The following is a 144,179-nucleotide window of genomic DNA, read 5'->3' as shown; positions in this document are numbered from 1 at the left end:
GGCCAGATGCAGTGGCTCATCCCTATAATCTCAGCACTTTGGGAGGTCAAGGTGGGTGGATCATTTGAGCCAAGCAACTAGAGACCAGCCTGGGCAACATGGGAAAACCCCATCTCTAAAAAAATAAATAAAAATCAGCTGGGTGTGGTAGCATACACCAGTAGTCCCAGTTGCTCAGGCAGATCATATGAGCCTGGGGAGGTCAAGGCTGCAGTGAGCAGTGATGGTGCCATTGCACTCCAGCCTAGGCAACAGAGTGAGACCATTTCTCTAAATACATACATACCTTTTATGAAGTTAAATTTACACACTTTTTCCTTATTGCCTCTGGCTTTTGCATTTTAGTAAGACTTTCTTTACACTCAACTTATAGATAAATTCACCCGTGTTTTCTTCTAGTACTTGTATAGTTGAACTTTAGATCTCTAGTCCATTTGGAGTTTATTTTGTGTATGGTAGAAGGTATTGATCCTATCTTTTTCCAAATAGTTGTTATCCAGTTGTTCAAAAAAAGTTATTAAAAAGTCTATCTTTGTCCCAGATAGACTGGAACAAAATGAATTAAAGACTTAAATATAAATATTTCTATTTATGTATTCCTTCCTCCTAGAAAGAGAATGCAGGTGGAAAGCTTCATGCCATTGAATATCTCAAGCCATTGGTCTGGCAATATACGAAAAGTGGAAAAAGCTAACCCAAGTAACTTTTGAACACAATACTTGAAATATATACTTTTGGGCAGGGCGCGGTGGCTCAAGCCTGTAATCCCAGTACTTTGGGAGGCCGAGACGGGCGGATCACGAGGTCAGGAGATTGAGACCACCCTGGCTAACATGGTGAAACCCTGTCTCTACTGAAAAATACAAAAAACTAGCTGGGTGAGGTGGCGGGCGCCTGTAGGCCCAGCTACTCGGGAGGCTGAGGCAGGAGAATGGCATGAACCCGGGAGGCGGAGCTTGCCCTGAGCTGAGATCCGGCCACTGTACTCCAGCCTGGGCGACAGAGCGAGACTCCGTCTCAAAAAAAAAAAAAAAAAGAAATATATACTTTCAGTCTAGGGGTCCAAGAAAAGAGTGGCCAAGAAAAGAGTTCAAGAGAAATCTTGAACTCATTTCAGCAAATTTATTTTTCTTAGTGGTTTGGCTGCCACTTTTCTGAAACTGGTTTTTATACATCATACGATTGGGCAAATGGGCAGATGCCTTGTTGTTGGGAGCCACAGTTCTTAACATGGAAGAAAGGATACACAAATAGAAATATTTATGTTTAAATCTGGCAATCATTTTTAAGATGTGAACTTAACAGACAACAAAAGCAAAAATAGGTATGTAGGATTACATCAAACCCAAAAGCTCTGCACAGCAAAGGAAACAGCTGAGTGAAGAGGCAACCTATGGATTGGGAGAAAATACTTCTAAGTTACACATCTGACAGAGGGTTAATATCCAAGGTATATAAAGAACTGCAACAACTCAATAGCAAGAAAACAAATAACATGAATAAAAAATGAGCAAAGGGTCTGAATAGACATTTCTCTAAAGAAGACATATCAATAGACAACATGGAAAAATGCTCAACGTCACTAACCATCAGGGAAATGCAAATTAAACCACAATGGGATGCCACCTCACACTTGTTAGAATGGCTGTTATCAGAAAGACAAAAGATAAGTATTGATGGGGTGTGGAGAAAAAGGAACTCTGGCACACTATTAGTGACAATGTAAATTAGTACAGCCACGATGGAAAACAGAATGGAGGTTCCTGAAATGGTTAAAAGTAGAACTACCATATGATCCAGCAATTCTACTACTGGGAATATATCCAAAGGAAATGAAATCAGTATATTGAAGAGATCTGTATTTTAATGATTATTGCAGCATTATTCCCAATAGCCAAGATAAGGAATCAATCTAAGTATATATCAATGGACAAGTGATAAAGAAAATGTGGTGTGTATTCACAATGGGATATCATTCAGCCTTTGAAGAGAAGGAAATCCTGTCATTTGCCACAACACGGTTGAACCTGGAGGTTGTTAGCTGAGTGTAATAAGCTAGGCACCAAAATACCACATGATTTTTCTTATATGTGGAATTTTAAAAAGTTGAACTAATGGAAATGGAATAGAATGGTAGTGACCAGGGGTATGTGATAGGCTGAGGGATCAAGGAGATGTTGGTCACAGGATACAAGATTTCAGTTAGATAGGAGGAAGAAATTCAAGAGGTCTATTGTATACCATGGTGACTATAGTTAAAGTATACTTGAAAATTGTTAAGAGTAGATTTTCTGTTCATACCACAAAATGATAAGTATGTGAGATAATGCATATGTACATTGGCTCAATTTAGCCATTTCATAAAGTATATATATTTCAAAACAACATGATGTACATGATAAATATATAGTTTATTTTCAATTAAAATTTTTAAACTCTCTAATTGGTCTTCAACATATAGTACACCAGTCTTTTCACTACTCTTTATAATGGAACATATGTTCTTGGAATGCTAAAATGTATTTTTTTTGGAGGCCCTGCAAATAACTAAAAATTTTTCTAAAAAGCCGTACCTAATTACTTACATATGATTCAGAAATGATACTTTGAAAAAGCTTTTTAACTGATAAAATCATTAAGGTAAAACATATTCGTAAAAGTATTCTCTAATATTTTTGCAATTTTCTAGTTCATGAAGGATTAAATGTACAATTATCTCACTTGAACTGGATTTTTTATGAGGTTAATTATATTTAAATGCTAATTATTTTAACCAATTTTGTGGTTGACTTCTATGTAGAATAGGGAAAATAAATTCCTAAAGTCAGTTACATATATCTCTTTTCAGTCTGGATTTTCAATTAGGAAAAGTGATATAGTTAAATAGCTCTACTCTATAGCATCCTCTAAAATGAGTAAAAATTCATTATATCAGGATAAAAAATGATAAAGATATATGGATGACACGTTTGGCTGAATTTTTCTTCCTTCCTTCTTCGCTGTTCTCTTGCTGTCTATTTAAATAGCCTTAGCTCTTTTATCATTTAAATTCTGAAGTATTGAGGTGATTATTCTGGCAGCAGGTGATTCTTTCTACTAATTACTGTTCAATCAGTTTTAGCTATTAGAAATAGAGGTATGTTTACATTGCTCGGCTGCATGTAAATTTAGAAGTTACATGGCTTTATTTTTACTTTGATTTACGGCATTAAAATTATTTTCATCTGTATATGTAAAGATCTGCATCTATAAGCTTTTGTGGATAATAAGGTGAAATTGATGCATTTTAATATAAATTGCCAATATAAAATATCTCTAACTCAGACTTCTACTGGAAAGTTGTCAAATCTTATGTAGGAAAGGCTTTTACCATCACTGTTACACATTAACTGGGCATAGTTTAATATTAATAGCTCCTGAGACTGGTGGTTAACTGAGGTTTCTATTTCCTGTGTTTGGGTTTTATCTTTGCAACAACTTGGTTGCTTTTCTGTGTAAAATAGTGGTGAATATACACAAGAGTATGACAAGGTTCTGGGCTCTTAACTTTGATGAACACCATGCCATTCCCATCGTGCTGCACTCAAAACAGCACAGATGTGAGTCTGGGAGTGGCGTCCCTGCCGCTCTCATGAGCCTTTGTTTGGAGAACACCCTGATTAACCCCCACCCTTCATGGTTCATTGACTCACTGATAGATCAAGTTTTAACTAGTATATATTAGCACATTTGTTACCAACAGAGGAACAGTTGGCCGTTCTGTTTTACATTGCTGGTTCATTGCAAACTGGCGTGCTAAAAAGGTCTATACTCTAGAGTATGAATTGGGAAGTTACCAAAGGACTGAGAACCAAGTCAGTTGCATATTAATGTTGAATTATACCTGTATTTTAATCTTGGATTATCTACTTGTGGGATGCTTACACTTTTGTCAAGTTATGAATAAATGATAATTACCACTTTGAAATTCATCTTTTTTTTTTTTTTTTCAAGGAGTTTAGGGGATTTAGGTGTCTCAATATAGCTTTCATATTAAACAGTTTGTCATAAACTGAGAGCAGAGCAAGGTCCTGACTACCTGATGCCTTGTTTTGGAGCATTTTAAAAATGTTTTCCAGAGAGTTTTTTGTACCTAGTGACTTTACATAAGTCCTTACATTATACTATATTTCTTGGTCACCTAAAAATGTCAATCGTTTAGTCAAGAGGGTTAGGATGTGCATCTATTTTTTCATGAAAAAAAAATTAAGCTGTTCCCTTTTTATCAGTTTTCTTACAATCTAAAGTTTTGTTTTGTTTTGTTTTTTCTTCTTACCTTCCTAACCTAGTTACTAAAGTCTTCTTATTGTTATAGTTCCTTTCATGGCAGATAGGTTTACTGCATCATTTGGCAGTTTCAGAGGATGGATTTTGTCTTGGCTTCGTCTTTCCTTACTGGTTGCCATCCCCTGGGCCACCTGCTTTTTTGTGTTTTCCTTTCTCTTGTGAGATGATGAAGCTCCATGTCCCGACGGGGCTGAGGAACAGCACCCTGAGTCCAAGCCTAGGATAAGGCAAAGGACTTGCTTTTCAAAACAAACTAGTGTCATACAGGCTGCTGCTTTCAGGTCCACTCTCTGATTTTTATTATAATTGATGATTTGTTTCTGGAAGGCAAACTGATTTAAGTTCTGAGCAAAAGGGTCGGTATTTGTTTTCAATACTGCTATTAATTTAGGGTTTTAATTTAGAAAAGATTTTTACCAGCTCTCAAATATGATTTTTCTAGTGACTTTAAGTTTGTAGATATAAGGAGTAGGTATGAGATAGGGATTGAATTACTTTTTTGTTTTTAAAACTTAACTTGGCAGTAGTAAGATGACGTTGCTTGTTTTTTTTCATGCGAAATATTTTTTCTAAAGGCATCTAGATATCTATCAGAAAACTTACTTTTGATAACTCTGGTTCTTTTTTAAGTATTTACCTTAGCCTTTTTGTCTTGTAGGAATTAATAGAAATAGTTGTAATTTTATACTTACTTTATAAAACAGCAATTTAAAGAGAAGCTTTTTGCTTAAAGGATTGTTTTGCAGTGTTGCGCTTCTATTTTCTTTAGTACAATTGAAATTGCAGTTTTGTAATTTATTTTTTAGTTTGGGGTTTTTAAAAGAATATTATATATGTGTATTTACTGGGCATCTACTGAGTGCCAGACACTATTCTAGGAACCAGTAAACATAGCAGAGAGCAGAATCACGAAGTTCTTGACCTCAAGGAGTTTAAATCCTAGTGGTAGAGAGGGATTTCAAAAAAATCAAATAAATACATTTCTATTATGTCAAGTGATGGTATGTACTACCAGGCAATGAGATGAAAATATTTCCTCTTCTATACAGAGTGGGCAAGGAAGGCTTCATTGATTGTGGAGTTTTTGAAGAAAGCTGGAAGTAATGGGGAAAGACAGCCATATAGATATATGAAGGAAAACATGGTCCAGGCAGAGGGAACAAAAAGTGCAAAGAATTGAGCAAGAAAGTCATGTTCAAGTGGAGTCAGCAGGGGAAAGAGTAGGTCACAAATGTAGCTGAGGGTGGGTCATGAAGGGCCTTATTAGCTTTGTATGAGTTTTTACTTTTATTCTGAAAAACAAAACAAAACAACAACAACAAAAAACAAAAAACAGCTATTTGGGGATTTTAAGAGAAAAGTAACATAACTTCCTTTTAAAATGGATATGTGGCCACTCAGTGTAGGGAGTGTTCTATATGAGTGGATGGAATAATTGAAACAGGAAAGCAGGAGACAAGTTAAATGGAAAATGGATTAATCCAGGCAAAAGATGGTGACTTAAATTAGGTTGGGAGTGGGAGAGATGGTGAGACATGCTTTGGATTCATTTTTTCCAGATAGAGCTGGCTGACAGAAACATGTCATTTATTGACATAGATGTGGTAGATTTTTTTTTTTTTCTTAGACTGGGTCTTGCTCTCTTGTCCAGGCTGGGGTGCAATGGAGTGACCATAGCTCATGCAGCCTCAGACTGTTGATATCAAGTGATCCTCCCACCTCAGCCTCCCTAGTAGTTGAGATTATAGGCATGTGCCACTGTATCCAGCTAACCAAATTTTTATTTTTGTAGAGATAGTATCTCTCTGTGTTGCCTAGGGTAGCCTTGAACTCCTGGCCTCAAGCAATCCTCCTACCTCAGCCTCTCAAAGTGTTGGGATTATAGGAGTGAGTCACCATGCCTGGCCAATATGGGGGTTATTAAGAGGATAAGTCAAGGATGACATTAATATTCTGTTATGAAAAGTGTCAAACATATAGAAAATATAAACAGTGTTCCAATGGGCACCCATATTTTTATCACCTTGATTCTACAGGTCTTAACATTTTTCTGTATCCACTTCAAACATTTTATTCTGTTAATGTATTCTAAAGTAAATTGTAGACATTGTGATAGTTCTCTCCAAACTGCTTCAGCATGTAGCTCTAAAAATAGGCATTTTTCAGATAACCAAATATCATTATCCTGCCAAATAAATGAATAATTGCTTATTAACATTTAATACCTGGTCCTTAGTCAAATTCTCCATATTTTCCACAATGTCTTTTATAGTTAACTTTTACCAACTACTGTGTAATCAAGAATCATTCATTTAATTATGTTTGAACTATAACATTACAACATATTTTCTCATATGTTTTATTCTCTCTGACACTGACTTATGGAAGAGACTAGATTATTTGTCCGGTAGACATTTTATTGTACATTAAGAGTCACTAGGAGAGCTTACATTACGAGTCCCCACTCTCAGAAATTTTGATTCAGTGGATCTGAGGTGGCTGTTTCCAATGAACTGCTGATGTTGGGCTTTCATTCTGAAGTCCATACTTGGAGCACTACTGCTGTACCACTATCTCATGACTGCTTTGTGATATCGTTTCACTTGTTGTTCTGTTGTCTGTATTTCCTATAAACTGAATTTTCACTCTAAAGGCTTACTGAGATTCATGTTTGATACTTTGGGCAAGAATACTTCGTAAGTTGTAGTGCTTAATGTTAGGTAGCACTTAATTCTGACTATCTCACTATTCATGAGGCTAAGCTAAGGAGGTGACAGCCGGATCCCTCTACTGTAATGTTTCCATTGGAAAGTACTAGATAATTTGTTGAGTGGAAGATAGAGACCGGGGGGGATATCTAGTTTTCAATAAATATTTCACCTAATGGTTTTAATATACATTGATCATCCTTGCCTGAACTAATTATTTAATTAGGGATGCAAACATGGGGACTTCCTAATTCAATCTTTTTTTTTTTTTTCTAAATGAATGGCATTATTTTTATATTTAAATGGATGTTACTTTGCAACTGGGGTTGATGACCCAGAAATATAGTGCATATTAAAAAGGTAGGATTAATGCTTAGTTAACTAATTAAACAATTTTTAATTACCAATTTTCAGAGTAAGGCACTGAAGTTTCTGACCTGAGCAAAGATAAAGTGGAAAGATAAAGTGGTCATTTAGTTAGATGGGCAAGACTGTGGATAGACAGACTAGGTTTGATGGGAAAATTAGAATATCAGTTTTGAATATGTGAAGTTTGAGATGTCTATTAGAAACGTATGTTGACGGCCGGGCGCGGTGGCTCAAGCCTGTAATCCCAGCACTTTGGGAGGCCGAGACGGGCGGATCACGAGGTCAGGAGATCGAGACCATCCTGGCTAACACGGTGAAACCCCGTCTCTACTAAAAAATACAAAAACTAGCCGGGCGAGGTGGCGGGCGCCTGTAGTCCCAGCTACTCGGGAGGCTGAGGCAGGAGAATGGCGTGAACCCGGGAGGCGGAGCTTGCAGTGAGCTGAGATCCGGCCACAGTACTCCATCCCGGTCGACAGAGTGAGACTCTGCCTCAAAAAAAAAAAAAAAAAAAAAAAAAAAGAAACGTATGTTGACAAGACTGGGTACGATGGCTCATGCCTGTAATCTCAGTACTTTGGGAGGCAGAGGCGGGCAAATCACCTGAGGTCAGGAGTTCAAGACCAGTCTGGCCAATGTGTGAAACCCTGTGTTTACTAAAATTACAAAAATTAGCTGGGTGTGGTGGCATGTGCCTGTAATCCCAGGTACTTGGGAGGCTGAGGTAGGAGAATCACTTGAACCCAGGAGGCAGAGGTTCCACTGAGCCAAGATCCCTCTAGCCACTGCACTTCAGCCTGGGCAACAGAGTGAGACTCCATCTCAATATATATATATATATAAACAGTGTTCCAATGGGCACCCATATTTTAATATATATATTGAAAATTTTTCAGTTGAATAAAATAAAATATTCTAGCTATTTTAGGTAGAATGGCATTTTGTGCAGATACTACTACTAAAGGGTAAGAGGATATCACTGTAGTACATTAAGTATACTGATGGCCTACAACTGTTGCTGTGTTGTTTTTTCCTCTTCACCACACATATGCAGTCTCATGAAACATTTTCTATGACCAGCACACTGAAGGAAATAAAAGGAACCTAGTTTAGAGATGGTTCTGCATGATACAACAAAAATGAGCTTACTAAAGCATTACAATCCCACTTAAGGGTATTCCCCACCTCAAATAGTAGGGAAGGTCTTTCTGGTGGACAGAACTTTAATCAGTTGATACTAATTGTCAAGGTGTGATGGCCAAGGGATTGATGTTTATCAGTGTATGGACAATGGTCCAGAGTTTGGTGAAATAGTCAAGTTGGAGGAGAAAGACTAGTGACAAAGATGTATGAGGTGGAAAGTATACTTTCACAGAAGAAGAACAGAAAATGAGATTTATGTTTTTTTGTAAATGTTCAACAAACTTTGTTCAGAGGAAGAAATATATGGCAAGATGCCCCATCCTACAGATAGTAGTCAGCATCACTGCAAAGCAACTCCAGGGCTTATGTAGTGGGCTCTTAAAGTATCACTGGTGCAGGGATTGGAGAAATAAGAGGATTTAATAAGCACTGCTGCTTACCAAGGTTGATTGAATTGCCACTATTGCCAAGTGTTCTACCTGCAAACAGATCAACCTTGAGCCCTGGGTATGGCACCATGTCCCAGAGCAACCAGCCAGCCAGCTGGTGGCAGGTTGGTTACATTGGATTTGTTCTGGTATGGAAGGTCAGTGGTTTGTTACTGCTGCGATGAATGCTTACTGTACGTATGGATTTGCATTTCCTGCCCCTTGTGTTTCTGCCAGCAGTAATATTTATGGCATTATTAAAAGCCTTATTCAGTAACATGACATCCTATACAATATTGCTTTTGATCAAGAGACTTATTCACATCAAAATAAGTGAGGCAATTGATTGACAACTACAGGATTCATTTGTCTTACCATGTTCCTGTTGTATTGTATTCTACCTGGAAGATAAAACCTTGTGACATTAAAGTAGTTTTTAGTTCCATAAACAGAATACAGGGGTCTATGAATCAAGAAGTGGAGGTAGAAGTGTCATCTTTTACTTCACGTCTAATGACCTGTTCGAAATATTTTTTCATCTTGCCTCTGCAACTTTGAACTTTGCTGATACACAGAAGTTTTAGTGTGAGGAAACAATACTTTCACATGGGAACGTGGTAGTTGTTCAATTGAACTGGACATTTAGAATAACCTGGCCACATTGCTGAACTGTATAACTGAAACAACAGATGAAAAAAATGAAATACTATGCTGGAAAAGATGATTAATTTTGATTATTGGGAGAAATAGTGTTGCTACCGTTAGGAGGAAAACTATATGTCTAGAAATAAGGAGGAAACCTGGGTTGCCTCCTTGTAGCAGGGTAAAATGAATGAGTACATTGTCTAAGAAAGGGAACATGGCCAAACTGAACCCAGAAGACATAGGAAATCTAAACAGATCAATTAGCACCAAAGAAACAGGCATTTTCTGGTACTTCTAAAAAAGTACCAGACTGATATTTTCATGGAGATGTCTATTATACCCTTAAGGAACAGGAAACTTCAATACAATTTAAACTATTTTAGAGGATAGAGAAGAAAATTCCAGATTTTATTTATAGAACTTGCATGAAATTGATATCAAATTCTGACAGTGCAAGTTCAAAAAGGAAAACTAGAGATCAGTGTTACTTATAAATGTCAAACAGCTCTTGACAAAATAATAGACGGATATGGTTATCAAAATGATAAATATGTTTGTCACATTTTAAAGCCTACATGGAGAAACATTTGAGGTTTTCTTATTCTAGAACTGGCAGGAATATGAGCACTACTAGTTAAATTTTTCTGGTGGGACTAATGTAAGTAGACTACAGAAGGATATGAATGGTATGAACATTGGAAAGGGGAAATTCAATGATTATTATTTACAGATAAAATAATTAACCTGGAAAATCCAAGAGAATAAAGGGAAAGCCTACAATTAAGGAGTTAAGGAAAGGGCTAGGTATAGACATCAATAGTTTTGATATACGCAGTCCATAGCCAGTTAGGAGATGAGTTAGGGGAAAAAACATGTTGACAGCAACAACAGAAAAGCAGATAAACCTAGAATTGTTCACCACTTATCTTAAAATATTTAGTATGGTACTGAGGGGCACAGGAGATTATTTATATGGAAAAACATACCATGTTTCTATACAGAAAGATTGAACATCAGAAAAGTATTATTTGGTCTTAAGATAATTTATATTTAATGTAATCTCAATGAAATACCAGGAGAATGTTTTTAAGCTAGACAAACTTATTTCAAAGATCATATGTAAAAATAAGCAAAAATAGATATGAAAAAGTCTTTAAAGTAATAAGGAGAGACCAGTCTTATTGACTATTAAGTCATTATAAAATTGTAATATTTAAAACATGGTACTGACATATGAATAGATCAGTGGATCTCAGATGGGCAGTTCAGAAAGAGATACAAACACATGAAAAAATTTAGTATCTCTAAAGGTGGCTTTAAAATGTGTGGGGAAAGATGGATTTTCCAATGAATAATGTTGGGATAGGTAGATAGCCATCTGGAAAAAATGAAAGTCAAATCCCAACTTTTTACCTTTTATCAAAATGAACTTCAGATACAATTAAAAATATAAAATTGAGACCATAAAAATATTAGAAGAAAAATGCAGTTTTTAAGTCTCAAAAGGGGACTCTTAAATATGATACAAAGTCCAGAGGCCATAAAAGAAATAATTGATAAATTAAAATATAGGTCCATATAAACAAAAACTTTCAGTATGGAGAAAACACCATAAATTATAAAGGCAAATGACACACTAGGAGAAGCATTTGTAACTCATAACACACAAGCCTAGTTTTCTTACTGTGTAAAGAACTGCCATCATTAATGACAAAGAAAATGTGAAGAATTGGCAAGTGACATACACAGAAAGTTCATGGAAAAATAATAACTCTTAAACATTTGCAAGATTTTACAACTTCCCTCATAAAAAGAGAAATGGAAATTGAAATTAGAGCCACATATAATATTTCACTTTTCATTTGTCAAAGATCAAAAAGTTTGAAAATACAGTGGGTTTATGTTTATAAGGATGTAAGAAAACAGGCAGTCTAAATTCCTTGTACAGTGTAAATTGGTGGTAATAAGAGAAAAATTTACTGAATACTTTGTGCCGGGTGCTTTTCTAAGCACTTTACATTTAGTTATCATAATTAACTTATCCAGAAAGTACTATTATTTCTGTATTACACATGAGGAATTTGAAGAAAAGTTAGACAAGTAATTCAAAGTCACACAGTAAATGACAGAGTGAAGATTCGAGACCATTTACTTTTACTCAATTGTGCACTTTTGGTTGCAACTCTTGTTTCTGTAGTGAGTGATTTAACAATACGTGATAAAACCTTAAAAGTATATACTCTTTGATCCAATGATTCTACTCCCAGAAGTGTGTCCATTTTGCATCAAATAGATGGAGAACAGCATTCATTGCACTGTTATTTGCAGTAAAGGAAGATTGGAAACAACCTAAATATTTATCCTCAAGGACTCATCCATACAAAAGAATTGAAATAAATTCATCCAGATGAATATGAGGCAGTTTTACATAGAGTGAGATGGCATTCTATGTAGTGATATGGAGTCATCTTTAAAAATATGGTAAAGCCGGGCGTGGTGGCTCACACCTGTAATCCCAGCACTTTGGGAGGCCGAGGCGGGTGGATCATGAGGTCAGGAGATCAAGACCATCCTGGCAAACACGGTGAAACCCCATCTCTACTAAAAATACAAAAAAAAAAAAAAAAAAAAAAAAATAGCTGGGTGTGGTGGCAGGCACCTGTAGTCCCAGCTTCTCGGGAAGCTGAGGCAGGGGAATGGCATGAACCCGGGAGGCGGAGCTTGCAGTGAGCTGAGATAGTGCCACTGCACTCCAGCCTGGGTGACAGAGTGAGACTCCATCTCAAACAAAAAAATAAAATAAAAAATAAAAATACGGTGGAAGGAAAAAGCAAGATACAGAACAGCATGTAGGGAAGCTGCTGTCTATGTGAAAAGCTGTAGAATATACATGCATTTTTGTATATGCATATAATATTTCTAGACGAGGCCAAAAATGGTGGCTCATGCCTGTAATCGCAGCACTTTGGGAGGCTGAGGCGGGTGGTTCACTTGGTTCCAAGAGTTCAGGATGAGCCTGGCCAATATGGCAAAACCCAATCTCTAGAAAAAATATAAAAATTAGCTGGGCCTGGTGGTGCACGCCTGTGGTCCCAGCTACTTGGGAGGCTGAGGCAAGAGGATTGCTGGAGCCTGGGAGGCGGAGGTTGTAGTGAGCCAAGATCATGCCACTGCACTCCAGCTTGGGTTATAGAGCAAGACACCATTCATCTCTCTGTCTCTCTCTATGTGTATATATATATATATATACACACAGACACAAATATATGTATAAATATATATCTAAATATATGTATAAATATAAATATATATAAATATTTCTAGAAGGATTCTCAAAGTGATACTAGTGATTGTTTTGCAAGAGGGAAACTAGATATCAGTGAATTAGCTATTTAAGGCGATTTCTAAAGTCTGTAGCATGTGTATGATTTACCTGTACAGAAACCAGTCGAGCATGTGTTTCCCAAATGTAGAATGTTTGCAGTGAGGTCACTTGGTGAAAAGTATAGCTATGTCAGACAGATGTAAGTTCAGATTCCAGGACTTCCAGGACTACTGAAAGGGAGGGAAAGGGGCTTTGGAGCTCCTTCAGCTCCAGTTAGCATTGCTCCTTTCCCAGCTTTGACATTAGCTGGAGGGAAGACAAGTTCTTAGAGCTCTATGTGCTTGGGGCAAGACCCCTTCCCCCCACTGCCTTACTCTCCAACCATAACTGCTGCAAACAATTCTTACTTCTTCCACCCCATGTCACTTCCTAAAAACCTTCATCACCTGGACTCCCATGCCTCTAAGTCTCTGTACATCCGCTAGCCTGACACTGTCCCCAACCCTCCTCAACTCCAGACACCATTTCACTCTACCCTCTGGAACTGAATAGTCCATTATTAGCAAAATCTCCTAATTTTCAACCTCCTTTCTAAATATTTTCCCCATGTTCTTGCTGTAGTAGTGACCCAGCTTTCCCAGGAATGTATAACTTTCCTTGCAGTCCTCTAAAGTGGTAACTGGTTTCTCTGAAATACATTTCATACCACTGGTCCTGGAGGTATTGTCAATGTCTTAATGTCTTCCTTCCATCTCACTTAAATTTTGAGACCATAATCCCCTTTTCCTCTCTTAAAAATTCTCAGCGTTGAAGCTCAATCCATTAGATACCTCTAGCTGGCACTACTAGTTGCAGTCCTGTGCAGACTACCAAGTCATTTTCTTTACTCCTTGAAGACTTAAAGTCTATCTTACTCTCACTCTCTCTGACACTACTCCTATTAAAATATTATGTTTCTTTAACTATTTTTTCAGTTTTTGGTCTCCTCTCCTTCAATGAGGATGATTTCTAGAATGTTCTCAAAATGTGGTCCCTTTGCAAACATCATCAGCACCTGGGAACCTGTTATAAATATGAATTCCCAGACCACACCCCAGACTACTAAGCCCGAAAGTCTGGGGGCTGGAGCCCAGAATCTATGTTTTAAGAAGCACTTCAGGTGATTCTGATGCAGGTGTCAGTTCCTTAGATGTTGTTATTGTCATTACCGACAGTTTTCTCTGAGACCACAATTTGAGTCTCTGATTTTTCACTAGTTCTCAACCCATTTTAAGTCCTTACATTCCCCTTGCCAGCCAGACATTTGAATATTCCTTAACTCTTCTCTTTCACATACCATATCCAAAGAGTCAGCAAATGCTGTCAGCTATACCTTCAAAATACTTATAGAATCTAACGTTTAACCTCCACTGCAGTCATTCCAGTCCAAGCACAATCATTTCCCACCTGGAGTATTGCAATTGTTCTTATTTGGTGGCCCTTGGCCCTACTTTATCTACTTTCCACAAAGCAGCCAGAGTGTTTCTTTCAACACCTAAGGTCATATGGCTTCATTGATTGAAATTCACCATGCGTCACCTCTACAAAAGCCAAAGTCCTTGTAAATGCCTGCAAGGCTCTAGGGTGATCTGACCTTCCCTGGCCAGGAAGTCATGCCTACCTTTGCCCTCCCTCTCTCGCACTACTAGTGATCTTCATTTTTATTTTTAGAATGTATTACATTACCACGTGACATAGTCTTGTTCCTTTCTGTCTTGTGCCATTAGAGTGGAAGCTTCACAAGGGCAGAAGCTTTTCTTGTTCACTGACAGAGCCTCAGTTTCTGGAACTCTGCCTGGTACTGAGCAGACAAGCAGTTATTTGTAAATAAATGAATATAGGAAGGTAAATTAAATGTGTGTGTGTGTGTGTGTGTGTGTGATAACACTGTCCTTATTGGGACTACCCCTGCTTGAGAAGTAAAGCAGGGCATTCCAATAAGTTTACTAGGTAAAGTAAACTTAATCAGGATACTTAACCTAACACTTGGCCTCTGGGCTTTAAGCAAGTTTCTTTTCCTGTAGCGTTTCTTATAAGTAAGCTCTAGGTTACTTTTAGTAAGCTAAAAGTAAGCTTAGTCCTCCATGGTTAAAGGACAGCAATATTGTCCTTTATGGCATTTAAAAAACCCAATCCAGAATCACACATTGCATTTAATTTTCATGCCTTTAGTCTCCATTAAAGATGTTGCCCTTTGTATTAATAATTAGAGTGATGAGGGACAGAGTTTAAGAATATATAAATATTTTGTCCCCAACTGACTGTCACTGGATGGCTTTAGCACCCATTGGTGATTCTGGCCTGAATCAATAATTATTGTGATGACCGAAAATAGTGATTTTTCTCTTTATAATTCTTCTATATTTATTAATTGCCCTAATATTATTCTATAGAACAGAATGTTCCCTTCTCATCTTTTGTTTGTTTAGTGTCAGTATTACTCATGAAGTTGGGTGTTTTGAAAATTCAATGTTGTATAATCTATTACTGTTATTCCATTTTGTATTGTCTCAGTTTGGGTCTTTCATCTGAGTCCTCTCATGTAAGCAATATAAAGATCAGTAATAGAGGAACATAGAGTAAAGTGTGAGCAGAGAAGCCTCACTCTGAGACAAACTTCAGAGAGGTGAACTCTGTTGCTGATTAAGAAAGGTTTCACTGAGGAAGTGGTGTTTGAAGTGAGCTTTGAAAAGTCATAAAATTTTGACAAAAGTGGGGATGGGGGTGGAGCATAAAGGAAAAACTGTCTGAACAAAGGAAGGTCCGGCAGACTAGGAATTTGGCAATAATACAGTGGTTCTGGACCTTCATGAGGAAGTTGAAATGGAACATCAAAACCCTCCGCATTTCGCTTCATTGATTTGCTCAGGCAGCTCTCATTGCCTAAAATGTTCACCCCTGCTGTTTTGCTAAAGGGTGGGATAAGGGGTAATGAGGGAGGAAATTTTAGGGGGTGAAAACAGCACAAGCCAAAAGCCCCACTCAGATACTCACTTCTCTTGAAGCCTTTTCCAGATCCCTAATAAGAACTAACCACCCTCTCTCACACACTCTGCTGTACTTTGTGCTTCTGTGTTAACATGCCTCTGTGTTTTGTTCTGTCTGTATTTGTGGATACATCTTCCTCCTTTAAAGCACAAATCATACCTTAATCCCTTGGCCCTTCTTCCCAGTACTTAGCACAAATGCTCAATAAATGTTTCTTTAACACGTGTGACAGAGAAAGGAGAGGAGAGTGATTGGGATTGGGAGCAGGAGGGTTCTGAATGTCGTTTTAAGGGGTTTGGGCTTGCTCTTCAGGCAGCAGTGAGCCATAGCCGCCTTTGAACTGTGCAGCACTTATCAGAGCTGTGATGCCAAAGGATGCAGTGGAAGGGGAGGACAGCCAGCATGCCTGGGCACGGTCACCAAGTCAGAGGACATCGGTGGGAGAAGTCATGGAAGCAAGTAGCTACCATCTTATGAATCTGAGCACCCATTCCAATGTGGCTAGGAAAAAGGAAGGCACTGAGCATGATTTTGAGGTTTCCAGCCTGGGTGATTGGAGGCTGATGCAGGCTTCTTACCAAAAAGGGCCCTAGGCAGTTTCACCAGGAATGTTTAAGGAATGTTTATCATGACCCTATCTCTTCCTCATCTAAAACTCTTCCTAAAATCAAAACAGTATGTCCTGTGGAAATATTTCATTGTATCAAATATAATGAGAAGTAAAATATTCTCTCTACTTGACGTATGAAACACTGACTCCTTGTAGTGGACAATTTTCACTTGTCTTTTTAGTAATGGATTTTATTAAAAATAGATGTTAATAACTGCTTCTTTAATCTTTAAACGTGGCCCTCTGAGAGCAGCTTACCATAAAAGAAACGGTTGTCAGCTTTCTTTTAGCTCCTCAGTCCCTCCTGCCCCTTCCTAACAACAGAAAATTTGCTTTGCACCTGCTCCAACTGGGTTCGAAGAGATAAGCATCTTGCAAGCCCAGAAAATTGTAGTATCAAATCTCAGCCCCAACTGTGAGGCAGCACTGTCATCGAATCCCTGCTGAGAGGCGTTGCTTTCCCAATTCCCAAAAGAGTTCTTTCTCCCCTGGCCCCTTTTCAGGCTTGAACTCTGACCGAAACCCTCTTTTTAACTCCCAGCATGCACTGCACTTGGTACTGACACTGACCCATCCCTGCTTCCTCTATTCTGCACTGGACTCATCAGTAGGTCAGGCGTTGGTAGCCCTGGGGTCACTGGGGTGCCCAATTCCAATAATGAGCACATTTAGCTAAGGAGAGGAAATGTACCCTTCTATTTGTTACAGTCCATTGCTTTTTTCCAGAAACAAATGCTAAAAGAACATTTGATATATTGTGGTTTGGTAAATACACATATGCACTGCCTAATATTCACAAAGTTGCCTCTTTTTTGCATCTTCATAAAATAAATGTATTATTCTAACTCATGATTTATTTTAAGAGGGATATACCTATTTCACAGCTAGGAGAAATGTAAGTGTTTTAAAATAAAGTTATATTCAGAATTCTCTTGCAATAATTTCAAATAAAAATAGCAAATACTATTTAAATGCATATCACATTCTAACAGACTTGTGTGTCATTTTAAAGGGAAAGAAAAAAATGCTGACAAGGACTTTACAACGTTGTCTTTAAAATTTCTTCTTAGGCTTTCCAAACAGACCGAAGTCATTAAAAATACTCCTTAACCCCCAAAGTCACAAAAAAGAAGCTACTCAGGTTTACTATGAGAAGGTTGAACCTCTGTTGAAGCTTGCAGGAATAAAAACTGATGTAACAAGTAAGTAATTTTCAGAATATAATTTCACCATTTACAAAAACGTACAAAAGCAAGATAACCTGAATTTGTTCTTAATGCAAACTTGGGAAACTACTTGTAATATCTACAGTATTTTTATGTCTTCGTAACTTACTGGAGCCAGCTTGAGGGTTACAATTTAATTATTTTTATTAGAATGTTAATATTTTCTCTTTAGAACTTTTCAGATTTTTTTTTTTCAGATGTAAACAATTGTTAGATATAATTCTAAAGGAAGCTGTATACTTGTTTACATCTTCATTGAGATGTTTGCTATTTGCATGTTAATTTTGCAGTTAGGCAAGCAATTGATTTTTTGCTCGCTGATATAGTTGATGTCATTCCATAGAATTCTTTCTCGGGTTGTTTTTGTTCTGACTCTGACCCCTGCTGGTTAGGTCAAAACTAAGCACTGAACTGCTGGTTTTATTAATAGATGAATTTAGAGAGCTAGAAGTTTAAATTTGTTTTCTAAACTAAGAAGTATACTTAGGTTTGTGCCAAGGAAAATAGAAACTTGTTAATGCTAAAATTAATAGATGATTAGTAATATCCTTTTTGATTTTTTGAATTTGGTGGCCACATTTCTTTATTTCTTTAAGACTTATTTTTGTATGGTGGGGAACTGAGTAGAAGAGTCAATGCTATGGAGAATCACAACTTTCCTAACTTTATTTCTATGTGGCTTCACTAACAGTGGAAATTTGCAATAAATTTTAATTAATAAAAAATATTATAAAATTAGCCTACTCAGGAGACAAGCCCAGAGTGCAATTGGAATTTCCTAGTCCCAGTTATAAATTCCTAAGGAAGGGATTCACAGTGATGTGGCCTTACTCAGCTGTAAACAAAGGAGATAGATTTCAAGACGTAAAAATATCATTGAAGGCTACACCTAGTGATTTGGTGGATTGAGGTAGAAGAAAGTTCCAAAAAAAAAAAAAAAAAAAAAAACAAGTTTTGTAGGAAGTTCAGCCCCCATGAAATGTGCCTACAATTATAGAGGTTCAAGAGAAACTACCATGAAAACTCAAGGGGAATTTTTGAATTAAAATAAAGTTATAGTGAAGAAATTAACTTTCATGTTTGTGACCTTTGGCTTATTTGGAGGTGATTTACAAGTAAAAGAGAAAATTCAGATTTATGTTTTCTTTCTTTTGAAGATTTCCAAAGATGGGCTGAAGGAAAAGTTAGAGATTTGTATTAGGGTGAGACAATTAAAAGTTGAATAAACATGTTGGTATACTCAATGACTATTTTGTATCATTGCTTTTTACATGTGAATACTACAAAGCAAGCTTGACATGGATATTGCTATAGAGCATTCACTTCAGGAATCTCATTGTATGCTTGCTCTGTGTTCAGCATTGTGCAGGATGCAAGATCAATAAGCTATCATACTTGCAATTGGATGACTTTCTATGTTATTGGGGATTCAAAGAGATACTTAAATTCATTATAGCTGGGGTATACATAAAATAACTTTAATGTCTCAGAGGTGATATTTTGATCGGAAGGTTCAAGAAAAGCATTTGAACTAGGCAGTTTTTAAGAGGCAGACAAAAAATGAGGGAAGGAAGTCAGGCTAACAGGCATGTACTGTAAAAGTGGGACGGGGGAGAGAGAGTATGTGTGTGTGTGTGTGAGAGAGAGAGTCTGTGTGTGTTACACTCACACATCTTGACAGTTTGTGCCATAACTTTGCTCTACTTTCCTCAGTTTTGACATTATCTGAAATCTTATTCTATCATCATAAAATAGCTGCCAGTGGATTTGATCCTTTCTTATTAATATCCAGTGGGATGGGGAGAGGTGTGCATATGTGTGCTAGAGAGACCCAACATGCTTTAATCCTGAAGATGAATTAAAATTTCCTTTTTTCAGTTTAGGCACAGATAACTGTATTAGTGCAGTCAATCTGGAATAATCATTTATTTAACTATCAAGACTCTTCCCAGGGGCTAAGGGCAGATCCCCTTTTCCTGATGGCTGAAATGCCTCAACTGAATCTGGATTCTGTTAGGGAGAAGAAAGGACAAAATGACTTCTAGGAATGCTCTCAACAATGTGTACTACAGGAGATGTAATTCCAGGTTATGGACGGATCCTAATGCTGCACTCAGCAGTTTACTCATCATGTATTGATCCACAGTTGGTGTAAAAATTTTTTTATCGTAGTGTTACAATCTGATTTGGCAAAGATGACACCAGCAGAATTAAAAAGGAAGAGAAAAAGAGATTGGAGAGAAGAAAACTGGTATACAAAGCCTGAACTAAGGCAGAGGAAATCATCTAAATGTGCTTTCCTTCTTACTTGTATTGGAGATAAAAATATTATGTCTAGAATTTTTTTCTTTAAATTTGTAAATATTACTAAGTACCATATTTAAAAATAAAACAATAGAATATTCCATAAAGCAAATTTAGAATTTACTTACATTTATGCCGAATGGCTAATTATTAGCTGCCTAATACTCCTCCTACAGGCAAATTTATAAAATTACATCCTTCACTTACAAAACCATTTTAGTATGCATATTGGCTCAGTATTTATAAAAAAATATTTATTGAATAAACCTGTGAATATTTGAAAAGTTTTAGTCTTTCTGCCTATCTTACAGTGTTATTTTTGTGGTTGAAATAATATATTTGAAACTTTGTATATTATACTACAGAAAGATGGTCATAATACTGTTTCAGTTTCAAAAATTATGTCATAGTAAGATTGAATTTGTATTTTATTTGAAAGAAAAAGCATATGGAAGAGTAAAGCCAAAAGAGGACCTATCTTCTGCATGTCCAGTGGGACGTTGTTGTAATGTATCCTTGTGTACATGGGGAATCCAAATGGAATTGGAATTACAAAATAAACCCTATATGATGAGTTCGTTAGGAAATAGTGCTATATAAATATGAAGTATAATATGAACAATTACAGCTAGATATATACACAATAAGGTACTGTAATTTTTTCATAAATTTATTTTAAAAATGGATCTTACCACATTAATAAAAATATACTTCTTTCAGCTTGGGTTGTGCCAGAATCCTAACTACTTCTGAATATAGATCAGCATGTTTTGAAATATTTGTGCTAAAGTTGCATCCCCACTCTGCTACAACCACCAATGTAGTATCTTATCTAATGGCATCAGAAAAACTTCTGGGAGAACCTGGGAAGAATTATTTTTTCCTAATTACCTATTCATACACAAATCAAAGAAGAGTATGAACTATAAGCCCATGCTCGCATATGATATCATTTCTCTTGCTTCTAAAACAAAGCAGGTTCTAGAGATTGTACCATTAAAGGTATTAGAGATATTTTGAGGATCAGAGATCCATAGGATAATGCATAGAACAATAGAGTGAAAAAGTTAAGGCAGCAGAGAAATCAGACTGAAAAGAACTTTTGAGGCCATATGGTTCAATTTTTTCCTTGTGGGTGGAGCACAGATGTGTGGCACTCAACTTTGGCTTGGCCGCCTACACTAGAGGCAGAGTATGTTGTTACTGGACAATACTGTTTGACATTCTCTTTTTTTATTATACTTTATGTTCTAGGGTACATGTGCACAACGTACAGGTTTGTTACATATGTATACATGTGCCATGTTGGTGTGCTGCACCCATTAACTCGTCATTTATGAATGTTCAGAGTTACTGTACCTTTGGGTAGATTAGAAAAGGCACTTCCTCTGTGCTAACTTACAAAAAGATGCAGTTTCTTCCAGGCTAATTCATCCTTTGCTTATAAAACCATTTTAGGATGCATAATGCATTTAGTATGCATATAGTATGCCTAGTATGAAAGTATTCCATACTTTCAAAATATTCATATTTCAAAAATATTCAGTGCAAGGTCACTAGATTCAGCCTAAGGTCATTCGTTAGATTGCAAATTCATCATTCCTGTTGGCCAAGTAGCTTCGTGCTAGGCATAAATTGTACAAAGTTACTACTAGAGTTAATGTTATCTTTTGTAGTAATATAAAATCAATGTGCCCTATCTATTGTATAAGAGTCATTGAGATATTTGAAGACAGATACCCTGTCTGTCCCTCATCTCTTGTTCATGATATGTACTTCCATTGCCTTAAATTACTTTTTTGCATTAACAGAGCTGCTTTACCTTATCATGGTCATTATCATTATCATAGTCAAAGACATTTATCTGAAGGAAACCTTGATCTCTGCCAACTCAGGGCTCTTGGGAGTGCCTAGTCACCAGATAATTTTACCTCCTGGGCAGAGGTGTTAAGAAAGTGGTGTTTGTTATCATTTTCCTTTTCCTTCTCCTAAAATCACGTTTCTAACATGACTGTTAACAAGTCTCTTTGTAGTGTTTCTCTGGTTGCTTTTGGCTATACTTGAAGCCTTCCATTTCTTGGAAATGCCTCTTGCCATTCTAAATCTCACCCAGCAGAAAGCTAGGCCATCCAATGAAACTGTGTCACAAAAGATTCCAGTAGCCTGAGGCATCACTCCTTCCAATTTTACATGCATTTTAATAAAAAATCTGAAAAGTAAATGTTCATGCATCATATCTAGCTAGAGAAAAAGATAGTTCTGTGTAAAAGATTCTTTGTATTACCTCTTAAATAATTGTGGGTGTATATGGCCAATCCTGTTCCCAACATTCAGATGTGAGTTAGGAAGTTGGAACTTTATACCTGGGGACAATGAAGACTCATTAATGGAGTATATACAAAAAAGTGATATGATTAAATATGTGTCTGAAAATGGTTATTCTGGCTAGAGTTAGGGAGAGATTTGAGGGAGATAGGATAAAAGGCTATTGTAGTACAGGTGGAGTATCTCTTATCTGAAAGGTTTGGGACCAGAACTCTTTCAGATTTAGGATGTTTTTAGCTTTTGGAGTATTTGCATTATACTTAACCAGTTCAGCATCCCTAATTTGAAAATCTGAAATTGAAAATGCTCCAATGAGCATTTACTCTGAATGTCATGTCAGTGCTCTAAAAGTTTTAGATGTTGAAACGTTTTGGATTTTAGATTTTCTGGTTACAGATACTTAACTTATCTACACATGAAAGATATTTAGTGATCAGATCTAGGGAATTAGCTGGGAGAAATGGAGGAATGCTGTGGCATAATTTAAAGACAGAAACAACTGTCCTTGGCCATGGAGTGGTTCTGGAGAGTGGAGGAAAGGGACAATCTAGAAAGAAGTCATTTTCCTGTCTTGGAGTAGATGATGGAACACAAAAAGAACAATATATTTGAGAGATAATATATTTGAAGGTTTACATAATGGATTCTCTTTTGAGCTTACTAAGTTTGAAGTACCTACAGGACAGGAAATGACATTTCAGTATCATATCCCACACTAGAATTTTATCACCAAACCAAGAAATGTTTATGTCCAAATCAAATCTCACCTGATTTTATTTCAGCTGATTTTCTCATCAACATTCAGTATCAACCTTAAGACTTTCTCTTGTGTTCCTGAAGTTGCATTTGCACCGAAAAGGGGAGGGGGACATTCCTAGCAGTGAGAACTGTGTTCAAAAACCTGTAAACTGTGAAGACTTCTCATCTCCTATTTAGAAAGAGCACAGGTTGGCAATCTCATAGGAAAAGGCGAATAGATTGAAGAAGAGGCTAGGTTACATTTTCTGAAATTACATTTGTCTAGCAATCCTCTCTTTATGTTTGTTTGGAGGGTGATGATTTGAATCTGGCTGTCACGGATTCCAGGGCCCACAATAGCCTGTCTAAATACATATTGGGTCTTTTCTACTATATCTAAATAGTAATCCAGATCACTCTTTATCCTTTTACCTAACATTGTTTTTTATAACCACCTATTACTTCATATTACAATTCATTATTTAACTAGCATATTGTCTGTCTCCAGAATGCAAATTCCTGAGGCCAAAGACTATTCATTTTGTTCATTTTGCTAACATAGTTTATAAATGTGGATAGTCAGGTTCTTTTCATTTTGTTTCTCTGTTCCAGATCTTTGATTTTATTGAACTTTTACAATGTTACTTAAAACATTGCTGTTTTCAGACAGGTTGCATTAGTGTATAATCAAATTCCATCCACAATATCAAAACACTATTACAAATTTAAAAAAGTAAAAATAGCATTTAAAATAACATAGTTTTAAAGCTCATTATTGGATTTGGAAAACTTTACCAGTGTAAGCTTTGGTATAAAAGTAAGGCTTGGTAAACTGATTCTTAGCATAAATGTTTTTTCATAATATTCTTAATTATTTTTAATGTGTATATGTGAGATGTTTTATTTTGCATTTTAAGGTTGTAACTACTTGCTGTAGTTATAAATGAATGATCAGCACACATCTTCTATGATAACCTTTCACCTTTATTAATATTAATATTTTTAATGTAGTTTTATTATGGCTTTCTTCTGATTAGAGTTTAATATAGAGAGGTTTTATTCATGTGAGTGTTAATGGCATTTTGAATAAGCTATGGGAGAATTACAATGTAACACTGCTGGATACAGAATGATTCTTTGAGACACCAAGACTAATAATTTTTTTAACAATATCTAAAAACATTGTAGGAAAAGCTTGAACCATGCTGGCACCAGGGACAGACAGGCATGAAAGATTAATGTAATCTTGCATATAATGACACACATTCTTACACAAAAAATCCATCTGCAGTGTCATGTCAGTCAGCAGAAATCTTTGATGGGTGGATACAGCTGGGCTGTCTCTTCTGGCAGAGCTGCCCTGGAAAATGCTAAATGTGGTTGTGATGCTTGGTGCCATCTGCAGTGTGCCCGTTTATCCTGTCTTCACTGGCATTTACAACACTGCATAGGGCATCAGTGACTGTGGAGACAGAGATATGGAGTGACAGATTCATTTCCTCGGAGGGTCTGAGCTCTGGTGGGCCAGTGTGCCACCCTCCTTCTTGGGTCTGGGTCTCTTATAATTGGTGTTGGCTTTACTTTGTATTTTCACATCCAACTCTTCCTCTTTTTAGTCTAACAGTTCCAGTACACATTCTTCTGGTTTGTAAATCTTACACTAACCTTTCGACTAATTTATTCATGTAAGGTTGCCAAACCGATTTAGCATTGACTGTTCGATGCCAGCTAATATGCTTTATTTTCAAAATACTGCTCCTCCTAAGCCTCTGATTTAAGGGACTTGTGTCTTATTTAGAGAATACTAAACAGGCACCAGGATAAATTCTGTAACCACTATGTGTGGGATATTCCCAAATGACTTATGTAGTTGAAACAAATATATGACCTTCTTTTACATAAAGCTATAAAACACATCAGGCCACTAACACTTAGTCCTCTTGCCCATGATTAAAATATAAATATTCAAGAATAAATGTTGTTTTATGACTTGACCATATGTTTATCATATTATTTTGCCAGAACAAGTTAAAAAGTGTAGATCATTGTTTAAAACTTTCACTTTGTCTATGTGTGTGTGTTTTTTTTTAATAGTAATGGAATATGAAGGGCACGCTCTGTCACTGCTTAAGGAATGTGAACTCCAGGGATTTGATGGGTAGGTTATATTATTAATATATATCATGTCATTTATGTATTAAATGCCTTCAGTAGTTTTAGCCACATATTTGGAACTAACATTTAAAAATATTTGTAATGTATGTACTCTGGCTCTATCTTGTTCATATCTATGTAATAATAATTAATGATAATAATATGTCATCTCTCAGGATCTGGCATAGGAAAGCAAAGAGAGGAATCTAATTATAAATACTGGGAAATGACAGCGTACTACACTGTACTTATTAATGTGGATCCATTTGCATCTCTAATTATTGGCTTTTACCATGTATCTAGAAAAGTACTGATGGAAGATGTTATACTGGTCACATGGCATAACTATATGATGATCCTCTTTTACAAATTAGTTGATAGGTTTAATAGCTACCCATTGGTTAATTTGTGATAGATTGAAGGAAGATATTTTATAAATACAAGTAAATAAATACATTATTTTCAGAAAGGATAAGAAATAATTTTAATTATTTCATAATGTAGTGACTACAATATAGGTATGTTATTCACAGTGGGCATTGGAAACCATTGTTTGCAATACATTGAAGTGTACAGAGATTGTTCACTGGCATGCAAACATTAGAACCAAGGCAAGTGATACAAATTAAATTGCAATTTTTTAAAATTAGGTGAACCGATTTGCTAAAGTGTTGGATTGATGTGTAAGACTAAAATGTATTATATTCTTTTAGGGAAGATTTTTTTTTTACATGAGTAGATATTTGAATTTAAAAAGTTGACAAGTGTGTGAATTATTTGTGTTACATGGTGACGGGCAGCGGGCAGGGGCAAAGACCCGTAAGGTCAGGAAAGGGAGTTAGATCTGTCCTTTCACCAAAGTGAAAGGCACTAACTTTCCCAAAGAATGATTTGAATGTGTTGGGGAGGGAAGTGATGCAATCAAAATCAAGTATTGGCAGGGCTGTTTTTCAGAAATGCTTATTTATTTATTTTTTGGATGAGGAGAAAACAGTAGCTGTTGAGAAAGAAAATGTGGTAAAACATGATTTTTCCAAAAGGAATCTAATTGAGGGAATTAAATCTAGATAGCAATACTATATAAGCATTGGGAATGAAAAATACGGGGTAAGAGATTACTTCAGAACTTTATACTTAGAGGTAAACAAAAACATTAATAGGCTTCATTTAGAACATTGTCTTACAAGTATACAATTTAAGAAAAGTCCTTGGGGGAATCATGCCCACTAACTACCTATTTGAATATGCTGCATAGTCCCTCACTAGGCCTCATGAGTACATGAAGGTAGCGGCATTGCAAATGAGTCCCTGCTTCCAAACTTGATTAGATCAAGAATGAGAATAAAGATATCACAGATATTAAACTTGGTCTTACACAACAGCATTACAAAATGTTCTGCTGAATGCAGTATCTATCAGTATGTTTTACTGGTATTTGTACTGGCTAAAGGGATGAAAATAACTTTTCAGAATGAAGAAAGACTATTGCTGAAGTGTAGTATAGTAATATTTTTCTCTTTACCTGAACATATTTAATCCTTATTTATTTTTCATGGCAAGTGTTGTTATTTTTCAGTGTAGAGCTAAAAGATATATAGATTTTTCAGTTATTACTTACATCTTACAAACCAAATAGTTTGGCCTAACCATTATTTGAATTATGTAAGTGTTTCTAAACTCTAGGGCATGCTGATTTATTTCAGGCTTACAATAATTTAAAATTTCTACTGAAAGTCATCTTCTGTGTTCTAAGATTCTTTAGATTAGGCGTCCCCAGCTCCCAGGCTGCAGACCAAGATCAGGCAGTGGCCTTTTAGGAACTGGGAGGCACAGCAGGAGGAGTGGCAGAAGAGGGACCATTTCCACCTGAGCTCCGCCTCCTGTCAGGTCAGCAGGAGCATTGGATTCTCGTAGGAGTGCGAGCCCTATTGTGAAATGGGCATGCAAGGGATATAACTGGGAATGCGAGGGATCTAGGTTGCATGCTTTTGATGAGAATCTAATGCTTGGTGATCTGAGGTGAAACAGTTTCATCCTGACACCATCCCTCTCCCACCCCACCCCCCAGTCCATGGAAAAACTATCTTCCCACAAAAAAAGGTCCTTGGTGCCAAAAAGTTTGGGGAGCACTTTAAATAGCTTATTTATTTTTGTGGATTCAGTTTTTCCAGTAGAAGCTGATATGGTAGTTGGAGTAATTGTCTTAATAAAATGGCAATTTTAAGTCGCTGTACTTAGAATTATATAGAGAGATATATGAGGAGAATAATAGAAACAGTTTCTTCAGGTACTTCAAAGGAACAATTCTCTTGCAAGTAAAATTGTTTGAAAATAGAATATTCTACATTGGTGAGTTTTCTGTTCCTGAACCTGTTCTAAAGAGTGGCTAAAGGAAAATTTTGGGGGAAATTTATAGAAGAGGTGCAGAGATGAGAGAAGGTTAACCCCAAAATGTTATGACATTTTGATGAGAGACAGACTCACATTTCTTTAAGAACTTTAGCCTGAAGTACCTCCATCTCACACTAGTGGAGCTATTCATAGGGAGTGATTAGGAAATCACCTAGCAGTTTGGTTTCTAGATACAAGCTGAGGAAGTTAGGAGCCAAGAAAGATTCTATATATAGTATTTAGTAAAGCAAAACGATTTGGTAAGTAATGTTTAAGAAATGCTATTTGCTAAGATTTTGGAGTTTTATTTTTTTTAATGAGTTCCATATGTTTCTATGAGCCATCTTGTGACATTTCTAAACCCAACAGAACAGTGTATCAGCACTTACCACAGCTGGTTCTCCACTGCAGTGTGTCCTAGGAAACACTCTCAGATCCACCTTTAAACCTTGTAAGAGCTTAAGATTCTATATCGCTCCCTATTTTACCAGGCATGAGTAGGAAGTTTTAGGAAGGAAAATAAAAGAATACCAGCTACATAGACTTGAAGCAGTAATGCTTGCATTTGTAAGTGTGAGTATAGTTTTAAAAATCTGTAGATTTTATGCAATTGTAAGAATATGAATTCCTTGCTATTATTTGTTTCACAATTTTTTAAAAAATTGTTGAGTTATTTTTCTCTTGTTCATTTCACCATTAATTAGACCCATAACGATCTAGACATTATTTAGATTATATTGACTTTTTATCAGATTGAACATATCTGTATTACTTAGTAAGGTAAAAAACAAAAACAAAAAAACCCTTTTCTAGAAAGAAAAAACTGAATCAAAACTACAATAATATATTGAACATTTCATAGATGATGGGTTCATAGATAAGTATAAAAACATTCATTAAAAAAATCTTTATCACTCTTTAAAAATGGATATATTATCACCCAGTGTTTCTTTTCTAGACAGAATCATTCTGTTTGGAGCCCATGGCAAGGAGTTTACTTGTTTTAAAAACAAGATTTGTCACGTGCAGAGAATGAGTTACTCGAAGGTTTAGGTTTTAGAGTGGCACAAGTGTGATTAACTCACTATAAATGATTGAATATTTTGCTTTTTGCCTTTCTTGTAGTATTTAGACTCTTGTGGTATTTTTGTAAGAAGCTGTTGATGAAAAAAGCTAAACTGTAAAATATTTAAAGAGGTTTATTTTCAGTCAAATATGAGTGACCATGGCCTATGACAGCCCCAGGGGGTCCTGAGAACGTGTGCCCACAGTAGTTGGGTTACAACTTGGTTTTATACATTTTAGGGATACAGAAGTTATAGCCAAAGACATAAATCGATAAATGTAGGGTGGTATACATTGGTTTGACCCAGAGAGGCGGACATCATGGAGCGGATGGTGACGGGCAGCTCACAGGTGAATTCAATGATTTTCTGATTGTCAGTTGGTTGATAAGCTTTGCAGAAAGATTAGAAGTCAGCAGAAAGAAATTCTTGAGTTAAGATAAACAGGGTGGTGTAGGCTGGGCGCAGTGGCTCACACCTGTAATCCTAGCACTTTAGGAGGCCGAAGAGGGGAGATCACCGGAGGTCAGGAGTTTGAGATCAGTCTGGCCAACATGGCAAAACCCTGTCTCCACTAAAAATACGAAAATTAGCCGGGTGTGATGGCATGTGCCTGTAGTCTCAGCTACTCAGGAGGCTGAAGCAGGAGGATCACTTGAACCCAGGAGGCAGAGGTAGCAGTGAGCTGAGATTACACCATTGTTCTCCAGCCTGGGCAACAGAGTGAGACTCCATGTCAAAATAAATAAATAAAATAAAAAATTATAAAAATAAAGATAAATGGAGTTGTGGAATCACAGGTTCTTATTATATAGATGAAGCCTCAGATATCAGGCTTCAGAGATAATAGATGGTCAATATCTCTTATCAGACCTTAAAAGGTATCAAAGTCTCAGTTAAATCTCTCATGGATCAGGAAAAGACCTGGAAAGGGAAGGAGATTCTCTATAGAATGCAAATTTCTCCTGCAAATTATGGCTTTGCAGGGCCATTTCAAAATATGTCAACAAAATACATTTTGGGGTAAAATGCTTTGATTTCCTCTAGGGCCTGCTATTTGTTATTTAATGCTATACCAGAGTCAGGTTGGAGTTGGGGATCTTATTGCTACAAAGTCTGTTTTGTCAGTCTTATGATCTACTTTTTTTTTTTTTGAGATGAAGTCTCACCCTGTCACCCAGGCTGGAGTGCAGTGGTGCAATCTCGGCTCACTGCAACCTCTGTCTCCCAGGTTCAAGCGATTCTCCTGCCCCAGCCTCCTCAGTAGCTGGGATTACAGGCATGCACCACCACGCTCAGCCAATTTTTTGTATCTTTAGTAGAGACGGAGTTTCACCGTGTTGGCCAGGATGATCTTGAACTCTGACCTGGTGATCCGCCCTCCTCGGCCTCCCAAAGTACTGGGCTTACATGCGTGAGCCACAACTCCTGGCCTATGATCTACATCTTAATGTCAGTGCTGGTGAGTTGCACCTAAACTCCAAAAGACAAGAGGGTATAAGGAGGCACATCCAACCTCCCTTCCCGTTATGACCTGAACTAGTTTTTCAGATTTTCTTTGGGATCTTTGTGGCCAAGAGGGGAGGGTCCATTCAGTTAGTTAGAGAGCTTAGAATTTTATTTTTGTTTTACAAAACTTATTTCCTAGGTTGAGTCACTGTATGTGAACATGATCTTAATGACTGAATAGTTGTTAACATAAATAAAGATTTTTTTTCTAACTCACTTAATTTCACATTGGTTCTACTGGTAAACTGTTTTTCAAAACAACAAAATTCTCATAAGATTATTTTTATTAGGTTTCATATATACAAAAGGTATCTAATATATTGAATAATATTTCAGTTTCTAAGCCCAAATTGTCTTATTTCAAATCCCTGTTCTCTTACTTACTAGTGGTACAATCTTGAAAAAGTTTACTTAATCTTTCTATGTCTTAATTTCCTAATCTGTAAATTGAGGGCAATAGTACCTATTGCTTAGTTATTTTTCCACTTAAATGAGTTAATACATGGAGAATGCTAAGGAAAATGTCTGAGATATATATATATAGTAATTATTCACTAAATATTTCTTTATTGTTATAATTGTCATTTGTATTAGTTTCAAAAGATTTAACACAGACTGTATTAGGGCAAAATTTCAGATGTTTCAGAATATGCTCATAGGGAGGCCACCTCTAATAACTCTAGTAATATGTTAACATATGCTTGATGCTATAACTGTATGCAAGATTCTAGGAGTTAAGTGTTTACATCCTATGTATATAAGGATTGAGTTCTTTGGTGCTAAATTAGATTTTTTGGGGTATGATTTCACATAGTCTTTGTGGCCACACCCATATGTCAACATTTAGACAGCCAGGGATCAAGTGTTACATTTAAGTTCATAGATTAGAAATCTCATAGAGATTTTCAAAATCAGGTAAATTTCAAATAAAAGCTTGGTTTTTCATTTCTAAAGATGAGTCTGTTGCCTATTTTGCAGACTTCTGAGGATATAATAGAAATTAGTAAACATATTACCTGATATATAGTTTGTCCTTAGTAAATATCCTTTTTCTCTGACTAGGTGGTCACATTGCGAACCTCTGGAATCAGTTTAGACGTAAGAATAAAACACACCTAATCAAAAATGACCTGGATCATATCTTGAGTCTTCTAACCAGAGTAGACTTGGATTGTCCAGGCTATGTGGAGCTAGTGGGATACGGAAGATGGGGACTAGAGGGAATAGATGACTGAGAGGAAGATGGTGGGAACAGACTGAAAAGACACTTTCAGCCTCCGGTTGCCACCCTCCAGAGCTTCCTAAACTTAGAGAACCAATAACTACTGATGACTGTGGCCCATGGGCAGTTTCATCTGAAATACAATGTTTTTAAATGTATTGAATGCTAGGTGCTAGTATTTACAAATTAGGAGACGCAGCCTTAAATCAGAATCTCCGGCTTCTCTAGAAAAACCAGATCTGGTTCCAGGCCTCCTGCATGATGTGAGTGGGCCACAGTAAAGAAGAGGCTGCACCTTTGAATTGAGCCTACTCTTCCATTCCTGCTGGGCCCTTGTAGCCCTTGAGTTGTGACATGTGCTTTCACCGAGGCAAAAATCCACTTTCCATTGGGTAAATTGGTGACATTTTGATACATAAAAATATTTTGCATCCTTTGAACACAAATAATTATGAAACGAATTTCTAGTATCTTATATGTTACTTTCATGGATTCCACTCCCATAGTCTACTTAACATAAAGTTTTAAAAAATATACTAGTAGTACTATCTAGGATCAAAGACTAATAATATTAAATCTAGAAGTACCATATAGCACTAATATCAAGGAGATGAAATTCAGGTCAGGCTTGTAATTACTACATCCATATACTAATGATAATTAGCAGTTTCTTAAAGCTTCATATTCTACATGATTTTTATTGCTATCTGTCTTTTCAGAGCTTTATTGAGAATTAGCAGGATTTTATGACTTTAGCTGATGTTAGTTAAATGAATTGCAGATGACAGTATTATTAACAAAAAATGAGAATGGTATGCTTTTGGATGTTAGCAGAGCAAAACGCTGGTCAGATGTGAGTTAACATGTTCAAATGTTTTCATATCTCTTAACACACTTAAAGCTATTTTGTCTGGGGAATTATCTAGTTATTATATTTGTGAAGTAAACTTAACTGTGTAGCATTTGTGTCTTACCCATTGACACATATTAACATGTTTGAAGGTACATGTGAGCAGTCATGCACATAGACTACAAATTAGTAAACTATTTTGAAGTCTAGATTTCATGAATTATTACCAATCATATTGAAGTTTTGCCTTCTTTGCTTAATTTATATTTTTCTAGTGTTGTCTGTGTTGGTGGAGATGGATCTGCTAGCGAAGTAGCCCATGCTTTGCTTCTGAGAGCCCAGAAGAATGCTGGGATGGAAACAGACCGAATCCTGATTCCTGTCAGAGCACAGCTTCCACTTGGCTTAATACCAGCAGGCAAGGGAGTGGCTACAGATTCATTAAATTGACCCTTCTCCCTCTTTTCCATTCTTATCTGCTAACTTAGACAGCACAACACAGAATTAATGAACGGACTTTGAAAGATCCAGACTTCTGGCGTCCCCATTAGCAAACATGAGACTTTTTACAAGTCATTTAATCTCTTTGAGCCTTATTTTTCTACTCTATAGAATAGGGATCACAGATATATTATTCACTTTATTACAAGGTTATTGCAGTACTAATCTTTGGGTTAGAAAAGGGTTTAATATATAGATAAACCATCAGTATATGGACTGGTTATTATTCTCCCTTCCCATAAAAAGATCTAATGATCACACAGTACGAAGCAGGAAGTTTCAAAACAGGGCCCCTCCAGTCTAGCTGCTTATAATTCCATATGAGGTGAATATGGTAACTTGCATAATTGAAGTATAACCAGATAACCTTGAGAATGCCAAAATTACTTGTGACTGGAAGGAGGATAAGGTTTGGAAGGGTGAGATTCTTAAGGGCAAGGCTTTTTAATCTTTCTACTCACTGCCATTTTTTAGCATCTAGAATAGACTATGCCACAGTGATGCTCAGTGAAGCCTATTAAGTGAATGCATGTAAAGAAGACTTTATATAGTAAATGACACTTGGATTAGGCCTTAAAATGGGTTGGAGCTGGCCTGAAAAGGTGAGAATGAGTTATTTTCTTGGCTGCAGAAGTAATAAAGCAAAGGCAAAACCCAGGAGTGTTTGAGGAATAGTGAAAAGGCCATTCAATGAAAGATTATGGTATCAAAATAGGTCCAACCATGGAGGCTCCTGCATGCCACAGTAAGGGCTCTGAATTGTATTCCATAAGCAGTAGGGAATAATGGGATGTTTCAGAGCAAGGGGGCAACCTGATTGGAGCTTGTTCGAGGATTCATTTTGCCTCACCGTGTGGAATGATTAGAGGATGCGGGCAGGAGAAAGTAGAGATCAGAGACAGGGAGAACCGTTAGAGCAACACTGTGATCCAGAAAAGACAAAAACATCATTCAAAAACTGATTGTATTACACAGTCACTCATTCCAAATAATTTAAATAAATGATAGTGAAGGAAATTATTTATTCATTTTAAAAAGTCACACATTATCACTAAAAAAAAAAAAGCAGAATATTTTCCCTTATTACAGAAAATAATGCACATGGTTGAAAAATTCATAGTTTGATAACTTTATTCATTTAGTATGGATTTTAGTATACTTAGTATTGTTGATAAGTTGACAGAGCCTAAGATATTCAAATGCCCTTTTAGAGTGTAAAGTCTTCCAGAAAAGTCAGAACTTAAAAGGAGAGAGAGATTCAGATATAATCTGATAATTCTAGAGTATATAGGAAAACCTAAAATGGTTTCTAAGTAGAAGACAACAAGATAATTTTGACTCAGAGAGAAAAATGATGCATTTTGGTTCATCTTTTCATGGCATTTTATTTCTTGACCTTTTTATTTTACTTTAGTAGTTCTGACTAAAATGGTGGAAACTTTCCACCATTTCCCTCCATGCAAAGTGATGTGCTTAGGACACTTCATTAGTACTTAAATTCCTGAGGTCATTCATCGACTGCCATACATCAGAAATAGAAAGATGGGTGTCCCTTACAGGTATGCATTTGACATAAATTTGGTGGTTGGCTATAAAAACTGGTGGTTATTCTTATGTTTTTAGTATATAATTCAGATTTTATAAAGGAATAGCATTGAGTTTTATCACTATTATAATTTTTAAGAGTATTTCTGATTTGGGGAGCATTTTATGTATTCTTTGGATATTTGTAGTAATGCCATTTTAACATGTCTTGTTTAGAAGACAGAGTATGCTGCCAAAACTCTGGTCATTGTATAGGAGTTCTAGGATTCTAATTCTAATAGGAGGGGAAAGTCATGTATGGGATATGTTTAATATGAGGACTCTATGCCTAGTCAGGGCTTTTGATAGAGAATGGGAACAAGAACTAGGCAGGAAGTTTTCAAGCTGAACATGAGGAGACTGTGTGCCTTTGAAGCCATTTGCCTCCTGGAGAGAGACACCCAGAGGGAGAGTGTTTAGTAAATTAATCCACTGAGCCAACAGACTAAGCCACTGAATTATGGTCAGACTCAAATGGATCAGATGTGGGGAAGCCTGTATTTGAACTGCTGGCCATTAGGAATGGTGTTTGTTGCTATGGGAACTGGTACTAAGGAACTATACTGAGAGAATCTGATTAAAGGGGGAGGGGGAATGGAGGATAAAAGCCTGAGAGGACATTAAAATAAAAAAGCAATCCAGTTGTTGTAAAACAAGGCTCAATCCACATACTGATGGCTGTGAACCATATATTCCTATAGAGTTTGCATAAATAAATTCATGCTTTCCAATTAATTTGAGGAGAATAAAATATTGCCAAGGGACTGTTAATTTCTATGATATTTCAGGCAAAGAACCAAAGTGTAGGTGCCGTTTTCATGAGAATTTTAGATATGCTTGACTAGGAAGTCATTACATCACATTTATCTGTTTGGATGTGGGAGACATTAACAGCCTTATGAATATTCATGGTGTCTGGTTAATTAAGTTAATTGTTCTGCAAAACTGCTTGCACTTCCAAGGACAATTTTTTTTTTTTTTTTTCTGCCTCCATAGTTTCTCTCTGGTATTTCATCAGTAATTCTTTACATGAACTGCTACTTCTGTCCTTACTTTTTGTATTTGGAACATTTTAGCAGCTCTCGGGAGGGAGTGGTGGGCAAAGTTTCTGGTAGTGTTAAGAAAAATAACTTTCAGGCTAATTAAAATGTTTACCTTGAGGTAGAACATTTATAGCTTTTGTGAGAACATTAAACTTACACCATTGTTATTTATGTGAGCAGCATGTTCTTTTGGCATGTAGACATCTTTTCAAATAGAGTACAGTTTCCTGAAACAAAATGTAATCCATCTTTCAGATTATCCCAACAAAATATAGAATAAGCTATCATTTTGCAATCTTACATAGGCTTTCTCATAAACTTTCCTTTTTTCTTCAGAGTGTCAACAACCACATTTAAAGACTGAGGTTCAGATTAATGAGTAGTCAATGACTAAAATAATTTTCTGACTTCTAGTCATGTCCGTTGTCACTGCCAACTTCTACAGAATTTAGAGGAAAGTTGCAAAACCTGAGAGGACATGAACAATTTTTAAAGCCATCTCTAGCATTCTAAGGAAAATTTGTACTTGGGCATACTCAGCATACTTCAAACTCACAGGGAATAAATGGTCTATATTTTCTTAAGTCATGATATGTGTCATTCTCTATTGCACATGACATTACATTATGTTTTTTAATAGCCTTTCTAGAGGAATGCTTTTATGGTCTACTCCTAATTAACCATGGTAATGGAGGAAATGTGTTTCATGGAGTACTATGATCCATCGATAATTCTAAATATCTCACTCTAATTATGTGGCCTCCTCCAAAACCTTTACCACAAATCTGATTGGGAAGCACAATGGATTGACTTATTTCCTCCTTTTCTCCCAATCCATTCCAGATTTATTAGCAATTAGATGGTCAAAGGGCAGGCTGTAGAGGGCCACAAGATCATTGGAAAGGCCTGGATAAAGATCCACTGAGTAACAGGTTTCTACGCTACTTGTTTTCAAAACTTAGGGTCCATAGACTCACCTTGTGAACTTGCTAAAACAGAGATATGTGGGTCCTCCCTCCTCCAAACACATTCTGATTCCATGAGTTGGAGGTAGAACCTAGGAATATATGTTTTTAACAAGCTCCCAGGTAATGATGCTGCTTGGACCATGCATTCCAGAGAAGTTTCTCACCAAGTCACTGTGCATACAAACCACCTGGGGATCTGACAAATTGCAGACTCTGATTCAGTGTGTCTGGAATGGGGCCTGAGAGGCAACATTTTAAAAATATTTGTTTACTTTCATTCATACTTCTATTACTGTTTTAGTACCCATTATCCTTATTTTTAAATGAACAAAAATTATATGTATTTATTGTGTACAATGTGATGTTTTGAAACATGTATACATTGTGAAATGGCTAAATAAAGATAAACATGCATAAAATTGATATAATGACCACATACTGATTTTACATTGAGAACATTTAAAATCTCTCTTAGAAATTTCCAAGTATATAATGCATTGTTACTTAACTATTGATTTAGCCTGTTCTCACGCTGCTATAAGGAGATACCCAAGACTGGGTAATTTGTAAACGAAAGAGGTTTAATTGACTCACAGTTCAGCATGGCTGAGGAGGCCTCAGGAAACTTACAACCATGGTGGAAGGCAAACAAGCAGCAAGGCACATTCTTCACATGGTGGCAGGAAGGAGAAATGCTGAGTGAAGTGGGGAAGAGTCCCTTATAAAACCATCAGACCTCATGAGAACTCACTATTACAAAAACAGCATGGGGGAAACCGCCCCCATGATTCAGTTACTCCTACCTGGTCTCTCCCTTGACATGTGGGATTATGGGGATTAAAATTCAAGATAAGATTTGGGTAGGGACACAAAGCCTAACTGTATCAACTATAGTCACCAAGTTGTATAACAGATCTCTTGAATTTATTCCTTTTAACTGAAAGTTTATATCCTTGACCAGTATCTCCCCAATCCTTCCCACCCATTAGCCCCAGTTACCACCATTTCACTGTTTGCTTTTATGAGTTTAAGTTTTTCAGATTCTACATAAAAGTAAGATCATGTGGTATTTGTCTTTCTGTGTCTGTCTCATTTCATAATGTCCTCCAGGTTCATCCGCATGTTGTAAATGACAGGACCTCTTTAATGCCAAATAGTATTCCATTGTGTATATAAACAAACTGATTGTCCCTAATCTGAAGACCTAAAATCCAAAATGCTACAACATTAGAAATTTTTGAGTGCCAGCATGACGCCACTACTGGAAAATTCCATACCTCATGTGATGGGTAGCAGTCAAAGTACGGTCTAACCTTTGTTTCATATAGAAAAATATTTTAAATGTTATGTAAAATTATCTTCAAGCTATATGTATAAGATGTATAAAACTTTTATGTTTAGACTTGGGTCCCACCCCCCAGATATCTCATTACACCAACAGTGTAAAAGTCTTCCTATTTCTCCGCAGCCTTGCCAGCATCTATTGTTTCCTGACTTAATAGTCACCATTCTGACTGGTGTGAGATGGTCATTGTGGTTTTGATTTGCATTTCTCTGATGATCAGTGATATTTAGCTTTTTTATATGTATGTATGTATATATGTGTATGTGTATATATATGTTTGTTGGCCACGTAAAATGTCTTCTTTTGAAAAGTGTTCATATCCTTTGCCCACTTTTTGATGGAATTTTTTCTTGTAAATATGTTTAAGTTCCTTATAGATTCTGGATGTTAGACCTTTGTCAGATGGGTACATCGCACAATTTTTCTCCCATTCTGTAGGTTGCCTGTTCACTCTGATGATAGTTTCTTTTGCTGTGCAGAGATTGTTTTCTTGATTTCTTTTTCAGATAGTTGTAAGTGTACAGAAATGCTACTGATTTTTGCATGTTGATTTTGTGTCTTGCAACTTAACTGAGTTTGTTTATTAGCTCTGACCATTCATGGAGCCTTTCGGGTTTCCTAAATAAGATGGTGCCTACAAACAAAGGCAATTTAGCTTCCGTCTTTATGATTTGGAAGCCTTTTATTTATTTCTCTTGCCTAATTGCTCTGGCTAGAACTTCTAGTACTATTTTAATGAGAGTGGTGAGAATGGGCATTAATGTCTTCTTGAGGTACAAGACATTGTTTCTCAACTCATGCGAGTCATTTTAATAAGCACTCAAGTACTGTCATTCCTGCTTGACAGGAGGCCATATTTTGAGTAACAAGGGTCACGGCATAACTTGCCTTTTGGTGAATCAGTTGGAACCAGTTTGCCAGTTCATTACAATAAAATTTTCTTTGCATTGGTATTACTAAAAGTAATTGTGCTTATTTATTATTAATGATTAAATATGTTTATTCTTAGTTACCTAAAAAATTATGATTTTAATGACCTCTTGGTTGATAATGGCTAAGCTGCCTCAGCTGCTCCAATTTAGTAACCCAAGTACATATCAGTTCAAAGTAACACAAATGGAAGCAATTATGTATGATCACATAGAAATGCTTCTGATTAGCAAAATCCAGAGGCCTGGTCTTTGCCTTGATAACCGGAACACACCACATCCATGCTTTCACAGCTCTTGGCTATTATTGGACTTGTTATATTCTTTAATTCAAGAAAAATTGTAGCTGTATTCATTCTGTTCTTAATAATTTTAAATTCTCTTTAGCCTCCCGGGAATGGGAGGGGCTAGCTGGCATTGTCCCCTGTATCTCAGATTTCAGTCACACATAAACATTAAAGGGGCTTGACTTGGGGAGCTCTTTGCCTCTGTGGACTGGTGGGAAAATCCAGGTGTCTTAAATTCTAATAATCATGAAAATCAGAAATCATAATGTTTCAAATACAAATCTTCATACATGGAAAATACAATGGAATTAAACATTTTCTTCAATGTAGGAGACATTTGTCAGATAACGGGATTCTCATTTGGCTAAGAGCTTACCTCTAAGACTCATTAAATGTATTAGAGCATATTTTTTGTAGCTTGTATTTATTTTATTTTTCTGAGTTATTATTTGGATTATTTTCTCTCTTATTTATGTATGCATTTGTCTCTGCTCCCCAGAGGCATCCTTTGGCTGTTGATCCTCATTTTGGCATTGAAGCTAAAAACCCATTCATTAAGGTTGGATGGAGTGGGCTTTGATATAGCTAGCATTTGGAGGTAGAAAATAGACATTCGTGATCAAAAAAGCTGTAAGCGGTTACTATAAACTATTTTTAAATTCCTAAGTAATTTAAATATTCAAATAATTGTGTAGACATTTGATGTGCATCTATAGTGTGAATAAGAACTTCTAATATTCACATTAGCTTTTCTGATTTTATAAATTCTCATTTATTTTTCATCTGAACATTGTAGAATGACATCTATATAAAGTAAGAGCAAATGTTAATTGAACACATTCTACCCTGATAGTGCATGTTTTAAAATTGCTTTGGCAGGATCTACCAATGTACTGGCACATTCTCTTCATGGAGTTCCTCATGTGATAACTGCAACGTTGCACATTATAATGGGTAAGAATTCTTCCAAAGCAGTTCACGTTTTATAAGGAAATTTTGATTTATATGAGGAAGGCTATCTTATTTCCATCAGACTTTAAGGAAAGGCAGGTTCTTTGTCTCTCAAAGTAGAGAAATGTTTGAAAAATAAAAAAGTAGTGCTTTACTATGTGGACTGCCTGTCTTTTCAAAATACTTGCTTTGTAAAGAGTAGTAAACTAAGTTTTACTATAATCTCTATAGAAAAAAATGTAGTGTGCTCAAAATAATTTTATAACTAGATGAAGAAAATTAATGCATACTCCTTAAGTATATCCAACACTGATGTAGGACTGTACCAAGATTCTAGGACTAGGATTATGTTATTAGCCAAAAAACATATCAGAAAATAAATTTCAGCCAGTGTATGTCTATAGATATTTTATTATGCCAATTAGTAGAAAGCATATAAGCTCAGGTGTATGTAATACCAAACTACTGCAAAATCTAAGTTTACCTTGCCCATCTATTTTAACTTCATTTCTTTGACCATGTTTCATAGAAATAGCAATAAGCTGAAAAATTTAGTACTCTGTTTCTTCAGTAGCACCTGAACAAGTTAAAAATGGTCATTGTTGTAGTTATAGATAAAGGGAACTGAAGAGAAAGGATGTTCATGGTCTACCATACCTTGGGATATTCTTCTATAAGCCAATAAATATGCTCTCTCATATTTGCTGTTTTGATACAAGTCCTGTCCTCACTGACTAATATTTAATATAATATTCAAGGGCATGTACAGCTGGTGGATGTCTGCACCTTCAGCACCGCTGGCAAGCTTCTTCGCTTTGGGTTCTCAGCCATGTTTGGCTTTGGTGGAAGAACTTTGGCTCTGGCAGAAAAATATCGATGGATGTCCCCTAACCAACGGAGAGATTTTGCTGTTGTTAAGGCACTGGCAAAACTTAAGTAAGTCTTTTTCTTAAGCCAATAATTTTGTATCTCAGGTTCAATGACTGTTAATAACAAATTTCATTATATTTTAGGGCAGAAGACTGTGAAATATCATTTTTACCATTTAACAGCTCTGATGATGTGCAAGAAAGGTAGGTAAAAACTCAATGTAATGCAGATAACCTGTATCTTTCTTTAAAGCATAAAACGTTCTGACAAACAATTGATCAGACTTAGGATTTTTGGTTATTTTTCTAACACAGTAGTAGAGTATATAGAATCACAGACTCTCACAGGTCCTAGTAAACAACCACTTGCTCAGCCTTTTTCTCTTCTTCCTTCTTTCTTTCCTCCCTTCCTTCCCTCTCTGTCCCTCCCTCCCTCCCTGCTTCCCTTCTCTTTTTCCCTTCCTTTTCCTTTTCTTTCGTTTATTTTTTTTCCTTTTTCATTTCCTTCTTTTCCTTTTTCCCTTTCTTTCCTTTTCCCTTTTCTTTTGCTATTTATTGAGTGCCCACTATATGCCAGGCACTTTGAATACAACAATGCATCAAAAAATGAACAAAACACATACTTTTGTCCCTCATGATAATTTTGGTCTAGTGTGTAATATAAATATTAAAGCCATATTAAAGAAGGGTTATAGTCTTTAAAGAAATAGTAAATTATTGTTCCTTATAATACTAGTTTATCTTTAAATGAATCAACACATTATGTTGGCAGCAACAAAATTGTACGTTTTTATTTACTATCTAATCAAAGAAAGTAACATATGTAATGATGAGTTCCCTAATTTTCTCATATTTAATAGATTTGTGTGTGTGCGCGCGCGCATTACCTGTTTTATATCTTTGTTTTTTCTTTCTTTTAGGAGGGCACAGGGATCTCCCAAATCTGGTGAGTACAAAAGTATCTCCTTGAGAACTGTGCCAGGTTCTGTTGACATTTTGCTCTGGTGAGGGAAAATAACCAATCACTCTCATTACCTGTAGACTGTAATGATCAATGGCAAATGATCCAGGGTCAGTTCTTGAATGTCAGCATTATGGCAATTCCTTGCCTGTGTTCAGTGGCACCTAGAGGCTTGGCACCTAATACCAGGTTAGTAAGCATTTTTATTGAATTGTTGATACATTTCTTATAGATCATTTTTTTCCAGGATATCCAATTAACTGTTAGCCTGAAACTTAACAGGTAGTTTATCTTTGTATATTAGAGAGTCTAAGGGATTTGTCGTCACAGTTGGTTGAGAACAATTGTTGAACTGGAATAATTAGCAGATAATCATTGACTATTTAAGGTCACTGAGGCTAAAATATTTCCTAAGTTTTACTGATAGAATTTTATGCCTACTTTGCTTGATTTATTCATTTAGTTGTGGAGAACATTATATTAAATACTGATATTTCTTATGAATGTCTTTGCTTTCCAACTTTAATGCAAACATAAACATCCTTAGCATGAAAAATCACATAAATGTATATTTGATACTGTATTAGTCTGTTTTCATGCTGCTGATAAAGACATACCTGAGACTAGGTAATTTACAAAAGAAAGAGGTTTGATGGGCTTACAGTTCCATGTTGCTGGGGAGGCCCCACAATCATGGTGGAAGATGAAAGGCACATCTCACATGGCAGCAGACGAGAGCTTATGCAGGGAAATTCCTATTTTTAAAGCCATCTGATCTCATGAGACTTTTATTCATTACCATGAGAACAGCACAGGAAAGACCCACCCCATGATTCAATTATCTCCCACCAGGTCCCTCCCACAACACATGCGAATTATGGGAGCTACAAGATGAGATTTGGGTGGGAACACAGAGCCAAACCATATCAGATACCTTTAGTCAAAAGAAACATTTCCGTTCTATTTAATGTGAATAGTAGCGCATATCAATCTCCTGCCCACATTTTCAATTGAATGAAATATGAGACATCTTATATATATCTTTTTATCCATAGGATATAGACGTTCCTTCTCTTGCACATTCTTCTTAAGCAGCTGTCCATTATGGGGCTGAAAATATTTCTTTCCTAAATCCAATTCTGTAGAGCGTAGGAGAAAGGATCATGTGTGTTGTGAAATATAGCCAATAAACAGGGAAATATTCGAAGTTAGAAAAGAAAACAGAGAAACTGCAAACTTGGATATTGAAAACCCAGATGGCAAGGTCCTCATTAATTACATCTAGTGCTAAAACTTGAAAGGAGTATTTTGAACCTTGTGTGATTTAGAAATTGAGCCTGGTGGTTTTCCCCCACACCCTCAGAAATCCTAGATAGCTGTGTGCTTTTGTAATGTAGTTTCCCTGACTAAACTTGAAGACGTGGCTAGCTGACCAAGGAGCTATGTTTGGCAGGACTTGAGACAATGTTTATCTAACCCTGCTTGTTCAAGGACCTTCTTGGGAGGGTAGACGTCTTCTGGAAGCAATTGATTCATAGCTCCTTCAAAGCCATTCCGTAAATGTTCAGCTTGACTAGAATTCCACTGTTGACTTTCCAGGCTTAATCAGTATTGATGAATTTTTCAGAGAAGGATGACTAATTAGAGATTTCTTCTGTGGTTTATAATCACAACATGCCATCTTTGCAAAGGCCTTTCGATCAAGACTCATTTGACCAGAGATTTTTCAGAGATGTAGCTTCTGATGATTCAGGATGATTGAACAGGAGATTTCATTTTCTGCTTTTTCCCCCACCATGATAAATAAAAATTTATGTTAAAGTATCTCAGTGCAAATTGCCAATAGGAACTAATATTCTTGTATTCTAAGTATTCTAAGATTAAATATGTTCATAGATGTGAGACATTTAAAGCAGTGTCAGCCATGTATGTTGTGTTTCTATTTCAAGAAAAGATTGCAAAGCAGGCATAGGATAATGCTTTTAATGTTTATAAAATTAAGCAATTAAAAAAAAAGATGCACAGTAACACTACCATGGATGTTTTGGTGCTGTTTATTTTTAATTGGGAAGAAGCAGCATGAAGAAAAGAGTGCTGAGCACCTGGAGTATTGGTGCTGATGACCATTTTTTCTCTGTGTGCCTTTGAACAAATCACTGAAACTTGGAGTTGTCTTTTCCTTCTACATGAAATGAGTGAATGGTGAGATAATCTCTAAGGTCCCTTACAGCTCTGACCTGAGCTTCCATAAGACACTAAGAGCTCTTTTTTAATTTTGTTGTTAGATTAACTTCATGTTTGCACTGAAATCAAGCTAGAAGTCATTTGTATGTATTTCTGCAAACTGCCTTCTATAGCTTGATGCATTTGCAAGTGGCTGTTTTGGCACTAAATCACACCTCTGAATTTTCAGTCTCATATATTGGATGGAACAGTTATGCAAGATTAAAATGTTCAGTCATTTAACTGAACATGTGTGGCAGCATTTGTTCACTCCATTTCATCCATCCAAAGGACACTTTGATTTATTTCATTTCCTATGTCACTTAGACCTTCTGTCCATAAATAAATATTTAAATCACACTGTAGATTTTAGAAAATGTTGAGCTATTTGTTACACCATTTGTGCATATTAACTATTCTATAATATAACTTTTAACAACATAGTTTCACATTTAGAGTTTCTAATTACATTGTATTTTAAATTATGTCTTGATATGTGAGTAGGAAGCTTGATGGTTTGTTTTGTAAAATGCTGTAATGTAAGAGCTTATTGAGAAGGAAGCCAATGATTTAATAAAACTCATCTGAAAGCCTGCATCATTTAAAAAATAATAGCAAGATACGGTTTATGAATTTTAGGTAAATGTAACATGGTGATTTATCTATCTTGTCCAATACTTTCAATAAACAGTATTCTTGTTATCAGGAACAGTGTGTCATAATTTTTGGTATAATCTCTCAGTAAACTTCTTAATGTCTAATAGAAATATTTAATTTCAGATTAAATAATGGAAGTATGGCTCTTATAATTGCCCGAAACACTTCTCGGCCAGAATTTATAAAACACCTGAAAAGATATGCCAGTGTAAAAAATCAGGTATAGTAAATTCTTTTTGTTACTTATTTGTAAAGCTATTAATCATGTAGAAGAAGATGCTACAAGAGTTGACATCGAGTCCTGCCTCATAAGAAGGTTTTATTTTCTTCTGACTATATTAAACTTTTTTTCCAATCTGTTTCATCCAAATTTTGAAAAGCATCCACCAGTATTAATATAGATTGGCCTTTTTTGAATGATGAATTAGTGGTTATGTATATATAACCACAAAGATAAAATAGGAAATGTAGTGTTATCTTGCAATGTGAAATAAATTAAAGATAAAATTACATACTCAGGCTGTTCTTCAGAATGAAAAGAAGTGAAATTTGGGAGTGTAGCCTTCTTTATATTATGGCAGCAGACTTTCTAAAGTTATGATCTTTAGATCTTCCTGACATTTGTTTGCGTATCTGCCTATGCTCATTGATTGAAATAGATCTGTAGATATGTATTTAAAAATAAGACTTTTATATAAATATTCATTCAAAATGAGGATGTGTGAAGATATGTATTTCCACTTAAGTGATTTGCTTTAAAAAGAAACAGTAACTATTACAAGCCATATTATTTTGGCAGATATTTTGACCTGATTATTAGGAAAATTATCCTAGAAATATGTGAATTTCTGAAATTGTGAGTCTTTCAAGTACATAGGTATGGTTGTAAAACCATATAGTTTCATACTTTTTTTTGTTTTTTTTGAGATAGAGCCTCACTGTGTTGCCCAGGCTGGACTGCCATGGCATGATCTTGGCTCACTGCAACCTCCAGCTCCCGGGTTCAAGTGATTCTCCTGCCTCAGCCTCCTGAGTAGCTGGGATTACAGGCTCATGCCACCACGCCCAGCTAATTTTTATATTTTTAGTAGAGACGGGGTTTCACTATGTTGGTCAGGTTGGTCTTGAAAGTCCTGACCTTGTGATCTGCCCATCTTGGCCTCCCAAAGTGCTGGGATTACAGGCGTGAGCCACCACACCTGGCCCACACATTTTTAAAGTTATGAAATGGTGCTTGGATATAGTTGGGAGAGCACAAGATGGGAGGAGGAGGAGGAGAGTAAACTCAGCCAATGACTGGCAGCTGAACCTTGCTTATGTACCATAGCCATTACAAGTCTCTCCATTTTTGCCTCATTATATTTTCAAACTTTCTTAGGTCATCTTCATGAAGTTTGATCTTCTGTCTATAACATTATTTGATCCTCATGTATTGAACAACTAATTGGGCTGCTTAGGAACGTAAATCATAAAAAAATTAGATACAGTCCCACTTCCTTATATGTCAAAGTAGATCAGCAGAGATAATGTAGGTTGTGAGCCTGCGTAACAACTTTATGTATGTGTTTGGGTGGAATATGGAGACTTATTGATTTTTCAAAGGAATGTATGCATTTTCACATTTTACTAAATTTCTAAACATTAAAATCAAATTTTTAAAAACCCAAAGCACTATATATTCATTGCTGTTTTTAAGTCAGAAAATAGAAACAAGAAAATGATTTTAAGCACTCAAAAATTCCATGTTCCTCAGGATAAGTATCATTACATTGGGAGAAGTTTTTCCAAATCCTTTTTTATTACATAAATGAGAAGTTAAGTGACTATTAACCTCATTCATGTACCCCTATTTGAGAACTTAAATCGTCTTAACCTATTAATGTACCCCTGAGAAGTTCTGTATTTATTTTGGGGAGGTGTATGTTGCACAAACTGTTTATGGAAGGTCTCTTTTGAAATTGCCCATGGGGCAAGACTCTCAGGCAAGTTTTGTAAACAGTCTTTTTTTTTTTTTTTTTAAATCAATATACCTTTCTTCTGATTTTAAAAGCAGTGGTTCCCTTACACATAAAGACAGACATACAGAAAATAATACAAATCTGTGTCGATAGGAAGATGCTTTCTAAAAGAGATATTATGATGCAGGATTTATCATATTTCCTCATGTACTCTACCAGGCATATCTTGCTTTTGACACAAGAAACAGTTGCCTGTGTGTGATTCACTGGCCTTAACTCTGATTTATTTATCAACTTTCAAAAATTAAAATCCATGCTATTTTTTTTTTTTTTTTGCAAATAATTCTAAAATATTTTGCATAGTGTATATAGTAAGAATAATTAGATTGATTCCCAGGGTGACTGCTTTCAAGCAATGTTAATTTGATTTGTTAATTATCTACACAGGTGTGTGTATTTAGGCTCTTTCCTTCATGGTGACATTAAAAATGTGAATTTATATAAATTTTGTAAGATTATGAAAATCAGATCTATGTAAAAATCATATCTGCTGCATAATTCATAGCAGTGCTGGTATTCAGGAAGGAAAATGTGACAATTCAGTTTAAGAAGAGTAGCATCAGCTTCTCTGAACCATGTTTACCAGGTTGAATAAGCGAGTGTTACTGTATAACACTATAAAACAGATTGAAACCACCATGTGCAGAGTGGCTCCTGTTCTTTCCCCATCTCTGTGTAAAATTAGATAGAGGGTGAACACTACCCTTCAAAGTCCTTGCAGCTCCATCCTATTGCTTTGCTCCCCTTCTCACTGTCCACACTTTTCTCTTTCATTGTGACCATTTTTGGTAGGGAGTTTAAAACCTTAAATGTGAGTGCTTCCCCTGGGATTTGTTTACAGCGCTCCCATCTTCTTAGGATATCCTCTCCTGGATGGCCTCATTGCCCCTGACTTTTGAACTATCCAAACATCATATACTCCCAAGGGTTCTGTCATCTCATCTTATCTGCAGAACCTCTGTCTTCTTGTATGCCACAGAGGTTCTGAAACTCACCGGCATCTGGAGGCCAACATGTCTACGGCTGACCTTATCTTTTCCCCTAAAGTTGTTCCTTCTGTGTTGCTCTGTGCGGGTCAATGGCACCACTTTCTACCCATCCAAGTTACCCTGGATTGTTCCTTCTTCCTCATTCCTCACTACCAGTCCCCTAACTTGTTCTGTTGGTCTCCTCTTAAATGTTTTTAAAATTTCTCCCTCACCTTAATTCAAACTTTAATCCTTTCTTGCTTACAGTAGCCTCCTTTTGGCCTTCAGGTTCTCTGGTCTTGTCTTCCATACCTCCTTTTAGAGAAACTTTTTTCTAAGACACACATTTGATCTCTCTCCTGCTTAATTCTTCAGTGCCTTACTCTTGTTGCCAGAATAATATGGAATTTCCTCAGTCTGGAGTACACGGCCTTTGTATCCAGGTCCCTGCCTGTGTTGCAACCCTGTCTCTTATTAACACCCTCTACCACATTCCCAGTGTTTTGGCATTTTATTCATTGACTAAGGTTGCCATCACAAATACCATAGAAAAGATGGCTTAAACATACCAATGTATTTCTTTCGTGGTTCCAGAAGCTAGAGCTGCAAGATGATGTCAGCGGGTTTGGTTTGTCCCGAGTCTTCTGTCTCTGGCTGGCACACGGCTGCTTTCTCACTGAACCCACAAGTGAGTGGTCTTTCCTCTGTTCATCCCCGATGCCTTTTCCTATGTCCAAATTTCCTCCTCTTATAAGGACACCAGTCGTATTGGATGAGGGCCTGAAGACATCATTTTAGCTTAATCACCTCTTTAAAGATCTTATCTCCAAATACAGTTATATTCTGAGGTATAGAGGGCGAGAATTTCAATACAGGAATGTGAGGGCCAAGGGACGTGATTGAGCACCTAGGAATCACACTGAATTCTGTGTAGTTGCTTGACCATGGTTTGCCTCTAGTTTTGTAAATGCTTTCTCTCTCCAGACCTTCTTCTCCAGGCTAAATATTCTGTGTTCTTTAAGGCTCAATTCAAATGGGAAGCTTTCCCAACATCCATAGACTGTTTGCCTCCTCTTGTTTCCTGCATTGAACTTCACGCTTGCACCATAATTGGCACTTCTGTGTATCACAATTGTAACTGCTCACTTCTCCTCCCCATGCCCCAAACATACCCTCACACAGGATACTCAGCTCTTAGCTCCCTAAAGTCCCACTTAACAATGTCTGTGGCTTCACAGTTAAAGCATTTGAAGGATGGCTAGATCTTCATTTTGTGAGGTGTGCACATGACAACTGATGATTTAAGATAATAGACTTACTGGTGGTGGCTGTCAATTCTTGGCATTCCTTGGCTTACAGCTGCATCACTCCAGTCTCTTACTCTGCCATCCTTGGTATTCTTCTCTCATAAAGACATCAAGCATATTGGATTAGGGCTCACCCTAATGACCTCATCTTAAGTTGATTCTACCTGCAAAGACCCTGCTTCTAAACAGGTGACATTCACAGGCACCATGGGTTAGGACTTGAACATAGTTGGGATGGGGGAGGGAAATGTAATTTAGCCCATAACAGGCAGTTGTTGATAATTCATTTAACACACTCTAACATGAATGATTATGTAGATGATTCTACAAGGATGAGGCATGTAGCCAAGGCTTTATACCCAAGGTGAGAGATCTAATGCAGTTACTGTCAAACAATTTTGCTTGGGGCCCTCTAGTTCTGAACCTCAGTCACAGCAGCTGATGCCATGATATCATGTACTGTTTAACTGTGTTTACAGTATAAACCGGAAAGTCAGCTGGACCTTGGTATCTACATATGTAAAATATGGGTGTTGGGGAAAATGCTAGTTTTCTATCAACTTTTAAAACTATGTGTTGCATTGAGGTTTATATGTGGAAAAGAGGAAAAACTATGTAGATGGTGTTTAATTAGGAATATATCTCATGTCATTTATCTGAAAACTGAAATGAGTAGTTACCCATTTCTGCTAAAGTTACTTGGCTATATTTTCTTAATTATTTGAGAAAATACATAGTGCTTTTTCAGTATAGTTTCCTTAGGCAAACAAGAAAAAAACGCAAGTAGAAATTTACCTTGCACCATTCTATAGTGGTAAGTAAACAGTGATCTTGCAGTTCGTGTCCATTGTTAAAGTAGGAATGGGGCAAGCAAACACCTGTTAAAATCCGTATTTGATTGGCTTTCTCTTTTAAAAGAAGACATAATCCCATTTTATCTTCAGAGGTTTAGACCTGTGTTCTTCCAAATTAAATTCCAAGTGTGAAACTTGCACTAGTTTGCTTTATGTCAGCTAAACGAATTGACAAGCTGATAAACTCAATGGATTATACATCTTCTGTATCTACAGGCCAGCATTAAATATTATCTTTAATTGAAAAATTACAGTATCATTATTATGTGCAATTTCTCACAGATATGTACTATTTGTCATAAAACAAGATTTCTAGGTGCTAGATCTAAACCCAAAAGGCTTCGGATAAGAGATTCCTTCTTCCAAAAAGAAATTGGAGATCCCTGCTCGTAGTCTCAAAGCTATTAAAATGTCAGCATACGTGTTGATATTTACTTGTGAGAGAGGGCACGGTGAACTTTGTGTTAGTAGCTAAACTAATGATTATTTGTATTTATTTTTAGTTCAATTTTCCATTTGTTGAGACTTACACTGTTGAGGAAGTAAAAGTTCATCCAAGGAATAATACTGGTGGATATAATCCAGAGGAGGAGGAGGATGAAACTGCTTCAGAAAATTGTTTCCCTTGGAACGTAGATGGTGATTTAATGGAAGTTGCATCAGAGGTCCATATTAGGTAAGTCTTAATTATTTCACCGCTTTATATGTCAACCAGTAAACGTAAATCTAATGGTACAATGAAAGCTGTCTTCTCTGAATTATCAAAGCAGGCAGTCGGTTAGTTTTTAAAAAATCAGTAAATCAGGGAAGCATGAAGAGACATGCACAGATTTCAATAAATAAAAAGTAACCTTACATTTATTCACCAACTGTTTTGTACAGCGTGGTTATGCATGTCTACATTGTCTTTCTAATTTATTGTTGTGCATAAACTACAGATAATGTCTACAACTTCCATTTTGGATTTTTAAAAATGGATCAAGATCTTAAACCTTTTAGTGGAGCCATCTGAGTAGTCAAGTGTTAGATTTTAATCTTCCCATCTTAGTTTCCTCTCACTCATAATTACTGTAACACGTTTTGTTCAGCAATTTGCTTTTATTAGGCCTTTACAAAGCATTCAACTTCCCTTTGGAACAATTTTATATAGCAACTGGTATAAACAGGTTTAGGAACCTACAAACTCATCCTTGGTAGGCATTGTGACACTCAGTGGTTAGCATGCAGGGGTGCCCACTAGACATGGGTGTTCTAGAGGCATGACTGACTGTTTTAAAAGAGGCAATGGAGAACATTAGACAATCAAGGAAGTCAGTTATTACTGTTGTTGATTTTTCAGACCTCAGTTTTCTAGATTACAGCCGTGTTTTCTACATGACAGCTCTTGTGAATGCTATGTTATGAATTTGTATTTGGCATTGTGTACCATACTTATTAGGTGTATGTGTGAAAAATAACAAAATAAGTTGATGAAATAACGAATTATACATGTGTTTTCTTTACAGATTGCATCCAAGACTTATCAGTCTTTATGGAGGAAGCATGGAAGAAATAAATGATTCCAAAGTAACAAGTAATTGTTTCTAAAAGAAATGTGCAAACTAGAATTTTAATATAAAAAGAAATATGGCCATGCTTTAAACCTGTGGTCCCCACCCTTTTGGGGACCAGTTTCATAGAAGATAATTTTTCCATGGATGGGGGAATGGTTTCAGGATGAAACCGTTCCAACTCAGATCATCAGGCATTAGAGTCTCATAAGGAATATGGCACCCTAGATCCCTCACATACCAGTTCACAATAGGGTTCGTACTTCTATGAGAATCTAATGCTGCTGCTGATCTGACAGGAGGAGAACCTCAGTAATGCTCCATTGCTCTAACTTTCCGCTGTGTGGCCAATTGGGGATGCCTGTTTTTTAAACAGATATTCTAATATAAATTGCTATTTTCGATGTTACTAACAATTAGTCTGTAGGGCTTTAAAAGTCAAGATGAAATACCGATTCAAATTCTGGTTTTTACAATGTGTTTGTTGGACACACAGAAAATTTTGCAACCATCATAGTACATCAATATTTAACCTAAATAATTTGGATTCTTTTATTTTTCAGGATTATGTTAAATTTCCTATATTCTGGTATAAACATAATACAGATTTCATAAGTCTACCTTGATTTTACTGCTCCCTAATACAGAGCAGTTAAATTTCAAAATCACATAGTTTGCCAAAAAAGAATAACCCATCCCTGTCTTCTTAAAGTGGTAGGGTTTTAAAATTCATCATACAGGTAACCAAGTTGATAACATATTTTGAACTGGGCAAAACCTAGCCCCATATGTAATTGTGTTCCTCTTGTATCTTAGAGGCCTGTGTTGGACAATCATAGTACTCTGCTTTTACTGTGCTCAAATAACCTGAAAGATAAAGTTGTTTCTGAGTAGGAAAGAACCAAATTTAAATTTCCTTAGTGACCATCCTGGAGAAGACACTTCTAAATCGGGGCTTACATTTTTCATCTGTGATCCTAGATATTCTCCTGAAAGAATGACTAGACTTCTTATAATGATACAAAGTTTTTAAAAAATACGTAAAAGTTTATTCCTGTGTATACACATTCTGGGTTCAGGAGGTTTTGTGCTTGCGTTTCACTACTCAAATCCCTTTACAAATCTCAGAACATTCCTCACCATCACTGCAGGCCTGTGAACAGATAACTTTCATCAATTAGGATGACTGGCTAGTGGCAGGGACTTCACATAAAGAAATCTTTTCCAGAATTGTTTTTCCAAATTGCCCTCTACTTTGATCACTTCCTATAATGGATGTTGAAAATTCGGCCACAGCTCTCTTATGAAGACAGAATCAGATAAAATTATATTCTGCAATTATCTATCATAAGCATAAAATAAATATTACAAAAATGATTGACTGTATTTGCAAATAAAAAAGGTATTTAAAGAAATTAAAATCCAGAAAGTTATTTCATTTAAAATATAACCTCATATAATATGAACTGTCACTTAACATTTTATGAAAATTTTATATTCACTGTATACAAACTGAACCAGTATCTTTCAGCTAAATTTATGAATTTTGTTTCTTCATTTCCATGCAAAGGAACATTTACATTTGTAAAGAGTAACAAAGAATTACATCCAAGCAAATATTTGTGTGATAGTCAATATTTTACACAGTACATGATATGTATGAAGTATAGGCCCTCTAGTCTTTGCACAGCTTTGAGTTTAAAGTTATTAGTGAGGTATGGTTTCCATATTTTTAAAATCAGTGTATATCAGCTAAAGTGCAACACTCACACAACCTTTTGTTTCAGAATATAAATTCGAATATTTTATAACAAAAGATTTGAAGATGGTTCTTAACTGTTTACTCCTGGGTATGCTTGATAACGTGTGTAAATATATACCTAAACAAACACATGTGTATATATACAGAAAGATGGGGAAATCCATAGCTGTATAAAAATAATTATCCAGAAGTCATTTCATTAAGCTCAAACCAGTGTACATGTTCAGTCTGAAGTTTGCCCATTAGGCCTATAATCATAGTCTGCTAAAAAAACAAAACCCGTAGGAAATGTATTATAAATAAAGGGCTTTAAAGTGATAATGGTCCACTTCCACTCATTAGAAAATTTGGGAATAGCTCTCTAAAAAAATTATATTTTTAAAGAACATATTTTGAACAAGTCTCGAAGATGTATTTGAAATGAACCTCTGCCTACCCAGCGGGGTTCATTTTACCGAGGCAAGCACATATGGTAAGTAGAATTTCAAGTCTAAGACTTCTCCAACTTCTCCAGTATGATTTAACTCAGTTATACTTTCATTTCAAGATATCCTCAAGGATTTACTTTTCTTGAATAAACTGAATGCTTTAGTGTTTCTCTACCCATTTGAAAGCTGAGAGATTCTCTTCGGTTGTATTATTACCTATGCAGTTCTTCTTTCTCAAAGAGTAATCACTGCTGAGATTTTCCCCTTGCATGAAGACATAATATGTCACAAGATCATGAGTAAAAGAAGTCCGAACAAAATTCATTTTTTCTTGTAAACAGTGTCTTAAATTTCTTTACTACAACCTGAGTCTGTTTTCCATTCTCTCAATTTGAAAGAAGTCCTTAATCATCATTGCTTTTACTGTTGATGTAACTCCAACTGTCTCTTCTGTTTTCTTCTTGTAGGATAGATTTGTATTGTCTTTTAAAGAAGCCGGCCTGAAAATAGCATTACATAATCACTAGTGTATAGTTATAAACACTCTTATCTACTATACTCATTTCTAATACCTAAGCAGTTACCAATATTTCTTAAACTGCATCCTTTGTAACATAAATCATAAAGGTTTAACAGAGGTAATCAGTAAAAATTAGTGGGGACATACTGGGTTAAAGAAACATTTTTGTTTTTAATGCAGAAATTCTCAGTGATACGTACCACATTCTCTTCAAAATTGACATTCAGTATAATTTGCAATCTTTTCCAAATGATTTTTTAAAAGGAACATCTTTCAAAACAATTTAAGAAGGCATATTTTTCTAGAAAGACTTCGGTGTGAGATCAGTACTGAGCAACATAAAAAGTTAACATTAAAATAGTGAAATATTTAAATCTAAATAACTTGGAAGTCAAATAGGCTTTGAGAAAATGTCATTTTGAGTAGTTTAATGTTGGTAATTGTTAAATGCTTACCTTCCACATAACATATGAGATCAACAGAAGTACAATAAGTCCAAGTAGCAAGCTACTTGAAATAATCACTATGGTGAAATAACGTTTGGGTCTTTGATGATGTAGTCCTTCCAGTAGAACCTACGTGAATTAAGAAAAGTAAAACCCAAAAAGAAAAAAAAAAAAGAAACAGTTTAAAAAGTTGCCTATATTTCCTTTAAAGCCCTGCCATAATCCCCAATAGTATTTAGAACTACCCACCCTGTTTTCTTGCTGGTTCTAATATAATTGCAGGAAACACTGGTAACTGTTTAGCAGAAACAGTGAGTGTAATGGGCGCTATCCATGACTTTTCCTCCAATCTATCCAATTCTCACTGCTGCCTAATTCACCTCTCTAAAAGAACTGCTGTGTTGTTCCCCCCTGCCAGTTGTAGAAAATGCCAACTCTCAACCAAGTATTGAGGACCCTCCATGAGCTGGTCACACTCTACTTTGCCAACTCAGTTACTCAAAAGGAAGTAATTTTTCCTATAATTTTAATGTAGCAGTTAAGAAGGTAATCTTACATGTGCAACATTCTCATCCTTGTTTAGTTCAATAACTCTTGAATTTGGCTCTGGAAAACCTGTTGCTCTTATTTCAAATTTGAGTGCTGAAGTCTCATCCTGTTTAATAAAAGAAAGATCACCATAGCCTGGTTTATTTCATGAAGACATATTAACAAATAATTTGTCAGGATCTTTACCTTCTATCTAGAGGTTTTCACAATTTACCTTCCCCAATTTACTTCACCACTTAAAATTAACTGCAGTGCTTCCTTTGTTTCCGAAAGTGTGGTCTTGGTATTAACGTATATAGTATCATCTTATTGAAATCCTTTGATTAAACATAGCTACCTTGCAAATAACTTGATTTAAATATTAGACTACAGCAAGAGGTAAGTTACCATTTACCAGTGTTCTCCACCCTGCCACTGCATATCGAATCTATCTTATTTGGGCTTTTTTTTTTCTAAATTGTAGAATTCAAACATAAAATCAGTGGATGAACTCAGAACTTTATTATCTAAAGCAGGGATTTTATAATGCAGAATCCATGAAGCCTGGGGACCTGTAGGTGGGCTTTACGAGTTTTAAGAATCTTTAGGAGATGTTTTCATGTGGGCATTTGCTGAGGCAGATGAGAATATATTTAGTCAGATTCTTAAAGAGGGATATGACCTTTAAAACTACTGTGTAAATGTTATTTAACATTTTAGAGCCGAAAATGACAAGCTTCATACCGATCTAGAGCAGTGGTTCTCAGCAGGGAGGTGATGAAATCCTAAGGGACAGTCAGGAATGTCTGAAGAAAGTGTCAAGTGTCAGAACATGGGAGGTGGAACTACCAGCAGTGAGTGTGTAGAGGCTGAGGATGCTACTAAATATCCTACAGTGCACAGGGCAGCCCCCAAAAACATCTGGTTCAAAATGCCAATTATGGCTGCTGATGGGAAACCTAGACCTAGAGGAAAAGAGAAGGCAAACTGCAAAAGGTTAAATGACTTGCTGAGGGTCCAATGACTTTGCTTTTTGCACAGTTGAAACTAAAATGGGTATTTCTTCTTTGCCTGTCTACTGTATCTTAAGCACTGTTTGACAATTTCAAAAATTCCACTTGAACAAAACAGCTGCCATTTCCTTTGGCTTCCTATGTTCCATGAACTAAGTGCTTATAAAAATCATCTCATTTATCCATATTGAACAGATGAGAAAGCTGAAAAACAGACCTCCACATAAAACTAGTTTCATCTCAAACTGCTCCTCCTAAATATACATGTTCCGTTGTAGGAAGAAGTCCAAAATATATTTAAGTATGTTTTTGTTGATGTTTTTATTTGATTTTATAAAAGCCTTAGTTTTTCTTCTTAGCTATATTTTAAAAATAAAAGGCCTTCAATAAAATTCATCATCCCTTCATGCTAAAAACTCTGAATAAACTAGGTGTTGATGGAACATCTGAGTAAGAACTACTTACGACAAACCCATAGCCAATATCATACTGAATAGGCAAAAACTGGAAGCATTCCCTTCAAAAACCAGGACAAGACAAGGATGCCTTCACACCATTCCTATTCAACATAGTATTGGAAGTTCTGGCCAGGGCAATAAGGCAAGAGAAAGCACAAAGGGTATTCAAATAGGAAGTCAAATTGTTTGCAGGTGACATGATTGTATATCTAGAAAACTCCATGGTCTCAGCCCCAAAACTCCTTAAGCTGATAAGCAACTTCAGCAAAGTCTCAGGATACAAAAATCAATGTGCAAAAATCACAAGCATTCCTATACGCCAACAATAGGCAAGCAGACAGCCAAATCATGAGTGAATTCCCATTTGCTACAAAGAGAATAAAATACGTAGGAATCCAACTTTCAAGGCATGTGAAGGACCTCTTCAAGGAGCACTACAAACCACTGCTGAAGGAAATAAGAGGACACAAACCAATGGAAAGAATATAGTATGCTCGTGGATAGGAAGAATCAATATCCTGAAAATGGCCATACTGCCCAAAGTAATTTATAGATTCAAGGCTACTCCCATGAAGCTACCACTGACTTTCTTCACAGAATTAGAAAAAACTACTTTAAATTTCATATGGAACCATAAAGGAACCCATGTAGCCAAGACAATCCTAAGCAAAAAGAAAGCTGGAGGCATCATGCTACCTGACTTCAAACTATACTACAAGGCTAACCAAAACAGATATACAGACCAATGGAACAGAACAGAGACCCCAGAAATAACACCACACATCTACCTAGGAATACAACTGGTCTTGAACTCGTAGCCTCCAGTGATCCTCCTGCCTTGGCCTCCCAAAGTGCTGGAATTACAGGCTTGAGCCACTATGCCTGGCCTATTTTAGCCTTTATTACCTGTTAATTTCTAAAGCCATTTCACTTAGTTGAAGTGACGGGAAATATAGTTTTAGAGTTTTACTCCAAAATTTTATTTGTTGAATGCCTTCATACTATCCTGCCTATATGACTGAATTTATAGATTGTATGTAAACTTAGCCACCAAGTTGTCAATATGTTTTAGACTTACCATTTCTAAAATGGATGGTCGGCCTTCCAACTGGATATGAACACTGGCTTCTTTTCCACTTTCCATTTTCCCGAAATTACATAGGAAATTTAAACAATGTGGATCAGCTTTTATGCAGTACTTGAAAGGAATATAAAAGTGATACATTAAACTTTTCAACACTGGAAAATATTTTAAAAATATTTTATATGGAATTTAATATATATTCTAATGGCATTTTGAAAATCATCTTTCCATAAATATGAAATTTAACATCTGCTTTCCTTAGTGGCATTTAAATTATCTTTAAAAAAGACATGAATGCTTATTTTCTAAATTATAATAAAGTATTTAAAGTAGAGCATATGTTCTTATTTGTATTAACAATCTTCTGGGACAGAATTTTTAAAAAAATGTTCTAATCAGAGTCTTGCTAAGTTACATATTCTATGTTTGTTGTAAAACGTGGATCATTTCAAGATGATGACTGCTTCTCCAGTTTCTTTTCATACATTCACTAAGCTGAAAAGAATGAAAATTAACCCATGCCACAAAGGCTGCCCAGGTGAAGACAACATCTTGGTGTCCTGAAGGGTCTGGAACAATGTCTTGTTGGCAAATACTGGGCATTTGTTAGATAAAAAAATGAAACTGTATAACTTTTTTTTTTCTTTTTGAGATGGAGTCTTGCTCTGTCGCCCAGGCTGGAGTGCAGTGGCATGATCTTGGCTCACTGCAACCTCCCCCTCCCGGATTCAAGCAATTCTCCTGCCTCAGCCTCCTGCGTAGCTAGGATTACAGGCACCTGCCACCACACCTGGCTGATTTTTGTATTTTTAATAGAGACGGGGTTTCAATCTGTTGGCCAGGCTGGTCTCAAACTCCTGACCTTGTGATCTGCTCACCTTGGCCTCCCCAAGTGCTGGGATTTACAGGCATGAGCCACCATGCCCAGCTAATATATTTATATATGGGATAGACCCTGAGTCTTTCTCAACTCTCCAACTGTGCTTGTTCCTTCCATGCAAGAATACTACCTAAACTTGGCTTCTCTCTTATTGAAGTGACAGCTCAAACCCATTGACTTGATTTTAAGTGTTTCACTTCTCTGTTGGAAAGCAGGAACTACAACCTGAAAAATTGAAACTTACCAATAGCCTCTTATCAGTCTTGGACAAGAACTGGAACATGCCTTTCAAGGTGTGCATTGCACTCTTTTGCTGCTCTAATGCACATACTCTTTGATAATTTTCAAAGTGGCATTCTCCAGTAGTAGTCTATGAAGATAGAAAGCAAGAGAAATCTTATCTTTCATCATTGGTAAAAACAGCAAAAAGCAACATGGTTTTAAAAGTTCCAGTAGCTTATCTTTGCTAAAATATATCAAGTACCTTTGAAATTGTAGAATTTTTTTTTTTTTTGACAGATTTGGGAGTGATTAAATGTCTGTGGCAGAAACACAAAAACCCAGCTGAATTACAGAAGGCTGGATATAGGTTCTAAGCTGATAACATGTCCTTAAACCTTGCAGAAATGTAAAAATTGATATTGAAACATTAGCATGATATTAAATGTTTCTTTTCCTTTATAGGGGAAACAATATAACACCATATTCTTCTCTCTGAATCCGGAATTTAAGTAGGATTTTAAAAAATCAGACCTCAAACGTATTTAGATTTGTTGACTTCTGTCTTCAACCTGGCAAGCTCAAAACAATTCTGATGGAACCATCAATGAAAGAATATTGGTTCTTAATAAGTGGTTTGAATAGTGCTTCCTTCAAAAAAGGCTATAATCCTCATATTTGCACAGTAGTTTCAAGTGTTATGAAGAATTCTACCAATCAAGTTACTTCTGTAGGTCCATATCACACAAAAATGTATCTTAAAATAATTATTCAATGGAGATGGTAGAATATGGTTCTGTTATTTAAATCAAATGTAAACATTGCACTGTAACTCTATAGGTCTAATGAAATATATAACATTCAAAGCATAACTCAATAAATGCATGGTTAACTCATAGCTTAGAGTGTGACTGAAGATAACAGTTATCCATTTTCGCATTATTACTTGATTAAAGGATTGGTTTGCATTTGTTTTAGTATTTAAGACACACAATAAAGGTTAGGTGGAAGAAATACATTTTTACCTGGACATCCAAAATGTTGAACAGCTTATCAGTTTTGGGGCTGAAAGAATTTGGTACCATTATTTCCACACTAACATTAGGAGCCATGCTATTGCCAGTGTTGATAACCTGGTAAGAAGGAAAAATTGTTAACAAATGTTTTCTATAAATGTAAGTACAGATATCAATGAGCTTTGAGGTGATCCCATATATTCCATGCAACATTTATAGTGGTGGAGGTTTATAGTTGGCAGCTGCACAACAAAGGGAGACAGGATATCCATAGTCAGAATTTTTAAAGTTTGCTAATTTTGAATGAGTCATTATTTCTAACCTTCTAGTTTTGGTATTGTTGAAAACAAAAAGTACAGGCTGGTGGTTTATTGGAGAAACAGTCTTAGGAGATGAACAATATATATTTGTATGTTACATTACATATTTTTAAAATATTTGGTTCTCATGAAGTGGGCCAACATTCTAGTATTCACCCAGCTAAGGTAAATGCTAACAGTTCTTAGTGTTCCCAAGACAAAAGTTAAAAAATGACAAGAGTTATGACCAAAACTCAGGTATTGTAATTCTAAATCCTATGATGTTATCGCAGAAGCACTCTGTGCTGAGAGGATAATCAGCAGGAGAAAGTGAATAAAAATGTATTTTTATTCAGGATCTATATGCTGATGCATTTAGAAAAAATTATGTTGTTGGGTTTTGAGAAAGCACAACAGGTTTTTAACAATACTTGTCAAAAAATGCATAAGAGGATGATAAACTTGGGGATTGAAGGTTCCTGAAAAGGGAAATGGGGCCAAAATATAGCCTACCGAACTGGCAGCTTAACTATAAAACCAATACAGTAAGTCAGAAAGAGATGCATCCCAATACATCGATTAAAAAATGACTTGCAGACCTGCAGTCATTTTATGAACATGTCACAAAGATGAAGAAAGTGTCTCCAGATTGGGAACAGGTGGCAATTGCTAATCCATGAAAGCACAGGGCAGTTGCAGAAGGAAATGTCAGCAAGAGATACCTAGCAGTGCCCACTACTACAGACAAGGTCTTCTCGATGCCATTAAATATCAATCTCAATCACAAACATCTCTGTTTGCCTAACAACAATTAAACCTCTAAGAATATCGACATAGTTGGCTAGACACAGAAATCGTATATACTGCAAGTTTCTCTAGTCCCAGCCACTACATTATAAATTTAGTAGAAACTACTTTTTAACTATTAATTGTAAATTAGTAAATCTTCTAGAGTACAGTTAGTTTTCTGTTTTAGTTTATCAAAGCACAAACTCCCATTGGGTTTTAAAGACCATTTCATAGGACTTCAAAGTGGAGGAGGACTAAAATTTTTCAACGTTAGTATCAACTAGTGTAACAAAAATTGGAATATACATAGAGTCGACAGGATTTCAAGGTCATTCTTTTTCCACAGATCTGGCGCAGGGCCCAGGAATTTGCATTTTGGATAGGTACCCCAAGTGATTCTAATATACATTTTGAAAAGCATTGTCTTACAAAATATTATACCTAATCCAAGATTTACTCACATATATAGATTATAAGAATGCTTGGACAGTGCTTTTGGTTCAAATAATTCTTTTTTGGAAATTGCTAATCCCCAATCTCTTCGATACAACAAAAATATCAGTTTGACAGCAAAAATGTTTTTAACTTAGGTTTACATCAGTCTCCGAATACTTCTGAATTATGATAGCACTCTTTAAAAGGTTACTTAATAATTGATAAAGCACTTGTCACAGGTCGTAAACTTATGGCTTGAAAGGCCGACCAATGTGATCTTAAATGGAGATGGGAGGTAAGAGCCTCCTTTACTTTGTAGTGTTGAGGTTTTTATAAGCTTGAACCAAGAAGAAATTTCACGGATTTGCACCCAAAGATGCCTTCCCTTGGCCTGTCCTGTTTTCTGTGTGTGTCTCTAGCAAATTCAGCTCATCCCATAACTTTGCCTGTTTCAAGGCATTCTCTCTGTTCCTGCTGTTTCTCACCTGTCCTGTAAGGAGATATGGGCTTGAATACCAGGGACAAGATAAGTGGAAGGAAAGCAGTAGGGGTCTGAGAGGCAGGAGTACCACTGCTGCAGCCCCATTCCAGCCAGCCGTGGTCTAGAGAGGCTGAGGGACATCACAGGTGTACAATGTCGCTTGGAGCAATGCGTCAGTGATATCCTTTTAGGTTGTTACAAATATCAACACAATTAACTTTTCTTACATGGAAAGTTAAGTTCATTTTCTCCACCATGCACATTTCAGGCTCATTTTCATCATTTGATCCATACACAAATGAAGTTGGGTTTACAAACCTGGTAGAAACAAATTCAAATTTAATTAACTATCTTATTCGATAACATATACAGAGTCTTTCTATAGACTGGATTATAGCATATTTACAAGTCACCATGGAATACTTTTGGTTTTGTGGTCAGATATACATTTTATTTAAAAAGAAATTAAACTGGGGCCGGGCACGGTAGCTTGTAATCCCAGCCTTTGGGATGCCAAGGTGGGCGCATCACCTGAGGTCAGGAGTTTGAAGGCAGCCTGGCCAACATGGCGAAACCCCATCTCTACTAAAAATACAAAAAAACTTAGCTGAGCGTGGTGGTGCACGCCTGTCGTCCCAGCTACTCGGGAGGCTGAGGCAGGAGAATCGCTTGAACCTGAGAAGCGGAGGTTGCAGTGAGCTGAGGTCACACCACTGCCCTTCAGCATGGGCAACAGAGCGAGACTCTATCTCAAAAAAAGAAAAAAAAAAAAAAAGAAAGAAAAAGGCCATGTTCTCTGACCTGAGTGACAATATCTGTCCTCACTGATATTCTTTTCTTGCTTTCCACAACACTACACCTTGTTCATTCTACTGACCATTCCTTCTCTTTCAGCCCTTAAGTGGTTTATGTAAATTTGGCAAATGTGGGATAACTTCTTAGCTTTTTCCTAAGGTTCTCATACCTCAATTTCTATTACCCATTTTTGAGTTATTTCTTCCCATCTCATGATCCCTGCTGGCTACTTATAATGAACCCTAAATCTGGGGAACAAATCTAACATTATTAAGTATGATAAATTTTTTGTTACAATACAAGGCTGTCACTCTCTTTTAAAGGCCTGTGATTCAACATTTTTATCTACAATAAACTTTAAGAAATATGTTTCTAGGGAGACCTCTACTCCATAAGGTGCTCACATTTGGCAGCTAATATTAGGTAATCCCAAATTAGAAACCCATGAAACAGGAAAGGAATCAACATAGATTTAGACAGTTTAACAGGTGAACATTCCTTATTCAAAATAACGAGATGTGAATAACAGAAAAATAGGAAGACATTCATGAGCCAGGAGGAGTGGCAAGATAAACACTGAAAACCAGGAAACATGCAATGAACTTTTTATTTGCTTACTCGTGATTCTCTAGGTCTTACTCTGCTGTGAATGGCCTTTTTTCGCCTGTTCGCTTTATCTCAAACTTGATACTCAATTCCATCAGACACTGACATTTTACATTTACATGACTGTATATCACCTTTCTAAGTGGATAAAATGACTGGGGGACAGTTTAGATTTAGAGCAACAGGAAAGGCTCATCTGTCTATTTGTTCTGTAACTCATATCTTCTGTATAAAAATGTAGTTCTAAGGACTAACAGCATGAATAAGTTCCAGTGGAATTACTGAAGGTTTCCGTAAGCCCCCTTTAATTCTTTCTCCACACATCTCCTTCTTGGATGAAAGGGGGGGTCCACTCAATCATTAAAATCATGATGAAGCAATGAATTCTGGTACTTGGGCTGTAGTTGAGGAATCTGGTGATCCCATAGCTATAAAAAGTGGACAAGGGACACCTTGCAACCAGATCTCTCACATCGCACTCCCATTTGCCACGTGTGTAGATATGGGTCTGCAGAATAGTGATTTGGCTAAGTTCACACTTCTCTGAACTTCACATTTGACATGGGCATTGAGTATGATTATGCAAAGTGCACACTGCCTAATTCCTGATTAGGATTACACAGTGCACAACTGAAAGGCTCAGTGTGGCCTTCTCTCCCAGTAAGAAATCTCCTCCAACTGGGTACTAGTTTGATGTAGTATCGGTGATGATTATAGAGTGCATTATTATAATGGACAGCTAAGTAAGGGACTACAAAAATGAGGTAATTATTAAAAGATAGAAAGAGTACAGTACCCTTTGTATTTTTAAAAAATTCTAGAGTACAGTTTTTTCATTAATGTAAGAAGCAAGGAAACTGTAAATAAATCAGCTCTGAATTTGAAAGGAGGGCTTTGTGTCTACTTACCCATGAACAGTCAGCTTAACCTCATATTTTAAAGGTATTGCTACAGTCACTCTGCTGTGCTTTAGATTGTCCATTTCCCCTTCATTTTCACTACACAAATAGAAGACACCCTGTTAGAATTCATCAAGCAGAAAAATCTTCAGAGAGAACTAATTACATACCCTGTATACCTAATATACTCAGAGGTTTGCTTAGATGCTTTTTGCGGAGTGGGGATAAAAGCAGATATGGCAGTAAAAATTTTTTAGGACAAAGTTGGCAGAAAATTTCTCTCATTAAACTGTTAACATTTGCTTCTAATGCTAGAGGAGTTTTTTTTTGTTTGTTTGTTTTTTTTACAAATAGTTACATTTATTAGATTAAAAGTTGTTTTTTTAAACATTTATGTTCTAGGTAGCACAAAAACCAGAATAAATAGGTAGTTTAGAAACAAATTTATTACTCTCTTTAGATTGAAGAAGTATTTTTGCAAGACTTAATTCAATGATCAAAGAAAGCACATCAATCATAAAAGTTTTTAAACCATATAGCAAGTGTCATACTGCCTTAACCTGTCTTTATAATCAATTTTACTTATAGAGATTTTTAGGATGAGAGGGTGACCAAGTTGTTGTGTTAGGTAAAATGCAGTCCATCTTGATGTTTACTCTGAATTTTTAAAAATATGTTGACACTTCACTCATGAAATAGTCATTAACGATTTCCTATTTACTCTAAGAGACATTGCCCTCACTTTTAAATCTTGCCCTCACTTTTAAATCTTGTAGAGTTATTACTGTTTATTCTGTTTTTGATTTCAAATTCACAGAGTGGTTCGTGACACATCATGTCCACTCTAATCTAATCTAATAAATACTTAACATAGTTCAAGAGCTAAAACATTACCAGTCACTCCCATTTAACTATGTTGTTTGGTTTTTTTTAAAGTAGACCATGTAAGGGAAGTTTTCTCTTACAATTAATGGAACATAGTTTTATGGTTTTCCTAATTTCCCCCTCAAAATATGGGGGTGCATTTCTAGTTCATTTTTTTAACAATAACTTATACCAGGTAGCATGCACTGTGATATTGAGGTCCTCTTCCGCTCTGCTGAGTGAGCTCACATCCAGGAGAAAGCTTATATCTATCTGTAAAACACAGAGCAGGAAAGCCCATTAAAAAAAATCTTAAGTACATTTTTTATAATCTGAATTTTTTTCTTAAAAGTTTATGTTCTATGGAATGTAGAATTGAACCTATTCTAAAGGCATCAGCTACTCCTCCCTTGGCAGTAAGATTCAGGGAAGTTGTTAGGGTTGTGACAATTTTAAAGTACACACATTTACACAAGTAACATTCAGAGACAAAGGCTTCTCTGAATGTGAACGCAGGCAAGTCCAGACTGACAAAATTAGAAATGCTTTCACAACTTGAGTGAAGACTCTTGCCAAAAACACCTTTTTGTATAGCAGAGGTAACATGCCTGGCAGACAGGACCACCTGGGGTGGGGGTGGCGGGGTGGGAAGTGTTGGGGAAGGGTGTGTAGGGGGAGCAGAATTCTGATTGACACATGCACATGTCCATTTCGATGTAAACATGCCACCCCCTTTAAAACAGCAAACATTGCCAAGAATATAAACACAAAGCTCAAAGATTTCAAGAACCAGTTTTATTTCATCATTCAGCTACCTACCCTAAGCTAAAATATTTATAACATTTTATATGCAACATAAAGATAGGGAAGAATAGAAAAATATTCATGATAGTGAACAAAAGCCATAAAGGCAAAACACTTACCCTTGAGAGATGATCTACATATATATAGCCAATACTGCAGTCAAGTTGTACCATGCCAGAGTTATCTGTGACTTCACAGTTTATTTGCTTCTCTTCCTAATGGGAAAAATGAAACAACTGTTTTGGACAGGAAGGAAATAAAAAGTTTGTAACATATGTTTAAGGATGGTTATGGAAAAGAATATCCCAGAAGTATTTGCTTTCCTAGGAAAACTATTTTCTATTTTTGTTTATGTTTGAGATAAATAGAAATATAAATGATATAAATATGTGTACATGTGTGTATATATGTGTATATATGTATATATGTGTGTGTGTGTATATATATACGCACACACATATATGTATAGATGTATACCCTAATATTCAAACAGATTCTCCACAAAAAAAATTTCTGGACTTGTAGCTTTCATTCATCTTGGTATATTCCCTATTTAATCCAGGGTCTCAATTCCTTGAAAAATCATGAGGCAAGGAATCCATAGGGTTCATATTTTAATGGCCCTCTTCTGTCTGGTATGTGAGAATGTGTTTAAGGTATTTAATCAAAATAGCTATAATCTCAATAGGTGTAATGAGGTTATAATTGCAATAAGTATAAAATGCTTTAAAAATAGTCTGAATATTTGAGTTTCCACTGTTACTTTTGCTAGTATTGCAAACACTAGGGAAAGAAGGTAACAGATATTTGTGAGAGGTCAAAGGTCACTCTTGGTGTAAAGGTGTGGTTCCTGGACAAAAGACGAGTGACTTTGATAAAGGACAGAGAAACTTCCATTAATTGTCTGAGTGTCACCTTAAAATAAAGAACAGTAACTCTGGAGTCCAGGATGGAGGATCAATGTTACTTGTGCAAGGACCACAATCAAGGGGCATACTATTTCAACATCAGACGTGTGCTGGCTACGGCAGTGAGAATGTAAAGGCACCCAAACACCTTCCTCCTACTCCTAGCACTGGAAAACAGGAGGCTGATGCCTTTGGACTTTAGACCCAGGAACTTGCCATTCTGAGCAGGGGCACGGAAGAAGTCTGCAAATAACTTAAGAGCCCAAATATTAAGATTTATACCCCAAATCAGTGAAGTGAATTCTACCATTTACTTTTAAAAAATTAAGTAAAATACTAAGTAGTATCATGCTATTGTGGTTTACAGTACTTACCAGCTCCAAAATCTTAATGAAGTAAAGACCCATGGGTAGTTTGACATGTAGAGTCGTTTCATATGCATCATCTCCAGCATTAAACAAGGACACATTCAACATTAATGTCTTCATACTCCCAACAGCAAGGTAGGTTTTATTTTCATGGGGCCTAAAAATTAAGTAATATTATTTGGTTCTTGTTTAGGAAATAAAAATCCCTCTCTCTGTATATAGGCATACAAGGATATATGTATGTAATTTATGCTGAACATAAAATACTAATTTTCTTGGAAAAACAGTCATGGGATTGACCCTATGCAAGCAGATGTAAACCCATATTAAAAAGAACTCTTTCTCATGTTTTTGGTAAATTCGGTCACCTATTACCCAAGGAAAGTTTAATGAGCTATAATTAAAATCGCATCTTTTCTCATTTCTTTTCTGCGTAACCTCTCTCTTCTATAATTTTAACATTTTCCTGATTTTTTCATAACGTTTTCTAAAGGCAAAGCAGTTTTTCTTTTCTTTCTTGCAAGCCTAAAATAGACATTGAACTAACTGCTGCCTGAATCAAGGGAGGAAAATGGAAGGAACTGGTAGAAAGGAGAAGACTAAAAGGAATGCTTGGTAGAAGTGAGCAAGGCAATGAGGAAGAACTACTATGTCCACCCACAAGTGCGTGGCACTAAAATCTGTGGGACTAGAATTAAAGTGTGAAGCAGCTGGTCACCTCCACCAGTAACTAGGCCAAATTTAAAAACAGAACTGGAGAAATGCTCCATCCTCCTGTGTATTGCAAAGTATAGATTGCTGCAAATCCACACATATGCATGAGTTCAAGTCCTGGCACTGCCAGCAGTTCTTTCCAGTGGGGAAGTAATTTAGCATTTTTAAGCCTCAGTCATCCTATTCCATACCGCCTACCATTCAGTGAAGATCTGGGTCATGTATACTGTATGAAGCCCTTAGAATATTTTAAATATGAAGTATTTGAGACATAAGGAACTTATTAAAAAGCCACAGCTAGAATGTTCTAAAGTCCTGAAACAATTGCAAATTTCTACACAGTTCATTCTTTTTCCCAGTGAGAGGGTTAGAACAGCTAGGTGCTAAGGAAAACTTTGTTACAGCATGTCATTTTATAAACTTTCCCCAAAGACAGAAGTTCTTAGGTATCTAGTAATTTAAAAATTGGAAAAATTAGTTCAAAGTCAACAAGCATGTTACCCAAAGCAAAATATCAGGTGAGGATAGATAAAAAAGATAAATATCCACCTAGCAGTGCAGAATTTAGAAAGTTTCTTCAATAATGTTTAAATTGTGTCCTTTGAATCAACATTTGTAGAGAAGATTCGTGTTTGAATAAACTTTTCATGGAAATAGTAAAGATACAGTAGGAATTTAGTAGTTTTTGTGAATTGATTAAAGACAGAGTATGTAAGCACAGAGTTTAAGAACATGTTTCAAAATTTCTGCTTTTAAGTATTACTTGAAGATTCATGAATGAATATAATTGAAAGTTTCTATACAATAAATCAGGCACTAAGTTCATTGTTCCCAAATACCGACCCACTTCACTCCTTCCTAGAGCTGATATAATAAAGGAGAGATGTGTCAATAAATGTAAAAAATAATATACAGATGAGCAAGAGTTGTGAATAGAGCTCTGAGAAACCACTTTTTGCCTGAGATAGTAAAGACATGATTTTTTTTCTTTCTCTACTACTATGGCTAAATTGGCTGCTCAAGAAAGATTTTTTAAGTCTGAAAAATGTCATGATTGAACCTAAATTCACTTGGATTGAGTTTCTAATTGATGTATCTGTCTCAAGTCCTTCTCCTCTCCTTTAATCCAATCTTCACACTACCAGAGGGTCATTTTCAAGAAAGCAAACTAGAAAATGTAAGTGTCTGTTGAGAACCTTACATTGACTTCGAGATAAGAGTTCTGACTCCTTAGCATGACACAGAGGCCCTCCGGAGTTGGCCCCTGCTTCATCACTTTCACTGCACAATTCATTCTTTTGTTTCACAATTTTCTATAAACACGTCTAATACATCAAGATGTTTTGTGTCTTCCTTCAAACTAGCACTCTGACGTCAACATCTCCTCTTCATGCATCTGACTTGTACTTATTCTTCAAGATTTAGCTTGGATGTCAATAATTCTTAGTTGTTCTTCCAGCCAAAACTCACTGTTAACCACCTTCACCTTGCACTGCTCTCCCCTAACAGCATAAGGTGGCAGCTTCTCACCTCTCCCAAAGTATACTGGGCACCTCTATAATAATGCGGTATTTTCACAATGTCAAGTCTCTGTCTGGTTTCTCTCACCACTAGACTAATTTATCTTGGAGAGAAGATGCTGGATCATGATTAACATGCTTTCTCAGAGCCTAAGAACACAGTATTACAAAAATATAAGCAGGTATGTACATGTCTGCATTAAACATAAAGAAGGGTTTGGTGGAGTCTAAGAAACATGTCAGAAAAAAAGGGAAATTATTGGATAAGTTATTGACTGTTAGAAGGTTATGAAAGTATCAGCATAAATACTGTCACGTTATAGCCTTAAGCCATGTTTATCTGTTCTATGATGGTATACAAATTCCAAATGCCTCACTAAGTAAGTAAATATCTAGTATTACCACATTGTGATCTGTACCCCATCCAGAAAACCTAATGTTTTAGTGGTGATAAACCTACTGAAATGACTTATAAATTATGGCATCATATGACCATGGCAAAATCAAAACTGGAAATGTGATATGGTTTTTGAGAATTATTCTTATGAACCTCGGAATATGCAAATAAAATAACTTTGGACATTTTCCCCCACTTTTATAACTCTAATTTAACTTCTAAGAAAACAGGCACTTCACTTAATGCTTGAAAGTTCTTTTTTCTATTTTAAACTTATCAGAGTATAATACATGCATAGAAAAATGCATATATCCTAATTGTACGGCTCAATATTTTTTATAAGATGAATACATGTGTTAAGCACGCAGATCAAGGAAAAAAATATTAGCAGCCCTACTGTAAAACCCTCTGGGATTTTTTTCTTCCAGTTATTGGCCCCACCCTCCTTGATTTTTAATAATATAAGTTGGTTTTGCTCAATTTTGTATTTTATATAAATGTAATCTTTGAGTATCTGAGTATGTAATCTTTGAGTATCTGTTCTTTTGCATGGCTTTTATTTAAAATTTTGTGAGATTAACATATTGGTACACGTAGTTGTAAAATGTTAATCATTGGTGTATATAGTCCATTTTATGAATATGCTGCATCTTATTTATCCTTTCAATTATCCATGGGACTTTTGACAATTTCCATTTTTGGAACTAATATAGTGTTTTGGTCGACATATACATGTAATTCTGTAGGCTAGATATATATTTACATCTATCTTTATGTTCCTATTTAGGAGAGATTCTTATAATTTTTTAACCCAGGATTAATTTCTTTAAAATATTTGAATCTTGGCTTATTTTGACAACCAGCCTAAGTTATATTGACAAACTATGTTTATAAAACAAAACATATTATCAGGAACTTTTAATAAAAATATATATACTTTAGAATTTCCATGTAAAAAGCAAGCATATCATAGAGTAGAGGTCTGTAAACTACTGCCTGAAGGCCAAATTCACATGTCTGTCTACTTTAGTAAATAAAGTTCTATGAGAACACAGCCATGCTTTTTCACTACAGTGACAGAGTCGAGTACAGAGTTGAGTAGTTGGGACAGAGATCTCTGTCCCACAAAAACTCAATGTACTATCTGTCCCTTCACAGAAAAAAGATGCAGGCTCTTGCTACAGAGCAATCCGATTGATGAGTAAATTAATTACAAAATAAACATATAACATATTACCATATTTAATTGAAATCTATTTGTACTATTCTGACTATAATAGAAACTTCATTGTTTCAGATGGCATAGGATGCAGTTCTTTACCCCAATAAGCCATACAGAATTAGAGAAAATGATCCCCCAGTCCTCATCACTCCTCCAGACATGGAGAAGAAAGGAAAGAATGCTACTTCCATATGCATCATCTCTACGTTGGGATCCTTGATTTGAGCAGTTGGATATGCTGGAAGAATGTGTAATAACAAACAAAGCAGTAATTCTAAACCCTGGGCACTACTGCAGGGTGGAGGAGTCTGAGTGACAGTGTGCTACCACAACATTTTAGGGAATGGCTGTGATTTACTCGTGCCTGTGTTGTAAACCTTGGGGTTAAGTAGTATGCATCTGCTTGGTGGCACTGTTAAATGGGAGAGAGGAAATATGTGGGAACATGGCTGTCCCACATCCCCCCTCCTCACCACCCCAACTCTATAATCATGTTAGGACTAAAGCAACCTAAGAGGTTCTAAAAGTAAACTTCAGCTTGACATTAAAGTTTAATTAAGACTTGTAGAAGAGCTGCCCAGAAATAGACATTTATAAAATATTCTGGCTTGTAACCAAAGCATTAGTCACTGAACACCTTTGGGAAAGAAGTTGGCACTTAGACAAGCAACAGAAGGTGAAAGCACTGCATAAACAGCTAGGTTCCAAGACAACAGCAAATTAAAGAGAAACACAATGTTCACATTTCAGCAGCTAGATTCCTGGTTTATTTTCCATTTTTAAGCTATTTTGCCACATTACCATAATTACAATTCTACTTTTTTTCCCCCAAAATATACATCTTACTGTAAATTGATTCATTAACAAGATGCTCTCAGAAAGATACCTACCAGCTTCCTCTGTGAGACATAATAAAGAACCAGGTGCACATCTGGAAGTGCGACAAGACTGAATCAGAGCTGTCCCCGGGACTCATAGTTCATTCTTCATTAAAACATGCATAATGCAGACTTGAAATTTACAAAGCAGCCTAGAATCCATGTAACTTAAACAAATCAAGGTACTGTGTATGTACAGAATCATAACTTAGTAAGTGGCAGAGGAAAAATAGAAAAATGATGTATTGCAGCACCAGGTCTATATTGTTTTCTGAGTGAATAATATAGCTTTATTTTGCAAGAAATGCTCCCCAAGTCTTAGTATAATGAATTCATCTTGTCTGCCTAAAATGAATTAGGGCTTGATAGCTAACTTGTTTCTAATCAAGATGCTAGAATAAAATATAATGTAAACTGATACCACACTTCACTATGTCAAGACACACGACTCATTTATTTGACAAAAGAGTAACCTGCAGCAAGTAGCCTACAGGCCTAAGTAAAATTTTTATCTTTTTTTCCTTTACTACTGACTTTAGGGAAAAAGACAACACTGCAAAAGTCTTGCCCATTGAAATAGACAGATTACCTGACATTTAGGAATATTTTATTAAAGACAGGCAAACTCACTGAGGTTAAGGGGAGAAGAGCAGAAAAACCTAAATGGAAAGACTGAACCAGTAATTAACATGTCTTATTTTATAAAGCATATAATTCATTCTCCCACAACTTTATGTGGTCAGTGAGGCAAATATTCCTACTATTTTCATTTTAAAAATGGACAATTTCATCAGACTAGCTCTTTGGGGGATTAACAGCATAGTGGCAGATGTTGCTCATTGCTCATTGTCTAGCCAATGGTGATTTCCCTTCTTAGCTGCCAACAGAGCCCTGGATTATGCAGGTGACAGGCAGCATTCCCTTAATATTTCAGAAGACCTCTAGGTTCAACTCCAGAGAATGTATCACAATAACAAAATAATTGAATCAGGATCAATTTACTGTGATCATGATGACTCCATTCTCCTTCAACCATGACAGAATCAGGGATAAACAGGTAACACAGGTCTGGTTAATCAGAATACATCTAATGAGGCACTGCCCTTCCTGGAAGGGCAACTTAAAGGGGACAAATCACTTTTGCTCTTTTCCCTTTTCTCCTGCTTGATGCTGCTCAACTGTACTGTGATCATGAGGAAAAGCTGAGAGAGCTGGAAAGATAACCATCAATGTCCAGTCTTTGATAGCTGTTCACCAAACCTGTGAACATCCTTCCTCAAGACTGATCATGCAAAATAATATCTTTATTGTCTAAGTCACTATTATTTAATTACTCTAAAACTTGCAATTAGAAGTATTCCTAACAGATACAGAAGCAATTGTTCAGGGAAAGCTTACGTCACTCATTCTGGAAGCACAACTGAGGTGCAGAAATGTATTGCTGTGTCATTTACATGAGTAATCTGTATTGAGGATTTGATTTTAAACTTCCTATGTGGTGGCTAATACCTTCTATTATATTTGCAATCTTGAAGTCATGTTGGTTCATCTGTACTTTGCACTGGAAGTCCTTTTAAGTGTAGTTTATTGTCCTAAGCATTTAGACATACAGGAGGAAGCCTCAACTTAATGAAGAGATGAGAGAGAGTGGATAAGCACTGCTTAGCATACTATTGACAGTTTATTACTGTGGTCTTCAGAAACTCATGTTCTTTACTGAGTAAATACATTTACCTAAAACAGGTTTATAGCTCTGGGGCACATAAATACCATTAGTGCCAGCAGAGTTATAGTTGGAAGAATGCATGGAACATATGGTCACAATTCTCCTACTGTTTCTGAGAAAGGGGAGAGGATACCTCTGTGGGAGAGACATATTTTTGTCTGATAGAGTATAATTTACTAGAACACAAAGCACTTTGTCAGAACCTTTCAATGTGAGTCTAAGAAATTAATTAGAAGCGCTCTCATTTGAAAGTTCCTCAAATAATCATTTATCTAACAGAAATACATAGCCTGCAACTTTCTTAGTTGATTAAAAAAACATGGTGCCTACTACTTGACATGGACATTCATGCCACTTCAAACCTTGTAAGACTGCAACTACTGAGTCAGTCACAGCCAGCTATATTTTCAGGATATAAAGTTTATATGCAGAATTATGTATAGAATTGGCAATGTTTCATTTTATCGCCAAACTAAAAAATCTTATCTATAGAAATTCCAACCACAATATATCAAAAATAGTAATGACTTTTATTGAGCCTTCGTGTAAATCAGGCTTTGCACTAGGCCCTTGGTCTGCATTATTACCTTTTAAGACAACCTTAAAAAGTTTGTACTATTTTTACCCACTTAGCAATGAGGAAAGAGGTCAAGAGAGGTTAAAAGTCTTCTCTGAAAAGGTCACTAGTAATACAGTAGATATGGGATTTGAACCAGGTCAGCTTGACTTCAAATCTAGAAGCTCTTCACTACCACCACATTGGTTCTTAGGTTTCAGTGTGATAAGAACTTGGAGCTCTATTAATTGTGAAGATCTGTGGCCTGGTCCCCTTTAGTTCTGACTTGGATGGTCTGGGGCCTAGGAACCTGCATTTCTTTCAAGCATCCAGGTGATTCTCATAAAGGTGGCTTAGAGACACCTTAAGAAACACAGCCTTACACTCCATTTAAAATCATTATGCCATTTAAAATCATAATGGGTTTGATAGGCTACAAGAAATATTATCGCTCTAAATTAAAAATGCAAAGTAGGTATTTTGTTGTGAAAAAACATGTAACAAAGAAAAAGAATCCATTAAGATGAATTTTCATTCTTCAGGAAAGAAGTATAGTTAGTAATATTTTCTTATAAATGTCAATGTCTCATTTTCTCGTAGGCCAGAGAGACTGCAATGAAAGGTGATAGCACAAGCGTCTGATTTAAGAAAATGAAAACACTCCTTTACTTGCAGCTTAGAAAAGATTTCCCCCACACAACTCGTCTTCTTATCAAAGACCCATGAGGGTAAAAACATCAAGACAATTAGGCAGTCTAGGAAGAAAATAAATACAGAAATGGGAAGATTATAAGTTATTCAACTAAGAAATCATCAAAGGCACCGCCCTACATGCTGGGATACAAAGTAGTCAGTAGTCACTGTTTCTGGATTATCTGAGCAGTTAATCTGGGTAACTTAAGTATAAAGTCCAATAATCAAGCAAAGCTTTTTGGCCCTGCACTATGGACTCTCAGGCTAAACTGACATTACCTAAGTAAAAATAATTGATTCTTGGCCGTATGTGATCCTACCACAGTAGGTACTCAACCCTATTTGTCAACCTTTTTACTTATTCCTAGTTGACTTCCTGTCCTTTATCATAATAGCTATTTTGAATTTTTTTCCATTCCTTTCAAGTTCCCAAACATATCTTCAATGCCTTCAATTACCATATATAAACTTGCTTTTTATCCTAGCCATCCATGAGTTCTCTGTATTTCCCTTCCTTCCACACTGAAATTTCTTAATGTCAAGCATCTTTTCATAGCTTGTTAGCTTAAGATAAAGAGATTCTTAACTAAGGCTAATCCCTCTACCTATGAATCTGATCCCTTTTGGGATCTTGTTCCATTCTCAGCAAACCTCTCCAGTCACCTGCAGCACTTCAGGCACTGTTAGGCTATTGGGAACACAAAGATGAAAGGACAGGACCCTGCTTTGCAGCAGCTTCCAGGACACTGTGGAGACAGACTCTCAATAATCATGTGCACAGTGCCATAGGACCAAGGGCACAACAGAACTTAAGTTTAAGTAGCTGAAGACCGGGGGCTTCCCCTAGGAAACAGCTTAGATTTAAAAGATAAATAAAAGTTAATCAGGTAGATGGGCCGAAGAAGTGAGAAGATACAGAGGTTCAGGAGAACATGGCACAGACAGACAACCATAAGTATTCAGACATTGATGAAAAAACTCCCTGGGGAATTGGTGAAAAATACCACCCAGGAGTTTAGATTTTAAGTCTAAAATGAGTCACTGAAGCATGTGTGCAATTTTTACTTCTTTTCCTGTTTTCACAGTATGTCCCAGAGAGGGGCTGCAGTACTGCAGCTATCCACTTTCAGATGGTTCCTGCATATTCCATCAAAGCATGATGGATAAGAAAGACATCTAGGTGGTAGCATTGTAGAACTTAATAGTTCTGGATATCAAGAACAAGAAAGAGAAAGAATGCAGATTGAGCCCTAGGTTTCTGGCTTTGGTAACTTTCTAACAGCCATGTCATTCCTGGATAGTACCTGGGCAGACTGAAACTGTAGGGCACCCAAAAGGACATGTCTAATAGCTAATTTGCTATGTGGGTGGGTGTAAAACTCAAGAGACACTGGTTTAGGCTCATTTGGCTACTTCTGCACTAAGAGTTCTATCTTGGCATTTGCCAGTGATGCCCATTTTTTCGCCACCAGTCACATTAATAAATGCTGACTTCCATGACCTTTCTTTAGACATTATGCTATCTATCTTTTTACAAATTTTACAATATTGTCTCCCTTTTTATATTCTCCATTGGCTATTTCACCAGGGACTTGGTTCTCTTTAATTCCTTGAAGATGCCTTCTCAGTCTCCTACAGGGACTCCCCATTTTTAATCTCCTTGAATAAAACTGTCCCCCAAGATTTGATCCATAATTTTTTCCTCTATAAAATTCACATTTCTATCCCTTGGGCCATCTCACAAGTCACTAATGAATAGAGGAACTTTCAAACATAATCCTGAACTAGATTTTCAAGTGGAACGCCACATATAAAAGTCCCTCCAAATTCAACATGCCCCAAATTAAAGCTGCTCCATTTATATTCCAATCTCCCAAAAATAGTTCCCTGTTTTCCTGCCCTGTCACTGATGCATCTGCTTCCCCTCTTTCACTTGCCTTCTATGATCAATCCTCAACCTGAAGTGTTCATTCTCTCTCTCTCTCTCTCTGGTCCCTGTTTTCACATGATCTCTTTGATATGCAAAATGATTTGAATATAGGGGATCCAGATATGATACAAAGTTGCAGTGGTTTATTTGCCATCATAAAATAATGACAGCAACCAACAATTATCCAGTCTTTGCTTTGTGCTAGATGCTATTCTAAAGCACATCACATCTATTTCCTTTTTCTCTGTTTCCCCTTCTATGAATTTAGAAGAGCAAGATAGTTTATTCCTTTTTAAATTTGTCATACTTGGATTATATATCAGTCTGAGTGATATAATCAATTTTCTGGGCAATAAAAAAAACTAACCATTGTGTTGCTAATTCTTTAAATGCTGTTAATTTTCAAGGGTTAGCTCTTATTCCTTTTCTTTTGAGAATGCAAATGCACACATTCATTACCCCTCTTGATGAATAACAGAGATTATACCACATATACTTACTTCAAAAACCCAATCTTTGCAGAAACCTGTAAATCAGCAGAACAATTTTCATGGGCACAAAACCTTGCAAAGCTTATCTGGAAATAAAATGACAATGTTTTTTATTTTGATTTAATCAGCAAGTATATTTATATATATATATATATATTTTAAAGAAGATGACATCTATGATGCATGAGAAAAATAAAATTGATACATCAAATTGACAACTCTTTATTTTATCTCTTTTAAAAAGTTCAATTTAAGAATTAGTAGGGTTCAAATAACAATTACTTGCAGGGCTAAAAGAGCTAAGTTCTAAATAGGTAAAATTTAAAGCCCAAATTTTATAAGTGAAATAGATTTGGAAAAAAAAGTTAAAGGCATTAAAGGAGTTTATTAGCTACCAAGATTTTTTTTTTCATTGGGTTCCTCTCAATTTTCTGGTACTGCAGTTTGATCTCATTTATTACATGTAAGTAATGGCACTTAATTTTGGCAGATGTTGTGACAGTGATTTTATATTCACTGAAATTAGCTACATGGAGATACTTAGAAATTTTACGTAGAGGAAACATTGAACAAAATTAAATAAGGGTTCCAGAATTTAATTAACTCTGAACTTTTTAATAAGATCAATACATACTACAAAGGACCTAGGAAGACCCAAGGCATAAGCTGGACAAAAGGAAAAAATGGAGAGAGATAAAAGGAAGACAATGGGAATAGGTAAAGAGAGACAGACGCAGAAAACAAAGAGAGATCTAGAAAGTCAGAAGGAGCCAGGCTCATTAAGTGTGAAGTGACTAGAGTACTGTCAAATAGCATGCCTACAGTTGGGGGAGAAGTGTAAATATCTCTCTAAATAAATATGATTTTTTTTCTCTCATTTCTATTGGTAAAGCAGGTTGTTCTAAGAATCAAAATATAAATTAATGTAACTACAAATTGCTAAGGTTTTGGCTTGTGTACTTGCAATATTGAGATTTTCACTATTAAAGACATTTACAAAGAGCTGATGTTGAAGACTGAAGTTTAACAGAAGAGTAAAAACAACCCCTGACTTCCGTAAATATTTTCATATGAGGGTATAGAGAAAAATATGCTCTTCAGTTATCTTCATTTGATCCTGTATTCTAGACTAGACTAGTGGTGATTGTAAGCTCAATTATCTTAAAGTGACTATGGGGCAATTTTTTCTGGACAGGATATGAACTAGACCTTTAAATGTCCCTTTCATCTTTTACATTCTGTGTGTCATTAGTGAACATTTTAATGAAGGCTTTTTACAATGCCCAGACACATCCTGTTTTTGGACAAACACTATGTCTTTGTGTTGGCAGACAGTAAAGGTCTGAACAACAGGACTCCTGAGAATAAATACACTGTCAGTGAAACTTAAATATTTTGGGATAATTTAGAAAACGGTTCACTGGTTAGAATGTAGGATCCATCTCAAATGCAATTGATCCTGGGATGTGGCTGAAAAGCATTTAATGGATTTTTTTAAAGAAATTATTGTATTTAACATAAACACATGTGTCTGTAAATGGATAAAACTAAGCAAGGAAATTTGATTATGAAGACGTGAGTGAATCTGTGAGTAGGATGAAAGCAAGGGAGACAGGACATGAGAAGAGGAAGATAAACTGAGGACACATGATGACACTGAATAACTAACTTATAAATACAACCTTCTCCCATTATGATTTCTCTCTAGTAATATCTTTCTTCACTGGCAAGGCATCAAAAATAGAACAGTAGCATTTTATATGATAATCTGTTGTGATTAAATACATATTTTAAAATATTCAGTTCAATATCCTAAAGGGAATATAAACAATTTAAAAAAATGAAAAACAAGACACATCATAAATCTATTTTTTGTTTTTACAAATTCATAAAATTAAAAAAAATTCTGACATATAGTTCACTTCTTCAGAATGATGCCATATTTAAAAAATTTAGTTAAATGCCACATAATAATTTGGATAAAGGAAAATATTCTTACTGTTTTTTTAATTATATCTTTTTCTTTCTTTTGCTGAAGAATTGGCTGAAGTGGTGGGAATTCCTCTGTGCTTCGTTTACTGATGACGTGAGGACCAAGGTGGTAAGCAGCTTCAATCTGAATTGGGGTGAGGATGTCCCGCACATCTTTCTAAGGAAAATAACAACCATATGCATTAATAACAAAAACAAGCATGTAGATTAAAAAAATATAAAACTTCTTTCCTGAATAAGGCCAAACACTGTACATGGAAGACAAAGCAAATACTTATCTTTCATCTAAATTGTTAAAAAAAATGAAGATGCATATTTTTTCATATCACACAAAATCATTTACGTTTCTTACGAAAAACACAATAAGAATAAAAATTAAAATAATACCATCCAATAATAGTTATAAAGGTCTATACTTGGGAGTATTTTCTTCCATGCTATTTTCTATGCATTTAAAAGATAACTTGGTATTATATGCATTTTTCATGATAAACTTTTTATAAATCATTTCAAAGTGCTTTTTATTCCATTTGACATTACCCTATATGTTTTCTATCTCTCAATAACATTTTGATTAAATTTGATTCATTTGACTCCAGATATTATAAAACATCCTTTTTAGTTATTCCCTTTTTTTTTTTCTTTTCTTCTTCTTCTTCTTTTTTTTTTTTTTTTTAAGAGATGGGATCTCTCTCTATCAGCAGACTGGAGTGAAGTATAGCTCACCACAGTTCTGAACTCCTGGGCTCAAGCAATCCTTCTTCTTCAGCCTTCAGAGTAGCTAGGACTACAGGTGTGCACCACCATGCCCAGCCAGTTTTTTCATATTTATAAAGGCAGGGTCTTGCAATGTTTCCAGACTGGTCTTGAACTCCTGGGCTCAAGGGCTTCTCCAGTCTTGGCCTCCCAAATGGCGGGGATTACAGGTGTGAGCCACCATACCCAGCCCTTTTCTTTCTTTATGGAATTTTTCTATTATATTTTCTAACAGATATTGAATGGTATACAGGCAAAGTATTTGTTTTGTACATCTAATTGTATATACTGGTCACTGTACTGATTTTCTTATTAGTTGTTAAAGTTCTTTTTTTGTTTTGTTTTGTTTTGTTTTGAGTCAGAGTCTTGCTCTGTCACCCAGGCTTGAGGGCAGTGGCGTGATCTCAGCTCACTACAATCTCCCTCTCCTGGGTTCAAGTGATCTTCCCACTTCAGTCATCCGAGTAGCTGGAATTACAGACATGTACAAATACACCCAGCTAATTTTTGTATTTTTAGTAATGACCAGGTTTCACCAGGTTGGTCGGGCTGGTCTCAAATTCCTGACCTCAAGTGATCCGCCCCCATCGGCCTCCTAAAGTGCTGGGATTACAGGCTTGAACCACTGCAACTGGCCATTTTTTTTTTAAGTTTATTGTGCTTTTATACTTCACAAAGAACTCTTGAATTTATTTACCAATTACACAGAAATTGTAACCCATTCACAATCCATTCTGCCCTGTATAACATTCTTCTACACTTAATATCTTAACTAATGTCTACACAGCATTTCTTACTCCTATTCTTGTTGATATGTGGTCACAAGTTTTTTTTTTTATAATCAGATTTTTAAAATTGTCTTCTGTCTCCAAAGAAACAGCTCGAGTTTATTACAAGTGATTGTCAATTCTTATATTTTAACCTTTATTTGTATATGCAGACATTTTCTTTTAAAAATATTTTCTATCAACTTACAAATGATTTTTTCATTTGATTATTTGCTAGCATCATTAAAATATTCCATATTTTCAAAATTGTTTTCTTACACACAGTGAAATAATCAACAAGAAAATATCTTTGAAAGTATTTGTCATTCGATTAAGTAAGCACTCCACTAGATAGTAAAAGTGTCCTAGACTCTCAAGTCTATGAAAACAAAGAGAGTCAGCCCTCTGTACCCATTGCTTCCACATCTGTGGGTTCAGCCACCTTGGATCAAAAATAGTTGGCAAATAATGGATAGTTGCATCAGTGCTGAACATGTACAGATTTTTTTCTTGTCATTATTCCCTAACCAATAGAGTATAACAAGTATTTACATGGCATTTACATTGTATTACATATTATAAATAATTTAGAGATGATTTAAAGTATATGAGAGGATTTACAAAGGTTAAGTGCAAATATGGCACAATTTTATATAAGGGACTTGAGGATCCTTGGATTTTTGTATCCAAGTGGGGTGCTAGAATAGTATCCTGGAACCAGTCCCCCATGGATACTGCAGGATAAGTGTATATGAAAATCAAATAACATATAAAACACAGTGTCTCTTAGAAAGCACCTGTTCAAGCAGTTCACAGTCAGAAATGTGATTTTCAAAGGGCACTCAACAAAACAAACTTCTCCTTTTCTAAAAGGGTAAGCTAAAAAGATTTTACTAAAGTAACCTAAGAGGATTTATAACAGAATTCAACTGAGAAATTACATAAAGACATGTCGATAAGAAATCTATAAAATAAGATTTTAGACACTGCAAAAATTAAAAGTAGAAATGATCTCAGGATATGAGAGAGCAGTTCACATCACCACATATAGCCCACCTACACAGAAACTAGTGGAGAAAATCTATGCAGTTTTTGATTTTCTTGGTATTAGAATTGTTGCTATACTCAGGAAATAATTTGAAGAATTGGTCACAGACTGTGATGTCTTTCATACTAATAATTTAAGGCTCAGTTTTTACTCTACTTTTCATATGGCCATTTCAATCTATAGGTTCTTCTCATTTTAAAAAATAGATTCAACAAATTCCCTCTTGACCATTAAAGAGTCAAGTGTTTTCACCCAGGCTAGACATATTAACTTAAACCATAACTGAGGTTTATATTATGCTAGATGAGTTCCTCAGGGTAGACCCATGACACTGCAATTGACAGACCTCCTACTGAGTAATGTCAGTGGACCAGGTTTCTATTTATCTATAGACATTTCAGGATTGCAATATGGCTTAAACATCACTGCCTCAAGGCAGGTAAGGAATAGATTATTTTCAAAGCTCATCAATTAATAATCCTTAAGGAATAGGGAAAAAAATCCCTATCACACAGATTATTGCTATATTGCTATATTATTTATATAGTAACTTTTGATAAAAATCAATGAAATAATTTAATAAAGATGACACACATCAAAGACTGTATCTATCCTATATCTTTGTGTAATTATAAACAAAAAGGATGTAATTTTTTTTCTCTTTTCATCTACAACATTATCAATTTATATATATATAGTGGTTAAAAGCAATAGTGGTCTAAAGGTGAAGCACTGGTGTTCAAATCTGGGGTCCACCACTTATTATCTATGTAACATTGGGCAAGTTTCTTAATTTGTCTATGGCTTAGTTATCTTATCTGAAAATTGGAATAATAACAATTATGGTGGTTGTACCTATACCTTATTGTTGTGATAATTAAATGACACAGTGTCCATAAGGCAGACATGACAAAATTTTTATGTTGCTTCAAAATGCAGGCATATAAGCCAACTAAGGAATTACTAAATTTCAGTTTCCTAGAATAAGAGATTCTGGTGAACATTTGGAAGGAATAAGAAAACTGAACTACTGCCAACCAAGCAACATTAAATAGAAAATTAGTTACAGAACAAGGAGTAGACCTCTATTTATTAAATGGTATTTAGAACATTTGGAGCCTGAATCAGAGTACTCAAGATCCCTGATGACTTTTCCATTCTTATACAGAGATGCTTTTATTAAATTACTTGGTAAGGGATCATCTCAACATGAAACCTTGACCATATAGGAATGCTGCGAATCAAGGCCAAATCCCAAGTTATCGACTTGTGAAAACCGAACAGCTTGAAGCCCTGAGTATTACAATAGCAAACTTGATTAAATTATTCCCTAGGTGTAGGAGCTAGACGGCCACTGATTGTCCCTCCACATGTCCACTGTTTTAATTCTTCTCAACAAGCTTGCTTTGACCAAATCACATGCTATCTAATTCGTACTAATTTTCCACAAGGTCTTCTCTACATCTGGTGTATATTACTTTCATTATCCTAATTAGCTATTAATTACACTTTTCTTGCAATATATAAAATGTACATGCACTCTTGCAAAAACTGCATTTGACGGATATACACACTAACTTTAGCAGCTCCACCTAAGGACAAAATCTGTAATATCAAAAATGTCTTAAAGTGATTAAATATTTGGAAGTAAAAAAGTAGATTTGTTTAAATTTTTAAACTTGGATGGGCATGTGCTATGTATATTAAAAATAATGAAGATTCCATGCCACATTTTTATGGACAATTACATAAAATAGGGTGCCCACAAGCATGCAAATAAGCACATGCCTGAAATTATATAATGTCTGTCTTCTTGCTTGACTTTCATGGAAATCTGTATTTCTGGCCAACTTGAGAGCTGAGCAACAGGCCCATGTCCTCCTGTTAATTTATTTAAAAGGTGGGCCAAAAAATTTTATATCACTAAACAATAATGTCAGGAATAAATATTTGAAGCTATCTATTCATGGATCTACTGTGTCCAAGGCAGCTCTAGGGATACAAAACTGAAAGTCAGTGCCTGTCCCAATCTATGTTCCACAAATCCCCATAGACAGTGTGGGGATGAATATTCTGATACAGACATGCCCAAATACAGAAGAAGTAGGGCCACCTAATCTACACATAAAAGGGGTTGGGGAGGCTCTTACATGGGAAGATTTTAAGCAAGGAATGTGACTAGATTTTTGAAATACCTCTCTGGTGCTTATGTAGGGTTTGGGAAGGAAAAGCTGAGACCAAGACATAGGTTGATACCTGAACCATCACCATCTTGTAAAATTGCAGTCCCTTTATGTAGTAAGCTTGTCTCAAGAGGTACAGAACTGTTAAACATCTGGCACTACAATTTCCTGAGAAAAGACAGCACCCCCAAGACAAATGCCCTAACCATGATACCAATAGAACATTCTCAGATTTTTCTTATAGAATTTTTTAAATAGCACTAAGAACATAGCATCCATAAATGTGTTAAATATTTATTTTCTGCCTTATGTAATGGATTGTGCTAGCTCTAAGAATACAAATATGCAAAAGATAATATCCTGCCTCAAAGATCTTGCAACCTAACAAAAAATTAAAATGTTACAATAATCAATTTACTTCTAGAATACTATAATATTAGTACAATTATATAGTTTGCTCACACTTAGATTTTCAGCAGAAATGTCTGCATATATGAATCAGTCCATAGTGTGCTGTCATTAAAAAATTTCTTCTTTGGAGTAAATGACATTTCATTAAGCTATCTATGTGCATGTATCACTCAACAATATAAGCAAATGAAATTAAAAGACACACACAAAAATTTACTAATCAAATACACATTTGTTTTCCTGAAATTACTATGGAAAAAAGATGAGTTTTAGAAGTCACTTAAAGATTTACATAGCAAAATGAACTCCCTGTATTTCAGAAATCTAAAATTCAGGAATTTGAGAAATCAAAGAAAACAGAATTAACTAATCTACACAGGTAGGTTGATGTCATGATTTTAATAAAACACGCCAAGGCCACTGAATTCACTGGCTCTCAGAATATCTCTGGGGACAGGCATTCTTTATTCAGCAACTAAGCCAGTAGTTCTAGCTTTATCGGAAATGCAGACAAACAGGCAATCTTTTGCTTCTTTTGTTATCCCAATGTAACACCCTTCTTCTCTTCTCAAATATCAGGGGATATTTTGATGCAGAGATTCCATCAAGATCAACCAAGAGATATCATCCGTCAACATTTCAAGGGAAGTTTTATGTCTAAAAACTGCTTCGAGTTACAGTTTGGGTTTCTCTAAATCAAAACTGCCTCAAAATTATCCCTTGTCCTAAGAAATCTCTAAAATTTGATGAAGTCGTATATTTAAATAAAGCAAAAACAAAGATTTTCATATAGTTACATAAATGGAGAAACATCTTTTCCATAGAGGAAAAAGCAATGTCTAATAGAAGAGGATTTCAATAGAGAAAACACTAAATGGTATAAATGAAATTAACCATTTCCCTTATATTTCAGAAATATCATTATGAACTCTTTAGCAAAAGCTAATAATTGTATGGCTCTGATGGCAAAAATTAAAGCTTGGCCTAATTATAATCAACTAAAATACAAAGGTTTTTTTTTTTTTTTAAATTAAAAAAAAGACAATTTCTTCCTTATTTTTTGAGGAACAAATTTTGACCAGTCAAGCAAAGTAATCCTGTGTGATACTATTTTAATTATGATTAGACTTAAGAAAACTGATTCCCCTATAAACCAGATAAATGAACACATAGCCTCAGAAAAATAACATGCCAGAACAAAAATCTACATGACAGTGATATAGATCCTTATTAGACTATTAAAAATGCACCTCTAGTCCGAGAAGATCTAGCATAAAACTAAAGAATTGTGATTAAAAGAGAATAAGTTTTTAAACATAAATTTTATATAAACTTAAGATCTGGAGTCTTTTTGACAGCCGACTTGCCCACCATCCAAGAACACAATGGATTTTGTAATTAAGTTTAAAGGCTTTCATTTGCATAAGGTAATCAAAGAATTGTCAGCAAAAATAAAAGCAAAATTCAATCTTTTCCTCACTTTTAGGTCTCCAAGGCTTTTACATTTTATATCTGTGCCATCTTTGCAGCTCAATCCCTTTAATAGTCAATTCCAACAATTTGCTGATTGTACTGGGATCTCTGATTGAAATTTCTTTCCTTCACCCTCTTGGTGTGACCCCTCCCCTCCTTAGCCTGCTTCAACTTCACAACCAAAAATATAACCATTCCCTTGTATATTCGCTCCTGCTGCATGCTCCTTGCTTGCTTCACTCTCTTGATCAAACCACAACCCTGGTTAATTATAACTCTTCAACTCCTCCTGCCTGTAAGGTTGAATGTAACTGGGAAACACACACACACACACACACACACACAAACACACAGGCTACACTCAGTTTATGACAATGAGTGCAAGTGGTCCCAGACACCATCTGACAACCACCCTGTATTTTGTTACTCTCACATTCTCCTGGAAGACTATTTCACATCTTCCCAAACTCCGAATACCACTTCCTTCATCCATACTCTAGTTGATGAGTTTGCTTCTTAGTTCACTGAGATTATTAAAGCAATCAGACAAGAACTTCCATAGTCCCTGTCACATCTACTCAGCACCTGCAAGCACATACTCAGATGAACCATGCACATGCCTATCTAGAACCAACCCTTTCACTTGTACATTTAATCCTTCCCTTTTTGCCTTCAAGAATTTAGTTCCAGCTCTTCTCCCCTGTCACATATATCCCAAGTTTTTCACTCTATTACAGCATGCCTATCAGCATAAAAACATGCGAATGCTTCTCCTGTCTTAAAAGACAAAAACCCAGAGAACTCTTCACTCCACTTCAGCTACTGACCCCCAATTCCATTTCCTTGGTCACCTTTGAGGCAAAACTTTTGAAAGAATAACCTATAATGCTTCCGATTCCTTTCCTTCCCCCACCCCCGCCACTACTGTCTGAAATGCTTTTGTCACCACCACCAACAGCCTCCACATTATAAATCCAATGGCGAGTTTTCAGCCCTCATCTTATTCGATCAAGCTGCCGTATAGAAAACATCATCATGCTTTTCCCCTTTGGCTTTACTCACTTCACTTCCTGGATGCCAAACACTGTTGATTTTCTTCCTTTCTTACTGATTGGACCTTCTTATCTCCCTGTGGGCCTCTTCTTGCCAACCTCTTCGTGTTGTAGGGGCCCAGAGTGCAGACACTGGCCTTCTTCTGATCTCAGCCATCTTCATATGATTTTAAATACCATCCATATGCCAAAGATATATTAAGTTACCTTTCCTGTTCTCTGCCTGTCCTCAACTCAAGATGAGTATATACAAAGGTTTAGTTGATATTTACACTTAAAATTGGTCTCTCTAGCTAGCAGGCCCATGACTGAACTCTAGAATTTTCCACTCAAAAGGTGTTCTCCTGCAATATTGTCTCAATTGATGAAAACTACATTCTCCAAGTGGCTCAGGCTAAAGACCCTGGAGTCATCATAGAGCCTCTTTCTCAGATGCCAGACATCCAGTCTGTCAGCAAATTGTAAATTGGATGTCAGCAAATTGACTTCGACTACTTCTCACCATATCCACTGCCACCACTTTTGTTGGAACCATCTCTCACCTGTGTTACCACAGTAGCCTCTTCTCCATGTGTCAACTCTTTATCTCCTACTCTATTCACAACACAGCAGCTAGAGTGTTCCTTTGTATACCTATGTTAGATCATGTGACTTCTCTGACGAAATGCTGTTATAGATCCACCTTTCTCTCAGAGAAAAAGCCACAGGTTTTGCATAATCTCTCCTTCCACCATTCTTCCCTTTGCTTACATTTCTAGCCATCCTTGCCTCCCTATTGTTCTTTAAAATAACCAGGTACATTCTTCAGGCCTTTGACTCAGCTTTTCTCACTGGAATACTCTTCTCCTGAACCGGGTGTTCTCAAAGGAACTCGGCAGAAATGCAAATTCTCAGGCCTTACTGCAGTCCTACTAAATCAGGGATTCTAGATGGGGCCAGCAATTTGTGTTTTCAGAAGCCCCACAGGTGTTGCTCTTACACCCTAAAACTAAGAACAACTGCCCTAGATATCTACATGGGCAACTTCCTCACTTCCTTCATATCTTTGCTCAGATGTCACTTTCTGAATGAAGCCTACTCTGAGTATCCTGTTTAAAATTGTACACTTCACTCCTTCTCCTGCACTGCACATTTCTGTACTCTGCCCTCCTTTTTTCTTTATCATCCGTATCTTCCAAAATACTACAAAATGTATATTTTTATCATATTTTTTGCCTCACCCCAGTAGACTATAAACTCCATGAGGGTAGTAATCTTTATATGTTCCATTCACTGGTATATACAGAATTTGACACAATGTAAGCACTCAATAAATATCAAATTAATTGAGTGAATGGCCAGTAGGGACAACTATACGAGTAAAGCATGTCCAACCAACAGGCAGGCAGGGAGTCCTCTGACAAGTGGGGATTGTGGGCGGAGTATATAATTAACAAATGTCACTTCATTTCATTGTAAGGAATGCAGAGACAAAATAGATACATATGTTAACGCTCCCACTCCTGGTACCATGGTACCAGATGTGTTTTATGGAACACAGGAACAACCCAGGCATCCCAACCGCTATGCATCTTCTTTTCTAGTATTAGGAAGATGGAAGAATTCAGATTGCTGTCTTGTGCTTTCAGACTGTAGAAACTTAAGAGTGTTAATGTTTCCTAATTCCTTGGGCTATCACCCTGGTGGAGGTGGGAAATACACTCATTACATTCCTATACCTTCTTTTTTTTTTTTTTTTTTGAGGCAGAGTCTCACTGTGTCGCCTGGACTGGAGTGCAGTGGCCGGATCTCAGCTCACTGCAAGCTCCGCCTCCCGGGTTTACACCATTCTCCTGCCTCAGCCTCCCGAGTAGCTGGGACTACAGGCGCCCGCCACCTCGCCCGGCTAGTTTTTGTATTTTTAGTAGAGACGGGGTTTCACCGTGTTAGCCAGGATGGTCTCGATCTCCTGACCTCGTGATCCGCCCGTCTCGGCCTCCCAAAGTGCTGGGATTACAGGCTTGAGCTACCGCGCCCGGCTCCTAGACCTTCTTAAGTAACAGCTGCAGCTCCTTGACAGAACTCAAATTCAGGGTAGCTGCAACTGTAGTTCTTATCTTCTGTGTGGGTTTGTTACAAAGGAGAGGGTTGGAGTAACTTTTTGCCTTTCTATATGAGTTTTAAAAGTGTTCCAAACACAAGCAAGGTAACTTAGGAAGAGAAAAAGATACTGAAGGAAACGATCATTTTTAAAAAGTCAGCCTTGGCAACAGACCAAGACTCCATCTTAAAAAAAAAAAAAAAATGGCTTTCTAAAATTTCATTATAGAGCTCTATCTTTCTTGTAACACAGAACATGTACTGGTTAAGAATACTGGCTCTAGAGTTAGAGCTCTATTATTAGTTGTGTTTGCCATGTACAATCCCAGCAGTTAAGTGCTATCATTTAATATTTGCAATATGGTACAAAGGCAATAGCTGAATCCTGCTACCATCAAAACCATGGTAACACTACAAATATACATGCAACAAAACACTTACCTTTGCTAATCATTTCTGCTACAAATTTACTCCAAAAAAGGTGTACAATTTTGATGACCCCTTATTTATAGGAACGATGCCAAGAAACACAGGACTAAATAAACCAGATCACTTTTGCATATTTTTAACACAACGTGTTTCTTTGTGAACATCTAATGTTGGCCCTTTTATTGCCTTTAAAACGATCTCAATATTTGTCTCTACAATTGACTAAGGTAAGTAAAACGACATCTATGAAGCATGAAAAAAAGAACCTCTTTAATTCCTACCATATAAATGATGGTTACATTAATATTCTATACTTTTGGCTCTGAACCATCTAATAGCTTTATTCTAGGATAACAATAAAAACTGTTAAGGGAAATGAGGAAATAGCATGGGGATTACTGCTCTTAGCATTTAATAGTGTATTGAAGTCTTGATGATGCTTGCTTACATTTGCTTGGAATAAGTATCTAAGGGAAAATTAAGCCCTAAGCTGAAGCTACTATTTGAAATCCCAGAAAGGGCTCCTGGGAATAGTTTGGCTTTTTGTGACAATAGATTTTCTGATGAAGTACACCATTCCCTAATGAAAAAGACCTGGCACGGCTTCATATGATAAAATTTGACCAATGCGAGGAGTGCGATGATCAGTTTGGGAATGAGTGTTTTAATAAAAGAAACATGAAATCGACTGTGCTTTGGCAGGACATACCCCAAACCATCATGAGAGCTGTCGTCCTGGCCCACAGATGATCCCCACCATGCTACAACTGTGCGAGTTCCCACTGACATCACTGACAAAGCTGGCACGGAGACAAAGATATAATCCAAAAGCAGCCATGTTGTATTCTGCTTCATTGGAGTCCTACGAAAAACAAACTAACTTCCCTGCCTCCCCTGACCCACCCCAAAAAACGTACCATGGAAAAGATTTGAGGTTCAGTTGAGCTACTGAAGATGTGTATTTCTAGGCAAGCAGATAAAAGGGATAGGAAAAATGAAATTTTAGAAAGGAAAAGGCAAGTGTTTTCAAATGATGAGGTCAAATGTGATAAACGTGAAAAATGATGATACAATAAGAGGACTCTGAATTACTTGGGTTGAGACTGTCTAATACTTTAACTGGAGCAACAGGTCATAGTTTAGGAGGGGTAACAGTTGCTTTTATCTACCTTTTATAAAAAGACACCAATACAATAAGTTGCTCTCTATCAACAACATTGAAGTTCACATATTCATTAATAAAAAATTGCTTACATTACCCGCATAAATGCTTGATGTGTTCTACAGTTAGCTACTCCGCTGGACACTTGTATGCTTCCTGTAATCACGTCAGAAGTTCCATTAGAAGAAAAATAGAATCTTGGTGGAGACTCTGTCTTTCTGTTCACATCCAAACTCATGTTATAAAACAAAACTGCAAAAATATAGAGAATCGCAGTTAATCTATTTACTGAAATACATCTATTGTTATTTTTGAAGTGATAACAGTCAAAGTTATATAGATTACTGGAAATAATATCTGGAGTTCTCTTTATTAAACAGCTTTTTAAAGACTAACCTGAAATATGAAAGAGGGAACAATTAAAAATACAAATTTTAAAAATTGCTTTTATAAATAAAGATTTATGAACTGTCCTCTAGATTTCTATTAACACTAAAATCTTTAGTTATTTGCTTAAACCTCCTATATATAAAAATTTCAAAAATATAAACATTGTTGCTAATAAAAGTCTTGCATAATGGTTCAGATTCCTTTGGAGTCATTTTTTCCTCAGAACATTGACTAAGAAAGTATAGACACAGCACTTTGCTCAAATGTTACTTGGAAAAATTCTATCTTATGTGGTTATATGACTAATTTTATATATGACTTTTTTTAAATTTTAGATTTGTTTGATCTGAAGGTTTTTTATTTTTTATGCACAAAGTGAACACATGATTAAGTCAAATCTATGTATATGGTTTTCTTAAAAATGTCATCTTTCCAGTCTTATGCCCTGATTATCTGTCCTTCCTCTACATGTTATTGGTTTCTAGTTTGACCTTCCAGTGTTAATTTGTGCAATTTAAAAAAAAATTCTCTCAATAAATATTCTAGTGGTTTAGCAGGGTTTATTTCAAATCTGACATAGTAAATATTCATCTGCTCATGAAGATCTCCAAATTATTTAAAAAAAAGAAAAGAAAGAAATGTTAAAAGCAAACAAAAACTTCCAAGCCAGATCTTACCAAGAAAGTGAGACCCATTTCACGAATCTAAATGGGTTCTTTGCCATGCAAGCTAAATATAATATTCTTCTGAGGTGTCACTCATTATATAGAAGCAATAATTCATATGTGATAGTTTAAAGAATTTATGTAATTCTTGACATGTTCCTTTATATTTTAGGAGTAACTTACACTTCTAGAAGAATTTTACCTACTTATTTCAAGGAAACAATCATAAAATCTATATTATTCTATATACATTTCAAATAAATCCTTCAGTCATCTTTTTAGTTGGAAAATAATGAAGTCCAAGCCAATTGGATTTCAAATTATTATTATTATTATTATTATTATTATTATTTTGAGGTGGAGTCTCGCTCTGTCGCCCAAACTGGAGTGCAGTGGCCGGATCTCAGCTCACTGCAAGCTCCGCCTTTAGGGTTCACGCCATTCTCCTGCTTCAGCCTCCCGAGTAGCTGGGACTATAGGCGCCCGCCACCTTGCCCGGCTAGTTTTTTGTATTTTTTAGTAGAGACGGGGTTTCACCGGGTTAGCCAGGATGGTCTCGATCTCCTGACCTTGTGATCCGCCCGTCTCGGCCTCCCAAAGTGCTGGGATTACAGGCTTGAGCCACCGCACCCGGCGGATTTCAAAATTATAACTGAGATTCAATACCTCAGAGAAATAGCACTGCAACTGAAATAGCTATCTACAAGTTCATTGTCCTGAGTTCAGAAAAAGAGTAAATGAAAATGAAGTGAAAAATAATCCACTATTAGTAAGAGTCAAAATGTCCTGGCTTTATTAAACATGCTTACCATGTGAATTATTTCTCCTGGGAGTCATTTTGTGATAATTCTAAGATATGTTTCTCTAATAATGTGATGATTATTTATGTGTTTCATATGTTTGTCTTCAACTATTTTTTAAAATATCTGGTAACAATGGAATTGTTAGTAGAGAAAACACTGGCTTTACATAAAAGGAAAGTGCCCCATCTACTCAGTGTGTGTCTTTCAGATTATCCATCAGCTTGTCTGTGTTAATGTGTAATTTACTGTGTGGTCAGGTTCTCAAACTGCCATTTTCAAATCAATAACTAGATGAAGGCTTGCCCACCCTCTTATTACTATAGCTCTGGCCATGACTTTTTCAGGGCACTATTAAAAATAAGTCTGATCTAAAGTAGAGATACCAGACTCATTGTGTATGAGGCTCATTGTGTACCTCATGCATACTGAGACATCTATTACATATCCATGGTATTATTTAATAAGTATGTGGGCCCTTCACGCTGTTTAGATAACAGCAGCCGGCAGGGTCATGAATACAATAAACTCTTGACAGGTCCTAATAGAGGATCATAAATATTGTGAATTATTAATCTCTAAATGATATGCCCAGATATGCTCTTCTCCTACCACAGGCTAGTTTCACTAGTAGTTATTCTCATATTAGCCTAAATGAAACAATTAGGAACATTAATCTGCTAGCAAAAATGCTTATAAAGTCACATATACATGATTTGGAATTCGCCACCATGATTTTGGATGAGCTGTATCAATGATACTTTCTCCAGAGCAGATAATTGAGAGTTGTCTATACATAGGGAAATGGGTATGGTTCTTAGGAGCTTGTAGTCGCAGTAAATTATTAACGGGCATATTATTTATATAAATTAGAATCAGGTCTAGCTTCTTCAATTTTTAAAATATTTTTACGATTATTATTGTTTTGAGACAGGGTCTCATTCCATTGCTCAGGCTGGAATGCAGTGGTGTGATCACAGCTTGCTGTAGCCTGGACCTCCTGGGCTCAAGCCTCAGCCACCTAAAGTGCTGGGATTACAGACATGAGCCACCATGCCTGGCTTTCTTCAATTATTGAAATTGGATAAAATATGAAGAAAGAGATTTCACAGGTTAAGCTCAGTTGGTTTACCTTAAACTAACATAGCAAGAGATACTATGTCCTTTGCTTCTCATAATCTCTAAACAACTACAGCCTTCTAATGTGCCCAACTCATTAGTCAGAACAACGCAAGAATCTGGAAGATGGAGAGGAAAAGTATGCATCAGGTAGTTTCTCACCCCTGCTCTAAAGATTTCCATGGTGAAAACCGGTGAGGGCTCCAAACAGGATTGTGGGATTAATGAAAGAACCACACCCCATCAAGGATTAATTTTGTAAGGCATACTCACCAATGTAACCTGGAACTTCCTTGCCCTTATATGAGAAACAAAGTGTTAGATCCATGCACACAGAAGGCCATCCATTTTCAACACAGTCAAATTTCGTTCTATTTACTGACTCAGGGTGGCTTAAAGAAGCTTCAACAATGACTACAGGTCTTGTCCTGAGAAGGAAATAAAATTAGCAATGTTAATTACAGAATTATTTTTCCTTAAGAAGTGCATTTGTTTTGTCAGTTTACATTGACCAAGTAATTTCATGAGTCTTCCTTATTATGTGTATACATACTAATTATATTTCTGTGCACAGGGAAAAATAACTTTTTATTTAAATGTCCAAAAATATTGACTTTGATGATTTAATTATATCTCTGTAAGGTGAAAAAAATACCCTAAAGTGCAATAATTAAACTTCAGAATACCAAAAGAGTATCATGAGGTCACTACCACTGCTGATTTTAAACACTGCCTCCCATCATTTACAATTAAACCAAATTGCCATTAAGCAGTGAAATATATCAATCTTACCTCAGCAACACAGCAGAATCAGACCGAAAAGCACCAACTGCTACATCTGGAGGATAAAACACAACACAGATTAATGATCATCATTAGTCAAAGAGAATTACTTTTCAGCCATAAGTACTGAACTACATATCACCTTTGATTACCTAAAAACACTACTTGTAGAAAATTAGAGACTATATGCTAACATCTTACAATTCATTCCTCTTTTCTCTGAATCTACTCATGTACAACAGTCATCCCATTATGATATATCATAAACTTTATGATAAAAAAGAAGTTTACTAAAACAAAATTCAATTTTTGGACTAGAAACATTCAAATTTCCTTTCTAAATAAGTTTTCTTTCTTTTCCTCATTATCTATTTGATTTTCTTTTTTTTTTTTTTTTTTTTTTTTTTTTTTGAGACGGAGTCTCGCTCTGTCGCCCAGGCTGGAGTGCAGTGACCGGATCTCAGCTCATTGCAAGCTCCGCCTCCCAGGTTTACGCCATTCTCCTGCCTCAGCCTCCCGAGTAGCTGGGACTACAGGCGCCCGCCACCTCGCCCGGCTAGTTTTTTGTATTTTTTAGTAGAGACGGAGTTTCACCGTATTAGCCAGGATCTCGATCTCCTGACCTCGTGATCCACCCGTCTCGGCCTCCCAAAGTGCTGGGATTACAGGCTTGAGCCACCGTGCCCGGCCCTATCTATTTGATTTTCATGAGTGCTGTCATTTTTTCAAAAACACAGACTATGACATTGAGTAACTAACACTGTTAAGCTGAGGAATTACTTGATCATTTTAGGCCCATCCTTGAATTAAGGAGAACTTTAAAAATGAATAAAAAAAATTATCAGTAAGATGAAGTCTTTCATACCAGTATTATGTACTTCACTATAAAGCAGTATCTATAATAGAGCTTATTCCAACTTATAAATTATGATAAACTAATTACTCACCTACATATCCATTATTATCTGCATCAATTTGTCCTGATATAGACTGTCCAAACATACTTAACGATTTGCTGATCTGAAGTCCTTCAATTCTCTGAAAAATAGGAAAGTTCAGTGGGAAGTGGTTTTTGAATACTAATATACCAGAGAAGCAATGATTTAGCTAAATAATGAGCTTTCCCAGGCATGCCTTGGCACATCTACTAACAAAGATGCATTTCAGTTAAATCAAATACTTCCAAGAGTGACAAAATTTTCCAGCTTGAAATGAACAGATGACATTTATTTTGTGACTAAAAAAATTTACTTTACTTTGTGAGCAAAGGGAAAATTATGTTGTACAGATTTTCTAAAATAGTCCTGACTCCCTCTCAAGTCTTTTCAGAGATAGGGGTCTCACTATGGCACCTGGCCTGGCCTGGAACTCCTGGGTTCAAGCAGTCTTCCCAGCTCAGCTTCCTGAGTAGCTGAGATTACAGGTGCACAGCACCATGCCTGGCTTCCTTAGGTCTCTTCAGGCTCTGTATTTACTTCCTTTCCCAACATGAACAATTAAATAAGTAATTTGGAAAACAAGATGTCTACAATCACTTAGTGGAGCTTATGACTGAGGCTTTTGATAAAAGCCGACTTTTTAACAAGAACAATCCTAGCCAGATATGTACTTTCTATTCCACATGTCTAATTTCATGTTCACATACAGGTTTATAAATATTAAGCTGATAGTCATACTAAGAAAATTAGTATTTTTGTTTACTAGGCAAATACATTTCTTTTATGTCAATTACAGAGAACCATTTGCTCATTTTTGCCTAATCAAAAATAACTGCCAGCTAATATTTCCATGCAAATATCAAGGGAAAAACTTTTCTTCTCTGCATATGAATGTCATTTTATTTCTAGGCACTGAAATGCCATGATTTTTCAACATACAAAAGTGAAGTCAGAATAAGATTATGAGACATTATTAAAGTGCTATCATCTTACTACTCAACAGTGAAAGAAACCCAGAATATCATATGTGTGTTTGATCTCCCTGTGCAATCTTCATGAAGTATGGAGCTCTAGCCACAAGGCCAAGACACAGTTAATCAAATCCAAATGGGCATATTTTAGAATCATATGGATATTACCTCGGAATACAATTTAATGAAATACAAAGACAAATATTTAATGGTCAATAGATAAGCTAGGGTGGAAATGAACTACAACTCTTATTTATGGAAAAGGGAGTTTGAAGAATTATTAATCCCTTAAAATAAGATCATTTGTCACTATAAGTAAACAGTGAAATGAAGTGTGAAGTATTTGAAAGAGCAAATTGAGAAAAAAAAAGTCCACATAACCCTGGAAGTTTTAAGGATACGCATTATAACCAATGCTTCTTTTGGAAATAGAATAGTATCTTACCTGCGAGAAGGCTGATGAGACCCCATCTGCACGGCCATTGTAAATATAAATAGCACCTTGCAAGTCATCTTCTTGTGGAGCTCCGATAGCAACATCTATCCAAGAATTTAAACAGTGGAAAAATAAATTCTTGATACAAAGAATGCAACTTCGAAAACTAACCTAATGAACCTTAATTCATATCACGTAAGAAAACTCTCTTTTATGAAAAATAACAGTCCTCCTCAGACAGAAAAAAATAAAATACAATCATCATCATATACAGGATTGCACACAATAGTTTGTACATGGAAGAAAGCAGAGTGGAAGCATCTGAGAGGCAATCTAACAAAATGGTTAGGGCATGGGCTCTACAGACAGACCACTGGGGTCTGATCCAAGCTCTGCCACTGGGCACTGCCATGCTAGGCTGGGCCCATTTCTTAATCTGTGTTTCAATTCTCTCACCTATATAATGGGATCATAATAAAAACCACTCTCAGCATAAAAGGATATAACTTATGTAAAGTGCTTAGAGCAGTGCCTCGCATGTAATAACTTCTCATAATCTATGAATATTTTGATCATAAGAATTTTTATTTTGGGAGTCCAGACTTACCTTATTTGCAAAGTGACTTTTAACTTAATTCCTATTCCAATGAAAATGATTAAGGTATCTGTTAGAGATATCTGCACACACATACACACAGGATTTCAGAAAAAGGATTTGTTCTGTAAAATAATGATTATATCACCTTTCTGTATATAATTATGTCAGACTATGACACCAAGGGAAAAAAAAGATCTGATTAACTAATATAAGAAAACCTGAGTAAATGACATGGTTAAGTGCTATAAATATATAGCACAAAGGAGAAAAATAATTTTCTACAATTACAAGAGCATTTCATTATTTTACTAAGTATTGTGTATTTATGCACATATTTATTTATATGCAATGGCTTTTTATTACTGTAATAGAAACCTAAAGTAGTTTGTCTTCATGATATTACTTATTACCATCAAACTGAAAACCTTTTTATCAACAGTGGTAATTTTTGGCTACTATTTCAATGAAGATAAACATATCTTTGATGTATAACTTGATGTATAACTCCATGCTAAACAATGTAAAATTGTAAAAATGCAAAAGCTTTTCTAGTTTCAGTTAAAAAGAAATGGTAGACACCTATATTTACTTTGTTTATACATACTAAGGCTAGCCTCTTTTGACTTGTATGAAGTTTTTCAAACTTTCATATGCAAACATACCCATTCATTTATTCATTCATTGGACAGCTAGTGAGCACCTATTATATTCCAGGCATTTGCCAGGAGCTGGCAAAACAGGGCAGTACCACAGAAAGAAACTCATTGTTTAGTGGGGAGGAATGGCAAGTGAGAATAGACTAATAACATAGCATATGAGGAGGAAGTGGTAGAAATTAGGGAAGGCTTTTCATAGAAGATGATGCCCAAGATAAGATTAACGTATCCATAGGTCACAGCCAGGTGAAGAAAAGGGGAAATGCAATTTAGAGATAGGGAAAAGCCTGTGCAAGGGCAGGGAAGCAACAGGCAGCATAGCACATGTGAAGAATGGCAACTCGTTTGGAATAACTGGAGTCAGATTTGTGCAGAATATATACATACAGGAACAGAGGAACAAGAATTGGAAGGAAGAGAAAGAGAGGAGGAGGAAAAGAGGGACGTGAAAAGAAGGAGTGGAGAAAAGTATCTTACAGCCATTGAACGGAAGACAGCAATTTCTTTAATCAGGGCTGGGTTTATACTTCCACCACTGTGGTTAAAGCTGTAAAATTTGCTATACATTGATTCTTCTTAACACATGAAAAAAATAACAAGCCTTGTTCATGAAGTGCTTGATGTAATTCTTACAGTATCTGTTATTAGCAAGAGTGATCTAGATTAAGGGAAATATTTAGGAAAAACACTGATGAGCCTTTTCAGCCAAAATATTTAAAAGGTCCAAATAAATTTTTTCCATACAGAGGACACTTCAATCTTTGGCTGTCACATATATAGATTCAAACTCTTACTTCCTGGATTACACCTGGATCTGTTACATAATAAAGTTCTAGCTATCATTATTCAAATGAGAAAGATACATTTTGAAATATATATAAATGTTTTCCAAGACTATGCAACTTAATTTGGGACACAATATACAGAACACAGATATGTAACGATTGCTTTTACTTCTTATCTGAACATTTTCATTCTTTTAATATAAATCAAAATTATTAGTATTAGTGTCAGCCAACACTTATGTTTACAATGTAGGTACTGTGATATGGGCTTCGTGCACATTTACCCAAGTAACTCTCACAACCTCCATATTAAATACTCTGACTCCAACTTTACAGATGAGGAAACTGAGGCACAGGGTATAACCTGCTCAAGGTGACAGAGCCAGGATGTTATGGAGCTGGGATTTAAACCCTGCAGCCTGGCTCCAGAGCCTGTGCTATTGCCACGCTCTATGAACTCATTAACAACAGAGGTCATACCCCCAAATTTCCCTTCCTAATACCGATTCCTGTTCTGTGTCAGAGGTTCTCTCTCTCTCTCTCTCACACACACACACACACACACGAATACTATTCAGCCATTAAAAAAAAAGGAAATCATGTATTCTGCAGCAACAGGGATGGAACTGGTGGGGGGTGTCATTATCTTAAGTGAAACAAGCCAGGCACAGAAAGTAAAATAACACATGTTCTTAACTCATAAATCAGTGCTTTAAAAATGTGTTCACATGGATGTATAAAGTAGAATGATAGACAATGAAGACTTAGAAAGGAAAGGGGTTGTGGGGGGTGGATGATGAGAAATTACTTAATGAGTAAAAATGTATGTTATTTGGATGATGGATACCCACAAGCTCTGACTTGATCACTATGTAATCGATACATGTAACAAAATGGCACTTGTACTCTATAAACAAATAAAACAGAAGTGCTCACTTAATGATTTGATGATATATCAATATTTCCAGTGCACACAAAGTAATAGTACAGCTTGTAATTTACAATTGTAGAACTTATGGTTCTGCTCTAAAAATATTCAAATATATTGTCTAAAAGTCAGATAATAAGGCTCAAGGTGAAAAAAGAAACTAAACCAATAAATAGCGGTCTTGTTAAGTCTATTTTACATATAAAATAAAAAATGCTATCTGCTGTTGGTCATGTCAGGTATATTAGTCTGACCAATTTTTTCATGCTTTTGAGGAGTTTTAACTAAACTCTTGCCAAATCAATTGGTCATCTTTTTAGAAAATGGCTTGTGTTGCTTTTCCAAGGACACAGGAAATAGAGTCTGATTTTTCTTTTCCGTTTGAGAACAACTGAAAAGTGATATGACAAATGCCAAGATAACTTAGGTTTGCTACACAAAGTACCACAAAAATTTGCATAATAAAGACATTAAGTGTGATTTGCATCCAATATTGGAGTCTCTTTCTACATAATCCTACACTTCTTGCCATGAACACAAAGTATCTTTACCCATTCACCCCAGAAAAATAAAATAAGACAAGATGGGGCAAAGTAATAAAGAAACACATAAAGAAAAAGAACTTGTAAATTCCTGCTGTCTCATGCAGGCAGACATGGTGGAATAGGACACACTCACCCTGTTTCCACATCAGCAATCGTCTTGCTAATATCTAAAATATAGAAAATGCCTACTTATGGGCAAAATAGAAGATAAAATTAGAACTGGAGGACTGGTCGCGGTGACTCAGGCCTGTAATCTCAGCACTTTGGGAGGCCAAGGCGGGCGGATCACGAGGTCAGGAGGTCGAGACTATTCTGGTTAACACAGTGCAACTCTGTCTCTACTAAAAACACAAAAAAATTAACCAGCAGGCATGGTGGCAGGCGCCTGTAGTCCCAGCTACTCGGGAGGCTGAGGCAGGAGAATGGCGTGCACCTGGAAGGCGGAGTTGCAGTGAGGCAAGATCACACCACTGCACTCCAGCCTGGGCGACAAGAGCAAGACTCTGGTTCAAAAAAAAAAACAACTGGACCAAGTAGAAAAAGATATATGGCATTATAAACACTCACTGAAGTGTCAATGTAGCCACTAAGTGTAAATATGCTGTGAATTATAAAAGGCATTATAAATAGCACAAAAATATGCAGAAATACTTTAAAAAATCATTTGCATAATAACCTTCCAGATATAAAAGTATTACCTTTAGGAGTGGAGTGCTGAGGGCTTTTAGCGAAACAAGAGTTATGTGAAGCCCAGGGTCTCCTATACAAACTAAGAGACTGCGCTGTCCCCTGAAAGTCCCCTCCGAAGTCTTCTTCCTAAGTCTCATTGACAGAATACTCTGTCTGTCCTTCACACCACTGGAAAATTACTTGGGCTTTTCCCAGGTACTAGAGTAATTCTAATAAGGGAATTTGCCTGCTGCTCATGACAGTTTTACAGCTCTAACTATAACAATAATTCAAATTTGTCATTGACATTTTGATGCCACAAAAATAATTTCTATGTGTACATATATGTATTTTTCACATTCAAAAGGGTAAAAATAGTGGTCTTCCTTAAATGTGCCAATTAAAACAAGACAGAAAAATCATAAACAAAGTGTTTTACTAAACAGTGATTTTGTGTTTTTAAAAGAAAGAATTGGGTTGTCTATACAACACACAACATATCAAAATGCATAAACATGGTTTTATCTGCAGGTCTTTATTACGTAGAACCCTTACATTTGCCACTAAATAAGGCTTATGTTTTCAAGTATTACTTTTATTTTTCTACTTGATTGTAGAACTATAAAAAAGGGTGCCACTATTTTCTTCATTTTCATTTATTATGGTACATATTCTGTACCTGATATGGTACATCTGACCCAAAATAAATGTTCAATAACTATCACAGAATTGCTGGTTACTTATGAGATGTAATATCAAACATAATAAATTTTTTTGTTTTTAATCAAATCAGACTTTTAATAAAAAGATAATAAAATAACAGTTTCTTACTGCTGTACATTAAAACTGCACACTTCTGAATGGAGAGATCAGTTATCAGTGAATTGCTTTTCTATGACACTGGATGGCTGCATAGGAGCAGCACTGACCTGAATTTATACAAACTCTCAAGGGATGTGAACTCAATGTGATGAGTGACGGCAGCAATGGCCAATACAGGAGTGCAAACCAGGTGTCCCGCCCCCTTTCTAGGAAGAGCATAAAACAAGACATGATCCCTCTTACAGCTCCAATTAAACAAAATAGCCACAACACCTTCCCTCACCCGTGTCCGGGATGAGGTTATTTGTGAAAATGAGCCAGTGCCCAACCTGGGGTTCTGGTAGGGCAAGGGAAGTAGGGGGAAGCTAGTGATGGGTGGGGTACAGAGAGGCTCCCCTCCATACATGTTTTATTAAAATATTATGTGTAATCATAATAACCAAAAGTATACACACATATTTTTTCTCTCCTTTCAGTTTTAAAATAGTAAACAAAAAATGCAGAACAGTAATACTTGTATAACATAGTTACACTATTTTACATTTAAGAAGGTTCCCTGGAAGCATGTATTCAATAATTGACTTTTTGTGTAGAATAACGCATTTTATACATTTAAAGTAGACTTTGGTATCTAGGTACAAGAAGACATTAAGAGGATGAGAATTTATAGTACCCCATCACTTTAATCTCTGAGAAAGCTGTAGCCTAAAATTACCATATACTAATTGCCAATGGTCTTATCAAGAAGACAAGTATGAACCCTAAAAATAAGTATCAAATACTTATGTGCTGAACTCCAGGAAATTGCACACTCTCCTCTTAAACCTATTCATCATTTCATGCACAATTTTAACAGACTCAGTTACTTACCACTTAGAACTAGATTGATAAAAGCAAATTTTTAACAGAGAATGCTAGTAGATGCAGGGATTTCAACAACAGGACTGACATCCATGGCGATATGCACAGTTACCACACTACCATCTATTCAGTTAGTGAAAAACTTCAATATCAGTGGGTAAACAGCCACTGTCCCCAGGCTTCCCAGTGGCCTGCTCAGAATCTCTTCTCGAATTCCCCAGATCCTCCCATAACATGGCTATGGGGAATGCCTGGCAGAGCAGAGGGCTTCCAGAACCCTGCTCCAGCTCTGCAGCCAGCCTCTGTTGGGTTTGGTCAGTGTCTTTATTGTACTGATAGTTAAATACCATGGTCCAATGAGTCTATGATACACATTTCCTGCCCATATTTTATTATTTCTGAAATCAGGGTCTTCCTTAACATGGAAAAATGGTGGGCATTAACAGCTTAATAGGCAGCTTTTAGGGACACATAAATAATGATGCAGTTTCTAATCAATGGTGCCTTAGAATCACTGAAATAAAGTATTTTGAATATCCACTATTAACAGTGGTAAAGATCAATGGGTGACAAACTGAGGAGAAGTCATACATAACACTAAAGAAAAGAAAAAACTTAACATGCCATTCTGGATCCATTTTCTATAGGAAGGTAAACAACACAAAACTTTAATCATATTTTCTTCCATAAACCATTTTAAAAGCAGAAATCAAGCACCAAATTGATAATTTTAATTACCTTCAAAGCCATCATTGTCAATGTCACCAAGATTAACTATAGATTCGCCAAATCTTGCAGCATATTTGTCACTTCCAACGAGGTTTGTTTCCATTTCATTCATTACTGCTCCCTAGATAGAAAGGGAGAGAAACGGTGTCATTATAACACTCCCTGACAACTTTACACAATTTACTGTTGTAATTGGATATGGATTTTTTCTAATGCGTCAAACAAGTTGGACAAACTACAGACTGAGCTTTAGTACACACATCTCAGTTCAATTCAATAAATATTTATTGAGTCTGTCAACACACAATAGTATGATTAGAGCTCAGAGGACATAAAAAATTGTCAAACTCATGATCTCTAGCTTTGAAAATCCAATAAATCATTTTGATAATTCAATTTAGCAAATATTTATTGAGCTTCTACTAAAGACAACACACTGTGCAAAGAGTGAAAAGGTGAAAGGGGGCAAGGAAGTGTGTGTATGAAACACATTCCCTTTCTTCAATAAGCCCACAGTTACAGGCAGGGCTTAGCCCAAGCGTACAAATGACTGAGAAGCAGAAACTGCTTTACAATATCAAGAAGCAAAAATAAATAAATAAAAAAATCTAATTATAACAGAAGAGACTTCATAAAGGAGATGGCATGCCAGGTGGCTACTGAAGGATAAGCGTAATTTTGATACACAGAGAAAACCAGCAGCAAAACAAATTCCAAAGAATTTGGCTCTAATGAATGGCATGTATAATGAATGAGACAAAAATGTCAGACTGCAGTCTGATAGTGTAGCATCTTGATTGTCAAGGAAAATTTACTCTTAATTTAGGGAACAACAGGAAACACTGAAGGTTTCTGAGTTGAGGAGTGACGTGATTGAAGTTGGTCTTTGGAACCAGCAGCAGTGGAGCATAGATTAGTCAATGGATAACTAGGAAGGAGGAAGATGAGTTTCTACAATAAGACATTCAATAATGTAATAATTAGCTGTTACAATCACAGCTATCAGTTCTCTTCGCAAACTTTGATCATGTCAATCCTTTGTATTAAAAAGAGAAAAGGCCATATCCTTTCTTCTTCTCAAATCTACTTGGCACTCCTTAGGCATATACACGTTCTTTCCTTGTCAAGTGTCTTCATTTGTGAATTTTACAATAGAAAAATTCTGATTTTTGTCTTTCTCAAACACGACTTCCTCTGTAAAAGCTTCTTGACCCAAAGGGAATCACTTCTTCCACTTTGTATGTACTTACAATGTGCCATGTACCACGTCGTAGTCAGTTGTTTACTCCTATTGGTGTCTTCACAAGATCCTGAAGTCCTGGGGACAGCTCTATGATTATTACCTCTTTTTATAGTCCGGGTTACATTTCAGATACTCACTAAATGTCATTTATTTTATTTTAAATGAACTAAGATGACTGGGAATCATCTTTATAATCACTGACGCTGAAGCAGTGAATGATTGATTCAAAGAAGTCAGGGATAAAACAGCTTGGCTCCTGGGCAAATGTCTAAATTAAAGAGCAGAAGGGTGAAAAGGCTCCAGGGAGAACAGACAAGGTACAGACTTAAGACAGTGCAATGGCTCTGAAGTTCTGGAAGGAGAGTTTCAATAGGAAGAGGTGATCACTATTCTTCAAGTATTCCCTAGTCACAGAGAGTGGTGACTGAGAGTTCACTGGGAACCCCTGAGAGCTATTTTAGTACAAGTAGGTAGAAGCCAGAGTCACTCAAGTATCATTCTTTCTTGAGTTCATTCAAAAACAATTTCACCTACTTGTCTAGGACTCTTTCAAGCCCTGATGAAACAGCGGTAAACAAGACACAATATCTCTCCACATGGCATCTATACTACAGAAGAACAGACAACAGCAAATCGAATCAATGTAAATAAATGCCACCTAGTGGTTAGCGCCATTTCAGAGAGTTGAGAAATTAGAGGTTAGATAGAACAAAGGAAGATTGTATCAGAGGATTTAAAAGCTGAAATCACTTATTAAATTAATTCAAGTGTTTAATAAGAGTAGTGCCTCGAGGTAGGCATGAGGGAAGAACAGGAGGGTAGCCAAGTGGGTAGAAGGGTTTATCTGTTTTTTTCTTAATGAGATTAAGATTGCAATGGGGGAAAATGATTCTTTGTTGCTTTACTTTAGGTATACATGTGGATGTTTAGTTGTAAAGAGGAAGATAAGAGAAAGCTGCAGCACGAGGATGTAGCCAGTACAAGGACCACTATTTTTGGAAATGGAAATGTGAAATCTATGGAAGAAAATTATCTAATATCACTATTAATGAGATTTAATGATCACTGTGTAGATAATTTGCTTTTACTATTAAATGTAGGTTAAATACAGTCTAGAAAATGCCAAAGCATAAATAATTTCCCTGCTCTGTATTTTAAACTTTGAGAATCTTCCATTTATAAGACTAGATGTTTTCTTTCTTAAATTGTAGAGTTTAGTCTGATGCTTAATATAAGAACTTGCTAAATGCTCTGAAACCATTGACTGAACATAGTTACAAATACTTTCTTGAAACAGAGTCCACTTTGTTGAATCCTGACTGAAAAATGCTATGCCATTAGAAATGAACTGGTCTTCTCACAAGCCCACTCTTGTTTTCAAATCAAAGGAACAGGCCAAGAAGATCTCATTAAGACTCCATAAATTTTTTGTTTTGACCTAATGTCAAGCATCTAGGCTGGCAAGATAAGGCCAGAAAGTCTTTGAATTATCAAGTGGTCAGTTTCTACCACAATAATTTAAAATTGAATTATAGTCAGTAATTACCTATTTATACAATTAATATATCTACTGTGGAATAAACTGTGCCAATTTTATATTCTTATCAAGAGCATAATATATATGGAATTATGAAAATTAATGTTTTAACAAAACACATCTCATTTCTAATTGTTTTCAAGAAATTGAAAATACTTAATTATTCATCTTCTAGTCCTAGTAATATTTTATAATTTATATAAGGACCTTAACCAGAACTATTAAGACATCTATATTTTGAAGGAGGTATAAAAATTATTCTTTCAAATAGATTAGTGTCAACATAAAACTGAAAGAAATTTCAGCTACCAGAGTGAACATACACAAGCTGTGAACAGAGAAACTCCCTAACAATCTATTTCATAGATTGTTCTAGAATATCAAAATTCTAGAATTTTGATCTAAAAATGAGATCCTTTCCCATTCATCATCATATTCCATTTCATTTTTAGAGCATCAGTACAGTATTAGAATTTTAACTTTTGTCAATAAAAAAAAAAAAAACCTGAAAATAATCTCAGATCTCTGGAATAAGACCAACTTCAGTTTTCATCATAATTCCATAAATGGCTTCCAGTTGGGACACTTGGACATACCGAGCCGGAATTGATGTACACAAACACTCTTCCTTCCTCTCTGATGGTGCTCTGCATGGGCGCTCCCACGAGCAGATCTGAGAAGCCATCTGCGTTAAGGTCCACAGCACAGACAGAAGCTCCAAAGTACGATCCAAGCTGTCCCAAAACAAACCAGATCTACTCATTGAGAAAAAAGCAGGGCTACTCGCAAAAGCCCACAGAGATACTAAAGGTGAAGACATATTACCTTTTTACCTTTCATTTCATGTAAGATATTTAGTTCTTTTTCATCAATGCTGAATATATATGCCTGTAATTGGGGAAATAATTAGAAAAGATTTTATGAATACCATATATTTTTTAAAACCCCACTCATTTCTGTTTGATCGAAACATGAATTTTTACAACTTGCAGTTAATTGCTCAAATATAAAAATAAATCCTTTTAAGAGTGACACAAAAGGGTTTGGGATCCACTGTTACATTAATATGCCTTACTTGCAAAAGTATTTTCTCAGGAAGTATTTTATTGATCTTATAGAGGGGGCACAGGAAGTGTTGTTCGCCTCACTTTTCAAAAGTAAGACTCAGAAAAGCTGAGTGACCAATGTTCACATAGCAACATAGCAAAAACTAAAACCAGAAATAATATTTCCTTCTTTCTCGTCTTACCACAAAATATATAGTTGCCTCAACTTCTTTTCAGCTGTGAAACCGTTCACCATATACTCCCTGGACATTTTTAGATAGTTCTATCTTACAATTTTCTTAAAGGAAACAAAGTCTCATTTGACTTTTGTAATTTTTCAGAAAATGTTTTGCTAAATTTCTTCTAAAACCGTAACGTCTTTCACCAATTCCACTAAATGTAATAACTTGTTCATCATTTCTAATCTTTCCTTATGTATGCAGTTTCTCCTTTAATATCTTATTCATGCAATGTACTTGAACCTTTGTGAAGAAATAAATATAAAAATGTAATTCTTACTTTACCAATCTGCTCGTGTTGAGGAGCTCCTCCGACTACTTCAGTAGTGTGCTGACTCCGAAAATGACCAGCTCCAACTGAATATCCTTTAAGGGAGAAAGTATAAGAGTCCTGGGTAAAGTACATCATATGGTAATATGGGTAAAATAGATCATAAAATTAAATGATACCCCATTCAAAATGACTACATTAAGCAGTTAAGAATATTTAGCATACAGATACTCAAAATCGGTCATTCATTATGTTTTATGCAATTTTGATACGTTTTACAAAACTGCAGTCATATGGTTTGTATTTCCAAGTCCTAGAAATTGAAAATAGCATCTTTATATCTGGTGCAGTATAATCAGTTTCTAGGATTACAACAGACATATTTTAGAGTATATTAAATATAACATCTTAATTGGGAAATGAAAACTTTAAACCTTAAATAAAAATCCTGCTAAAGTTCAGCTCTTTTGCCACCAAATCTTTCTTTTGTGATGACTTTTTGATGACAAAAGGTAATTTTATTTTATGTAATAAAAGGCATATCAAGTTATATTTCTTGAACTATTTCAAAGAATCCTTTAATCATAAACAAGAAAACATTCAATTGTAACAAATTCTTCTACTTGAAATTTCTTCTGTTTGAATGGAAAGAAAGAGTGCTTGTTTTATAATTATTTCTGAGTGTAAGATGCTCACATTTGACACACATACAGTTTAAACAAACATGGATTTTCTGAAAATCTATAGGAAAAGCATTTATTTTCTTGTAATGGACATTAATGCAAGAAAACTTTGCATTTCTGTTGAAATACAGATGATAAAGTATCCTACTATTGACTTATGAGATGATAGTGAGGAGGAGGATGATAAAAATAGTTAAGCTCTGGGAAATATTCTAAGAACTTATGAGGTGAAGGTCAATGAGCCGTTTGTAGACCCATATGCTTCACGGAGCCCCTCATCTGGAATGTGGTGGACAGTACCACTGGCTTTCAGTTGGTCCTTAAGGAAACTATACTTACACAGATGTTTAAATGAGTTAATTCACGTAAAGTTCTCACAAAAAGTTCCTGAGATATGGGAGGCACTCAACAGAGACAACCTGTATAATCGGTTGACTACATAAAGATACAAACTTTCTAGTGTTTCCTAAAGTGAACTACAAAGAGTAAACTAAACTAGGAGTTCTATTAAGAATTATATATTGATTATTTTAGTCACATGTGTAAATGTAAAATATTAAGTTAACTAAAGTTTCATAAATCCTATCCTTAAGAGACAGTTTCTGAACTGCCTAATTATTACTGTAATTATACTGGCCACTTACATCTTTGGAAAATATATTTTCCTTATTTATAATTATAGTACTAGTATTTGTAAGGTAGAGATCATTTAAGTTTGTCCATTTTTATAGTACCTAAATAACTTCCAAATTTTACTTGATTTTGTTTGTCTAAAAAAGCCTTGTATTTATTTGTAGTTATATTGTAGACAAAAAGAGAGCCAGTCCAATAAGATGATCCTGGGGCTCCCATCACAATTAAATCCTGTAAGAAAAAAAAAAAAATTATTATTTAAAGTTTAAGCTCACCACCCCAAACCTCCTCCCGATACACAATAGATAGTGAAGAGAACATATTTTTATAATAATAAATTCCTGAAGTAGGAATATTCTGTGAAGTTAAAACATACCAGGAAAAAAAAAAAAAAAAAAAAAGCCAGAGAAGTTGGCTAATGGATTTCTACCTAAAAGTGAAATCTCAGAGAAGAAACTCTGAAATTCTCATTTAACGCATTTATCAGTGGATTTCAAAAGTTGAAAGGAGAACTACTGAACTCTAGGGTAAGCTTTTGGGAGACAGGCAATATGGTTCCTATTAAAGAAAATCATATGTGGGTAATTCATGAGTGCTAATTACGGAGATGATCATGTGTTGCTAAAGAATAAAAAGTGGACTTAATTTATTTCAATTTGCAAAGAACCACGAAATTTTCTAATAATGTTAGCTTAGGGGAAAAAAGTCCAATGGAATATGGGGCACATTTTGTTATACACAGTAATTTAGGAGAAGGAGAAGATTGGAATGAGCACGCCCTTGTCTGGTATAGTATGAAAACTCTCAGCAATTAAATCTCTTTAGCGTATTTCTATACTCCTAAACAATCCTAAACTTTAAAAATGTCGACTTAAACTGAAGAAGGCATTTTCTTTGTAAGCATTTTAAGCATTTTAATATAACTGTTAATATTTTCAGACACTGTCAACCCCAAACTTGATATAGCCTGATCTTCATGGACTCAAAAAACATTCCTGAATTCACAGTGTGTTTTTAAGAAAAACTGAGAGATTTGGGGTTGAGTACAACTGTGCCCTTTCATAGGTATCCTAGAATGTTAAAAACAGAGTAAAAAATCTTGGGAATATTATCTATCTGATTTAAGGGGATATTAAGTTCTTAAATTTCCCAATTATAATAATTTTAATGAAAAATATAGACTAATATGCTTCCTTTGCCCCTCAACTAGAAATTTAAAATAACACACTTGGGTTATTTTCAATACCTAAGTTAACAAGATAATTAACTGTAGCTACTTTTTTCATTAAATTATTGAAGAAATATTCTTCACTATAGATTTTAGTTTATCTTATGTAGCATAGCCATCTATATATTGATATTTTATTGAAATATATGTGGAATTTTTGAGTGGCAAAAATTAAGTTGTAATATTCAAATTTAAGAGATAGGAAGATGTTGCACAGTTTTTACTTTAAAACATACCAGTCTTCCAAATCATGAGAAGAATTAAGATTCTATATCTTAACATTTATAGCAGCTATTTTTTGAACAATTACCTTTGTGTAAAAACTAGATATTCCAGCTTGACATGACGCAAAATTTTCTCCAAATTTTTTCACATAATCTAAAATGAAATATTAAAACAACTCAGAATTATATCTTAAAATAACGATATAATCTCCATAATTTGTTTCTTAAATAAATTCTTACAGAAATGTCCTTTAAGGTCTATAGTTTGTACTTTTTAAAAATAAAAACCAGTAACCTTGATATAATTTAACAAATCCCTTCCATATTAATATTCAAAATATCCCTAAGAAATGGCAATTAAAATATCTCCCTCTGCTTCTTCTTCATAGGAAGCACACACAGCATATACTCAAAAAAATTTTGTCAAATAAGACAGAGGTAGGACTTATGATTTCGAGTCCATATTTTCTTTTTACTGTATATATCTAATGTGTGCAACATCACGTTTGACATACATATACATAGTGAAACAGTTACTACACTTAACATACATACCTCCTCACAGTCACCTTTTTTGTACATTGAGTGAAATCTACTCTCTTGGCAAACTTCCAGTGCACAATAATTAACTCCAGTCCTCATGCTGTACATTAGATCTCTAGACTTATTCATCCTACACAAATGCAGCTTTGTACACTTTCACCAACATCTCCCCATTCCTAACCCTCTCTCTTCTCACCTTCTTCTCTATGTATTTGACTTTTTTAGATTCCACAGATAAGTGAGATCATACAGTATTTGTCTTTCTGTGCCTAGCTTATTTCACTTAAAATAATGTCCTTCAGGGTCATCCATGTTGTCACAAAAGTCAGGATTTCCTTTTTCAAAGGCTGAATAATACTCCATTGTATATGTTCATGTATATATGTGTGTATACATACATCTCACAACTCCTCATCCATTCAGTCATCTGTCAATGGACACTAAGGTTGTTTCTGTAACTTGGCTATCGTGAATGCTGCTGCAATGAACATAAAAGCACAGATCTCTTTATGTGGTAGATTTCATTTCCTTTGGATATATACCCAGAAGAGGGATTGCTAGATCATATGGTAGTTGTATTTTTAATTTGAGTAACTTCTCTACTGTTTTCTATAATGGCTGTACCAATTTACATTCCCACCAACATGTGCAAGGGTTCCCTTTTCTCCACATCTTCGCCGACACTTGTTATCTCTTACCTAGATGTGAAGTGATACTTTATCGTGGTTTGTAATTTGCATTTCCTTGATGATAGGTAATGTTGAGCACCTTTTCATCTACCTATTGGCCATTTTGATGCCTTGTTTGGAAAGAAAGTCATTTGTTCTCTTGACTATTTTTTAATCAGGTTATTTGGTTTTTTGCTATCGAGTTGGTGAGATCCTTATATATTTTAAATATTAACCCTTTCTCAGAATTATGCAAATATTATCTCCCATTCTACAGACTGTCTCTTCACTCTGTTGATTGTCTCCTTTGCTATACAGGAGCTTTCTAATGTAGTCTCATTTATTTTTGCTTTTGTTGTCTGAGTTTTTGGTGTAATTTCCAAAAACTCATTGTCTAATGTCAAGTAGCTTTTCTCTTATGTTTTCCACTAGAAGTTTTATGGTTTCAGGTATTATGTTTAAGTCTTTAACCCATTTTAGTTGACTTTGGTATATTTGCTAAGATAAGGGTTCAATTTCATTCTTTTGCATGGGGATAACCAATTTTCCCAAAGGCATTAAAAAAAAAAAAAACTTTCAGGTTCAGGGTTCATGTACAAGTTTGTTGCATGAATTGCATGTTGCGGGGGTTTGGTGTACAGATTATTTCCCCATGCAGGTAATAAGCATAGTACCCGATGGGTAGTTTTTTGGTCCTCTCCCTCCTCCCATCCTCTACCATCAGGTAGGCCCCAGTGTTTGTGCCTACTTTGTGTCCCTTGTGTCCATATGTACTCAATGTTTAGCTCCCACTTATAAGTGAGAACATGTGGTATTTGGTTTTCTGTTTCTTTGTTACTTTGCTTAGGTTATTGACCTCTAGCCCCATCTAAGTTGCTGCAAAGGACATAATCTCATTATGTTTTATGGCTGTGTGGTATTTTACAGTGTGTATGTATCACATTTTCTTTATCCAATCTGACATTGATGGGCATTTAGGTTGATTCCATGTCTTTGCTATTGCTAATACCATTTATTGAAGAGAGTATCCTTTCTTAGATTTTGCCCAACTGAAAATATAGACTGAATCAAGATCTGCATGGACATAAAGGTCTCTTATTACAAAACCCCATGAATGAATGCTTTTGGAACTTACTAAGGGGGCAAAGCTTTGCTTCTTCCAAAAAACTGATATAAGTAAACTTCTATGAAAATAAGAATTGGAACCACAGCTTCCTTTTGGCTTTGCTAAGCAGAAAACTTAAATAAATTGGTAAGTCATTTATAATAACCACTTCTAGTCAGGAGTTTTCATCCCTTTTAAAAATATATATCTTACATGATCCTGTATTTCACAATTGTAGATGTGTTAGGTTTATGGCATCTTGAGATTTTTGCAGTGTGTGGCTAGGTGTATCTGAGAAAAATTAAAAACTCTACTATGAAAATGTTTTAAAGATAAACTGAAAACTATTAGGAAAAAGAAGATAGCAAACAATCAGAAACCAAGACTGAGTTTTATTGCAACTAAGAATCAATATTCACCTTTTTATCTCTTGGGTATTCAAAGGCAAAATAGGAATATATGTAATATAAGCTGCTCTGTGATGTCACATTCCAGGGAAGAAAGACCTACATCTTATTAGCATCAATAACTGAACTCAAATACCTGGCCAAAGTTTTGCCAACCAATACAATTTTTCTTTGGGTGCTGAGGGATTTGAGAGTGAGGGTGGTTAGAAAATTAGAAATTTGCATTCATATGTTTCTTAGCTTCCTAAAGACACATTGTTGGATTTTAGTTTTGCTGCAGATATCATCTGACATGCTCTGTTGACATTCACCCCAATTCTGCTCACTTCTGTTATGTCCTAGCTCTGTACTCGCTGATGCTACCTATAGCATAGAGTTACCATGAGAAAAATGTTTCAAACTCAAGACACCAATCTCTTGCTGCTTAAAGGAAAACATGTGAATTAGAAAAAGAGATAGTGAGTGTGAACGAAGGATTTGCTTACACTGATTATTCTTCCTGATTACTCCTGGAAGCTAAAGGTAACAGGAAACTTAAAGTCTTTCTTATTAATCAGACTTCCAATATAATTTCACAATTTAAATGTCCTTTATTTGCTGGGTACTAGTCTCACTCACAGCAAATTGAAAGTAAATTTAATGCAAAAGTGGGTAGTAACGAGCTAGATTTCAGAGTTATTCAAATTGTAGAATTTTTATAGCAAAGTACATTTATGAAAAATAATGCTATTGTAATTAGGTAAAGAAAGAAACTGAGTAGTTAAAAAGAACATAATTACTCAGAAGATCTCCCTCTCTTCTGAACATCTAAACTTGAACATGCATTTAAAACACTAAGAGATATTCACTTACTTATCTTTATCTAATTAGTATCAAAATAATGCCTTACCTTGATAACACGGAGCTATTCTTTTACTCAGTTCTGTTCGTAAATCAGGGGGCATTCCATAGCAACCACCAGTGGGGAGCTTATTTTCATTCTTTATGTAAAATATATTTTTCCATCTATGCCCACAAGTCTGAATAAAATAAAAGTAGACCAAATGATGTGAAAGCGCTACCCAGGATAGCTGATTTCACGATGGATCAGTGGACCAGTTCCAATACCTACCACGATGGATCCATTTTCTCCTGGCTGTCTGGAAAGTGTGACCCCCAACCACTGATTGTCTCTCTCTTCCAAACAAGTCTTTCCACAAGGTTCTCCATTAGGGCTACCTATAGCATTTGAAAATAATTTTATCATCAGTTGTATTGAAAACACTCTACAAAAGCAGAGAAAACTGTGCACTCATCCCCAGTATTTTTCCATTAACTACTTCTCTATCTTATATTCAAGGCACAATGTGAGGATAAATGTGAATTACTCTGTGCCAACATAATTATTCTCTAATACAAGGTGACTTTTGTTGTAGAAATGACCTCCAACTGGTAGCACCATGAAGAGATAGACTCAATCATATAAGAGATGGCTAACAGGACTAGGAGTGGGAAAACCAGTTAAAGCTAATACCAGGTTGTGCAACTACAACTGCTGTGTCTAACGTCTGGAAAAGATTTAGCCATTTATCTAACAATGTAAGCAATATTATCAGAGCACTTTAAAAAATGTTTCTTCTACTGAGATATTAAGAACAGAAAGACTATAAAACATTCTCAGCAATTAAAGTATAATTTATTGGAGCTGGAAGGTGATGATTAAGCATGCAGAAAGTGGAACATAGAATTAGCATACCAATAAAGCCTTGCGTTTATAAGAAACTGGCCTATGTTTTCGTTTATTGGAATATGACTCATGTTTTCAACAGAGATAAAGTGATTTGGAAAACCAGATTATCTCAGTAGTAAATAAAAAACTTCAATAGACACTTTGGCAAATGCATGAATAGCCAAACATAAATAAAATACTCATGTACTAGATAGATAAAATACTCAAGCACTAGATATAGTGCTTCTATACTATATAAGAAGTGGTCTTCACAGTGATCATTTTTTTGTTAGCAAAAATTCTTTGTGTTATAGCTGGGTTCCTATTAAAATCCTATGTTAAGTAATTTCAAACAAGTTACTTTGGGGGAGAGTAAGATGCAGTATCCTAAGATTCTTTTTGCTGTCTCTATTTTCACCCTCTTCAGTTGGCATATGAAAATTTTATTGCATCTGTTCTTAATTCCTGGCAGTTAAATACATTAGCATCAATTTGATTGGATAAGGCTGTGGAACTTGGGTTTGTTAATTTTGAACTGGTCACTAGGTACCAAGTTTTCATGAATTTATGGTGACCATTCTCTCTATATCATTGGCACTTTGTCTCCTCCTATAATGTTGACCCCTAACTGTAGTTTCCTGGGCAAATTCAGAACCCCTATAGAGATACAGACTAATATTTTTACTTATTTTTTTTGGTACCAATGGGGGGGGGTCTCACTATGTTACCCATGCTGGTCTTGAACTCTTGCCTCAAGTGATCCTCTTGCTTTGACCTCCCAAAGTGCTGGGATTACCAGCATAAGCCACCATGCCTGGTAAGGCTAATATTTGAGAAGTGAAATTATTTGCACTAAGTCTTCTGGGTAGGAGAGATTTTGTTTAAGGAGTATGGGAAGATGTTTGTTTATACTTTTGTTTTCCAAAATGTCATTGAGGAAAAACAAAACCTTTAATGACAACTGAAGTGAAGAAAATGTTTGAGCCCCTCCTCCAGAGATTCTGCTTCAGCAGGTCCAGGTGAGGCCCTGATTACCCTAGGTCAGCCGTTCCCAATCTTTTTGGCACCGAGGACTGGTTTCATAGAAGACAATTTTTCCATGGGCAGTGGTGAGGGTTGGAATGAAACTGTTCCACCTCAGATCATCCGGCATTAGATTCTCCCAAGGAAAGCACAACCTAGATCCCAGGCCTGCACAGTTCACAACAGGGTCTGCACTCCTACCAGAATCTAATGCCACCACTGATCATCTGACAGAGGCAAAGCTCAGGCAGCAGTGCTCACTGGTCCACCACTCACTTCCTGCTATGCAGCCCAGTTCCTACCAGGCCACGGGCCAGTACCCATCCACAGCCCAGGGATTGGAGATCCCTGCCCTAAGTGGTTCTCATGGTCAGGAACACTGTTACTGTGAAATGCAGAGAATGTTTTTCTGGACAGCATACACATAGAATAATGACAACTCCCACTAACTGGTAATGGCTTCCTGGAGAACTAGACTGAAGGGAGGAGGACTAAGACTAGGTCTGGACAAAGAATGCTAGGGCTGAATGGCAATGGTTGCTATTAGATTTGGAAAGGAGCCTTGCTGTGGCTCAAATCTTGATAAAGAATGGTCCAGGTGGACACATAAAGTCTCCGTGTTAAATTGAGAAAGCAAGGGATGAAGACAGAAATGACAGGAAAAGAGAAGGGGAAAACAGGGAAGATGGTAGGAGGGAAAAAAAATTGTGTGTGGGAGATAAGTAAGGTCTAAAACAAGGAGTTGTTATTGTGGCTACCTGATGCCAAACCAACAGAATTTAAAGTAAAACAGAATGACAAATAAGGCATTTTCATTTTCATTATAATACAATTTTCAGTTTTCATTAAAATCAATTTTTTACTGTCAAAAATAGATAATAAATGGTAGATTCAGTCTACACGAAGTTCCTGTTATTTACTACAAGCCACATTAATAAATACCCTCTGAAAATACTAAAGTTTTTGTGAAGTTATAGTCAACACTCAGTTAAGACAATTGAGCAAGAGGAAAATCAAGGACAGGAGAGGATGGGGCTCACAAAAAACATGGCATGTTTAATAGACACTTTCATTACGATTACATCCAATATTTAGAAACAAATCTATTATTCTAGACAAAGCCACCCAGAAGATTAAAAACAGACAATAGTTTCGCACCACAAAATACCATTGAAATAGCTTGATGGAAATGGCCAAAAAATTATGTGCAAAAATAGTGTATTGTTATCTGTTTCTTAGCTGAACTGTTTTGTAAATTTCTAAGTGAAGACTAGACAGACTCTTGCATTATGAACTGTTATCTGTTGAATATTCTGCATTGCCTCCTCCTCGTTTTAGTTTTAGCTCCATCAGGTGGCATCACAATGTCATCACTGCCCAGGCTCACACTGAGGTTTACACACATCACAAACTACTCACTTTCCCACTTACTAACATCACTTCCCTGAAACTTCTTTCTCTCCATGTGAGTGCCTCTCAGCTCTCTGGGAAAACAGCCACTAAATCATTAGGCTATTTTAAGATGTGTCCCATGTAGTCTCACCAAAGTTCTGGGACTTTATTTCCACTGTGGCTCATGCCCTTCCCTTCTCCTTACTGTAGGTTAAAAATAATGATTCTTAGAAACAGGAGAATAGCCCTCCAGAAGCCACAAGAAAGAGATGTTTACCTAAGAATAAATGTGGGAAGAGCTTTCCCAGGAAGCCAGTGATGTGGTTCATTCACCCGTGAGCAGAAGAGATTTCAAATAGAAAAACATATGGCAGGTTTGTAAGTGGGAAGTTGGTGGGGTGGGGGTCAAAATGCCACTAGATGTAATTTCATAGCTGTTACAATGTGGTTCCAAATAATAGTTGCCTTCTAATATATAGATAAAATTTCTGATTCATTAGTTTTCAAATATCTCTTATACAGTTGTTAGTTAATCCACTCTTAGATACTGACAGATGACTCTCAACATCAGTACTCAAGGGTTCTCAGACACACAGGATACGATCACTCAGAGGAAATTATGGTAAAATTGATTAATATCCTGTAGGAAGAAGTATTTTCATTTTTGTTAGGGTTAACTACATTTATTGATTTACAATGTTTCTGGCCTACTTCCAAGGCTTAGTAAATAGTGACCTCATTCATCTTGCCCAGGACTGTATCTTTGTCATAATCCCACCCCCGACAAACAGCCCAGAAATGGGTGCTGAAATGGAAAGGTCAGTAAATGAAAAACAATTCAAAGCTTCTATTATGGTTTGACTAGGCATCTTCTATTTGTTTGATATATATCTTAATTCAAAACATGTGTAAAAAGAATGAATGCACAGCCAGAAAGAAAGTTCATGAAAATAGTCATAAAACAATGATTCTTTCACAGAAGAAAAACCAATCTTAATAAGTGAGCAAATACATATACTACATTTGGATATGTTTCCCCTTTTCACTTATTAACACTGCTTTTACCATAGAGGCAGCTCCCAACAGCAATGATAATACTGAGGTAACTTTCAAGTACTGGTTACAGGCTAGAATCTGTTCAGAGAACATCCTGTAATTCCCCCTAGTGTTCTGGGTTTTTTCTTAATTTCTGGGAATTTTTCTCTTTTTATTTTTTAGAGAGTGAGGATCTCACTCTGTCACCTAGGTTACAGTGCAGTGGCATGATCATAGCTCACTACAGCCTCAAACTCCTGGGCTCTTGTAATCCTCCCACTTCAGCCTCCCGTGTAGCTGGGGATATAGGTGCCCGCCACCATGCCCAGCTTCTCTTTTCTTTTGTTGTGCCCGCAGAATCTTAGCAGAAGAGGTAAGACCTTCACATGACCAGCTTGTGATCATGGCCTTCTCCAAAGCTTTTCTCCCTTAACCTGTGTGATCCTGAGTCCACTCCTTTCCCACTCAGTACTCAGCCTTGGCTGGACATTAGAATCAATGGAAGGGAGTTTGAAACCAGTACCTCCACCTGGGCCCCACTCTTAGAGGCTCAGACTTGACGTCTCTGGGTTAAGAACCAGACATAAGAATTTTTTCGAAGCCTCCCAGGTACTTGTAGCATATGAATGGGCTTGTGAACAATTGCTCTACGACATAGCTCAGGGGTTCTCATATTTTGGCTTCCCTGGGTCATACTGGAAGAAGAATTGTTTTTGGCCATACGCAAGGTACACTAACACTAATGATAACTGATGAGCTAAAAAAAAATTGTGAGAAAAATCTCATATTTTAAGAAAGTTTGTGGATTTGTATTGGGCCACATTCAAAGCCATCCTGGACCACATGGACATTGATGTATTAACAGATGGTTATGCCTTTTCTTGTATTATATTATTTAAAAACCTACTGTTTTAAAAATAAAAGTAATATCTTTTGTTCCCCCTTGTGTTTAGTTACCTATTGAAATAGCAAATGTTAAGCAAATTGTCTTTGGGTAGAAATACAATATTTCTAATTTGGTCAAAAACGACGATTATTAGAACTGCCATGAAAGCTAATTCTCATGAATTTCTCTGACAGAACACCAGAAATAACCTCAGATTATCTTTATATTTTATCCAAATGTCATGCTGAAGTGATTTATAATCTGGTTTTCAATTCAGTTCATACGTTACTCATCTAAACTCTTCGAAAATCAAATCAGCTCCATAATTGAAAAAGTACTTTACCTGGTTTAACATAAAAGAGGTGAGCAGAAATTAACATGTGATAATTTTCCCTGCTTTTAAACAACTAGAATGACTAATTCTTTGCACAGTTGAATGCATTTTTCCACTAGATATTTAAAAACCAAAGCCACATTAAAAACCATCTCCTTTTAAGCCTATCTTTCTCTTTCCTATTTTGTTTTTTAACTTGGGAAAGAAAATGTAAAAATGCATGCTTACTACTTCAGTTTCTTTCTTCCTACTGATGTGTATCAGCATATTTAAATGTGTATATAAATGCAAATAAACAGGAATTTTGATCAAAGAAAAAGTTAATACAAAGCTAGTTAAGTACATTCTTTACTCCTCCCCCTTTCATTGTTATTCATGTTACCAGTTTTAGTGTCATTGCTCCAAGTGTGACAGGGACTACAGGAGATTAGATATTTGACCTTTTATGTCACCTCCATAAGGGCAGATTGACTTTTGTTGACAGCAGCATTCCCACAGCTCAAGATAGTGCCTTACATGCAGTAGGCAGGAACTTAATATGTATGAGGGAGGGAATTTTGAACTACATTATATTACCACAAAAAAAACCCTTTAACTGGAATATACTACTGCATAATTATCACCAGACTTTCAGGGATCTAAGCTTTGGAGAGGTCTTTTCTCTTTACTATGATTGTTCCCTACTTCTCCTTCCAAAATATTATTTTCTTCAATTTTAAGACAGTAACAGATGGTCTGAAAGGAAACAGTCTCTGAGTTTGAAGATCTTTACAAAGGATAATTTGTGAGTGGGATGACTTAAGACAGAATCAGCTGGGGTCCACAGAAGATGTCTATCTCAGAGGGTTTCTGCAAAGACTGTGGAGTAAATGAGATATGTGTGACGTGTTTGGATGACAGCCTGACAGAGAAAACATGCAAATGTTAGTTGCTATTGACATCATTATATTAAAGATTAATGTCAGCATATTAAGCTGCACATGCATTGCAGCATACAAGCTGGCTCGTAAAATATATGTGGCATATCATTATTGGGGAACTGGAATCATACACATTAACTCATTTTACACCCACAGTAGTAGCAGAGGATGACTGTATTATTAATTCTATTCTACAGAAGAGAAAATTGAGTCTTAAAGGAATCAAATAACTTGCCCAAATCCATAAGTAGAAAGATTAGAATAAAAAATATCTTTGATCTCTAAGTTATTTCACCCTATAGCATAGAACAATAGAACTCTAGATATATTTCAGACATATGAATTAACTGAAATCTATTCCACTTTCTGAAGCTTTTAGCTGAAAATATATAAAATATAGTAAATCTGCCTACAGACTGTACAATCAACTTTCACTTGTTCAAGAAAAAGGTCACTTACTTGTTCCCTATCTCGCCCTGCTTTTTTCCTCCCTTTAGAATGGTTCTCAGTATTTTGGCATTTCCACTAAAGAAAGAAGGACCAGGGAAAAGGTCAGACTCCAAGGTCTTCTTTCTATACAACTTTTGACAGTGGAAGTGAAATACTTTGTGGCTGGGAAAGCCTGGGACTTGCAAATGCAAGTAAATGTCTGCTTAATCTACCTGCGTCATTGTACTGTGACTTCCCCCCCAATTCAGACATTTGACTGTGGCTCTCAGTCTGACTTTCTGGCTACTAAGACAGCATACATACTTACCTGATCTTTCAAAACTCATGATGTGATGTGAAGTTTCAGAAAAGGAGTAGAAGCCCTTACCTTCCACCAACTGCCTTTTTTTTTAAGCTGAAGCTCTATTCCATTATAAGACAAATCCTATACATTTCAAACTGTTCCACTCTAAAGTTTTTCTTAAATAAAATAATCCTGAAACATGAGTGACCCTTGTTCCAATTCCATGTTTTATAAAGAGTCATTCATTCAAGATATTTTCTATAAAAGCAGTAAAGTATATAATCCCTTCACTCACATAAATTCAGATTAGGAAAAATATGGCATTAAAAGTGAGAAAATCAATTCAAATATGACAACATGACAAAATTTACCATTGCAGGGCTATGAGGATGACAGAAAATTTATGCTTGTGTATGCAAGAATGCCCGGCACCTAGTAGGTGGTCAATAAATAAATGATAAATGCCTCTGCTCCTCAGGGTACGTACATTATGGTGCTTTAAACTGAGCCAGCAGAGGGCGCTCACAGTGCTGCAAGAATTGATCAGCAGTCTTCAGCTTTTTAATTCAAATGGCCCCTTAGTTGATATAAATGATGAATTGATGGGTGCTGACGAGTTGATGGGTGCAGCACACCAACATGGCACATGTATACATATGTAACAAACCTGCACGTTATGCACATGTACCCTAGAACTTAAAGTATAATAAAAAAAAAAATAAAATAAAATAAAAAATAAAAAAAAAAAAAAAAGAAATTTGCTAGGGAAAATAAATAAAAATGTTATCTCTGAGAAAAAAAAAAAAAGTTTTCCCTTTTAAGTCCTAATACTTACTAAATCCTTTCATACTAATCCATATAGTATTTGACTATATTAAACTATGTACTCTTTTCACACATCTAGTTACACCTGGTGGCAATGTTTCTAAAGGATAATGATGTTCATGAATTCTACCATAATAAAAATAATTTTGGGTAATGAAAAGTAAAATATCCAAGTTTTAGAGGTGATAAAGGACATAAAAGTATTAAACTTCTAGAACTCTTTTCCTCCAGCTAGCCTAGTGGCAAATAAGAGTCAAAAGAGCAAAAACATCAAAGTTAGAAACCAAAGTTAGTTTTTTAAAATGTGTTTAAATGTCATATTTTCATATTATCTAAACAAAACCTGACAATAGCCAATAATCATGCTCAATTTATGTGAGAAACAGTTTATATAATTGTAGGCCTGAAAAAGCCAGTTATTTCAGCTCTCTCTCTCTCTTTTTTTTTTTTTTTAATCTTATTCTATTTAGAAAGAGTTCAAGAGGTAAATATCCCCAGAGAGTAGTGCCAAGCTTTATGGTTGTAATTTTATAAATCTGGGCTGATTCTGAGTCATCAAGAGGCTTCAGAACTCTATACAACTAGGTCACTTGTGGGTTTGATTTTAGGTTTGGGGTCTCTGCCAGGGACCTTGTTCTCAAACTTCTTCAAAATCCCACAGAAAATGTACACAAGTCTTTTTAATAACTGAAGTCAAAAATGTGCCCCAGCTGATGCATCTTGTAAACATAATTTAAACAGGGAAAGTTACTCTCTAATTACTAATACTTATTGCATGCTTACTACATACCACAGTTTTAATACATGCAAAGACATGTATTAACTCACTTTTCATAACATCCCTATGAAGTAGATTATCATCCCAATTTTATGGATGAGGAAGCCAAAACAAGGGATGACTAAGCACTTGCCCAAGGTCACACCACTTGTAAGTGGGGAAGGGAAAGGATTAAAACTCACACTATCAACCACCATCCGATGCTACCAATTATTGTTAGTACTTTTCCATTATTTTCAAATATGGACATTTTGAATAATCCTATACTATTCTGAAACAACCTATTAAAAGAACATATTTCAACCTCTAACATTAGAAAACAAGGAAAGACAATTCTGAACCTCCATGGTTTTCAATTAATCTCTTGGATTTAAAAATTCATTTGAAAAAACACACTAATGTGTGGATGCCACTTTGTATATCTTTGAAACAAGAAAATACAAAAATGTAAACAGAAAATACTCCAGGGAAATCTGCTTGGTGGTCAGTATTAAAGTTCTATGCTTGCTTTCGGAATTCACAGGGTAGGATGGCTGAAAAGGAAAAAAAAAAAAAAAAAAAAAAAAAAAAGACAGCAACGAAAGAATTAAAGGAGGTCAGGAAGATAGGAAGGCTTAAAAATATATTAGAGAAAAAACAGTGGAATGTATCATATTATCCCGACCAATGGAGGATCAGAATGAGATGAAGAGTTACAGATATCAAAGGACGTTTCTCTGGGCAGAGTTTAAAGGATAAAATAAGAGGTTATATTGACATGACTGGCAGACAAAACGATAATAGTGTATTGACTTCTAGGAAACTTTCACAAGAAAACAGACTGGCATTGTGGTGAGGTAGACTTCGAAGAGGTTCATAAACAGATGGTACACATTGACCAGCATTTTCTATACAGGGCATAATGTCAAAAGAACATGTCTAATCCACTGCACACAAGAAGTCCCATAAAAAGGGGGTTTTTAAAACTAAGTCTACAATCTTACTACTTTCTGAACATTTTTGTGAATTATAGTATTTTATGTAGTTTATATAAAAGAGATTTTCTATGATCTTTTAAAATTCTCAGAGCTAAACTGAGAACAAGCACACTGCATTACTGAGCCCAGACCTGTCACCTGTATATCCACTTCCATATTCTAATTTGATGTTTCCAGCTAATCTTAAAATTAAAAATCCCTGCTTTTAAAGACAGTCATTTTCAAGCTCCTATTTCAGGAGTAGGTGTTACTGTTTGAAATACCTGATATGAGTCTTTGGAACCCAAAGCGGACTTAGATACTTTGGAGTAAGGCTGAAATGTGCAGGAAATCCCAGGGGATTTTGCCCAAATATAAAAAACATGAAAATTATTTCATGTTTATTGAGTCCTTGCATGTGCTCTTCAGAAACAGTCAGAACTGCATCCACTACTCAGATTTCACTCCTCCAGGAAGGCTTCTCCTATTCATTTCTTCTCATCACTGTGTGCCTGTCTATTGTCATGCTTATTACATTATCTCATAATTATCCATTTACCTGTCTCTCCCTTCACCTCAACTGAGTTATTCGAGGGCTTCAACCATGTCTTATTCAATTGTGTATATCCAATACATAAGTAATAAAATGTATTAATGAAGGAAGAACCCAGTTAAAAGTTATTGATGCTTGCTATCATCTCACTTCTCAACCCTCTGCAGTGGATTCACCATTAAAGCTTGTCTTATCAACGTTACTAATGAACTAATTCTCTCTATATTTAATGAGACCTCACAGTTTCTCACCCTGGTTGATGTCTTGGCAATTTTTACTACTGCCAATCACTCACCTCTTCTCAAAACCGTCTCTTCCTTTAATCAGATGAATGTCACATTGACCTGATTTTTCTTGCTACCTCCTTGGCTTCACCCTCTTGGTTCCCCCCTCCACCCCCCCACCCAGTTTCTTTTCTTTTCCAGTGGTTCTCAAGCATGGATGATTACTGGAATCATCTGGGGACCTCTGGAAACTACTGGTGCCCTACAGACTTACCCCAGAGATTTTATTAGTTTGAGGTGGGCCACCAGAACTGTTAAAGCGCTGTATGAGAATTTAAGTTGCAGCCAGACTTGAGCAGCACTATTCTAGCCACTTCTCAAACTGTAGGAATCCTTAGAAATTTGCCATTGGCCATTTGATCTACTTACCCCAGAGAGATGATAATCAAAGCCTTGGAGGTGAATGGGGTTATGTCAATTACTCTTACCTCTGGTTTGCTAGTACAGACCTCTCTACTGTCTACCACACCCATACATGGAACTGATCACTAGATATTTACTTCTATATCTCACAGGAATCTCAAGCCAATGAAACACATCATTTTGCCAGAAAACCTGCTGGTCTTCCCTCTTTCACTACATTGCACCATCAACCATGTCACAGCCCAAGTTAGAAGCTTCAGTAACATCTTTGGAACCTTCTCACTCAACTCTTGCATTCAGTAATTACCAAGTGCTATCTTCTAAACATCCTCAGAATCTCCATGTTCTTCTCCTTTGTCACTGCCAGTGTCCTTGTACAGACACTTGTGATCTGTAGTCTAAATTGTAACAAAGTCTTCCTACACCTGTCTCACTGCCTTCAGTCTTGACCCAGTTACTCCAAAGCGTTCACCAACCTGCAACCAGAGAATATGTCAAACACACAAATCTGATCATGTCACTCCCCAGTTTTAAATATCCTAGGGTAACTTCACACTTAGAGTTGTATCAAAAGTAATCCCTGCCTGCCTTTCTAACCTACAGTTTAGTTCACACTCCGTAGTGCAACTGTACACATTTTTTAGTTCTTCAAAAGCATCGTGCTCTCAAAGACTTCAGGGTCTTTATACACACTGTTTGCTCTTTCTGGCAAATTTTCCATAGCCTCTTCTTCTGGCTAACTTCTGGTTATTTTTCAGTTCCCCCACTTGAACACCAATTTCTCAGGAATGCATCCCTTTATTGTCTTACCTAGATTAAATCTCACCATACTTTCCTATAATAACCTATCTTATAAACTTTAAAGCCCTTATGACAAGGAGTATGTTTCTTTTGTAGGCCCAGGTTCTGGCTCTTAGGCATCCCTCAATGAACAACAGAATGGATACATCACCCATGTGTGCAATGGATCTCCACATCTGGCCCTAGAACCGTTGCCAAGGGCATCTATTTTCAAGTCATTGGGTATATCACTCGGTGACCAAGTAAACTTAGGGCAAAAACTAACGTGCATTTAGAAAGTCTCATCTCTCAAATTAGGTGGAAACCTCATCCTTTTGGAGATAAAGTTTGGGAAACTGCTGGAAATAAGGAAACTTCTTTCCAGTAACCTGATAGTTTATTAACGAAGCTCTCCATCTTGATTTTCTACATAATTGTATAACAGCCTTCGTTCAGGATGATTTTTCAAAATGACCAATCTGCAATCTCAGCTTCATAAGATACAATTTAAAGCACATTGCAAATGAAAAAACGTATTTGAAGTTTCAACAGTGAGATATTTGCTCTTTAATGTTAAGCTAATAACTCCTATGAATCAAGTAGAAGTGAGGATTAGGTAATCATTAGTTTAATAATGCAATGCTAATTAAATTCTTTCAAATAGGTTATATAATATGAACCAGGAGGCTGGCTAAGGTAATAAAATTTCCAGAAAGAAATCTAAATATGGGTAATGGTGACTAACTTGAGATGGGTCTTTTCTGGAAGAAAGAGAGGCACAGGCAGCTTGAAGGCCCAGTAACTACAGAACACTTAGTTTGGAAAAGAAAGTGAAAGTTCTACTCATTTATGCATAAATACCAGGAAAGTATCTCCTAAAAAGTTAGTGTTATTTTACGGAGGGAACTTAATGTTTCTCTACAGCAGTGCCGTCCAATAGAAATATAATACAAGTCCATGGGAAAATTTAAATTTTATAGTAGCCACATTAAAAAAGTAAAAATAAAATTTTATTTCATCTGATATTTTATCTAGCCTAATAAATCCAAAATATTATGTAATCAATAATTTTAAAATGTTTGTTTCAATATATAATTAATATCATGAAAATTAATGAGTTGTCTTATATTAAGTATTCAAAAGCCAGTATGTAATTTACATTACAGCTCTCTCACTGCTGACTAGCCACATTTTACATATTCAAGGCCACCTATGGTTAGTGGATACTATACTGGATAGCGTAATTGTATAACTTTAGACTATTACCCAAATGACAGTCAGTGTGTGTATAATGCTTTCAGTGGTAACTCTAAAGTAATGAAAGATCTGGAGTGTTTTTCGAATAACCAAATAAAGACCATCTTTTTAGTGTAATTTGATAATCATTTCTATGTTTTATTATGTTCTAATTATTTGAATATTGATAGTCCACAGATGGACTATGCTTAACTATGTTAATTGAGTCATTATTTGTGACACCTTCATTTAGGAACCAGCTATGATTAAAGTTTCCTTTAAACAAGCCTGATGATGCAGAGTACCCGGGTGGAAAGTGGACCTGTGGAAATCACCTGGGTCTCCTCAGACATAGTCTTCATGAGCAAGTCTGGGCCCAGACCCTCCTGACAGAGACACGACTTTCCTCTGGTACAAAAGGAGTGAGAGAAGAGATGTCTCTTGGGGAGTCAGGAAGGTAGGAGGCGGCCAACAATATATATGCACTAACGTCTCGCCTAACGTACTCGCCTAACGTCTTGTACTCGCCTAACGTCTCTCACCCTGGGCATTCCAGATAAAGGAGCAGACTCATTTCTGCTTGTGTCATGAATATACCATGATATGGGACAACTTGTCCACAGAGGGTAGGGTGGGGGGAGATATGGACCTCCTCTTTTGAGGGGAGGGGTCTATCTGAATTAACCATTGATCTGAAATTCTACAGAGACTCAAAGACGAGTACATGTGGATATTTTTAATTGCATGGGAGATGGGCGCCATTTGAAGACCCTACACCTTCAGATTCTTGATACCAAGTAAAGCTATTACAAAGGAAAGAAGATACCTTACTGACATGGCAATCATAGATCAATCTTTAGTCATTATAACATTTTTTCCTTCGGCCAACAAAATGTTTCTCATTGTGTGTCATTTCAACTTCTACTTTTTATTTTTTTTTTTAAACGGAGTCTCACTCTGTGGCCCAGGCTGGAGTGCAGTGGCGCGATCTCGGCTCACTGCAAGCTCCGCCTCCAGGGTTCACGCCATTCTCCTGCCTCAGCCTCCCGAGTAGCTGGGACTACAGGCGCCCGCCACCACACCCAGCTAATTTTTTGTTGTTTTTAGTAGAGACGGGGTTTCACCATGCCAGCCAGGATGGTCTTGATCTCCTGACCTCGTGATTTGCCCCTCTCGGCCTCCCAAAGTGCTGGGATTACAGGCTTGAGCCACCGCGACCGGCCTCAACTTCTACCTTTTAATGTGTTACCTTTTAATTTTTAAACTTTTAGTTCAGTTTATTAATTGTCCCTATTAACCTCAACCTGCTTATTACAGATAACATACAGATAATAGATTTAAGTTTTTTTGAATGTCTATTATGTGTCAGTACTGAGCTAAGCATTTTTGCAACATTAGAGTCACCCACATTTGAAACAGGACAACTGAAGCTATTTTATACAGAAGATTCACACACACACACACACACACACACACACACACACACACACACACTTCTACAGAAGATGGCTTATCTATATTTACACATACTCTTGAAACTTCTTCATACAAAATAGTGCACAGCCCACAAACCTAATAATCCTAAAATATCTTTATTACCAACGTATTGTTTTCAGTATTTTATTTCTAGACTGTAGCCTCAATCCCTATTTTATAGCTTTAAGCTACCACTGAATTTATTCTGAATAGAAAGAGGCAGTTTCTTTACATAAAGAATAAAAGATATCTGTATTCTTTAGAACGTCACATGAGAAATAACTTCAGTCAACTCTTCAGCAAATACTCAAGGCATTACTATCGCTATTAATGTTTTAACTCATTGACCAGAAATTTTGTCTTTTTTCCTTTCATCTCAGTAAGGACCTTGTAGATTGGTCAAAATTTTGAAAGTTAAAAATATCAGTTTGGCTCATTTCTAATCAATTATCTTACTCATAAATCTGGTTAATAAACTTTCCCTCCACTTTTATTCATTCATCCATCCAAAAAAATCTTCATTTAATTCCTATCTATTACATATCGATCATGTTTACATTTCTCTGAGAACAGTCAACCCCCATGCTACACATGCCCAAACAATTTTCCCCTTCCATTGACAGGCACGATCTTAAATTTAATATATTATGTCATGATTTATCCAATTAAACACAGACATCCAGAAATAGATTCAGTGTCCATCCAGACAGGAAGTAGGCACTAAATACCAGTAGTTACAATGTCATGGATCAGGAAACTATGACAGGACAACAGAAATAAAATTGCTCCCTCCTGAGACCTTGCCAAGATCCTCTGGCAGATTAAAGTTGTCAGTTCCACTCCCTAATTCTTCACCCACAACTCTCTCATGCAATGAAAATTATGCTTTGCAAAATCATTCCAAATGTATGGGTCTGTGAATGTTTTATGCATTCCTACTGTGATTTCTGGTATTGAGGATGCTTAACAAGAGGCTAGGGCTTATTCTACATGCTACAGACAACTCATGGACTTTTATAGGTGTTCGAAGTTAAAAGTAAAAATTCCGTTATGTTTATACTCTATTTGAATTCATTCGAAAGAAAGGAACCAGCTTCACTGTTTGAAAAAGAGCAAAGACTATAAAATGCAAAAGAAGTTAAAGATCCAATAACCAATCTCAAAAGTCCCTTTACAGCAAAGAAATATAAAGTACCAATTTTATTCACCATTTACAGATGACCCACCAGCTCAGCAGGCAACATATTAAACCATTCACTTAATTTTATTTGCATTGAAGATGCATACATGGAAGAAAATGGCTTAGACTTTGGACCCATTCAGACCCTAGTGTGACTTTAGTTCCCACCTATCACTCACTAGCTAATAACTTTTAGAAAGGTATCTGCAACTCTGAGCCACAGTCCTCATACATAAACTAGGAACAACATCAACCATGACCCAGAGTTGCTTTGAGGGGAAAAAATTAAGCAATATGTATAGCAGTAACACTTTGGAATAAGATAGGTCTTGTTATTTAATATTCGTTCCTCTTTCCCCACTTGTCTGTGTGCAACAAACTTGTCTTTGAAACATGAAACTTCTCCCCTCTATCAGTACACATTTTTCAACTTGTCACATTGAGACATTGAGAAATGACTGCAAAAAGATGAACCCATATAACATGAGAGTTTTGGATGACGGTTTTGGGAATGGAAAATTATACTACATTAACAATGAAGATGCCATTTTTTCTTTTCTTTTACATTGCATATTGTAAGTAAAACTATCACTTTTTTTCTTTAGACCTTTAGGTTAAACGACGGGATATGGGATCAATTCCAATTGCTATTCCTGATATGCCCCTTAGCCTGTTCTTTAAGAAGGTTGATAGGGCAAAGATGGAAATAAAATTATCAAGTCTTGGCTTAGCTGGATCCTATCCTTAATATGCCGAGACACGCTAAAATGTGCTTTACACACGGAGAGATGGGCGAGAGATGAAGAGAAAATATCATAAGAAATTTCCCTCTACCATAGTTTTTGTCAGCGTACTGCAATCATTGCCATAAGGAGAAGGGAGAACGATATTAACAGAAAAGGAATCCCTTTTACATTAAGGAGGGAAGATGAGATGGAGTTGAAACTAAAAACTTTACTCTCTTTAAACCAGAAGTAACAGGCGACTTGAATCTTTCCAGGACTTGCCCTATGGTGGGGTCCACATGGGGGGTCGGGAGGTCACTAACTCCTGGTTCCACACCCAACTCACCCAGCTGGAGCTGTTCGCACGTCCTGCCGGGATTCTTCCCGATCCTGCATCTGTAAATCGCCCCGGGATTGATCACTGAAGCGTTGGCGAACCAGTTGGCAGTGGGCGCACCCACCACGAGCCTAAAGCGAGACACGTGCACGTGCGCTCAGACGTGAGCTGTGCTGCCCACTGAGCTCCCTGTCGCAACAGATGTGCTGTTGGCAGCAGGGCAGCTTCCCCACCTCCTCTTCCGCCCACCACCCCCGACTCGAAGTTCCAAGACCTTGCGCCAGAACGCACCCGGGGTGCTGCCACCCCAAGATAAGTTAGTTTCCCTGGCAGATCTCCAGCGAGCTGGCACTCGCAGCGTTTCCCTCCTGCCTCCTTGGGAGGGAGAAAAGTTTGAACCGGGCAGGGAATCCCTTGGGCGCCGTTCTCACGCCCCTCTGAGCTGCTGAGGGCTCATTGGTCCAACTCTACTCACCATCGGTTCGCCCCGTGGCTGTGCAGCACGACCGAGTAACCAAACAGCGTGTTGGGGGGGCCCTGGTAAAGCAGCGCGCTCTCAGTGTCCACGTTGTAGGGGCGGCCGGTCGGGACCCCCAGGCACAGCAAGAGCATCACCGTCTCCCGGACGGCGGCCCTTCGGGGACCAGGTTCGCGCCTCGCTTCCCAAGCCATGCGCTCTCGGTGGGGAACATTCAACACTAAACGGCCACTGCCCCAAAGTTGCACGGGATGCGACGGTTGGCCAACGGGGAAGAACGCCCCAAGAGATGAGGCGCAGCGTGTCCGGCGCCGGCGGGCTACAGAAAAGGAAGGAGGGAGGGAAGAGGAGGGGAAGTCGGCCCACCGCGGGCGGAGCGATCCGGCTGGCCTGGGATGCCGCGCACTCGCCCAGCCCCACTCCCGGTTTCTGCTGCTCGCCGGGAGCTTCGGGTTCTCGCGCTGATTCTCCGGGTACGGGTCGCTGGGTGGGGTCCCGGGCGTGGTGCGGAGGCGCAGGGCCGGGCCCCGTCTCCCCTTACGCGCGGCTGCAGGGGGCGCTGGGGAGCCTCGGCTGCGCAGAACGCGCGCCCCGGCCCGACCTCCCAGCCCGCAGAGCGCGGGATGGCTCTGGGCTCAGAGCGGACCTAGATGGAGCACGGGCTTCCCCTTTTAACAGTAGTTGGGGCCTAGAAGCGGAACTGTGTGGCCCCAAACCGCGCGCCCCTGGCTGTGACCGCCCAGCCTCTAGCAGGCAGCCCGGCGTGGCCCAAATGCCAGCCACAAACTCGGGGACTGGGACTGCGGCGGGGAGCCGTCCAGTTCTTTCGTTGATAGTCAAGCACTGTGTCTTGTTTTTCAGGTGTAGGCAACCACTAGATAAATTATCAAGAGCCACAGATTAAAAAAAAACAAACAAACTCGCCGAAGACCCCTGGGGAACATTTCAGTGACAGAGACGTTATGGCTAGTCTCTTCAAGACCCACACTCGGCACCCTTCTATGCCCACTTCCTTCCTCCCCACACTTCCTCTGCACCCCGGCCTGTGTGCGTGAGCAGGCGAGCAGCAGCCGCTCAGGTTGAACGGCAGGCGGTTATAGGCTGTGGCCGACCCTAACAGAGAGGTTGGGTCAAGGAAGCACTGTTACTTGATTCACTTTAACCAATTCTGATTGCTCCAACTGGTTCTTGATTATCCTCTTTTCACGCACCCACTCAGTTGCCACGGGACACACCTGCTATTAGGGGTGTAAACCCCAGTGTGGGGTCAAGGTCCTAATGAGCCTCTGAAATGTGTCGGAGAGCCATGATGCAACACACCTGAACTGGGTAGTGAGTTTCATTCTAATGCAATCCAGGTGTGCCCTGCCTTTGTTTTTTGTTTTGTTTTGTTTTGTTTTTTCCCTTCAGCAACCAGAGGGACAGTCATAGGTGATTATTAGACCGATATTTTCAGGAGATGAAGGTCTAGTTGTTTTATTGTTGCTATATGTAAAAAGAAAAGACAGGAAAAGTCTGCATCAAAGAGTGTGTCTGTGTGCTAAAACCCTGCTGGAATAACACATCTGACACTAATGACAGATACATAATTAAAATGCTTATTCATTTATTCAGCACATTCATGGAGCAGGCACTTGGCTAGGACGGCAGGATTCCACCAAGAGTAAGGCAGGACTGATACAAACTTTCAAAAAATGTTTGCTCCAATGGTAGATAGAAAAATTTGTACTAACTAGAGAAAGTTCCAGGTGAGGACACGTAAAGAGAGATGTGAAGGACCAGGAATCTTGAATCAGGCTAAGAACGGAATGAGCAATAAGGAGGGCTCCAGCGGGGCCAGGTAGAAGAACTGAAAGAGCTTCCCTGGCTAGTGTATTTAGCCACCCCACACACAGGTTGGTGTGATATGAGCCTGACTTAGAGAAGCAGGAATACATGGTGAACCTCATAAGCCAGGTTAGGAATTTTAAATCTATGTTGGGGCTGACAGGAAGTTGAGGGATTTGTCTTGGTCAGCTCTGGGTTTCAAAAGTGTGAACGCAAGACTGAACACAGAAAACCTAATTTTGGAAGCCCCAGCAACAATAAATAGAGAGAGGATAAGCCCAAGGGGAAGTATTTCTCTTTCTTGAAAGACTCTCCTCTCAGGGCACCACTTTATTGAACTTTTTTCTCCTCCCTTCCTATCTGGGCACTCTTTGAGTCTCCTCTGCTGGTTTCTTCCACCGTAATTGTTGAAAATCCCCAGGCCAGTTTTGGATTTGGGGACTGGGTGTGTGGTGATAGCATTCATAGAGAAAAAAACACTGAGAAATGAAGTAATATGCATGTATATGCATGCATGCAGATGGGGGCATTGATGGGTTAAGTTTTAGCCATGTGGAGTTTGAGATATTTATAGAATGACAGGATATTCTAGCCAAACCCAATGCAATTATTTTCACTCTGTCAACAGACAAAATATGAGGAATATTAACTTTCTCTTTACAGTAAAAAGTCGATACAGTGTGTGATAAATCTATTGTAAAAATGAAATGGCTTCCAGAAAGCTAACAATCAGGGCCCGTGGAGAATGGTTCTGATATTTCTCTCTGCAGTAGTGCCAAGTGTGTTTCTTTCTTAGTAGATCTACATGCTGATTTTAACCCAGTTCCACAATTAGCTTACATTGTCGTTATTCTGAACTACGCAATCCTTCTTGTTTGTAGCTACAAAACCTCCAGTTGAGGCCAAGGACGTAGGTATATTGAAGCCATTCTGACACCCTCCAGAAACTGGCAAAGCCAGATCTTCTGATCTGAACCCCTACCAGTTTCTTTCCCTCCCTTCACCAAAGTCTTTTACAATGAAAGCCACTCAACACAATTTGTTTCATAGTGTAGTTTTGGTGACTAGCAGTCAGTGGAGTGGTTGATAAGGCAGGACTTTTTTCCACAGTTATGGTTATAGCTATGATTCACTACCTTTCGAGAAATAGCCACCCTACATTATCTCACAGGTTAACTGAATTTCCTTCCTCCAAGGCTTAGAAAACAGCTCGCTTTGCCTAATGTTAGCAGAAATAAAATGTGTTTCATGATGCTTTAAAATAAACTGAAGATACTGCTATCTCTCTAATCAGAAGGATGTTGAAGAAAGACTCATGCCTATCCCTAGCTCTCAACCTGACATAAATATTTGGGCACTCGATTATTAAATGTCATTAAATGAATACGTATCAAATGCCCACTATGTGCCAGAAAATGCATTATGGACTAAAATTATAGTAGACAAAATACAAGTGATCTCTAACCTTGTGTAGAAAGTCCTCCACAGTAGCGAGAATTCTCATGTGGACTCACCCTATTTTTCAGTTGTTATCAAGAGTAAGCATTTCTCCTTGAAGAAAGACTCTCTTCTCATGATACCACCTTATTAAGCTTTTTCCTCCCTTTCTATCTGGCCACTCTGCGTTTCCTCTGATGTCTCCTTTCCCTCCACCATAAGTGCTGGAAATCCCCAGGGCTATATTCTGGAACCTCTTTCATTGTCTTTCCATCTTCCCTCTTTAGGAGATCTAGCCCATTTCCTATGTCTTTAAAAACAATCTAAATATTATAAGTCATTAACAGAAATGGTATACTTATTTCAATAGATGCTGAAACAGCATTTGATAAAATTCAACATTCCTTTATGATAAAAATTCTCACCAAAATGGATATAGAAGGAACATACTTCAAAATAATAAAGGCCATATATGACAAACCTACAGTCAACATCATACTGAACACAGAAAAAATGAAGGCTTTTCCTCCAAGGACTTAAACAGAAAAGGATAACCCCTCTCACCACTGTTATTCTACATAGTACAGGAAGTCCTGGCCAGAGCTATGAGGCAAGAGGAAGAAAGGAAGGGTATCCAAATTGGAAAGGAAGAAGTCAAATTAGCTTTGTTTGCAGACTACATGATCTTATACCTAGAAAAATCTAAAGAGTCCACCTGAAAGCTGTTAGATCTGAGTCAGTAAAGTTGCAGCATGCAAAATCAGCATACAAAAATCAATAGCATTTATATATGCCAACGGTGAACAATCTGAGTAAAAAGCAAGAAAGTAGTTCCTTTTACAATAGCTACAAAAATATACAATACCTAGGAATCAATTTAACTGAAAAAGTAAAATATCTATTCAAGGAAAACTATAAAACTCCGATAAAAGAAATTGAAGAGGACATAAAAACCCAGAAAGAGATTCCATGATGATGGATTGGAAGAACTAATATTGTGAAAATTACAGTACTACCTAAAGAAATTTACAGATTCAATGCAATTCCTATCAAAATACCAATGGCATTCTTCACATAAATCGAAAAATTCCTAAAATTTGTAAGAAACCACAAAAGACCCTGCACAACCAACGCAGTCCTGAGCAAAAAGAACAAAGATGGAGGCATCACACTACCTAACTTCAAAATTTACTACAAAGCTATAGTAACTAAAACAGCACAGTCCTGGCATAGAAACAGTCCTGGCATAGAAACAGACACACAGACAAATGGAACAGAATAGAGAATCCACATATAAATCCATTCACATACAACCAACTAATCTGTGACAAAGGTATAAAGAACATACAACGGGAAAAAACAGTCTCTTCAATAAATGGTGCTGGGAAAACTTAATAACTACATGCAAAAAAAAAAATAAATAAAATTAGAACTTTCTCACCATACACAAAAACCAAATCAAAATGAATTATAGACCTGAAATTATGAAATTACTAGGAGAAAACATTGGACAAATGCTCTAAGATATTGGTCTGAACAAAGATGTTTTTGTGTAAGACCTAAAAAGCACAGGCAAACAGAACAAAAATAGACAAATGAGATTACATCAAGCTAAAAAGCTTCTACACAGCAAAGAAAACATCAACAAAATGTAGAGAGAACCCATATAATGAGAGAAAACATTTGCACACTCTCTGACAAGGGATTAATAACCAGAATATATAAGGAGCTCAAACAACTCAATAGCAACGAAACAAAAACCTAACAAAGAATGTAATTTCAAAATTGGCAAAAGATCTCGATAGATATTTCTCAAAAGAAGACAAACAAATAGCCAACTGGTATGTGAAAACCTGTACAACATCACTAATCATCAGAAAAATGCAAATCAAAACTACAATATCATCTCACTCCAGTTAAAATGGCTTATATAAAAAAGATTATTAAGTAGCCCACATGAAATTATCTTGAGAAATGGTAGTAGCTGTGCAAAAGAAGATTAACATAAGATGGGCTTGAGACACATTTTAGAGGTCAAATTGATAGGACCTTGTGATTGATGGATTCTTTGTTGAAGTTAGAGGGAGGTATTACTTTCTGAATTTCTGGCTTGAACAACTGGTCAGATAGAGTGCCCAGTTGATGCTAGTGACAAAGTGGTGTCAAAGGGGAACCCTCATACAGTGCTACTGGAAATGTAAATTAATACAGCCACTGTGGAGAACAGAATAGAGGTTCCTCAAAAAAGTAAAACTAGAACTATGATATGATCCAGCAATTCTTGTGGGTATATATCCAAAATAAAGGAAATCAATACATTGAAGAAATATCTCCACTCCCATGTTTATTGCAGCACTATTCACAATAGCCAAAATATGGAATCACCCTAAGTGCCCATCAACGAGTGAATGGATAAAGAAATACACATACATAATGGAATATAATTCAACCATAAAAAAGAATTAAATCCTGTCATTTGCAGCAACATGGATGGAACTGGAGGCCATTATGTTAAGTGAACTAAGCCAAGCACAGAAGGACAAATATTGCATGCCCTGACTCATATATGGGAGCTTAAAAAGTGAATCTTATGAAGATAGAGAGTAGAATAGTAGTTACTAGAGGGCAGGAAAGGTAGGTGGAGGGTGATGAAGGGAAAAATACATATATAGTTATTACCACTGGACTTCACACTTAAAAATGGTAAAGATGATAACTTTTATATGTATAGTGTACTATAAAAAAAAGTTAAAAAGGAAAAAATGTATTCACAACTAATATCAAGTAACTGTATTGGATGGTCAGTGGGGGATACAATTAAAATACGTGAAGAAACAATCCTCTGAAATTATCCGTGATTGTCTTTTTTTGGTGATAAACATCCTCATAGAAGAGTACAATGGAAACAGTACATAGAAGGTACAATTTAAATTATATTCTCTTACTATATTCTATACACCCAATAATTAATTGGCTTCTAAATCCTTGAGGAATCCTTGTTTTGCTTTTGCATAACATTCTTTTACTCAGTAGGTAAAAAAAAATCATTTAAAAATAAAGTTTGATTTTTTTATATACATGTTGAAATATCTGTTAATCAATCAGCTATTTCATGAGTTATTTAAATATACCCTCAATTGTTTGACATGAAAAAAATAAATATCATGAGTCTCCAGTTTATGTCTCCAGCCTGGACGTTTCTTCAGAGCTCCCGGTTCATTTGTTCTACTGCCTACCGGACATCTCCACTTGGATGTACAGTGGGCATTGTGCATGTAACATACCTAAAACTGAGTTCTGGTTCCTTGATTTCTCATCTAAACCACTCTTCCACCCACTCTCTTTCTTTTCAGAGCAACTGGGCACTCTATCTGACCAGTTGTTCAAGCCAGAAATTCGGAAAGTAATACCTCCCTCTAACTTCAACAAAGAATCCATCAATCACAAGGTCCTATCAATTTGACCTCTAAAATGTGTCTCAAGCCCATCTTATGTTAATCTTCTTTTGCATAGCTACTACCATTTCTCAAGATAATTTCATATGGGCTACTTAATAATCTGCTACGTGGTCTCCCTTTTTCATTGCCCCACCTCATCAAATTTCTGCACAGAAGCCAGAGTGAACTTTCAAGATTCTAAATGAATCAGGCAACTACTTCTTTGCTTAAATACTTTAAACAGTTTTCCGTCGCTTTCTTATAGTACAAACCACACTCAACATGGCCTAAAAGGACCCTATGACCTGGCCTCTGACTACAGCACCAGCCTTAGCATTCGCCACTCCTCCTGGATCACTCGGCTTTTGTCATATCAGCCTTTCTTAATTTCCTTAGGAATCAAGGTTTTTTCATCCTCAAGGTCTTCACCATGTTATTACCTCTTCTTGGACACATAGCCTTTGACTTTTCACATGATTCCTCTTTCTCTTTCTTCCATCTCAGCTTAAAGATCTCCTCACAGAGGACTTTCTGCCCATCCAATTTAAAATAGGTCACCATAATATTCTCTGCCAGACAATCCTGTTCATTATCTCCAGAACTCTTTAATTTATAATCATATATTTTATATCTTTCTCACTAGAATTTGAGAGTAGAAAAGAGCTTTGTTTTGCTCCTGTTGTTTACCACCATGTCTCTAGCACTTAATATGCTACTTGGCAAGTAGCAGGTGCTCTGTATTTTTTAAGTGGCCCTTACATGATTTTGGCTTTTTACATCATTAGTGTCATAAACTGGAAATTTACAGGTTTATGTTCATTACTACATGCAAAACAATATGCTAAGTCCTTTGACAGATGTGAAACTGTATAAAAAGTGAGTCCTAATCTTAGTTTATAATTTACAAAGGAAGATATGATATACCTTAGATAATATAATGTAGTGAAATTAAATATCATATACAATGAGGAGACAAGAGACAGTTGGTTGCTGACAAAGAGTGTAGGCATAAAGGCAGTTTCAAGACCCAAACTTATGCAGACAGCAGGGCAGGGCAAATGAAAGAACTCGTAAGGCATTGGGGAAAAAACGTGATGTGTATCGTGTGGTGTAGGTACTAAGAGGAAGTAAAATATGACCAGCATTTTTAGACCTGGTGACAGAGACACTGGTAATACCATGAAAAACAAAACATAAAGCAACCAGATGGAAGAGTTGGAATGGGGAAGAACAGGGTGGGGTGGAGGGGTGCATGGCGTTGGGGGAGATGGAGAGTGTGTTTAGATAGTACTCACTGGGTTCTAGAGATAAGTTTGAGGTATTGGTGGGACATTCATGTAGATACGTCTGGCAAGTAGTGTTTTTTGTTACACTTTTTAAAATTAGATTTTAAAAAATTACTAAGGTAAAGCATGTAAAACAATTAGAGATGCATTAAACATTTTTTACAATTTCTCTGCCTCTCCCAAATCTAACCTTCTAAGACACCTCTTTAAACTGTTACACCCAAGTGCTTGCCTCAAGGTCAGCTTTCAGGGGATCCAAACTCTACTAAAGTTACCAACCAGAGACAAGAAGCTCAATTCTTCTATCCAGATACATATTATTAGACCACACTTCTTGATGCCTTTTTTTTTTTTTTTAAGACAGTCTCGCTCTGTTGCCCAGGCCTGGGTTAAAGTGATTCTCTGAGTTTGGAACTACAGGTGCATGTCATCACACCCAGCTAATTTTTTGTATTTTTTTTTTTTTTAAGTAGAGATGGGGTTTCACCATGTTGGCCAGACTGCTCTTAAACTGGCTTCAAGTGATCTACTTGCATTGACATCCCAAAGTGCTGGGATTACAGGCGTGAGCCACCGCACTTGACCCTGATGCTTTAATATGGGTATTAATGACAAGGTTGCTTTAAACGAAACATGAATCAAAGGCTTCTCTTCAATTGTAAGACTTTTGAAACCTGCTGAGAAAGTGTATGAGACATGGCTAAAGAATCCCTAATCCCTGAAAGACTGAGAGGCTGAGGCATCTATCCAAGGACTCTCATCCTCCACTGGTGGAGAGATCACCTCCCAATACTTGCAGATTGTACCTGTTTGCCAGCAAGCAAGCTCCCAGGTATACTCAGACAGTTGTGAGAGACAAAAACGTGGGAGCTGGGAAGCTGCCAATGTTATGAGATTGTATACGCAGTCGCAGGTGGGCTCGTGTGGCCCAAGGCGTAGGGCATCAACAGTGTCTGCTACAACTGTCAATCAGAACCTGGAGTGATTTGTTAGTATTGCTCAAACCTGGTTTTTATTTGCATAATTAAGTTTTCTCTTGTTGGATGGGGAAGATGAGTACATGAGGGCAAAGCACTTAATATAATGCTTAGCACATAATAAATAATGAGTAAATAGACCTTTCTCCTTCATCACTCTTTTCTTCCCTTTTAGCATCATCATCATGAATGTTATAATTTTTTTAGAAATGAACTACCTACAGAAATAAACTATGTATAAAAATCTGAAATCAAGGCAATGACCTATATGTGGAAGATTATCTTAGTTAATAAAGCGCTATTTATGTCTGTATTTACTTATACTTATTCACTCATTCAACAAATTTATTGAATGCCTGTTACATGTTACTGAGAGATGCCATACATACCATGGCAAAAAGCATTGGGATCATTATCTTGTTTAGATGGGCATTCCAAAAGGGCAACATGATAATAAATAATAAATAAATATTTCCTTTTTTTTCTTGTCACTTTTCAGTATATACTTGTCATTTTTTAATATATACAAGTAGATTTTTTTTTCTACAGCGTAACTATTGATATGTCATTTTTCAACTCTGTCCTTAGGAGTATCCTAATAGTTCCTCCCTCTATTCAACTGAAATAAATTAGAATTTCTCGCCAGGGGCTTCATGCCCTCCATGTTTGGCCTTAAACTCACTTTCTTTCTATCCACCCAAACATAATCTATTTTACCTTCCCTCTCAGCATGTTCCCTTTACTTTGGTAAATTGACAGATCAAGCCAGTAGAGTGTCAAATGCCACACAAGATGGTGCATAACAGAGAACAGATGAGGAAATTTCTTCTGGCTGGGATGTTCAGGGCCATTTTTCTGCAGTAGGAGGGTAATTTTGATAAATATTACTTTTTACTCTTCTTTTCACAACTCCGAAACTACTGCTACTTTTAAAACCAAGTCTATTTCATGCTTCAATTCAAAAGAAGAAACAATTGCTCCTCTTGTTACAGTGTATAAAAGACTGGGTATAAAATCATTCTACTCTCAGGGCACATAGTTATTACGTGACGACCTTTTATCTCATAAGTAATCTGACCTGGAAGATTGAATTTATACACTGGGATGATTTAACAACTGGTCCACACTGGCTCTCAAAGGTTCACAAGACACACAGATAGTTTGCAGCATTGCTTTCCTTTATTATCAGGAGTTAGAATCTATTTTATGTAAAAGTGCTACACAGCAGTGTTTTGCCACAAGATTCTCACACACATGGCTTCATCTTGAAAAAACAGAGTTCCAGGCATTTTTAGAAAGGAATATGGTGAAAAAAAGTAGAATTATGCATAAAGTAAGATCACACAGCAAGCATATGTACATATGTCCAAGCACGCTGAAAACACAAAAGAAGCTAACGATATGTTCTTATTTATCAATAGCTGGCAATCTAACTGGAGAAACGCACAACAAACTCAAAACTAGGAAACAATTTCAAACAACTTACAAAATATGTTGTGGATATAGCACAAATAATGTAATAGTGGGATTTTCAGAGTAGCAAAATGTTGTATGGGCGACTAAAAGAAATTTAGTTAAATCTTAGTCTTTAAACTTAATCTTACTTTTTCTTTCTCTTTCTCTCTATTTCTTTCTTTCACCAGACCAAACTGGAGGGACATAAACATTAGTCCTTGTAGACTAGATAAAAGAGATAAGAGAACATGAAAGACTAAAATATCATCAGTAAATAGGAAGATAAAACAGTGAAATGAGGCTATACCACTTTGTAAGAACAACAGTAGGAAATGAGAGAAATAATTTAATGCACTGAGGTTTCCTGAATGGTTTAGAAGCCAGCAGAATTTGGGGGAAAATAATTACAATTTTCATTGTAAAATATTGTGCATATTACTACAAATAAAAAATAATATCAACTCTATCTTATGTCTGTGAATTGAAAGACCAGCAGAGAGCTTGGATGTGCTATTTTTGGTATACACTGGAAATCAGCTTTGTTTATAACAGTTGCACAGTATATTGGCCCAGTAAAGTAAATTTCCTCTGTTTACAGAAACTAGAATAACTATTTTGATTTTAAAACTGTATGTTGTTCATTTCTTTTAAAAAAAACTTGTTAGAATTGTGGATAAAAGTAAAAATTTTAAATTCAAATCTTTTTTTTTACTTCTGTCTACAAGGTTGATAATACTAATTCAACCCAATAATAATATAAAAATTTTACTTGTAGAATGTAAAAATATTGCTTATTCTTTTCATGGTTCACATAAAATCTGCAGGCTTATTTAAAACCAGTTTTAGAAACTAAACAGGGATTTGAGAGACCTGAAGTTCTTAATAATGGAACTGCCCTTGTATTTTCACAACTTTCTTGTTATTAAAATGAAAGGGGTAAATCAGATTGTCACTAAAGTTATATTCATTTCCAAAATGTTATTGTTTTTAGTTCTCATAGGCAGCACGAGAACCCTCATTATTTTAGAGAGAACCCTCTTCTTTCATGCAATAGGAATCAGAAAACCATACAGAGATAAATGAACAGATAAAGAGCATTCAATCAGTAGATAGCTCTATTCAAGAAGGTGAGATGATGCAACAATAAGAAATATATGAATCATGAATAAACATCAACATCTATCTATCTGGCTATATATCAACATCTATAATCAACTATCTATCTATATCATCTTCTTAGCATATTATGGCCTCGTTAAGTATAAGCATATTAGGAAACTTAACTTTTCTTTCCAGAACTGTTGGATAACACTCTTTTCTAGTGTTTTGAAATTGCCTTTCCTAAAACTCCCTTTCCTTTGTACTCTTACATATGTAGCCTTCTGGTAAATGATCATCATAATAATAAATTATACTTGTTTAGATCTTTATAATTTAAAAAATACCTTTTCTCAAGCTGCACCAAAATAGATATGAGGTTATTAACAGTAAAGCTTGAGATCTAAGCAGCATTGTATGGTGTAATGAAATGATAGATAATGATATAAAATGCACTTCTAAGGTTTCAGAAACAGGTGGAAACTAACCAAAACAGCAACAGGTCCATATGTTCCTGGGCAATGGCTATGAACAGAGCTGAAACTTCTATGACTTATCTTTGGTATCTTAATGATACTGAGATTGGTGGGGGCCAGTGGCTCACACCTGTAATCTCAGCAATTCGCAAGGCTGTGATGGGAGGATTGCTTGAACCAAGGAGTTTAAGACAAGCCTGGGCAACATGGCAAAATCCTGTCTGTCCAAAAACTACCAAAATTAACCACCATGGTGGCCTGCTCCTGTAGTCCCAGCTACTCAGGAGGCTGAGGTAGGAGAATTGCTTCAGCCTTCAGCGAGCCGTGATTGCACCTTTGTGCTCCAGCCTGGGTGACAGAGCAAGACTGTTTTATATATATATATATATGGAGATTGCCCAGGGATATATATATATGGAGATTGCCCAGGGAACATGTTAACAAAAACATTTTAACAAGCAAGTGGGACAGCGTTTGTTCAAGGTCTGGTCAGCTATTCAAATTTACTATTTTTGTAAACTATTTTTTTTCCTCAGTGTATAGAGAAGAGACATACATATCCTATTTATGTATAGAGAAGAGAAACTCTGTATCTGAAGACATCAGAAAAAGTCTACTCTGAGTAATCACCTCTGATTACTCCAAGAAATCTTGCCTTTAAATGTTGATAGCACCTATTTATGTAATTCCTAGCTTAGCTCATTTTAGATTGACAACTTGTTTTCCTTATAAATTAAGAAAGTCTTAGAAATTCAAACTCTTGATCATTCTCTTTATTAAGACAGTTTTGAGAAGCCACTCCATCTTGCTCAGTGCTGTTCATGTGCATGAGTTAAATATTAGAAAATGGACCTGAAGGAATGAAATAAAGCAGAATGAATTTTCAGATCTATGTTCAGTTTTCATAATGAAACTTTTTATTTAAAATAATTATTGGACCACTGACCTTCCTATATTCAAGTATAAATATAAAAATAAATCTATTTCAAACTCTAGAATGATTGTCAGGTTATTTACTCTTGAGACATAATTGCCCCTTCTACATTTCTGTCCGTATGTATGAGTGTTATACTAAAATTTAATAAGCTGATACTGTAAAGGCCCATGGTTTTAGCAATCTTATATAATTCTTTAGGGCCAGCAGATGTGGACTCATAGCAGAGCTGTAGGCCCTGCAGTAGATAAAGCAAGGTCTGGGTGGA

The 144,179-nt window shown here is 36.3% G+C and overlaps 2 protein-coding genes across 2 annotated transcripts; one reads left to right on the top strand and one right to left on the bottom strand.

Moving 5' to 3' along the window:
• The first annotated feature begins 25,270 nt into the window (after positions 1 to 25,270).
• Positions 25,271 to 51,416, top strand: CERKL (ceramide kinase like). Its single transcript, XM_026454296.2, has 10 exons — positions 25,271 to 25,332; positions 32,640 to 32,782; positions 39,901 to 39,975; positions 40,731 to 40,908; positions 40,986 to 41,045; positions 41,762 to 41,787; positions 41,883 to 41,991; positions 44,806 to 44,902; positions 50,333 to 50,505; positions 51,335 to 51,416. Exons 1-10 carry the CDS (start codon positions 25,271 to 25,273, stop codon positions 51,414 to 51,416), a joined length of 1,005 nt encoding a protein of 334 aa, XP_026310081.2.
• ITGA4 (integrin subunit alpha 4) lies at positions 50,908 to 131,948 on the bottom strand. The gene is made up of 28 exons (XM_023212357.3): positions 130,982 to 131,948; positions 130,516 to 130,637; positions 114,094 to 114,200; positions 113,872 to 114,001; positions 110,346 to 110,413; positions 108,909 to 109,038; positions 107,501 to 107,586; positions 106,761 to 106,823; positions 106,532 to 106,669; positions 103,165 to 103,276; positions 96,572 to 96,666; positions 95,165 to 95,255; positions 94,227 to 94,272; positions 93,708 to 93,862; positions 90,558 to 90,712; positions 79,108 to 79,257; positions 77,118 to 77,194; positions 66,988 to 67,138; positions 65,825 to 65,920; positions 65,095 to 65,174; positions 64,047 to 64,136; positions 61,965 to 62,055; positions 59,743 to 59,850; positions 58,743 to 58,868; positions 57,613 to 57,732; positions 55,092 to 55,190; positions 54,545 to 54,664; positions 50,908 to 54,069 (listed from the first exon to the last, which is right to left on the bottom strand). The coding sequence occupies exons 1-28, from the start codon at positions 131,176 to 131,178 to the stop codon at positions 53,974 to 53,976; spliced, it is 3,099 nt and encodes a 1,032-aa protein (XP_023068125.1). The 5' UTR covers positions 131,179 to 131,948; the 3' UTR covers positions 50,908 to 53,973.
• Positions 131,949 to 144,179: the final 12,231 nt, after the last annotated feature.

The sequence above is a fragment of the Piliocolobus tephrosceles genome, chromosome 11 (genome assembly GCF_002776525.5).
Source record: "Piliocolobus tephrosceles isolate RC106 chromosome 11, ASM277652v3, whole genome shotgun sequence".
Taxonomy (NCBI): domain Eukaryota; kingdom Metazoa; phylum Chordata; class Mammalia; order Primates; family Cercopithecidae; genus Piliocolobus; species Piliocolobus tephrosceles.
The sequence above is the reverse complement of the archived record's forward strand: the minus strand, read 5'-3'. Positions and strand labels throughout refer to the sequence as shown.

Excerpts from the sequence above, each read along its gene's own strand:
- CERKL (XM_026454296.2), top strand. The coding sequence starts at position 25,271 with ATGGAATATGAAGGGCACGCTCTGTCACTGCTTAAGGAATGTGAACTC. Across the intron at positions 32,783-39,900 it reads ACTTGGCTTAATACCAGCAG|GATCTACCAATGTACTGGCA; the intron begins GCAAGGGAGTGG and ends TTGCTTTGGCAG. Across the intron at positions 39,976-40,730 it reads AACGTTGCACATTATAATGG|GGCATGTACAGCTGGTGGAT; the intron begins GTAAGAATTCTT and ends ATAATATTCAAG.
- ITGA4 (XM_023212357.3), bottom strand. The coding sequence starts at position 131,178 with ATGGCTTGGGAAGCGAGGCGCGAACCTGGTCCCCGAAGGGCCGCCGTC. Across the intron at positions 67,139-77,117 it reads GCAAAGATTGGGTTTTTGAA|GCCCCATGAAAATAAAACCT; the intron begins GTAAGTATATGT and ends CTTAATTTTTAG. Across the intron at positions 65,921-66,987 it reads TCATTAAGATTTTGGAGCTG|GAAGAGAAGCAAATAAACTG; the intron begins GTAAGTACTGTA and ends TTTTCCCATTAG.